At 47.6% G+C, this 143334-nt stretch overlaps 3 protein-coding genes across 4 annotated transcripts in view; 2 read left to right on the forward strand and 1 right to left on the reverse strand.

The window, feature by feature from the left end:
- Positions 1-951: 951 nt before the first annotated feature.
- MAP6 (microtubule associated protein 6) lies at positions 952-73270 on the forward strand (the record flags this gene model as incomplete). Of its 2 annotated transcripts, XM_080698476.1 has the most annotated exons (5): positions 952-1722; positions 2524-2642; positions 53309-53522; positions 55152-55348; positions 72289-73270. In XM_080698476.1, 5 exons carry the CDS (start codon positions 952-954, stop codon positions 73268-73270), a joined length of 2283 nt encoding a protein of 760 aa, XP_080554602.1. The 2 variants fall into 2 exon arrangements, with proteins under 2 accessions (XP_080554602.1, XP_080554603.1); XM_080698477.1 differs by lacking the exon at positions 72289-73270 and having other exon boundaries at positions 952-1870; positions 2264-2642; positions 55152-55352.
- A 9211-nt stretch (positions 73271-82481) lies between these two features.
- Positions 82482-87247, reverse strand: SERPINH1 (serpin family H member 1; the record flags this gene model as incomplete). Its single annotated transcript, XM_080693157.1, has 4 exons — positions 86617-87247; positions 86061-86159; positions 85722-85954; positions 82482-82784 (listed from the first exon to the last, which is right to left on the reverse strand). The coding sequence occupies exons 1-4, from the start codon at positions 87236-87238 to the stop codon at positions 82482-82484; spliced, it is 1257 nt and encodes a 418-aa protein (XP_080549283.1). The 5' UTR covers positions 87239-87247.
- A 53812-nt stretch (positions 87248-141059) lies between these two features.
- Positions 141060-143334, forward strand: part of DNAJB13 (DnaJ heat shock protein family (Hsp40) member B13) — a gene marked incomplete at both ends in the record, with an annotated part of 12560 nt that continues 10285 nt past the window's right edge. Inside the window, one exon of the mRNA XM_080695893.1 lies at positions 141060-141127. Within this exon, the coding sequence (XP_080552019.1) occupies positions 141060-141127 (68 nt within the window). The remainder of the gene's footprint in view (positions 141128-143334) is intronic.

The raw sequence follows: 143334 nt of genomic DNA on the forward strand, positions 1-143334 counted from the left end.
TTCACTAGGGGTTTCCTCCACATTTTTAATGTAATATCTCTCTCCTCCAGTGACTATCCCTGTTTTACAAAAGAGGAGCCTAAGGTTCCTGGAGGTGAAGTGACAAGCCCAAGGACAGCAAGTGACCAGGAGCTTGGGACTTGAACCTTCCAAGGCCAAAGATCTGCTGTTGCCAGGGAGCAGAGGAGAGAGGAGCTGCCAGAGCCGAGGGAGGAGGGGAAAGAGAGAAAGAGAGAGGGCAAGCTCCCAGCAGCACGCGCTGACGACAGCAGGTAATTTTTTTTTTTTTTTTTCCCCCTGCAGCCCTCTTTCTCTCAGCATCGTTCCTGGATCCCTCCCCCCCTCCCTTGCTGAGCGGCAGAAAAGGGTGGGGCCGCCTCTCTGCAGCAGAGGCGGCGGCGGCCGCGGCTGCAGCATCATCTGAGGCAGCGGCGGAGGCAGCAGTGCCTGGCCTCCGCGGGAGGTGACTACCTCCGAGCCCTACTAGGTGGCTGGCTGCGACTGGACGCCGGAGGGAAAGGAGAACTGAGCTCTCTTGGTGGACCCTGCAGCCTCGTCGCCCAGCCCTTCCTATGCGCCATGGCTTAAGCCTGCAGCCACCTCGTTTCGCATCAGCTCTCCGGCCCGGGTCTGCGCGCCGCCGCAGCCGCAGGGAGGGGCGCGTCCCAGACGCCCTAGCCGGGGACCCCGGGCCGCCGAGCCTCTCGCCTTTCCGTGCCCCCAGCAGCTGTGCATCGGAAGGCGTCTGCAGCCGGTAATCGGGGCACTCTACAGACTTCATCTCAGATAGCTCTTCCCGGGTGCTCTCTGGGAGACAAGGGCGAGATAGCAGGCTGATCGGGGAGAAGGCGGTGGAAATCACTTTGGTGGGTCGGAGCCGGGGTGGAAGGAAGATTAGAGGATTGCTTTAGAACCACAAAAAAAGAGCGGGCCGGCTTTGCCTATAGCATGATGGCGTGGCCGTGCATCACGCGGGCCTGCTGCATCGCCCGCTTCTGGAACCAGTTGGACAAGGCGGACATCGCCGTGCCGCTGGTTTTCACCAAGTACTCGGAGGCCACCGAGCACCCGGGCGCCCCGCCGCAGGCGCCACCGCCTCAGCCGCAGGCGCAGCCCGCGCCCGCCGCCCTCCCGGCGCGCGCGGTCGCCATAGAGACGCAGCCGGCCCTGGGCGGGCTGGATGCAGTTGCCCGGGCAACGGGGCCGGCTCCCGGGCCGAGCGGCGAGCGCGAGGCGGCCCGGGGCGGGTCGGGCCGGGGCGCGGGTTCCGGCTCCACTTCCGGCGCAGGCCCCGCGGACTCGGTGATGCGGCAGGACTACCGCGCGTGGAAAGTGCAGCGGCCCGAGCCCCCCTGCCGGCCGCGCAGCGAGTACCAGCCGTCGGACGCGCCCTTCGAGCGCGAGACCCAGTACCAGAAGGACTTCCGCGCCTGGCCCCTGCCCCGCCGCGGGGACCACCCCTGGATCCCCAAGCCCGTGCAGATCCCCGCGGCCGCGCAGCCCGCCGCGCCTGCCGGGGGCGCGCCCCGGCGCCGGCCCAAAAGCCAGGAGCGCCCGCCCGCGCCCGCGGCCGCCGAGGCCCCGGAGCAGGACGCCCCGGCAGGGGGCGGCGTCCCCGCGGCGGGAAAGGCGTCGGGCGCCGACGAGCGCGACGCGCGCAGGAAGGCCGGGCCCGCCTGGACGGCGCGGCGCCCCGAAGGGCAGGACCCGACGGCGCTGCCTGTGGACCAGATCGCGGCCGAGGAAGGCGGCCCGGCGGCCGGGAAGGCGTCGGGCGCAGAGGAGCGGGACGCGCGCCGAAGGGCCGGGCCCCCCTGGATGCTGCGACGCGCCGAGGGCCACGAGCAGACCCCGCTGCCGCCGGCCCCGGGCGCGGCCGGGGTCCCCGCGGCGGGAAAGGCGTCGGGCGTCGACGAGCGCAGGAAGGCCGGGCCGCCCTGGACGGCGCATCGCGACCCAGGACCCGAGCAGATTTCAGCGCCCGCTGCCCAGAAACCGGCCGAAGAGGCTGTCCCGGCCGCTGGAAAGGCGTCTGGTGCCGACGAAAGTGACGTGCGCAGGAAGGCCGGGCCCCCCTGGATGGTGCATCGCGACGAAGGGCACGATCAGACTTTAGGGACTGCTGTCCAGAAACCGGCCGAAGAGGGTACCCCGGCGGCTGGAAAGGCATCAGGTGCCAGCGAAAGTGACGTGCGCAGGAAGGCCGGGCCCCCCTGGATGGTGCATCGCGACGAAGGGCACGATCAGACTTTAGGGACCGCAGTCCAGAAACCGGCCGAAGAGGGTACCCCGGCGGCTGGAAAGGCGTCTGGTGCTGACGAACGCGACACGCGCAGGAAGACAGGGCCTCCCTGGATGGTGCATCGCGATGAACGGCAGGAGCAGACTTTGATGGGCTCTGTCCAGATCCCTGCTGAAGAGGGTGGCCCGGCAGCTGGAAAGGCCTCAGGTGCAGACAAGCGCGACACACGCCGAAGGGCTGGGCCCCCCTGGATGCTGCGACGCTCCGAGGGGTATGAGCAGACCCTGCTGCCCGCAGCCCAGGCAGCCGGCCCAGAGGGTAGCAAGGGGCGTGCAATGGCAGACGCTGTCAACAGGCAAATCCGGGAGGAGGTGACAAGTGCAGTGAACAGCTCCTACAGGTGAGACACGGGCTCACCCTTGCCCTCCAGAGGACTGCCCAGGGGCACCCACTTTCCCCACTGCAGCCCTCACATTCTGCCTCCTCTCCTGCTCCAGACCACACCCTTCCCCGCAGGCCTCAGGCCAGGCACCCTCCCATCCCAGACTCCTCTGGCTTGGCCTGGCCAAAAGCTGTTAGTACCCACCCCAGCCTTCCTGGCTCTTTCTCTTTGCCACCTTAGCCATCTTTCCCCCATTCTGCCCACCTCAGATCCCTGCCTGCCCAACAGAGACCTGTGCATCTCTTCACCTCTGGGCTGTGCTTCCCTCCTGTGCAGCCCCCTCACCTGCTGCATTAACCAGGCTGCTGCCCCTGTCCCTGCTCCCTGCCCACCTGCCTGGTCCTCCACAGGGTGCTCATCCTTCTAGAAGAATTCTTTCCAAGTGACCTCTCCCCGTCCCTAGCCCACTTCACTTGGTTCTGTTTCCCTCTGGGCCCCTGGGACACACTCAAGCACCACACACCCTCCTCCTCTGCCACCAGGACTTTGAAGTCGTTTCCTCCTGCTTTTTAGAAGCTATGACACATTGGTGAAGTTTCTTTCTTTGTTTGTACTTTTATTGGTGCAGTGTCGTCTCACATCATAATGTAGTTCAGAGTAATAGGGACACACATGCACACAGGACTTGGTGAGCTTCCCCCATCTCCCTCCCCATTCCTTCCCCTTGCCAACACATGAGATTGAGGTGGACATTGGTAATTTTATATATGTACATAGCCTCACGGAAAGATTTCATTAATTCTCCCTCCACTCCATTCTCCCCTAGGCCCCCTCCATAGCTCCAACAGGGGCTCCTCCATTATCTCAAGTCCCTCTTGTATCTGTTACTCCCTGGCTTCTGCTATTAGAGAAAACCTGTGACCTTTCACTTTCTGTGGCTAATCTCACTTATCATAATGTTCTCCAGATCCATCCATTTGATTCCCTTATGTGGATAGCCTATAATTTCATAATCTACTCATCAGTTGATGGACATTTAAGGTTGTTTCATTGATAAAGTTTCTTAACCTTTCTGGGCCTCAGGTTCATATCTGTAAGATGTAATTGGTAATAGCTGTCTCTCAGGATTGTCCATGCATTTGTTGATTTAAAGCTAAATATTTAATATAATTTTAATGCCTATATATTTCAAGTACTGTGCTAGACATTGGAAAGGATTGAGATCATTCAGGCCTGGTAGATAGTGGTAATTCATTTTGTTTTTATTTAGAGCTTCTATGTAATGCTTCATCATTCTGATTTCCAGATGTCTCCAGCTTTCTCCCCAATTAAGGCACCTCCTTTCTGAAACTGTGCCATTTGTGTTCTCTGGATGTATTTTTAGCTCTCTCACAACCAATGTAGCACTTTCACATTCCTTAAAAATGAATGCCTTCAAGCATGAAAACATCATCCCTTTTGCTCTCTCTGTTGCAGCCTGGATCCTTCCAGTCTGCTTTCTTGCCCTTCATCTATCCAAGATATAATTCTGAATGTTTAAGCTTTCTGTCCTGCCCATGTTTTCAACCAACATCAATTAGCTAACTAATCACAGTTAATTCGATGTGTAACAGTGGGCTTGGGGTCTCTGAGGAAGCAGATGTGTATGAGGAGTGATTGAACTAGAGGTGTTCAAGATGTGGCGTATGGGGTCCTTCATCAATGCCATAGCCAGTCAGTTACTCTCTTTCTACAGGAGGTGGGGGAGGGGGACTGCAGAGCTAGTGTCCTCTGCCAAGATCCTATCTCCAGTGAGCAGGACAAACAGTCCTCAAGTGCTAAGGAAAGAATAGTAAGTATTTCAGACATTTTCTCTTGTTCAGTAAAAACCTGACTCCCTTCTCATTGCTCCAGCGTTTCCTGTCTTCCTGAATTCTGCCTCCCACTTTTTTTTTTTTTTTTTTTTTTTTTTTTTTTTGCGGGTCTGGGGATGGAGCCCAGGGGCATTCAACTTCTGAGCTAAATCCTAGCCCTATTCTTTTTTTTTTTTTTTTTTGGTGGTGGTGCTGGGAATGGAACCCAGAGGCTTCCTACCTCTGAGCTACACTTCCAGACCTATTTTATATTTTATTTGGAAATAGGGTCTCACTAAGTTGCTGAGAGTCTCACTAATTAGCTGAGGCTGACTTCGAACTTGTACGATCCTTCTGTCTCAGCCTCCCAGGCACAGGGATTATAAGCATGTGCCACCATGCCATGCCTGGCTTATTCTTATTTATTTATTTATTTTTAGTTTTTAGTGGTACTCGGGTTCCTGGCAGACCTTCTACCTCTGGAATATACTCCCAGACCTATTTTATATTTTTATTTGGAAACAGGGTCTCTTAAGCCAGCAAGGCTGGCTTCGAACCAGCGCGGTCCTCCTGTCTCTGCCTCCCAAGTGCGGGGATTACAAGCATGCGCCACCACACCCGGCATTATTCTTTATTTTGAAACAGGGTCTCACTAAGTTGCAGAGGGCCTCACTTAGTAGCTGAGGCTGTCCGTCTCCTCTGGTCTCAGCCTCCCCAATGCTATGCTGGGATTATAAGCATGCGCCACCACACCCGGCTTCCCACTCCCTGTTTCTCTCTTTGTCTATTGCTATTATAACCTCACTGGTCTCCTAGGAGTGCATTGCTTTAAAAGGTCTGGGTTAATCAAGGGCACATAGTCTTTTCCTTGGATAGCTATTAGAAGGTAGAATTTTCCCAATCTTTATGCTATTACCAAGGACAGGATCAAATGAAAAGAAAGGAAACGAACAAGTAAAGGGCATGAATAAGACAAAGATGTAGTTTTCTGTGACTGCCATGAACCCTAAGGCTCGCCCAGCATCACAGATCCCTGGCTTCTTCTATTACCTTATCATCAACAGGCAGCAGCTACCTCTTCTCACCTCTGTGTCGTAGACTGCAGTCAAGAAAGCCCAGGTTCTCAAACCTCCTTGGGCGATCCTACTCAGTTTATGTTCCCAAGTTAGCAGGACTTGCTTATTTGTGGATGATTGGCTAGACAGTCAGGGCGTGACCACACCTATCAGATGCAACTCACTCCAGATTTTGCTTTGTACCTTTGTTCCATATAGCCTCTCCCTCTGAAACTAAACCTTAATGCTGCAATAACTGTGTCATGCTTCACAGTTTGAATTATACATGTTCTGGAAATGATTCCGTTGGGGAGGGGAAGGCTACATATATTCTTGTAGCTGGTCTAAAAATAACAGTTTTTAGCAGATATCAAAATTTTATCAGCTTGTTTAAAAAAAATCTTTGGACACCTCAAAAAAAATTTTTTTAAATTCAGATCTTCTAGCCAGGTGTGGTAGTACAGACCTGTAATCCCAGTACTTGGGAGGCTGAGACAAGAGGATTGCAGGTTTCAAAACAAAATAACAACAAAAAAGGGCTGGGGATGTAGCTCAGATGATGTAGAATGTCTCTGGGTTCAGTTCCCAAATAATAATAGTAATATTATTATTATTATTATTATTATTATTATTATTCAGGTCTTCCATGAATCTTAGTTACATGTTTGACTTTGGACCATTACTGCCATTTTGCTATATTATTAGAAGAATATCGAAGCATTAAGAGAGTGAGCGTAGCTAAGAGACATTAATTTCTTTCATCAACAATTTGAGTGCATTTCAAATTTGATGTGAAATTTAACATTGTTTTTCTTCCAGAAGAAAAATTACCCAATAATAAGGAAATGCATTTTAGGTGAAGAAATAAGATGTTCAGTAAATTAAGTACTTTTCTAGAAAATTATAGGCTTATCTGGAACATTGATATTCGGTCCCTACGTCTCACATTCTTTCCTTGCTATTATTCTGGATATCTCTTGAATTTCAGTGTGTCCCATGTCCACTGTAAGTGGGCCTTCCATCACCATAGAAACCAAATAAGGGTCCATTTCAATGATAATTTGATTTACAAAACCTATTCTGCCATTCTACATAAATCATGGTGCGTTTACACCGTGGTGACTGGTTCCTCTCATGGGCTTTACAAGTGACATCTGTCACATGGCATCAGTGTGAGGAGTTTGCTTGAATAAAGAAAGAACTCATAATCCATCAATGTAACATATTGGTATGTAATATGAAATATGTATTTGACAATCAGAATCATATATATGCTAATCTACAGTCAGTAAATAATATTAGATATCCTTTGACGCTATGGTTTTGAGAAACCTTTATTTAGCAGTTCATCTGATTCATAACTCATTCATTTGAAACTGGGATTTTTGCATTCAAATGGTATCTAAGGTATCTAGAATATTCACAATCATGAGGTTTTATTAACTTTAACATGTTCGTTTTACATAAATTATATTATAAAACTGAGAGGCATGTCTTTATTACCATCTCTCAAGTTAAGGATGGATTTCGCTGGGAAGCCATTGTGACTTTAGCCCTGACATTCTCAATTAGAAAATAGATGAGTCTTAAGGAGGGAATTAAAATTCCCCTCCCAGTCAACCCCATCACCCTGGCCATAGTTAATAGGGATAGATGGGGTAGCAGGTGCTCCCTATAGAAATGCTAATGAAAGATTTTCCTAGAAGAAATCAGCGGAGGCATTGGGAAGCAGAATTAATAACCCAGAGACAAAATACTTGAAAAAATGAGAGCAATAACAAGGAAGTCAGAAAGAAAAAGAGCCCTTAATGTCTGCCCTGCGGCCTTGCATGAAGGTTAGAGAAAGGCCCATTTGATGTGGCTTGTGCATGCATACGTGCCCATTTCCCTAACTGCCTCCTGCAAGACCTCGTAATATCTAAAGGCCAGTCTCGGACACTGAGCCTTCAGTGACGCCTTCCCAGGTGCTGCCATCAGAATTTTTTTTCTATTCCCTTTTATTATCTGAACTCTCATCACTGTCTGCTTAGTTGTCAGATACTTTTGTCTGTTCGGCCTTTCCCCTCAGATCATGAATACTTGAAGAGAAAGGCTTCATTTTATCCTTTTCTGAACCTCTCACATCTTAACATTGTGCCTCTGTGCTTATAGATTTATTGATTCAGTGGGACTTTTAGAGCCTAGAGAACATTTTTGCTCACCTGCATACTGACTCATTTCCTTCAGCTTTATTTAGTTGAATTTATTTCAGACAATGACTGCCAAGCCCCTGCTAGGTACCAGCCAAGGTACTAGGAATACCAGAGGAGTAAATTTTAATCTTCTGTAAGGAAGTCATGTCTTCTTCAACTAGGATCAAGTCCAAATCCTAGTAGGTTACACCAGAGGAAATACTCAAACTGGGAAGGGCATCCAGCATTCCAGGACTGACTCTAGATGTGTCTTTGCTTAGAGCAGTGGGCTTCAGCCTTGCTGAACACTGGAATCACTGGAGATCACAGCATTAAAAATGCTGACACATAGGTGCCTCACCCAGAGAAACGGATGTATGGAGTCTGAGGTAGGGCCTGGGCTCTGAATGTTTTAAAGCTCTCTCAGTTGATTCTAGTGGGCAGCCCAGGTATGACCTACCTCCACAAGGCAAGGCTCTCAAAATCTAGTATGCAGATGAATCAACTGAAGAGCTTTCTAAGATTCAGATTCCTGTGCTGTATCCTCACACATGCTAACTCTTAAAGTGGAGTTCAACGTGGAGCCTAAGAATCTATTTTTGGGAGCCAGTGCAGCGCCCCTAATCCCAGTACTTTGGAGGCTGAGATAAGAGGATTGCAGGTTCAAAGCCAGTGCATGGTAAATTAGTGAGACCTCGTTTCAAAATGAAAACATAAAATAGGGTTGGGGATATAGCTCAGAGGTAGAACACCCCTGGGTTTAATCCCCAATGCAGAAAAAGAGAATAAAAAATATAAAAAGAATCTGTTTTTAACAAAAACTCCAGGTATTGATGCAGTTGGACTTCAGGCTTTTTGTGGGAAACTACTTGGGAAGATTTGCTGTCTTTAAGTTATAAGTTGTCCATATGCAAATGTGATAAGCTTGCATTTTATTTGAGTCTTTCATGTTCTTTGCTTATGTTTGTAATTTTCAACATAAAATCACACATATAATCATCATTTTTAAGTTTTGTAGGTAAATATTTATTAATTTAACTAGGTTTTGTCTTTATGTATAGAAAGAGAGACCAAATTTTTAAAAGTTTGCCTTTCCCCAATAATTTATGATGTCGTCTCTATCACATAGGGGTCACATATTCTTAGATATTATTTCTGGGCTTTTTGTTCTGTTCTGTTGGTTTGAGGTAATGCTATACTTTCTTATTTTCTTTTTTGTAAGGAGTCTTTGAATTATTGTTCCTAAGCCGGGCGTGGTGGCACATGCTTTAATCCCAGCATTCGGGAGGCTGTTCCTATTGTGAATACTTTATTACATTTTCTAATTTATTACTGATCATGTGCATTAATCTTTCTGTCCATGTGGTACTGTGGATTGAACTCAGGGGCATTCTGCTTCTGAGCTACACCCTCAGTCCTATTTTATTTTTTATTTTGAAATAGGGTCTCACTAAGTTGTAGAGGACCTCCCCAAATTGTTGAGGCTGGCTTCCAACATGAGATCCTCCTATCTCAGCCTTCCAAGTACTAGGATTATAGGCTTGTGCCACCATGTCCAGAATATAATGAAAATGTGCATTAATTTTTATAAGTTAATTTTATATTTAGGAACTTACCACATACTCTAGTTTTGTCTGTACAAGCTCTTGGACTATCTGTGGAGATAATATATGTTTTTAGCAAGTAGCAATTTATTGTCTTCCTTTCCAACCTTTATAGATCTTGTTTTGTTGTATTGCTAGATTGATTAGACTATCCAAGGTAGTTTTGAATAGTATGATAACAGATATCTGTGTCTTGAGAGATGGGGTTGCTTCTAAAGCTTTATTGTTAAGTATCAAGTTTGCTCCTTTTTTATGAGATCAGGTCAAGAAACTTCCCTGTGTTTTAGTTTGCTTGGGGTTTCTAAAAATGTATATATGTATACATTATATATGCATACTTTTTAAAATTTCATTGACTGCTTTTTCTGCATCAACTGAGATGATCACAGTGTTTTTTCTTTTAAATATGTCAACATATTTCTTCCTGATATTGAATTATCTTTACATTCCTGAGGTAACACTTATTATGCTGAATTTGAATTTGGTTTGCTATTTTTTATTTAAGGTGTTTGCATATTTAAGTAAAATTGGTATGTGTGTGTGTGTATATATATATATATATAATTTTTTTTTTTGCAGTACTGGGGATGGAACCCAGGGGCATTCTACCTCCAAACTACACACCCAGCCCTATTTTTAAAAATTATTTCTTTCTTTCCTTATTATTATTTTTTTGTGGGTCTGGGGATGGAACCCAGGGGCATTTGACCTCTGAGCTACACCCCCTGCCCTATTTTTTATTCTTTATTTTGAAACAGGGCCTCACTAAGTTGCAGAGGGCCTAAGTAGCTGAGGCTGTCCACGAACAGCGATCCTTCAGTCCCAGTCTCCCAAATGCTGAGATTATAAGCATTCGCCACCATGCCCGGCTTATACCCATCATTTTTTTTTTTTTTTTTTTTTTTTTTTGGTGACACTGAGGTCTCTGAACACATAACTTTTTTTGTTTTTTACGGCTGGGGATGGAACCCAGGAGCATCCAACCTCTGAGCTACACCCCCTATTCTATTTTTTATTCTTTATTTTGAAACAGGGTCTCACTAAGTTGCAGAAGGGCTCACTAAGTAGCTGAGGCTATCCATGAACGGCGATCCTCTGGTCTCAGCCTCCCGAATGCTGGGATTATAAGCATGCGCCACCATGTCCGGCTTATTCTTTATTTTGAAACAGGGTCTCACTGAGTTGCAAAGGGCCTCACTAAGTAGCTGAGGCTGGCTGAGAACCATGATCCTTATATGGCCACCCAAATGCTGGGATGACAAGGGTACACTACCACACCCAGCTTAATTTTTCCTTTTTTATACTGTTCTATAAAATATTGTGCAATATTGGGATCAATATGAAATTAGATGAATAGATTCCCCTCCTTTTTAGTTGTTTGAAGCAATTTGTATAACAAGTACTGTACCTTAAATATCTGATAAGATTCTCCTATAAAACCTTCTGGATCTGGTGTCTTTTTCTTGAATTTTTCAAAGACCAAGTTCATGTCTTTAATGATTCACTTATTGGGGATTTTTATTTCTTCTTGGGCCAATTTTGGTAATGATATTTTTGCCTTCTCTATTTTTCATTGGTCTTGTTGAGGTTAATTTTGCTTTTTAGTCATTTAAAGGATTTTGTTTAGTTCAAAATCTCCTTTTTATTCCTATTTTTACTATTCCTTTTTTTTTTCTGGGACTGGAGTGGAACACAAGGTCTTGCACATGCCTAAACAAGCACCGAGCTACATCCCCAGCTCTGTTCCCTTTCTTTTTATGCTCTGAAAGGTAGGCCCAGGCCAGGTAATATTTGGCTTTGCATCCCTGGCTAAAGAGTTTGGATTTGCTTCTACAGACAACCATGAGTGACTAAAGGAATCCTAGCAGGGGAACAATAGTTCTCACTGGCTGGTTGACATGGACATCTTAGAGAAAATGAGGCCAATATGGAGGCAATTGAAACCATCCTGAGAGAAGGATGAGCCTTCACGGTGGCTGTGGGGTGGTCATTTGTAACAGAGTAGGTAGGAAATAGCAGGTGTGTGTGTGTGTGTGTGTGTGTGTGTGTGTGTGTGTGTGTTTTACTGGGGAGTGAACCCAGGGGCATTCTACCTCTGAGCCACACTCCAGCCCTATTTTATTCTTATTTGAAATAGGGTCTCACTAAGTTGTGAAGGGCCTCACAAGTTGCTGAGGCTGGCCGTGAACAGGTGATCCTCCTGTCTCAGCCTCCCAAGTCCTGGGATCACATGCGTGCACCACCACACCTGGCTGTCATGACATCTTAGGCTGGATAATCCCTGCTGGAATGTTTGGCCTCATCCCTGGCCTCTACCAGCTCCATATCAGAAGTATTTCCTACACCTCCCTGCCCTGGCTGTGGCAATAAACATGCCTTTGGATGTTGCCAAGGCCCCCTGTTGAAGGACAAATTTATTTCCAATTGAGAACCACTATTACATAGCAATGAAAAAGTACAAGTTATTGTGACACCAATAATATGGATAGATCTTACAGACATGATGAGCGAAAAAAAAACTGTAAGTGTACTTCTTTAATGATCCCATTTATATGATTTCAGAAACAGGTGAAAAGGCCGGGCGTGGTGGCGCATGCTTATAATCCCCGCGCTTGGGAGGCTGAGACAGGAGGATCGCGCAGGTTCAAAGTCAGCCTCAGCTATGTAGTGAGGCTCTCAGCAACTTAGTGAGACCCTGTTTCTAAATAAAATATAAAATGGGTCTGGGAGTATAGCCCGGAGGTAGAAAGCCTCTGGGTTCACCTCCAGTACCACCAAAAAAAAAAAAAAAAAAAAAAAAAACCAGGTGAAAAAAGTAATCAGAAGCTGAGTTTAGTGACACAAGCCTATAATCCCTGAATTTGGGAGGTTGAGGCAGGATTAGCAAGTTAAGGCCAACTTGGATAACTTAGACCCTATCTCAAAATAAAAAAGGCTGGGAGCCGAGTGTGGTGGTGCAGGCTTGTAATCTCAGCATTCAGGAGGCTGAGACAGGAGGATCCCAGTTCGCAGCCAGCCTCAGCTACTTAGTGAGTCCCTCTGCAACTCATTGAGAACCTGTTTCAAGATAAAGAATAAAAAATAGAGCCAGGGATGTGGCTCAGAGGTACAATGCCCCTGGGTTCAATCCCTAGTACTGCCAAAAAAAAAAAAAAAAAAAAAAAAAGGAAAGAAAGAAAGAAAAAAAAAAGGAGGTTGAGGATGTAGCTCACTATAGATCTTCCCTGGGTTTAATCTCCAGTATCACAAAAAAATAATTGATTGTGATAGTAGATAGGGTATTGGTGTACTTTCTGCATCTTCTTTTAGACTTCTTAATGACCCTTTAAGGTACACATAGCTGAGAGGCAATGCAGTTGGCTGAAATATATATATATTTCAACAAGATGTTGGAAATGTTTGGTATCTTGACCTGAGTGGTAGTTACATGAGTCTATATATTCCAACAATGAAGGTTTATAGACTATTCTAGGCATTTTATACCTTAACAAAAGGTAAAATCAAAATTCAAACTAACTGAATGGAGGTATAGTATGATGTTCAGAAGAAAGGTCAGAATAGAAGAGAAAGATCTGGCCATCAGCCTGTTGTGATAATTGAACCCATAGATGCTGGGGTAGGTAGAGGATGGAGAAGGTGAGAGAGATATGAGGTCGGAGCCCAGCAAGCATGATGTTGCAGGGGAGGAAGAAGAGCAGGGAGTGAAGAATGGCCTCTGGTCTCTGCACTTGCCTTTCCCATCTGAAGGGCGAATGGGTCCCACCACTGTCTCCATGCCCCAGCTACCCCTCCTGCTGGCTCTGTGCAGTGTCCCTGTGTGAATTATAGAATGGCACTACTCGTTACCCACCTTTATTCTAGCATAGTCTTCAATGTGTAATTTTTCAGATGAATGAAGAGGCTTTTGCAGGACCAAGCTTGGTATAACTTGTCTTGGTGGGAAAATTGTGCCCAGGCCTCTGGCCACAAAACCCATAAGTGCCTCCCAGGACACGGCCTCCTCCACTGTGTTCTCTTGTGGTCACTGTCCATTTCCTGCAGTGTCTCCAATAACTTAGCCCACGTGTGACACATCCTCGAGTGCATTTACGCAAACCTCCTGGCCTGTAAGGATTGTTCACTATTAATCCTCAGCATTCCAAGAAATGTGGACAATGGAAAAATGCAGAGCAGAACAGTAGAGAACAGAGACATAATTGAGTTTCAACCTCATTTGCTGAGTGCTTCTTCTGTGCCAAAGGCCTTAACATCTTCTTTTAGACTTCTTAATGACCCTTTAAGGTACACATAGCTCTCTTTTCTGTGTGTGTGTTTGTGTTACTGAGGATTGAACCCAGGGACATTCTACTTCTGAGCTACATCTCTCTCCGTATTTTATTAATTATTTTGAAGCAGGGTCTCGCTAAGTTGTCAAGGCTGACCTCATACCTGGGATCATTCTCTCTCAGCCTCTCAAGTACTATGATTACAGACATATGCAATCATGCCTGGATAAACATCTTTAAGTATAAATAATAGAGTAATGGAGGCAAGGGGGTTAAGTTCATACAGTCAGTTAGTGGCCAAACTGGCCCAGAAATCTGATTGTCCTCCTTCTAAACTGTAGTTGTGTCTTGCTTGTGCAGCTTAAGCAGACTCCTGGTTCAACACAGTCCTTGGGAGAGCTGCTGCCAACCTCTACCTTTGTGCTGTCTTTCCTAAACTCACTCTCTTAAGCCTATGCCATCCTTTTACACCAACCTTGCTTCTGCAGTGGGGAAGGGTAAGTAATCTTATCACTCCTTGTCCTGAACTCTGTGGATCCCCTTTCCCGCAGGGCAAAACCCAGGTGCTTTGGCCTGCAGCCAAAGCCTTCCAGAATCTACCCTTTTGTGCCTTTCTGCTTTTTGCACTTACCTGATGCTTTTTCCTGGAGGATCTCAGTACTGGTTGCACATTAAAATCACAAAGACCCAGTAACTCTGACCCAATCATAGCCTAAGCTGGGCTCTTGCAAGTCCATCCCTAACCAATGGTGGATTTTGCTCACAATTATCCTTCCTGCCCTCCTCCCATCTCTTTAATAAATCCTTTCTCCTCTTCAGGATTTTTAGTCCATTGTGGAAGAGATTTATGTTATAAAAGCAGGGAATTAGGGCGGACTTATTTAATTTTAATTCCATAATGGTAATCCAGGGTGCTTAATTTTTTTTATTCCAAGTTTCAGTGTGGCATCTTAAAAATAGCAGAGGCCGGTACTATAACACCACAAGGGTTCCTGGTGAAGAGCAGCTGATCCCTGCTTGGAGGAGATTGCTATCTCGTGAGGGAGATAACATGAATGCAGGAGTCTAAAGTTCCTGCAGGCCCTGGTAAAGGGTTCTGTAGGAGCACTGCAGGGGCTGATTCATTCTGTTGGAAGATTCATGGAAGGGATGGTTGTCTGCATCCTGGAAGGTATTCTGGTGTCCCGTGAAGGATGGTGACCATTAAAACTGGGTTTGAATCGTACTTCTTAAAGTCTGTGTGACCTTGAGAAAGCCTTGATTTTCCCCATCAGTTAAATGAGGACAATTACACAGTAGCAACTTCATAGAGTCATGATGAAGATGGAGGCAGATACTGCATCTGCACAGCACTTGCCTGCCTCAATAAGCACAGGACACTGTTGTTGTTGCTGTTGAGAGAAAGGAACAGAATAGACTCCAAGGAAAGTTTTTAATTCATTCATCCAGTAAACATGTATTGCTTCTTGTATGAGGCAGTGGGAGAGGACCTGGAAGGTACATGAATTATACATGGTACCTGTCCTAAGGGAGCTCTTGGTCTCGTGAGAGAAACACGTGTTAAGAAAATCATAGCAATGCTAATAAGTACAATAATAGAAATATGTCCGAGGTGTTGAGGGATGTAGACAAACAGGGAAGTCTGGGTCATGGACCACTTCTTGGAGAAGCTGTGCTTGTATGGTGTCAGAGCATGGAGTTTAGTTCCATTGGCAAGAGAAAGGATTAAGAAGTATATATTATTTCCTAGAAGTCCTGAACCTCTAGCAATAAGGATGTAGAAGTCCATTTAAGGGTGCAATATTTAACTTGCAATTCCAGCTCCTCTAAGAGGTCATGCATTTTGGGGGGCTTTGGGTTCACATGTTGTATACCACATACTAACTATGACTGGACAAGTTACTAAACCTCTCTTTTCTAATTTTGTGTCCTTGATGATAAAATATGACCAATAATATCTACCTTGTAAAGTTGTTGAAAGACTTAATATTCCATTAAGTGCATAGCTTTCTCACCTGTCCTGTTTACCACTGCACCCTCAGTGCCTAGTTACTGCATGCTACTTAGTAGATGTTACATAGATTTTAATTGAATGAATGAATGAATGAATGTACAGTATTTAGTATAATACCTTTCCCACAGAAGCACTTAATAAATCCCTGGTGGGTTGAGTGCCACTTGGCTAATAGAGGTCCTTTTACTCTTCTGTTCGCACAAATTCCAAATTTCTGGGGAAAGAATCATAAAATACTCAGACAAGATTTTCTGTGGACTTTTTTTTAGTCTGGCAACCATTTTGGAGTCACTATTTCATAATCTGTATGTGTAAGTAGGAAGTAAATGGGGAGGCCTGGCTCTCATTACTTTGTATACACACAAACATTGCATGCATAAAACAAGAAACATAAAATTAGGATGTTAATGAAAGCAATTAGGAAAGAATGATCGTTAACAAGCTTAAATTTGCTCCAAAAATAAATTCAGAGCTGTTTCTATGCTTAGTAAAGTGCTATTATCTGATTTTTACCAGTCTGGATTTTTAATTTCCTAGGAGCTGCTACTAGTCCAAGTGTGGATTGACTGTGTACAAATTCTTCCTTGGACTGTAATGACTTTGCAGCTGAATATCTTTGTCATTCTGACATTATGCTAGTATCTCCCCCAAAGGCCCGGAGCCCTGAGGATTTGGAGTATGTTGCATGACTTTGCCGGGCTGTGTGAGCAAGTCCATTTAGCTGAGGTTCCCAGCAGGCAGTGGCTGAGCCGTGTCCTTTCATCCCTCTTTCTGGGCACCGAAGGCAGGTCGACCAATGTTGTAGTCTGTCTCCAGGCGAGCAAACAAGATTATTACCATCCTTCTCAGAGCCTTCTCATGACTGGCTTCCCGCTTTCAGATTTAATGAGCCACTGGATTAAATATGCAGTCTAAGCCAGGCGTGGTGGCGCACGCTTGTAATCCCCGCGCTTGGGAGGCGGAGACAGGAGGATCGCGCAGGTTCGAAGCCAGCCGCGCTGGCGTAAGAGACCCTGTTTCCAAAATGAAAATGTAAAAATAGGTCTGGGAGTGTAGCCCTGAGGTAGAAGGGCTTCCAGGAACCCCAGTACCACCAAAAATAAATAAATAAATAAATAAAAATAAATAAATATGCAGTCTAGATGCTGAGGTTCTGTTTAGGGGGTACAAGGAGAAGGAACTTGAGGAGCCTTGGATACAATGCAACTAGGAGAGATGTCAGTGGAGGATAAGGAATAGGAATGTCAGCAGTAGTACTGCTGCCCATCAGCCCTGTGCCCCACCGCCGGGGGACGTGAGAAGATAGTATTGTCAAGGCCTCTAAGGATGGAGTCACAGTATTATTTCTAAATCATACTTGCTACTGTGGTACCTGGGTCAATACGTAATTCTCCCTCCTTCTGATTCACCATAGCCTTGCTGTGCAAATGACACTCCTTCCCGAGGACAGGCAAATGCCGAAGGCATTGGCAGAAAAATCAAAGTCAGACTATTATAGTGAAACCAGCAAATCCATGTTTCCAACAGCACAATTCACAATAGCCAAATTATAGAACCAACCTAGGTGTCTATCAATAGACAAATATGTAAAGAAAATGTGCTATATACACACAATGGAATTTTACTTAACCATAAGGAAAAACAAAATTATATTATTTTCAGGAAAATAGATGAAACTGGAGATTATTAAGCCGGGCGTGGTGGCGCACGCTTGTAATCCCCGCGCTTGGGAGGCTGAGACAGGAGGATCGTGCAGGTTCGAAGCCAGCCTCAGCTACTGAGTGAGGCTCTCAAGCAACTTAGTGAGACCCTGTTTCCAAATAAAATATAAAATAGGTCTGGGAGCATAGCACAGCTATGGAGATAGAAAGCCTCTGGGTTCCACCCCCAGTACCACCAAAAAAAAAAAAAAGAAAGAAACTAGAGATTATTATGCTAAGTGTCCAGGGTCAGTCAAGAGATCAGCCAATTCAATGGTCCTATGTTTTCTCTCAGATGTGGAAGCTGGGAGAAAATAGGGAACAAAGGGGACTTGTCAAATGAAGATAGAGACCAGTAGAATAGTGGGAGGAGACTGGGGGGGTGGGGAGGGGAGAAAGAAAGATTGAGGCAGGAAATCGTTCACATAACGTTATATCCACATATGAAAGTATCACTGCCGGTCTCACTAACATATGTGGGGAGGGGAGACAAGGAGTGGGTGGGATGTGGAGGAAAGTACATTGGGTGATGCGCGCCTATATCTTTATATTACTTCGAACCTCACTATGATGTATAAACACAGCAATGAAAATGTTTAAGCAGCCAGACAATTAGAGTTTAGATCATCCTCTCCATAGGAGTCAGGCTAGCGCTGCATTATTTGTTCCTTCATTTCCACCAATCATTTGCCTATTAAACAGCTTTGTCAGATCTTCTACTGTACATGTATAACCTTCTGTCCAGGAACACTTGGAGACTAAGAGGGAAGGCAGCACAGATGTGAACTCCTAACTAAGATTTCCCCTGCCTTTTGAGCAGACATCTTATCAATTCTAACTTGAAGAATCAATCAGTGAAGACTTCAAAGGAGGGTACCATCTCAGCTGGCCCCTGAAGGTCAGTCTGATTAGAGTAGACAAAACAGGCAGGCAGGGAGGTGGCACATTCCAGGCAGAGCGGATGCTGGGCATGGAGAGCTAGACGTGCATATGGCCAACTACAGACATTCACATATGACCAGTGTTCCACATGTAAGGAATACATAGTAGAGATGAGTCTGGGAAGGTGGCTTCATTCTAGACCAGGGACCGGCTAACTTCTATAAAGGGGCAGGCTGTAAATATTTTAGGCCTTGAAAATCATGATGCAAAATTAAGGATATTATGTATGTACTTCTATAACAAGAAAAATCTTTACTGCCAACATACAAAATATAAGCATAACAATAATGGTAATGGAATATAATAGTATATAATTCAGGCCTATTAATGAAAAAATTGATTTTTTAAAATAACATTGGCTGTCTGGCATGGTGGTGCACGTTTGTAGTCCTAGCATTTGGGAGGCTGCGACAGGAGGATTGTGGTTCACAGCCAGCCTCAGCTACTTAGTAATGCCCTCTGCAACTCAGTGAGACCCTGTTTCAAAAATAAGGAATAAAAAACAGGGTTGGGGGTGTAGCTCAGAGGTAGAATGCCCCTGGATTCCACCCCCAGTACCACACACACACAAAATAACATTGGCTGATTTGTGGTTCAATATTAGTGTTTCCTTTCATCAAATTGATTGCAAATATTCACCTACAGAAACAATTCCTTGATCATGGCTGAATAAAACCAGGCAGAGGGCTGGATTTGAATCATGGGCCATAGTTTACCAATCTTTAGTCTGTATTACTGAGGACAGGATACTTTGCCATCATGTTTTAGACTCTGTATTTACATAGCAAATAACCACCTAAACAGAGTGCCTGAGAATACTCGGTTTGACTCTGCCTTATTAAGCACATCACTCATTCTTCCCACGTGACATAATCACTCTCTTTTCATTACAATTTAAAGCAGCAGGAAGCTGATGTATGTGTAAGAGTCTCTTTGTCTTCATACATAATGGGTAACCAAGCCGTCTCTCAAAGCAACCAAGAATATAAGGTACAGGTTTAACCGTTGTGAAATAATAATAGTCTCTGCTTGCTGTCACCATTTTGTGTGGGTTTCCCCTAAGAATTGAAAACAGGGCTTTTAAAATAAGTAGACAAGAAATAAGTGGTATTAAAATAAGCACAGGGAAGTAATTAATCTACCTAGAACCCAGCACCCAAGAGTAGCACAGAAGAGCTTGACTACAGTGGCATTAGGACTCCTCAAAGAAGCCCTGACTCAGGTTTCTCCAGAGTTGGCCAAGGGTGGACTGTGGATTGAAGAGCGGCTTAGCGATTCTAGCTGTTAAGAATCTCATCTAAGCCGGGCGTGGTGGCGCACGCTTGTAAACCCTGCGCTTGGGAGGCAGAGACAGGAGGATCGAGCAGGTTCGAAGCCAGCCACGCGTGCTGCCTTAGGAGACCCTGTTTCCAAATAAAAATGTAAAAATAGGTCTGGGAGTGTAGCCCGGAGGTAGAAGGGCTTCCAGGAACCCCCAGTACCACACACACACACAAAAAGAATCTCATCTAACATAATTCCCTGGGGAGCCTGTTAGCACATCAAAATTGTTCTCTTCCTGACTGTATTTGTTAGACGGTGATACTTCACCAGTACTGTCGTAATCTCTACCTAGATGGAGGAATCTTTGCAGAAAGTATTACTTTAGTCATTTATTCACTCATCCTTTCATTTGTTCATATTTGTTGAGCTCTTTCTATGAAGAAGATGATGGGAACTAAGCTTTTGGGAAGTGAAGTCCACAGTTTGAGACATCCTGATTTACTCTGTGTCAGCTCCTACTTCATAGCAAAGGGAAGCATGGTGGTGGTGGTGGTGCCACTGCTGGAGGAGGAGTCCTGAGGACAAATCAGAAGAAACATGAATGTTTTTAGATAACTAAGATCTTTAGGGCTGGGGTGGTGGTAGAGGAAGAAAGAGTTCCGAAGAGAAAGCGAGGAACACAAAGGAAATTGGTATGTCGTTCTCCTTATCCATGGTCCCATTTTCTACAGTTTCAGTTACTTGTGGTCAACCTTGGTCCAAAAATATTAATGGAAAACTCCAGAAGTAAATAATACGTTTTGAACTGCATAGTGTTTTGAGTAGCATGATGCCCTCTCACAAATTCCATCTTGCTCAGGGTGTGAATCATTCCTTTGTCCAGTAGATCCAAGCTGTATATGCCACCTGCCATTAGTCACTTGTAGATATCTTGGTTATCAGATTGACTGTGAAGGTACTTTACTTATTAATGGCCCCAAAACACATGAGTAGTGATGCTATTCATTTATTATAGTATATTGTAATTAATCTCTTTTAGTATTGTTGTTGCTGATTTCTTACTGTGTCTAACTGATAAATTTAAACTTTAACATCAGTATGTATGTGTAGGAAAAAATCTAATATATATAGGACTCAGTACCATCTGCAGTTCTAGGCATCTATTGGGGGTCTTGAGACGTGTTGCCATGAATAAAGGGGGTAAGCTGCTTTAGTCACAGCTACTAATCTTGTGGCCGTGCTTCAGTGGATCAACCAAATGTCTTGGAATCGGAAAACCTTAGCTCAAATCCCAGCCTTTTGATATACTGTTTACATGATCTTGGTGAAGTTATTTCTCTGAGGCCTTATTTTCTTCTCCAGGAAGCTGAAATTTATATATTATTCTAAGAGCAAATGGTGGCACTTGTAATCTCAGTACTTGGGAAGCTGAGACAGGATCGCAGGTTTGTGGCCAGCCTCAGCTAGTTAGGCCCTCTGCAACTTAGTTGAGACCCTGTTTCAAAATAAATAAGCAAAGCCAGGCTTGGTGGCTCATGCTTGTAATTCCAGCATTCGGGAGGCTGAGACCAGAGGATCATGATTCTTGGACAGCCTCAGATACTTAGTGAGGCTCTTTGCAACTCAGTGAGACCCTGTTTCAAAATAAAGAATAAAAATAGGACAGAGGGTGTAGCTCGGAGATAGAATGCCCCTGGGTTCCATCTGCAAAAAAGAAACAAAATAAGAAAAAATAAGGCTAGGACTCTAGCTTGGAGGTAGAATGCCCCTGGGTTCAGTCTCCATACCACCAAAATAATAATAATTATTATTCTAAGATTATTTTTATGCACATCAATAGTCTACACTAAATCAAAATAGAATTAGCCCCACCGGACATGGTGGCACATACCACACGTGTAATCTCCGACCTTGAGAGGCTGAGACAGGAGGATCACACCAGTTCGAAGCTAGCCTCAGCTACTTAGTGAGGCTCTCAGCAACTTAGTGAGATCCTGTTTCCAAATAAAATATAAAATAGGTCTGGGAGTGTAGCCCAGAGGTAGAAAGCCCCTCGGTTCCACCCCCAGTACCACCAAAAAAAAAAAAAAAAAAAAAGCCCCAAACAGTCATATTTGAATGGGGTCAGGAACAGTGAACTTCAATTGTCCTGGGTAAGTTCTTTCCTTTCCCTGTATACAAAGCACGTAGCTTCTTGTTTGGCAGACAATAGATAATCCACAAATGTTTGTAATTGGTATAGTATTTGTGATATTTGAAACTACATAAGTTGTCAAGATCAGAACCAAGCATAATATAGGGTGTGTGTGTGTGTGTGTGTGTGTGTGTGTGTGTGTGTGTTGGGGGGGTACAGTGAAGGATGAGGAGTGCTGGATAACTCAGATGTTCCTTCAGCCTGTTCCTCGCCCAGTGTGGCAGCCATCTGCTCTGAGCAGCCGCCGTCTGGGAGTGGACGGTATCCATGGGAACCGGTGTGAAGGTTGCCAAGAGGGCTGTGTGGCCGCCAGCCAGAAGGGAAAGTGGGAATCGAGAGGAATGGAAGGTGGCAGACTCATGTGTTCAACGGAGTGGGAAGTGGTCAGCTGTGAGGCCAGGGCGGGGCATGGACAGTCCAGCTAGCGTTTGGACCCCTAGAGGAAACCTCCAGGCCACTGGAGGACTCACACAGCTGTGCCAGGAAGGGCACGTTAGGAAATCCCAGCAGCAATTTCTGTCTTCATCTTTGTCTCTCTCCCCTTCTCTAATTCTCCTTCTCCTTCCTTTAGTAGGAAATTTCAAGAGTACAGTACAGAGAAGGAAACAACAACAAAAACACGCTATTTTTATTTTTTAAAGTTTTAATCACCTCACATACCACCACTCATAAGCAAATGTTTTAATTTGGGTTTTGGTGTGTCTTTTTTATTTTTTGAGTTTGACATCATGCATTTCTAATCCTGTATTCTTTCTGAAAGTCAGTCTCTCTCTCTCTCTCTCTCTCTCTCTCTCTCTCTCTCTCTCTCTCTCTCTCCCCGGGTCTGCGGATGGAACCCAGGGGCATTTGACCTCCGAGCCACATCCCCTGCCCTATTTTTATTCTTTATTTTGAAACAGGGTCTTACTAAGTTGCGGAGGGCCTCACTAAGTAGCTGAGGCTGTCCGCGAACATGATCCTCCGTTTTCAGCCTCCCAAATGCTGGGATTACAAGCGTATGCCACCACGCCTGGCTTGAAAATCTCTCTTAAGTCATACATTTTGATTTGAAGATAAAAAAAAAAAAGCATGGAATTTGGAGTGAAATGGCTAGGGCCTTTATATCCCAGATCAGCTTTGGTGAACAGCTGAGTCGAGGATGACAGACCGGTCCAAAGTGGATACCCCTAAGTGAGTGCTACTGCATCTGTCTTAGCCAGCAGCACCATTTTGGCCATTTCCCAGTTTTTGGATTGGGTATTTCTCATGCATTTAAGCAGCTTTGATAAAGCCTTGTGAATAATGGGAAGAATGGAATAGAACAGAAAGGAATGGGGGATTGTTTTACTGTTTCTGAAAAGAGCATTGAAATTTAAAATGCTGCACTGGAGCCAGGATTGGCACCAATGACGTCCAGCCCCCGGGTGCCTGCAGGGGCAGCAGCCCAGGTAGGCCCAGTGTCTGGTGGGTAGGTGCAATGATGTCAGGGGACTCTGAGCTTTTAGAACTTCTTGAGAGGCAGCAGACTTCAGGTTGTTATGGTACCTTTGATTCGGCTTATACTTTGAGATGACACAGAATCAAAAGCAGCATGCCTGCTGGGCGTGGTGGCACACGCTTGTAATTCCAGCATTTGGGAGGCTGAGACAGGAGGTTCACAGTTCGGGGACAGCCTCAGCTACTACTTAGTGAGGTTCTTTACAACTCGGTGAGACTCTGTTTCAAAATAAAGAAGAAAATATAGGGCTGGAGGTATAGCTCAGAGGTAGAATGCCCCTGAGTTCCATCCCCAGTACAAAAAAAAAAAAAAAAAGCAGCATATCTGATAAGGATGTTCCTGGGCCAGAGAGTCTGGGACTTACACATCCACTGAGGAGCGGATCCGAGGGAGTCCTCGCTTTGCAGTCTTTGGAAAGAAGAAGTAGCTTTGAATCTGAGCTTGATGTTAAAAGAAGAAATGAGAAACACCAGAGAGCTGCAGGAAGTCAGGAAAATCTCAGTCTGGAAGCAAAAGAGTATTAGAGAATGAATCAAATAAATCATTAGAATTAACATGTCAGTATATGCTGATGAGCTTCAGAAACAGAACTCTTATAACCACAGTGCTGCATATTCAGACTTTCATTCCTGAAGAATATATTTTAACAAAACACAGGACAAGACAATAAATGGGAAGATATAGTTGACAAAATAAAAGGGTTTTTTTTTAACAAGTTAAAGAATAAAGTAAAAATAAAATGCTATCCTGGTCAGGCCTAGTGGCATATGCCTATAATCTTAGCTACCGGAGAGGCTGAAAGAAGTTATCGTGCGTGACGACTTAGTGAGACCCTGTCAAAAAACAGCAACAAAAAGGGCTGGGGACACAGTGAGTGGTAGAGCTGGCATAGCATGTGTGAGACCCTCGTTCAGCCCCTGTCCAGCAGTAAATAAGTGATGCTCTACCGACCCTGGAGTGTGACATACGGGCAAGAAGTATGCATGGGCATCATTTCATTCCTTCTGGATTTAGTGGTACAACGACCTAGGGGCCTATTGTTGTTCACCCCAAGAGTAGCTGTGTAGAGCTGAAGGTTGTGGCAGGTGCTACGTCCTCACAGCCACCAACATGATTTTTAGGGGGGAATGGGCATGTCCAGCAGTGAGACCAAGGTGTGATTTCAATCAGAATATGTCTCAGAAGACTCATTGTTTAGACCATTCTTTTTCTGGTTGATTCATCCAGCTCTGTAAGGTCTTGGGCGGGACACTTCATGGAAATGATGGTAGCCATCCTGAGAGCTGTGGGAGGGGCCGAGCGAGGAAGCTGAGCAGGTGCTACAAACCAGACTCAGATGGGCCCTCTTAGCATGCCTGCACTTCCCCCAGGCACTGTACACTCTATATCATTTAAATGATTACATATGATCCTATTGTAACCTTTATTACTAGAAATTTCACTTATTTTCAGCTTTTGGAAAGCAGGAAGTGTGTCTTTTTCAATGTAGTCAGTAAAGACTTTTCTTGCGTGATGGAAAGGGGCCGGGGTGACTTGACTGCTCCATGTGAAGCCATTGGCTTTCACACCTTAGCTGGGGAAAGCATGTATATTTGGGTGTCATTTGAAAGTTGATATAAAGTGAACCCCCAAATGAAAAAGATCAGGAATAGAAGGCTTTATTTAAGCTTGATAACTAACTTTATGTTTTCGGTATTGGAGATTGAACCCAGGAGCATTCTACCTCCAAGGTACATGCCCAGCCCTTTTTATTTTTTTATTTTGAAACAGAGTCTCACTAAGTTGCTGAGGCTGGCCTTGAACCTGTGATTCTGCTCTTAGCCTCCCAAGTACTGGGATTATAGGCATGAGCCACTGCACCCAGCCTGACTTTATAATTGATTCAACAAATATTTTTTAACTCTACAGTGAACAAGACACGAAGTTAATCTAATAGCTTCAAAAGTGAAAATTTATCCTCAAGTTGTTTCTAGTTTAATCTTGGAGGCTATGCTAAAATGCAGACTTTATTATTCAGGTCTGGTGAGGCCCACAGATCACAGAGAACTGCCATTGGGAGAATTTGTTCCCAAGAGGAATACCCGGGGCTCTCTTGGCTGTCTGATACCTGGCCCCGGGGAGAGAGGGCAGGGGATAGTGGCCCAAGTGCCAGAGCCCCGTGAGAGCCTGATGGAGGTGGCTGCGGAGTGGGCATGGATGGGTTGGTTTGCACGTGAAAGGCATGCTCACAGGCATGCTTTCCACCTCTAAGCATTGGCCAGTCCTGGGGAGGAGTTGGGGGACAGAGTCAGTAAGGCCCAGATGCCAAAACACGCCTAATTCAGAGGCCAGCACCTTCCGGTGCTCAGTGCTAGCACTACAAAGGGTAAAAAGCTGTTGGTAACAAAAGTGATGCACACTCTGGATTTTAAGAGGCAGAGATTACTTCTCTTAAACAAGCACTTTTAAAGGTCTGTGGACTGTGCACATTGAGAGAAACCCTGAGATACTTGTTTGACTGGGATTGCAATCTCAGGATATAAACAAGGCAGGAGCTGGGCGTGGTGGCGCACGCTTGTAATCCCCGCGCTTGGGAGGCGGAGACAGGAGGATCGCGCAGGTTCGAAGCCAGCCGCGCTGGCGTAAGAGACCCTGTTTCAAAAATATAAAATAGGTCTGGGAGTTTAGCCCGGAGGTAGAAAGGCTTCCAGGAACCCCAGTACCACAAAAAAAAAAAAAAAAAAAAAAAAAAACAAGGCAGGATTCATGGCAGAAACAGCTTTTAGCTTTTCAGCAGGTCGTGAGAAGGAACCAGCCAACACTACTCTTGGCAAACTGCCTGCCTTGGGCAATTACTTAACCCCTCCAAACAATGTTATTTTCTGTTTGTACCCTGAGATTGCTGTTCAGGTCAAGCAAACATCTCAGAGTTTCTCTCAATGTGCACAGTGCACAGACCTGTAAGAATGCTTGTTTAAAACAACTTTGAGGAACCCGGAATCAGACTACAGGAGGAGCCTGCATTTGAACGAGCCCCTCACGCCCACTGGGTGATTCTTAAGAACCCTGAAGATGGAGACCAGCCCAGGAAAAACAATGCCAAGTGCCTTCCAGAACCCAAAGGGTAAAATTCTATGCACTGGCAAGGAGACTCTTAAGTACTTATTACAGTACAGTCTTTACCACACTTTATTATAGTCTTACACATGTTAGCTCCTTGGACAAGAATTACATGCCGGTCTCCTCCCCTCTGTAGCATCTGCTGAGCTAGGAGTGACACAGCTGGACAGCAATAAACACACTCTCCAAAGCTCCGCCTCCTGCAGCTCGGCTTAGACAGCTGTGTGGGGAGGCTAACTTTACAGATGCCGTAAAACCAAGGGACAGAGTCCTCAGACTGCAAGAAGGTTCAAGAAGCTTCGAATCACATCTTGGCCACTTAGTACAAATGTGATTTTGAATTCCAGATTTATCCTTATGGGTCTCTGTTTTTACCTCAAATTTTTAAAACTATGAACTGAAAGACAATGAAAGTTAATCCCTGTTTCAAAATAAAGAATAAAATATACCCCGGGTTGGGGATGTAGCTGAGAGGTAGAATATCCCTGGGTTCCATCCCCAGTACCACAAAAGGAAAGAAGGAAGGAGAAAGGGAAGGGAAGGGAGGATGAGAGGGAGGGGAAAGAAAGAAAGAGATCTCAGCAATTTTAAGGAAAAAACATGGTTAAAAATTGGAGGGTAATTGCTAAGTGCATTGTTTTGGCTGTGGGGCTGGCTACAGGCGGTGCCGTGTGAGCAGGGGTGGAAGAGTTGAGAGACCAACATTCCTGAGCACCAGATGCCACTTGTACCTTGGTTTTTATTCCTACAGCACATCTATGAGGTACGTTTTCCCTCTTTCACTTTACCACAGTAAGAGTCAGACGTGTTGAGTCCCTTGCCCAAGGTTTCCAGGGAAGTAGAGTATGGACAAGGATTTCTGGCCAGCTCTGTCTGCTCAGAGGCTCCTCTATTGCCCAGCCAGGCGGCCCCCACGAAATTACCAGGCCCAGGGAGACCTGAAAAGCCACTCCCTGGCGGGGCATGGTGGTGTGCACCTGTAATCCCAGTGCTTACTTAAAACAGGAAGATGGTAGGTGTGAGGACAGCCTCAACGACTCAGTGAGACCCTCAGCAACTTAGTGAGACCCTGATTCAAGATAAAAAGGGCTGGGGGTGAAATTCATAGGTAGAACACCCCTGGGTTCAATCCCCAGGACCAAAGTGGGGGAAAATAAAGAAAGGTCTCCCTCACCTCCCAATCAGCAGCCTTCTGTTATTCTGATATAGAGCGCTCATATTATGAACTGACAGACTTTCAGTACATTGCCCTTCACAGAGATGACTCTTCTCAGATCTCTGACAGAACAACCAAAATCCTGGCTGCTTATTTGTTCCGTATTTTCCTTCCCACTCCCCTAGTAAATACGGTAATTATTATGTTGGCAATTAACTCCTTAGTAATTAGTGTGAGGAAGCTCAGTAAAAGGATAATAAAAAGGCCTTTATAGCTTCAGATTACAAATGACAGATACAGTTTAATAGCCCTTAAATGCTCATTAAGAGAAAAAGTTTTCCTGCACAATATTTTGAAAAGTGTTGATATCTCTTAATCGATACATTTTTCTAAATAAACACATTTCTTCATGTGTTTTTGTCTGAAGAGTCCATTTCCAAGTAAGCAAAGGCTCTCTGAAAGTTCTTGTAAAGAAGGCAGCAGCAACTGCCCTGAGGGGCCTTGAACCCCGCACTGCTGCCCTGCACACTAGACGCATGGGCCAGGGCTTCGTGGAAACTGGAAAAGACACTGTGTGACAAGCACACTTGTATCCCTGTCATGGGCCCCAGAGCCAGCACCTCAGAGTCCTTCATACTGAAACCAGGTTAGGAGCCCCTGGAGGCCCGTCAGCCTCTGCTGGCTCAGCTCTTGGCAGAGGGGAGGAGGCACTGGGGCTCCCTCCGACCGCCAGCTGCTCCTCACGCTCTGGCTTGCCCACGTCCCACCTGCCAGCGACTCAGACCACAGCCCACCAAGGCGTCTTTGTGGGGTGCACTTCACTACCTGAGTCTGGGAGAAGTCCTTCGCCTCACATCTTTGGTAAATCCATAGCACCAAGATTCAACTCCCGCTTCCTTTGACATCTTTGTCATTGCTCCCACTTTCATAATACAGAATGAAACTGCTCATTTATATGCTCTGAGCACAGGTTATATACTTCCTCTATAAAAGCAAGCATTCATTCATTCATTCAGCAAGCTTTGACTGAGGGCTCTTCTGCCCTGCCTAGGACAGGGATATGGCTACTCCAGCCTGCTCCCCCCCCCAAATCTCTTGTCTGGATTGGTAAAGTAGTCTTCCTATAGACTGGCCTCCCTGCCCCTTCCTTGCCCAAACATTGCCCAGCCTCGACGCAGCGCATGGAGTAAGCCTTGCCAGTCGTGCTGCATGGGCCCGCGCCGGCCCTCCAGGGCCTCTCACCTCACAGGGGAAGAGTCGGGTCCCTCGGCCGTGTGCAGCCCCCCTGCCTGCCGTGCCCATCTCACCTCACTGCCTGCTTCCCACCCCCCTCAGCTCCAGCGCAGCCCACCAGGCCCACTGGCCGTGGCATTCCACACACCGCTCTGGCCCTTCCCCCAGATCCACCAGGCTCACTTCCCTCGGTTTTCGGCTCAGATGTCACTTGATCAGAAAGGTTGCCCTTTTCCTTGGGCAGCACAGCACACACCGCACTCGTGCACAAGGGAGCCTCGCCTTTTCTTGCCTTCCTAACTCGTCCTTCAGCAAGTCCCAGGGTGGGAGTGGGTGAGAATGCAGAGGACTCCCGCCCGGGATCCAGGTCTGCCACTCACCGACTAAAGACCCTCTGCACCCCATTTTCACAAAATCAGAATAGGACTACAGTGAGGATTAAATGAGAGGGCTTGGTGAGGTACAGTAATCTGCCCTCAAGGCTACAGAGCTAACGTTCGAATCCCAAAGCCAGAATAGAAAATGGATCCAAAAGAAATTAAGAGACAGGTTCATAATTTAAAACTCTGTTGATGAGATTAATGGGTTTAAAGTAAGAAGAGTCCATAGGGTGCTCACAGAAGCATTTACACAATTGCTAGAAAGTCACTCTTTCACGTGCTTGGGGTCCACTGCAGCAAAATGGAGCAAGAACTGCCTCTGCAGGTGGAATTGGATCATCCGTCTAGGTAACACAGTGGACACCTAGTGCCTGTCTCCTGGGACTGTTTTCCATTGATTTCCTTCCAGGCCTGACCTTGACACTCCTCCTGCCTCCCCAAATGCATCAAAGCACCTGAGGAGATGAGCGGTCCTCCCCCAGTTGAATGGCGCTGGTCTCAGGCTGAGCTTTGTGTGCAGCAGCCTTTGAACCACCCTTTCCTTCCTCTTCACGCGTGAGTTTTGTTAGCTGACACGGCACTGCGCCATCCATCACTGTCGCTGTGAAAGTGCTTTTGTGCCGTCTGCCGCTGGCCCTGTGTTAAATGATGCCGTCTGGAGGAGGGGGATGGGAGGAGGCCTGGCTGAGGGCAGTAAGAAAATACCCCTGGGGCAGGGGTGTGCAAAAGGCCCTGTGTCTGTCTGATACTCAGCACCACCACCACCACCACCACAACACACACACACACACACACACACACACACACACACACACCTGTATTTCATTAAATCCTTATATCTGCACAGCCAGGTAGATGGCATGACCTCTGTTTTACAGAGAGGAAGCTGAGGCGGGGAAGGGGCAACTCCTGAAGTAGCACAGCCAGTAAAAGGCACAGAGCTCCCAGACCCAGGCGCTCTCTGATGGAGCCTGCTCTCTTCTTGCAGGGAATGAGCGGGGCCTGCAGGAGAGTGCTCACTCCCACACGCCTGGCTCTGGCTGCAGCCCCACCAACAGTGACTACCCAGCTGTAAGCTTCTGAGGGGCTTCAGGTTGGACCCCGAGCTGGCCACACCGGTGCCCGCAGCATGCTGCCGTGAGCCATGGGCTGCGCCAGGCACTTCACAGACACTGTCTCTCACAGCAAAGGGTCTGCTCAGAGTGGGTTCTTTTGACAAAATGCATTAAAATCACCCAAGGTAGCTGGGCATGGTGGCTCACGCTTGTTATCCCAGCATTTGGGAGGCTGAGACAGGAGGGTCCGGGTTCGCGGACAGCCTCAGCTAATACTTAGTGAAGCCCTTTGCAACTCAAGGAGACCCTGTTTCAAAATAAAGAATAAAAAATAGGGCTGGGGGTGTAGCTCGAAGGTAGAATGCCCCTGGGTTCCATCCCCAGTACTAAAATAATAAAATAATAAAATAAAATCGCCCAAGGGGAACAGTGGAATCTGCATTGTGAATAAATTCTCTAAAGTGTTTGACACTCAACGTTTGATAGCAGTTGTCCGTAAAAGGTAATAAATCCACTGGATGTGGCGCACGGCTATAATCCCGGTACTTTGGGGGCTGAGACAGGAGGATCATAGATTCAAGGTCACCCTTAGTAACTTGGAAAGACTCTGTTTCAAAATAAAAATAAAAAGGGCTGGGGGTATAGCTTAAAGGTAGAATGTCCATGGGTTCAATCTCCACTATCCCCAAAAAAGATACTCTTCATTGTTATTGAAAATCCCTTCCTCCAAAGCCTTTGTTTACTAAGCACTTTGTGCTTTAAATGCAGTTATTGATTCTTTTAATGAATAATGAGTTTAGGAAAAGATGCAGACAGGCAGCTGGGACTCAGTGCACAGCTTGGCTGAATGAATTTTATCTGGTACCCGGAGGAATTTGAGGAGATTTATTTTTAGGACACACTAGTAGGTCACAACTCTAAAATTCAAGTCCTAATATAAAAATAGCCTGAAATTTTTCCTGTAGTCTAGGCTTTTATAATATTCTATGATAAATCAAATAGAGGCCTCTTTTGAACATTTAAGTAAATAAAATAACTGATGTCCAATAAGATACAGAATTATAGAAACAGACTCACTACAACTCCATATCCTTTAATGAACATCAACTGTGCATCAAAGGCGCAATGGATTACAAAACAAATGAGCAGCCAGACAAAGTGGGGCCCACCTGTAATCTCAGAATGTGGGAGGCGGAGGCAGGAGGACCACTGATGTCAACAGCTCATGGTAATTTAGTGAGACACTGTTACAAAATAAAATACAAAATAGGGCTGGGGGTGTAGCTCACAGATAAAATGGCCCTGGGTTCCATCCCCAATAAAACACACACAGGACAACAACCACCACCATGAAGAGCAATGAGCCAGTAAATTCTAACAAATATTCAAAGAAGAATTAATGCTAATTTTTCACAAATACTTCAATACCCATACGAGACTAAGACAGAAGTCTCCTGTGAAGGTGGTGGGGTGGCAAGCCCAGGCGTCACATGCTGGTTCTCTGCCTCTGGCTGGGTGTTGAGGGTAGAGACAGACCACGATGAGGACCATGATGATGGTGACAGCAGCGTGTGCACACACGCACCCACATGCACAGATTTGGAATTGACATTGTGTTTGGTCGAGCATTCTTCCATTAGGCAGGTCCTGGTCTTTCCCTGCTCCATGTATCTTGTTGCTGTGGATAATAAGATGTTAGCTGGGCCCAGTGTCACACATCTATAATCCTTGCAACTTAGGAGGCTGAGGCAGGAGGATCCTAAATTTGTGGCCAGTCTCAGCAACTTAATGAGACCCTATCTCAAAATAAAAAATAAAAGCTGGGCGTGGTGGAACACACTTGTAATCCCCGTGCTTGGGAGGCGAAGACAGGAGGATCGCACAGGTTCGAAGCCAGCCACGCTGGCTTAAGAGACCCTGTTTCCAAAGAAAAAGTATAAAATAGGTCTGGGAGTGTAGCCTGGAGGTAGAAGGGCTTCCAAGAACCCCAGTACCACCAAAAAAAAAAAAAAAGTACAAAAATAGGTCTGTGAGTGTAGCCCGGAAGTAGACGGGTTTCCAGGAACCCCAGTACCACCAAAATAAATAAATAAATAAATATATATATATATAAAAAATAAAGTCGGATATAGGCCAGTGTTAAGTCTTCTGGGTTCAATCCTTGGAGGAGGAGGAGGAGGAGGAGGAAGAGGAGGAGGAGGAGGAGGAAAAATTATAGTTAAATGGGAACTCACGAACAAGATCTTCGCTCCTGTATCAACAGGATTGTCTCTCGCTGTCTTCTTACTTTGCTCTGGTAACACTGCTTCCCCAGTACCCCAGTATTCCCTCACTGTCCGCTAAGAACAGCTCCCTCCAAATAATACCCCGGCCAGCATGAACTAGAGCCTCATTTTCCAAGCCTGGATTCAGAGCTAGATCATCATGTTATTTGGTTACAACCACTGCAGTTTATATGAGTCCTTTGCACACACTCAAGGCATGGCTGCCATAGAATATGCATTTTCTTTTCAATCCCCTTGGTCTCAAAATAATAAAACACATTTTTCTTATGGTACTGGGAATGGGACCCCAGGATATTCTCTACCTTTTAACTATATACCCTGCCTTATTTTATTTTTTATTTAGAAACAGGGTCTTACTAAGTTGTGGAGGGCCTCACTAAGTTGCTGAGGCTGGCCTTGAACCTGTGATCCTCTTGTGTCATCCTCCCAAGTACTGGGATTGCAATGAAACACATTTTGTGTCAGTATTTAAACCAAAAGCTCTTACCCTTTGTAGTGAAATCTCTGTTGAAATACATAAAAGCAGAATTAATTAAGAATTAGAAAGTTGGGCATGGCGGCGCATGCTTATAATCCCAATACATGAGAGGCGGATCACAGTCTTTTTGGCCAGCCTCAGCAATTTTGTAAGATCCTGTTTCAAAAGTAAGAAAATAAAACAGAGCTAGGGTGTATCTCAGAGATAGAATGCCCCTGAGTTCATTCCCCCTAGTATGAGAGAGAGAGAGAGAGAGAGAGAGAGAGAGAGAAAAGAAAAAATATACTTTTAATACAAGATAATAAAAAAGCTCCCATCCTGGGAACCAGTTCATTGACTCTGGTTGGCCTGCTAGAATCACAAGCAAAAACACAATAGGAAGACCTAGACTTGGAGTCCATGTGAGTTTGGCTCCTGGCACTGCTGACCAACCCTATGACTTTAGGCCGGTCACTTTGCCTCTCTGTGTCTGCACGTTGTAATCTGTAAAATAGGAATAATAACTTCTACACATAGAAGTTTGGTTTGAGATTAGATTGTGTGTAAATCCATTTGTAAAGCTTTTACCACATAGTAAATTTTCAGAACTTGTAAATGTAACTTTTGCATTGAACAAAAGCTACTTCTAGCCAGGCGTGGTGGTGCACACTTGTAATCCCCACGCTTGGGAGGTGGAGACAGGAGGATCGCGCTGGTTCAGAGCCAGCCTTGCTGGCTTAAGAGACCCTGTTTCCATATAAAAAGGTAAAAAAAAAAAAAAATAGGTCTGGGAGTGTAGCCTGTGGGAGTGTATCACAGAGGTAGAAGGGCTTCCAGGAACCCCAGTACCACCAAAAAAAAAAAAAAAAAGCTACTTCTAGGACCTTCCTGGCTGGTCTCATACTCCTCTTCACCCCTGAGCATCCTGCAGTCCCTCCTGGGTCTCACCTGGGAGAACTGTTCGCCCCTGTCGTTAGCCCTTTTGACCCTGGCTGGTCCAGGGAAACAGCACAGTGCAGTTTGCCTTAACAAATAGAGTGTCCCGAAGCGCGGCTCCATCTCCGTACTTTGGCCCTGGACCAGCTAGCCAGCCGTCTCCCAAACCTTTGGGTTTCGCAGATAAGTCAGCTCCTGGACCACCACAGCCCCCATGGCCCAGGTGTCCCTGAGCCTCTCTTGATTTCATTTGAAAGGGGGGTGGTCCCTACACAGCTCCCAGACTCTCACCAGTACCCTCACCCTCCACTCTTCCCATGCTGGGAGCTCATGCCTCACCTTGGAATAAGGTCTCGGTGTCTCAGCTGAATCCTCCACTTCAGACTGGGGACATTGTACCATTCTTGTTTAGTCCAGCTGTACAAGGTCAGGACACTTAACCCCCTCAGCTCCTTTCTCCTCTTCTGTAAAATGAGAATGATAAGAATAGTAGCCACCTCACAGATCTCCAGGAGCACGGGATGAGAGGATGTGTGAGGGGTCCTGCGCCCACTCCGTTATGCTCTCGCTGTGGTCGCCATTAACAAAAGCAAATCCGTGTCTGACTAGGAAGGCCCTTACTTTCACGTCCTTTTGTCACCAACCCTCCCTCCCTTACTGTTTGCTAGAGTGTGTGCATGTGAGTGTGTACACACACATGTACACACAGACAGATGCACGAGCACAGCTGCATGCACAGAGTAGTGGTCAAATGGGGGAGTCTCCCACAGCCAGACCCTGGAGTCCTGTCTGCTCTACCACCACTGATCTGTTTCTCTCTTTTCACTGTCTATGAGCACCCTAATTAACCGTGGGCCTGTGTGGGCCTGCTGCTGCTGGTGTCTGCCTGCCACCTCTCTCAGGGCCCCTGCGGCTCCCCTAATGGTGTTCTGCTTCCTGAAGCAGAAGGGCAAAGGGTGGGCTCATGCCCTCGTTGAGAAATGTATACCACCAGAGCCTCCGTGTTAAATAATTATGAGAGGATGATTTTTTTTTTTTTTTTTTTTTGTGGTACTGGGGTTCCTGGAAACCCTTCTACCTCTGGGCTATACTCCCAGACCTATTTTATACTTTTTTTTTTTTTTTTTTTGAAACAGGGTCCCTTAAGCCAGCACGGCTGGCTTCGGACCTGCGCGATCCTCCTGTCTCCGCCTCCCAAGTGCGGGGATTACAAGCATGCGCCACCACACCCTGCAGAGAGGATGATTTATTAATCTCATGCAGCAATGCTCTACATATTTCCCCCTCTGCTTTCAGCCTTTGCCTCTTGGGTCTTACCCAGTCTGGCTCTGCTCCAAGAAGAAAAAAAGATAAATACTAGGTTGGCAGGCCCATTCTTAACTCATGATGCATTTTTTTTTTCTGCTATTCTTCACAGCAGGACTTCACCCATTACCCCACACCAGTGGGTATAGCACTCGCTCGGGGCCTTTCACCTCCCCAGGTTCTGTGGGTTGTGGTAGCTGCTACACCACATGACTCAGATCATTTGTTTTCCTGCCCTGCCCTCATAAGACCAAGCTCCTTGTCTCTTCTCCCATGTGCTGATGCAGTGTCTGGGTCATCGTGCTGCTTTCTGAGGCCTTAGACGAGTAACTGCACCTTTCCAAGCTTAGTTTCCTTCTCATCTCCCGTAGCTCTGAGCATTCAGTTAATGGATGCAAAGCCCCTGCTGCATGGTAGGCTCTCAGTAAAGGGCAACCAACTGATAAGTGCTGTAGGCACTCCATAAATGAATTAATAATTTGTTAGCAGAGCTGGCAGTAAGCTTCAGGTCATCATTAAGTAAAGCATATGTGAGTCTACAGCCTCCGGTCTTTCCAGATCCCTGGCCTTTCACGTCCCCAAGTCACACAACCAAAGGACCTCCCAGGCCATGTCACCATGTCATTCCATAACAAGGCCAATTTGTTTTTTCTTCTCCATTTTCTACTAACCTTTTTGTTAAAATATTTTCTCCACCCCAACTTCCTACAAGCTGTCATGTCATGCCGAGAATGGAAGCAGAAGCTGTCCCCAGAGCCCTGGCCTGGCACCAACAAAAGCCAGAGAACAGGATGGAAACATGGCTCTGGCTGGCACAGCCTGGCTGAGTCTACGCATGTATATTTCCTGGTTTTGTTCCTATCACTTGTATTGGCTCTGTAGGATGGGGAGAGGGGATTACTGCCTTCCCAGTTTGGGCCAAACTGCAGTGAGATCCACTTTTCCTTTTTTATCATTCTCTCTTGTTTCTGTGGGAAGGCGACTGGATCCAGTTAGTTTGGAGCCCAGCAGCCTCGGGCCTGAGCCCCAGTAGCAGTTCCTCTGCTCTGAAGTCTTGAGTGGCTCTTGCCACTCCAGAGTTGAGTCACGCTCCGTCCTTGCCCCGCCCCTGCATCCTGTGTGTCTCTCCTGCCCTCCCTGTGATTCCCAGATGTGAAAGGAGGTGTCCTCAGGGGCCAGCTCTGCTGCGTGTGACTCCCGTCACAATCACAGCCCTCAACAGGCCTTTTCTGAGTGTTGCTCCTTGCGGGCCCCGGCTGGGTCTGGGGACTCAGTACGACTCTGTGCTCACAGGCCTCCATCTAGAGGAGGGCAGCCTGGTCCAAACAGCGGAGTCGGGTATATACGGTAGCTGGGAAGGAGTCCTCAGCCTGTCTGCCGGTCAGCAGTGGCTCACAGGGGAAGCAGTTGAGTGGAGCTGAGCAAAGACTATGGGTCTGGGAGACCATTCTAGGAAGAGGATGACACCACCAAAAGATTAGAGGTGTGTGTGGACATGGCCAAGCTGCTTGGTGACAGGAGGTGGGGGCATCGGGCCTGCCAAAGTGGGCTGTGCTAGATTGGACCCTGTGTCTGACTGAGGAGTGTGACCTTGATCCTCCAGATGGGGAATCTTCAAATATGGCCAAGAGTGACCTATCTTCTGGTAGTATAATTTGCATGTGTGACTGGGCACCAAAATTTATTTATTTATTTTATATTTTTATGGTACTGGGGATGGAACCCAGAGGCTTTCTACCTCCGGGCTCTACTCCCAAACCTATTTTTTTACTTTATTTGGAAACAGAGTTTGACTAAGTAGCTGAGGCTGGCTTTGAACTCATGTGATCCTCCTGTCTCAGCCTCCCAAGCACGGGGATTACAAGCGTGCGCCACCACGCCTGGCTGGCTGGCTTGTTTATTTATTTATTTATTTATTTATTTATTTATTTATTTATTTATTTATTTGGCAGTACTGGGGATTGAACCCAGGGGCATTTACCTCTGAGCTACCCCGTCAGCCCTATTTTTAAATTTTTTTTGTGTGTGTGTATGGTACTGGGGATAGAACACCCAGGGGCTTTCTACCTCTGGGCTATACTCCCAGACCTATTTTATATTTTTATTTGGAAACAGGGTCTCATTAAGTTGCTGAGAGCCTCACTAAGTAGCTGAGACTGTCTTCGAACCTGTGTGATCCTCCTGTCTCAGCCTCCCAAGCGCGGGGATTACAAACGTGTGCCACCACGCCCGGCTTACCAAAATTTATTTTAATATTTAAGTAAGAGAAAACAGATGTAGGGTTCCTTGTTGTTGTCATTACTGTTGCTGGAGCGCCATAGAACCTGATTAAGGTAGCCAATGAGAAGGTGCCGGCTCTGTAGCTGATCATTCAGTCTTGAGTCCGATTTCTGGTCCTCTTCCGTTTACTGGCTGTGTGCCCACTAAGTAGCCTCTCTGAGATTTGGTTTTCTCATTTAGTAAAATAAGAGAAAGCCCTCACTGGTGGCATTGTCATGGAGGTGAAAGATGAGGCATGTCTTTGTGCACATGGCCCACCATCCCCACTCAGCTGCAGGAAGCCTGCCTGATGACCTGAGCAGGTGGCAGCGTGGAACGCAGAGGCGCTGACATGAAGGGGCTTTCCTTTGAAATATTTTTTTCTTCCCACAAAGACTGGGTGTTCTGAAGGCTTTGTTTGCCCGGCTGAATGCTCATGACATGACAGGCTCTGACCTGCCACTCTGTCAGACTGTCGGGGAGGCGCCACTGAAGACAGCTCCAAGCGTGGAGGCTGTGTCAGTGAGCTTGTGGACGTGGCATCCTGGGAATAGCTCGGCAAGCTGGGAGGAGGGAAGGACTGCAGGAACATCGGTGCCTCCCCTTCTCTTCTCCCCTACTCCTCCTCTAGAATTGTCATCAGATTCCTCTGTGGCTCTCCTCAGCCCTGCTGTGCAACTGTGTCTTTTTTGTGCTTGGTGAGGCTGGCTGCCCTACTCTGCAAACAATTCTTAAAGGCCAGTTCATAACTTTGTACTTGGGAATGCTCCCTCCAGGCTTACTGAACAGAATAGCTGGCAGAGCTATTAAAAATGAAATTATCTAGCAGAATGGGAGAAAAATATGTAATTGAGGTTATTAATAGAGATAAAATAGGACAATTAGGTGAAAAGTAGCAATAAAACAGTTAATATCTGTAGGAATTCTACCATTAACTAGATATAACTCAAAATATAGAAGTTTTAAAATTTGTGAATATTTATATAAAAAACTGGGGTGATTTGGCTTTTTTCTGCTAATGCATTTTAAATACTCACCTATAATTATAGAATCTTCTATTTTTAGTTATGATATAATTGAGCATTGTAGACCAATGTTCATAGTTCAGAAACTAGAAAAAAACTAAATAAAATTCCTTATGTATATAAAATAATATGTGAAAATATGTAAGTACTATTATAAATGCTAATATATGCATGAGTGTAATTAAGCTATGTATATGTATGTACCTTTATAATATACACATGCTTTTAATAAAATATTACAAATATTAAAAAATGAAATTAAATTATTAAAATTAAATTATTTTAAATTAAAATATGGTTTCATATTTAAAATGTTAGCTGAGCACCTGCTTTATGCAATGTGTGTGTTTGTGAGTGTTGGCCACCCAGTGCAGTGATCTGGAGGACCTAGACAGGGTCCTGGGGTGCACGTGAGACCTGCCCTTCTCAGGAAGTGAACCCTCTCCTGATAGGCCCATACACTGCCGGCCGGTGTCTTAGCCTCTTTCTTCTGGTGCCTTCTTTACTATATTTGAGTTGCATCTTGAGGCCACAGTTTCCCCAGTAGAAAAGGGAAGAAAAGAAATTCAAGGCGAGGACAAGCCACGCAGACACAGACGAATGAAAGTACTTTGGGCTTCCACAGGGCAGCTTACGGAGCTTGAGATGGGGAGCGGGACAGGCCTGGGTTTCAAGCCAGGCCCGACTGGCCGGGGCACCTCAAGGAAGGCCTTGCGCTTCTCTGGGGCCCAGGGCATCCAGCCCTACAGCTGTACTGCGGGTGAAAGAGCAAGGCTGTAAGTGCTGCCCACGCCCCTCGGGTAGATGGGGGGCTCGCTTAGCTGTGGCCCTCTGTCGCCCCTGCGCAGTTGGCCACCAGGTCACCGCCGCCCCAGGTGTTAGCAAGGACTGAGCTCCGTGCTGCTGCTTCATCATGAGACTCTGGATGCCTGCAAACCTCTCTGGATTTCATGGCCTCAAAAACAGTCTCACATTTCTTCACTCTGACACCTCTGAGGACATCTGGTACTTCGCTGAGAGCTAGCAGGGTGCCGAAAACCTTGCTGAAAGTAAAATTGCAGTATGAAAAAGAAAGAAAAATATGGAGCCATAAAAAGTTAGTTGTGCCTGGTAAAAGAACTCCATAATCCACTCAGCAGGCTGCCCTGCTGAGTGCCCAGGACGCCCATCGCTTCAGATGACACGGAGCGGGCAGCCAGAGGCGGAACCTAATGGGCGTCACCTCCCCCGAGCCATCAGGAGTGAGAAATGAAAGTGATGTTAGACACCATCAAATGGCCTTGTGGATCGCGTGTGTCTGTGTGTGTGTGTGTGTGTTACTGGGGCTTCAACCCAGGGGCATTCGACCTCCGAGCTACGCCCCCAGCCCTATTTTTTATTCTTTATTTTGAAACAGGGTCTTGCTCAGTTGCAAAGGACCTCACTAAGTAGCTGAGTCTGGCCACAAACCTGCCATTCTCCTGTCTCACCTCCCAAGTACTGGAATTACTAGCTTGCACTACCACGCCTGGCTCCTATTTAGTATTTCTGCACCCAATATTATTTAATTATTTCTGAGATTTAGCCATTTCCCAGACAGCCAGATTTTCTCCCCTCCCTTCCTTCCTTCCTTCCTTCCTTCCTTCCTTCCTTCCTTCCTTCCTTCCTTCCTTCCTTCCTTCCTACTGGAGGTTGACCTTAGAGGTATTCTACTTCTGAGCTACATCTCCTTGGTATTGGAGGTTGAACCTAGAGGCATTTTACTTCTGAGCTGCATCTCCAGCCTTTTAAATTTTTTTATTGAGCCGGGCGTGGTGGCGCACGCTTGTAATCCCCGCGCTTGGGAGGTTGGGACAGGAGGATCGCTCAGGTTCAAAGCCAGCCTCAGCTACTGAAGTGAGGCTCTCAGCAACTTAGTGAGACCCTGTTTCCAAATAAAATATAAAATAGATCTGGGAATGTAGCCTGGAGATAGACAAGACCCTGGGCTCCAACCCCAGTACCACCAAAAAAAAAATTTTTTTTTTTTATTGAACCAAGTTACTGAGGGATCTTGCTAAGTTGCTGAGGCTGGCCTCAAACTTGTGGTCTTCCTGTCTCAGCCTCCGAAGTACTAAGATTACAGGTGTGCAATACCTTGCCCAGCTTCATTTATATTTCTAAATGAAGGTATGATTTGAAACCCTTTCACCACACATGACAATGCCAAGAGTTTGTAATACCATCTTGTTCACTTGTCTAGTTATTTATCTTTCTTTTCTTTTCTTTTATTCTCTCTCTCTCTCTCTCTCTCTCTCTCTCTCTCTCTCTCTGTACTGGGAATGGAACCCAGGGGCATTCCACCTCTGAGCTACACCCCTAACCTGGTGTGTGTGTGTGTGTGTGTGTGTGTGTGTGTGTGTGTGTATGTTTCTTTTGCAGTACTGGGAATGGAACCCAGGGGCATTCTTCTACCTCTGAGCTATACCCCCCAGCCCTATTTTTTATTCTTTATTTTGAAATAGTGTCTCACTAAATTGCAAAGGACCTCACTAAGTAGCTGAGGCTGACAGTGAACCATGATCCTCTTGTCTCAGCCTCCCAAATGCTGGCCCAGCCCTATTTTTAATTCTTTATTTTGAAACAGGATCTCACTAAGTTGCAAAGGACCTCACTAAGTAGCTGAGGCTGACAGTGAACCATGATCCTCTTGTCTCAGCCTCCCAAATGCTGGCCCAGCCCTATTTTTAATTCTTTATTTTGAAACAGGGTCTCACTAAGTTGCAAAGGACCTCACTAAGTAGCTGAGGCTGACCATGAACCATGATCCTCTTGTCTCAGCCTCCCAAATGCTGACCCAGCCCTATTTTTAATTCTTTATTTTGAAACAGGGTCTCACTAAGTTGCAAAGGACCTCACTAAGTAGTTGAGATTGGCTGTGAGCCATGATACTCCTATCTCGGCCTGCTGAATACTGGGATTACAAGCATGCACCACTTAGCCAGGTTTATTTTATATTTGAAACAGGGTTTCACTAAGTTGCAGAGGGGCTTACAAAGTTCCTGAGGCTGGCTTCAAACCTTCAATCCTCCTGCCTCAGCTTCCCAAGTACTGAGATTATAAGCATGTGTCACCATGCCCGCCTTGGTCCAGTTATTTCTTATGGCAAGTTCCTGAAAGTGGGATTGCCAGGTCAAAGGCTGTCAATGTAAAAGACTTCATTCACTAATTCACATTTTCAGTAAATAGTCATCAAGCACCTAGATGCACCAGACACTGTGCAGGGGCCTGGGGCTGCTGTGCTCCCTGGGCAGGGCCGGCCTCTCCCATCTCCACGCCCATAGAGGGTGCCACTGTGCTTCCTGCACCTTGCCAGTGAAAGAGTGCTGATTCCCAACGGCTTAAAGATTTAAATGGAACTTAAATATATAAATGGGAAAAGAAAAATTCTGATACCAGGTAAATATTGATACCATGGAGGAGTAGGGAAGGACTTTTGAAGTGTAACCTCAGGAGTAGGCACAGTAAAGGAAAGAGATTAGACCACATTCAGACATAAAATTTATTCAGAAATACAAGGCAAAAGACAAACCGGGAAGCATAGTCATAAAGAATTATTTTATTCTTCTCCCTAATAGAAACTTCTCAAAATAAGAAAAAGAAACAACTGCCTGTAATTTTTTTTTTTTTTGGTGGTACTGGGGTTCCTGGAAGCCCTTCTACCTCCGGGCTACACTCCCAGACCTATTTTTACATTTTTATTTGGAAACAGGGTCTCCTAAGGCAGCGCGCGCGGCTGGCTTCGAACCTGCGCGATCCTCCTGTCTCTGCTTCCCAAGCGCGGGGATTACAAGTGTGCGCCACCACGCCTGGCCTGCCTGTAATTTTTGTATGTCACTTTCACAATTAAAAAAGTAAAAAGAGAGCCGGGCGTGGTGGTGCACGCTTGTAACCCCAGCATTCGGGAGGCTGAGACCTGGAGAATCTTGGTTCGCGGACAGCCTCAGCTACTTAGTGAGGCCCTCTGCAACTCAGTGAGACCCGGTTTCAAAATAAAGAATAAAAAATAGGGCAGGGGTTATAGCTCGGGGGTCAAAAGCCCCTGGGTTCCATCCCCAGACCTGCAAAAAAAAAAAAAAAAAAAAAAGTAAAAAGAGAAGTGTCTATGCATTTTACCAATTGAGTATGTGCTGAAACATGCCAACTTCCAGAACAGGTGCCAGGGACATGGAGATGAGCCAAACACCGCCTCTGCCCTCCCAGGCCCCGCAGATGAACTGGGAGACAGCAAGAGAAGTCAGAGAAGAAGGAAGAGCCAGGGCATCAAGGAAGTCAGGGATCACTTCCTAGCAAGGGGAGGGAGTCAGGGGAGCAGACATTCCAGCTGGGTTTTTTTGTCATTCCAGCTCGGTTTTTTTGTGTGTGGTACTGGGGGTGGAACCCAGGGGCTTTTCTACCTCCAGGTTATATTCCTAGACATATTTTATATTTTACTTGGAAACAGAGTCTCACTAAGTTGCTGAGAGCCTCACTAAGTAGCTGAGGCTGGCTTTGATGCTGTGTGATCCTCCTGTCTCAGCCTCCCAAGCATGGGGATGACTAGCGTATGCCACCACACCCAGCTTCCAGCTGGGTTTTAAACAGCTTTATTATTGTATGGTTTGTCATAACATAAAACTCACCCCTTTCCAGTGTGCATTTTGATGAGATTTAGTAACTTTACAAACTGGGCTAGCCATCCCCAAAAGATAGCTTTAGAGTGCTGCCTCTTACTCCCAAGCCTAGGCAGCTACTAATCTTTCTGTTTCTACAATTTGCCTTTTTTAGAAATTTCATGCTGGGCATGGTGGTGCATGCCTATAATCCCAGTTTATGATAGGATGAGACAGAAGGATATTAGGTTCGAGGACAGCCTCAGTGACTTAGGGAGACTCTCATCAACCTAGCAAGACCCTGTTTCAAAAACAAAACAAACAAAAGGAAAGAGGGGGCAATGTGGTGGCGCACGCTTATAATCCCAGTACTTGGGAGGCTGCGACAGGAGGATCACAGGTTCATGGACGGCCTCGGCTACTTAGCGAGGCCCCCCACAACTTAGAGAGACCCTGTTTCCAAATAAAGAATAAAAAATAGGGCTGAGGGTGTAGCTGGAAGGTAGAATGCCCCTGGGTTCCTTGGTACTGGGTTCCCAGTACCAAGGGGAAAAAAATGGGCTTAGGGGTATAGCTTGGAGGTAGAACACTCCTGGGTTTAATCCCTAGTACCACAAAAAAAGAAAGAACTCTCATATAAACAGAATCACATAACATACTATTTTCTGTAGGACTGATTTTATTCAGCAGGATATATTTAAGAGTCAACCCTACTAATTCTCTTTTTTTATTGCTGAGTAGTAGTGTGTGGTATGTACATACCCATTTTGTTTACTTATTCATTAGTTGGATATTTGAGTTGTTTCCAAATTTTTATCTACTACGAGTAGTGCTGTTACTAACATTTATGTATAGTTGTTAGCATATATAAGTTTTAATTTCTCTTTGGTACTTTGGAGTAGAATTGCTAAGTCATATGGTAAATATGTGGTTAACTTAGAAGTACTTTTTTCCAAAGTGGCTCTTCCCTTGTACATTAGCATCAGAGATGTATGAACAGTCCTGTTGTTCCACATCCTTGGAAAACATTAATGTCGTCAGCTGTCTTCATCTTAGCCATTTGGTGGCTGAGCAGTATTTTTATTTTGTATTTTCTTAATTACATTTAGGGTAAACATCTTTTTATTGCTTATTTGTCCTTTGTAGGACTTCTATGGTTAATTGTCTATTAATATTTTTCTTATTTTTAAATTGGGTTGTCTTATTTAGTTTTTAAGAGATCTTTACATATTTTGGACAGAAATCCCTTATCAGATATATATTTTGCAAATATTTTCTCTCGGACTACAATTTTTTATTGTCTCAATGATATCATTTGAAAAGTAAAAATGTCACGTTTTGAGGGACTTTATCTTTTTTTATTTTCTTGTCTTTGGGTCTTGAGTCCTATCTAAAAAATCTTTGCCTAACCCAAGATCATATGGATTTTCTCCTGGAAATTTTATGGTCTTAGCACTTCTATTTAAGTCTATAATCCATTTCTAGTTAATTTTTGTTTATGATATAAGGAAGTAGTAAAGATTCCTTTTCTTTTCATTTGGATATCTAGTTTTTCCAGCACTCTTTGTTGAAAATGTTATTCTTTCCTTCATTGAAATACCTTAGCACATTTGTCAAAAGTAAGTTGTCCATATAGGTAAGCCAGTGATATGATGGTAAATGTTACAGCTCTCAACTGGAAGGGCGTTCTGTGCAGTGCGGTTTCCTGATGTGAATACTCTTGTGTGGCTGATTTCAAGCTACCAATAGTTTAACAATCAGTTTACCAAATTCCCGAGAATTTAATAATCAGCTTTATAAGCCAGCATAAGTCAGATGTAGCACATTACTGAAAACAAAGATGCATTTCAGAACTATTTTCTGCTCATACATCTATGTGTTGATCACTATGTAAGCCACATACTCGATTACTGCAACTTTGTAGGTTTTGGAACCAGGCAGTGTAAATCAGATTTTGTTTCTGCTTCTCAAAATTGTTTTGGCAATTTCCCTTTCATTTCCATATATATATTTTAAGACCAGCTTTTCATTTTCTTCAAAGAAACATTTTGGGAGATTGATAAAGCTTGTTTTGAATTTATAGATCAATTTCTAGATAATTTCTTTTCTTTGTATGTGTGTGTGTGTGGGGGGGGGTACTGGGGATGGATCCCAGAGGGATTCTACCTCTGAGCTACACCTCCAGCCCTATTTTTGTTTTCTTTGCTTACTGGGGATGGAACCCAGGGGCATTCTACCTCTGAGCTATGCCCCCAGCCCTGGTTTTTATTTTTTTATTTTGAAACAGGGTTTCACTGAGTTGCAACTAAGTAGCTGAGGCTGTCCACAAACCACAATCCTCCTGTCTCAGCCTCCCAAATGCTGGGATTACAAGCGTGCACCACCATGCCTAACTCTATTTTTTATTCTTTATTTTGAAACAGGGTCTCACTAAGTTGCAAAGGGTCTCACAAATTGAGACTGGCTGTGAACCTGTGATCCTCCTGTCTCAGCCTCCCAAGTACTGGGATTACAAGTGTGCATCACCATACCTGGCCCTAGGTAATTTCTATCTTAACAATATTAAATCATCTGAGTTATGAATGTGGTATATTTCTTTGTTTATAATACCTCTTCGGTTTCTCTCAGCAGTACTGTGTAGTTTTTAGTGTACAAGGATTATACCTTTTTAAATTTACTTCTAAGTATTTTGTTCTTCTTGATGGTATCGTGAATGGTTTCTTAAATTTTTATTTCCCACTCTCTGTTATTAGTACATTGTATAGAAATAAGTTGATTTTTGTTTATTGATCTGGTATCCACTAGATATGGTGGATATAACCAATCTCACCAAAGTCATTGATTGGACTAGTCAACATTTGGTGTGAGGAATCAAATTAACTCCTATTTGAGGCTGTTTTCATTTTAACTCTCATCCTCATGGTTCCACACACACTGTGCACATGGGCTTTCTTTGTGTGAGGCACTATTTCTCAGGTGCGCACAGGCTTGTGAGCTGCATGCAGCCTTTGACTAGACTTAGATGGCAGCTACATGCAGAATAAGCCATTTACTTAATGAGGGACCCAACCCTTGGCACCTTTCACTGCCAGCTGTTGTCTACGTTATACATAGGATTATTCCCATTAATTTTCTATTCATATTAGATTAACTTCAAACTTTATGTACTGACCTTTATATGTCCAAGTATGTGCTTTCTTCATATTAGAGTATGATCATACCTAGTACACCTGTGTTTATTGGATGCCAATGGGTAAGAAGAATGATCCTTGATGATTAGAATACTGGTATTCTATACATGACTCTTATTCTTTCCACATGAAAGCAGTTGAGAGACGCATGCAAGTATACACACATGTGTAGACCCCAAAGCTCCTTTCCTGACCCAGTCATTTTTGGCGAGGAAGAAACAATCTTCCACTTCCCTCTAAAAGAAGAGACAAGGTTCTAAGCCACTTGGCAACCCTCTCAGGATGTTCTTTTCTTTTTATTCTACAGATCTGCTTCCGTGTGTGTGTGTGTGTGTGTGTGTGTGTGTGTGTGTGTGTGTTTTACTGGGGATTTAATCCAGGGGCATTCTACATCCAAGCTACAACCCCAGCCCTTTTTTATTTTGAAATGGGGTCAATGAGGTCTTGTTAAGGTCGGTCTCTCCTCTCTCTCTCTCTCTCTCTCTCTCTCTCTCTCTCTCTCTCTCTCTCTCTTATTATTATTTTTTTGCAGTACTAGGAATAGAACCCAGGGGCATTCTACCTCTGAGCTATACCCCCCCAGTCCTATTTTTAATTCCTTATTTTTGAAATAGGGTCTCACTGAGCTGCAAAGGGCCTCACTAAGTAGTTGAGGCTGTCCATGAACCGCTGCCCTTCTGTCTCAGCCTCCCAAATGCTAGGATTACAAGTGTGTGCCCAGCTAAGTTGCTTAGGGTTTTATTAAGTTTATTTTCACTGAATTGCTAAGGCTGGCCTAGAACCTGCTATCCTCAGTCTCCCAAGTATGGGGATTACAGGCATGCACCATCATGCCCAACTCTGCTTCTTTAACTACCTCCTGATAATAGCTTGGTAACCAATAGCATTCACTGACTTCCAACATGAGAGTTCATGAGGGAGCCTGCTTTCTTTTTTTCATCAAGAACACTTTATTATAACAAACGTAGATAAGAATTTTGAACAGAGACTTGATATGTTTCCATGACAACATAAATTACTTATGAAAATCTGTAGGAAGGTTTTAGACCATTAAGACTTGAAAGTACTGCCTTCTTCCTTCATAAAACACTCAAGAGATGTTGGGAAATTTTATTGTGAAGAGGATAGAGAAAGAACCTGATTTCCCAGGAATTTCGATGCATAATAAATAAATCTGGGACTTATGGAAAGAAAATGAAATTTTCATGATCATAGCTGTCAGTAATCCATTATTCTAAGTCTCTACTTTTGTCAAGAAGTGATTTGTTCCAATTAACACATGTAGAGCTATTCTTCATAGCAGTAAAACTCGGTCCTTGTATAATTCTAGTTCGCTGCTTCTTGTAAATGTCAGCTTTTTGAGAAATGAAAGAATGGCCTTCACGCTGTTCTTTAAGAACTCTCCTTCCAAGGCTAAAACCCCTCCCTGTGTTCCTGACGCCTCCCCTCCTCCCTCTTCTGGGGCCTGACTTGTCTAGACTGTCTTCAGTCTCTTGCTCTCTCAGAATCCCCCTCTAAATCACTACAGGCAAATTTGCTAAAGTAGAACAAGGCATTAAAAAGCAAGCATCTGTTTATAGTGGGTACTCAGTATTGGAGATTCAATTAATCAGGCATTCATTAAATACTACTTTTGTTCAGTGGGCTCAGAAAACAGCCTGGTACTAGAAACTGCCGCCCAATTTCACTCACTCTGGACACAGGATATTGATTACAGTGGTCAGAAATATAATAATAGCTGGACATATATTTAACTGTCTGTGTAATTGTTTATGTATCTCTCCATTGGACAAGACCCGTGGAGGCAGTTGCTGTAGCCATGCCTGGAACACAGGATCTCTGCAGTAATTTTTCTTGAATAAAAACTTCTGGAATGGAAACAATACATTTATTGTACAGTTATCCACCACAAGCTTTGTGATTCTGATGTGAACATCCAAGTTCTCTTCAACTAAAGAACATTCTTATGTACTTTCTCACTTAACCACGTCAATTCTGTAAGCAGGCCTCATGCGAACCCTTCACAACAGAGCTGGGACAGAGCCCAGATCTCTCCCTTCTGAGGGAACCACTGTCTCTGTCTGGGCCGAGGCTCAGTGCCCCTTCTCACCTTGTTAATCTCGGTGTGCATTTCATCAAGGCTGGCGTGTGCTGTGCTGACTCAGTGGTCTCCTGTGAGGCCCGTGTCCTTGTCTGCGCGTATGCCCTGGCCCCAAGGCAGTGCTCCTTCCTCAGCTTCGCTACCTTCTCCTGAAGCCCGCAGGCTGCGCACCTTGGTTCTTAGGCCCAGAGCACGACCTCTCTCTCTGTGAACTTCGTACCACAGCTCTGCTGGGGACTTGACCTTCTTCCACTCACACCAGCGCTTTCTGCCTTGTTGAAGTAAAGCGAGAGAGTTTTTGCCCTTTTGATATGGGCAGAAATAATTTCAGATTGGGGTCTATATTAGAATCTGTTGCTGTGTAACAAATTACTCCAAAATTTAGTGGCTTCAAAACAACAAATACTTATCATCTCAACCCGTTTCTGAGAGTCAGAGATCAGGAATGGCGTGGCTGCATGGCTCCAGCCTGGGGTCTCTCACCAGATCACATGGAGGTGTGCGGGGCCTGGGAGCCACTTCTAAGATGCTCGCTCCTGGGCTTTTGGTGGGAGGCTGCCGTGCCTTTAATGGTCCACTCTTAGAGGTATGTGCCACACCACCTTTGCATGTTCTGTTAGCCAGTCACCAACCCCATCCACAGTCCAGGCAGGGGCATTGAGCCCCACCCTAGGGAGGAGGGCCAAAGAGCTCAGGGACATATATAGGAAGGGGTATGGATGCCATGAGTGGCATCTGTAGCAATTTTCTACCATCCCCTCCCCACCCTGGGCCACCCAGGGGCTTTCTATTCGGCTATTCACAGGGAGGCAAAAGCCATACCCCTGTCCTAGCACAGTGAGGATTACATGGGGAAAGAAGAGAGTCATAAAGGAACAGCAATGAAATAGAATTACACAATGAACAGGCATTGCTGCCTTCAGTAAAGGACAGTCCTTTCTCTCAGGATTGCAGAGTGTGCAGGGAAGGAAGACCTCCACCCAGTGTCCTGCTGGGAGCTGGGGCATGTGATGCCTTGGAGAGATGCAGGCCCAGGTTCAGCTGGGGGCTGGGGATGCTCCCTGGAGGGGAGAGCCCTGGGGAAGGTGGCTCGCAGTTCAGTAGCTGGAGGTGTGGAGGAGAGCCTGCAGGACCAGGAGCAGCAGGGAAGGACAGCGTGTGCGTGGAGAAGGGTGGCATGGTACAGCAGTCTCCCTAGCAGTGTGACCACTGCAAAGGGCTGTGCTGAGAATTACATAAGATGGTGCCCGAAAGAGGGTTGCACATCACTCAGCACAAAAAAGATGCTCCCTAAATGAGTGGCAGGGATAAGAAGGCTGGAAAGGTAACTTGGGGCCAAGTCACAGGCCCTGAGTGTCATCCTGAGGAAGCATAGCATGTGGGAACCAGATGGAGCTATAGATTGGCCTTCATCCTACAGGAACTGGAACCTGCTGGAGTAGGGAGTGGCTTGGGTGCAGCTGAGCTGGAGGAATGTTTACCCTGCAATATGCCAGATGACAGAGAAGCTATGAAGCAGGGAGAGGGGGCACTGAGGCCCAGGAAGGCAGGGGCAGAGAGCTACACAGGAGGGGCTGGAGGTAGGTCATCTCTGGACTCCTTTGAAAACTCTGCCTGGTCAGCAAGACCTTGAAGTCCTGCCATAGCGATTGCTCTGAATGTGACTGTCCAGAACTTCTAGGAAAGCAGCCAGAAATACTTGCCACTAAGTCCCCATGTCATGGCTTCAGCCAGGCTTAGCTTTGCCATTCCTTTCAAGGCATAGGGGCTGGCACAGCCTGTTCTCCATAGATTTGTCCCAGCACAAATGAGCCATTGAGGAGCCACTCAAATGTATTGATTGAGCCAGGCACAGTGGTGCATGCCTAGAATCCTGGTACTTGGGAGGCTGAGACAGGAGGATTGCAGATTTGAGGCTAGCTTCAGAAACCTAGCAAGACCCTGTTTCAAAACAAAAAATGGAAAAGGCTGGAGGTATAACTTGGAAGTAAAATACCTCTGAGTTCTATCTCTAGTACCTCTTACATATACATACATACATGGGGGTGGGAGAGAGAGAGAATAATTTAAAATTAAGGCAATCTGATGGGAGGAAGATACCATCAATGGAGAAATAGTGCTATCTTGCTCAGAAACATTCAGCAGCTCCCCAGGCCTACCACATGCTCTCAAAACATGGAGAGTTCACTGGGCGTGGTGGCGCACACTTGCAATCCCAGCACTTGGGAGGCTGAGACAGGAGGATCGCACAGGTTTGAAGCCAGCCTCAGCTACTTAGGGAGGCTCCCAGCAACTTAGTGAGACCCTGTTTGCAAATAAAATATAAAAAATAATAGGTCTGGGAGTATAGCCTGGAGGTAGAAAGCCTCTGGGTTCCACCCCCAGTACCACCAAAAAACAAAACAAAACAAAACATGGAGAGTTCAAAGAAAGTTCTAAGAAAGGGATTTTGGGCGTAAACCTCCCAGTCTACCGTAATTACAGTGGACCTGTTATGGGACTCATGAACAAGGTGTGTTTTGATGTCCCTAAATTGTTCAAGGTTTGGAATTACCACACTTCTAGCCCACAGGAAAACACCCATGAATGATGCTCACAGGGAAACCCTTGGCGGCCCATGGGGGCCACTGCTGAGATGCAGGGGGCTGCAGAAGCTGGCCAGTGAGAGAGGACACAGAAACATGCCCAGGACAGTGTGCGCCTACCTCAGTGCTAGTTCTGGAAGCAGGCAGCGGTAGAAGCGGAGAATCCCAGTTTCTGCCCTCATCTGTTGGGGAGCCAGGTTGTTCCTGTCTTGGCACTGGCAGGTGCAGGCTTTGGAGCCCGTCCAACAGGTGTGGCTTTGGTTCTGAAGGGTAGGGCGGCCTGGAGCCTATGGTAAACAGTATTGGTCAGAGCTTCCACATTCTTATAGGCTGTGGGTAGAGGGACAGTGGTTCAGAAGTCAGGCCATGATAACCGATGGAACCTAAAGGAGGTGGAGAGGGATCAGGAGGGCTGGGGAAGGGCCCCAAAGCTGCCTGGTCCTGGGTAGGCGGGGCACCATGAAGGACATTGAGAAGAGCTCAGGCCTCATCTAAATACCATTCTCTCACCCCCCCTTCCATCCCAGTGGGTGGCACTTCTACCCACAAACCCAAGTTGGCATCTCCCAGACTCCTCAGGGCCACACCTCCCGTGGCTCCTGCCCATCCGCCCTCTCAGTTCTGTGCTCTCTTCTCCATCCCCCTGCACCATCCTGGTTCAGCTTCCACTTGCTGCTGGTCTCCTGCCTGGCCACTCACCTCCACTCTGCCCTGCTGTCCTCCATTTACTCCACTGCCAAAGGGCTCTTCTAGAGATGAACCTAGCAGCGCCCACTCTCAGCTTGAAATCATTTGGTCACGTGGTGCTGCAGGGCAGGCATCCCCCTAGCATGACCAGCAGGACCTCTGTGCTCCATCTAGGCTCCCTCCCCTTCCCCACTGAATGGAAACCCAGCCACCCATGCTGCCCACTGGTCTCCACAGGACTGTGCTGTTCAGTCTCCCTAAGCCTGCTCCCTCTGCCTCCCACCTGGCCAGTTCCCTGTCAGCCACTCTGATCCTGCCCCAGAAACCTCTCCCTGACTCCTCCTCCTGTGTGTTCCCCACTCCCTCCTCCTTCATGGTTCCCGCCATCTCCCTAGGATGACCCTTGGGTCCCTCTGCCTCCCATGCCTTCTGCTCAGGGCCTGTTCTTAGTGCCTTGGGTCCCACGGTGCACAGCCTACTGAAACACAAACACTCAGGAAATGCCTTGCAAGTGAATGAGTGATGAAGGTGAGCAGGGCGGAGGTCCAGAAGATAAGATGGCAGGGAGACCAGCTGACTTGCTCTAGGGATGCTGAGTCAGAGGTGTTGGTGCTGCGTCAGGTAGAGGCCTGGGCTGCATGGGAAAGGTGGAGTTGAAGCTTAGACACTTAGGGGAGCATCTCTTAGAGACAATGGCCCCTCTCTTCTCCTGTGAGCCAGTCCCCCTAGAGCAATCCAGAGAGCAGGAGGTCAAAGGACCAGCATTGTTACCAAACTGGCTTCATCAGCTGAGCGCAGTGGAGCTGGGACATTGTAAGGACCTTGGCTGGCCTAATTCTTTTGTTTTATAAAGGAGGAAACTAAGACTCAGAGCAGAGAGGCAGGTTCTTCACATAGTCCAGCAGCCAAACTCTTTCTATAGCTTCTCTATAGATAAGGCTCTTCTTGTTTGTGGCCCTTATCTCTGCACCCTGAAGGAGGGAGCCTTGGAAGAAGCCAACTTCACAGAGATACCTGCACTAACCCCTCCTTCCCACGACACAGCTTCTCACCACCCCAGACCAGAGCAGACCTGATCAGGATCCCTGGGTCTCCAGAGTTTTTGCAATTAATATCATAAACTTAAATAGGAGGGATCCCTTCAGCCCCTAGCAGCAGCTACATTAATTTTTCCCTGTTTTGAACACAGTCGGCCATCTACTCTTCCAGCCCTAGGTCAGATCACAAGAGTCTCATCTAAGGTAATTCCATTGTTACAGTTCTGGCCCTGTAACCAGCAAGCCCTCTGCTGTTGGAAGGGAGGACTCATCCTGGAGATTCTGCACAACCCAGGCTCTTTCTTGCAAGAGAAGGGGAAAGAGTTGGTTTTGTCCATAGGCTGCAGTATACCTGGATTACACTTCATCCATTATCTCATTCAATTGCACAACTCTTTAACTTTGCACATCGTGGGCTTCCAGTGCTTGTTGGACTCATGAGTGACTGGCGAAGCTGGGGTTTTCAGCTCATTTTAGAGTCTAGGCCTGAAGATTCCCATACCCATCAGCGAGCATACAGTGTGGAGCGGAGAGGGAGCCTGAGCACTTTTTTCAAGGCATTACTGCTTTTACCACAACCTGAGTCCACTGAGTCCACCGTATCTTTTCACGATCAAAGAGTGGAGCTAAGTCTCCAGCCACACTTCCCCAGTGCCACAAGCACTCATTGAGAGCTGGCTGTGTGTGCAGCCTGGGCTTAGGAGTGCTGCTTCCAGGCATGCAATGTGTCACATCACTTATGCTTTTTTTTTTTTTTTGACAACAGGAATGAATTCAGAGCATGGACGGACATCAAGCCTGTGAAACCAATAAAAGCCAAGCCCCAGTACAAGCCCCCAGATGACAAGATGGTTCACGAGACCAGCTATAGCGCCCAGTTCAAAGGCGAGGCCAATAAGCCGACAGCAGCTGATAATAAAGTCATTGATCGCAGAAGAATACGCAGCCTCTATAGTGAACCTTTCAAGGAACCTCCAAAGGTAAGACAGATCTTGCAGGGGGTTGGGGGGCTGCAACACGGCCTGGCCTGGAAGGATGAGCTGTAGTGGAGTAGGGAGTGGGGCCACTGCAGACTCTGGCCAGCTCCTTAGGGCTCCTCTTTAGCACACTGAGACCCAGGGGCGTCTTCAACAGGAACCTTTTTGTAAAATTCAAAGGAAATGTTAGAAGCCAGGCATGGTGGTGCTTACTTGTAACCCCTAGCTACTCAGAAGGATTAGAGAATTGCAAGTTCCATACTGATCTGGGCAACTTAGCAAGATCCTGTGTCAAAAAAAAAAGAAAAAAACCTGGGCGTGGTGGCGCACGCTTGTAATCCCCACACTTGGGAGGTGGAGACAGGAGGATCGCGCAGGTTCGAAGCCAGCCGCGCTGGCTTAAGAAACCCTGTTTCCAAATAAAAATATAAAAAATTAATAGGTATGGGAGTGTGGCCCGGAGGTAGAAGGGCTTCCAGGAACCCCAGTACCACCAAAAAAAAAAAAAAAAAAAAAAAAAAAAAAAGCTGGGAGTTTAGCTCAGTGGTAGAAGACTTTCCTAGCATTGTAAGGTTGCAAGAACCTGGGTTCCATCTCCAAGACTACCAAAAAAAAAAGTTAGAAAGGATTTTACCTAAAATAAATAAAAATGACTTTAAATATTGGCAGATTTCCAGAGAACTAGCTTCTGCATTTGAGAAATCCAGAAAAAAAAAATGTGGCAGAAAATCTCACCAGAGCCATAAATCCCCTTTTCTCAATGTAGCTGTGCTTCTACCCCTGGAGGTCTGGCCAGTATTGCTGCCCCCTTGCCTGGCTTCTTCCTCCTGGCCCTGCCTCATCCCCATCCTACTCCCATGGGGACCCTTCCTTTCCTCCAGGTCCCTGAAACACAGCTCCCTTCCTCATGCGTCCCTTGATAACACACCACCCACCAGCAGCAGTGCTCTGTCACATCAGCTTCAAGGTGGCCCATCACTGGTTACTACGCAGCTCATGGATGCAGCTTTGGGGATTTTCTTATAGTAACACTGCACTGCCTTCTTTGTATCTTTATTCATGAGTGGAAGGTGTATGTTGGAAATAGAGCAAGGAAAGCAAGAATCCCATAAACAAGCAGCCTCTCTTGTTGCGCAGAGTCAGAGCACACAAAATCGGGCACATAGCATTCGTTCTATGTGTAACAACAGAATACATCTGAGAACCTAAATACCTGTAGAAGCCAAACAACCTTTTCTGATTTTGTCCCAAAGTCTAGCATTCAGATGGAGTATCTGGGGATGGAGCCCAGGGGCATTCTACCTCCGAGCTACACTCCCAGCCCTATTTTTTTGTTCTTTATTTTGAAACAGGATCTGCTAAGTTGCAGAGGGCCTCACTAAGTAGCTGATGCTGCCCGTGATCCATGATCCTCCTGTCTCAGCCTCCTGAATGCTGGATTACAAGCGTGCGCCACCACGCCCAGCCTACCAGGAATACTTTCTATACCATGTTCTCTCCGCAGCAAATTCCATCATTCCCCTGTCCTTTTACTAATACTGGAATGTCTTTTCTCTAACTCCTCTCTCCCACTTCTTCCCTTTTTATGTTTCTGTATTTGCGGTCTGTCTGTCTATCTGTCTCTCCATGCAGGTGGAGAAACCTAGTGTTCAGAGTTCCAAACCAAAAAAGACCTCAGCGAGCCATAAGCCCCCAAGGAAGGCCAAAGACAAGCAGGTGGTGTCGGGCCAGGCGGCCAAGAAAAAGAGTGCGGAGGGCCCCAGTGCCAGCAAGCCCGACGGCAAGGAGCAGAGCAGAGAGATGAACAATAAACTGGCTGAGGCGAAAGAGTAAATGTCACTGCACGTCCCTCTCACGCCTCTCTCTCTCTCTCTCTTTCTCTCTCTCTCTCTCTCTTTCTTTCTCTCTCTCTTCTTCTCCTTCTCTCTCCCTTTCCCAATTTCTCTTTCTCTCCCTCTCTAACAACAAACAGAAAAGGCCACAAAATTAATTAGAGACCTCCCATCTGCTGGCCCTGAGTGTCCAGGGGCCCTTTGGTTTGGTTTCATGCGGTGGAGGGACCTTGTTTCACAGACCGGGGGCCGCCTCCCCCGAGGTGGCCCAGCATCTGCCGCAGGCCCCTGGACACTGGAAGCATGGCTCACCGGCTGAGCCGGCCCCTGGCGGCTGGGCAGGGCCAGTTCTCGGCCTTCCGAGCACACCTCCGGGTGGACCTCGACATGTCTGCCGCAGGGGCTCTTCCTCCTGCTCCTCCCGAGGTCTGCGTCGCTGCTCAGTTCTGAACTTTAAATGTTCTCTTCCAGAGTTTAGAGGACGATCATTTGCTACAGGAGCTTGGCATGGGCTTCAGCAGTGACAACATTTGTGGAAATATTAAAAACAAAAAACAACCTTGGCCTTAATGTCAATGGAATGGAGTGTGTCTGTTAACTTTTAAGTAACCTTCTAGAATCTTCTGTTAGAAGTGTGTGCCCGATCAGTGTGCCCTATCAGTTCTGTTTCCTATCAGTGGCTTTCAGTTGTTTACCTAGTAATAGAGAGGCTGCTGCTGGTGACTGAAACTAGGCTGGGGTGGTAAGAAGGCGGGTGTCGTTGGTGTAGGTGTCATAGGAAGGTCACAGCTATGGGAGACTGCCTTCCGCTGCTCGCCCTCAGTGTGCTGCCAGCCTGCGGAGGGACTGGTTACGGGCAACTGAGGAAGGAAGGTCAGACGTAGGGACCGTGTACCTGGAGTGTGCCTTCTGTTCCTGAGCCGTCCGTGCTGGACACAAATAGAGGCCAGCGTGGGATGCTTCCTTCCCTCCCCGAACAGTTCTCCTGCTGCTCCCTGGAGCCCGGCAGAGCCAAGCTTCACGGGAGGGGCCCTGCGAAGTGACTAGCAAGACTTTTGACCTCGCTGACAGAGCAGCCCTCGGTGGATTCTGTCTTGTGCCCCTGCAGAGCAAAGCCACCTTAGCTGTGCTAGAGTTGTGCTGTAGGGATTAGGGAGTCGTGTAAAGATCCCCAGAGCTTGTGAGGGAACCCCAAATGTCTACCAGAAGTATTCTTTTTGCAAATGTGATGTGTCAGTTGTTCAGTGCACCAGCTTTCTCCTGTCGTTGAAATCCATATCCTCTCCAGCATCCAGAACGGCCAGGCTGACGTAAGATGTGAAGGCTCTGCGCAGCTGGCCTCTGTTTGTCCTAACGTGATCCTCGTGATCCTCGTTGTTTAGAGGAGGCAGAGCTCCTCAGACTCTCCCGTCTCACTCTCCAGGCAGCAGAGGGTCCCTTTACATTCTTTGTCATGTTGGGGCTAGTTGAGAAATCTTTGCAAACTAATTCTGCTTGTGTTAGGTGGGCCCTAGTTCCTAACAGAGCAGGAAGGCCAGAAGAGAAGGGCAGGGCCGGCCGCTGCCACCTCCCTTTCATCTCAGGGCATGGGCTGTGAAGGGCGTGCTGAAGAGGCTTCAAGTGCTCTCAGCGCTTAGAATCACAAATTCTGTATGCCTGTCTGGAGATGACCAGTGTCCTTCTCAGTACTGTTTCTGGCTTCTGATTAGCTAGTCTTAACATTCACCAGAGAATTCTAATGACTCGATCTGACTGTATCCAGAGGATTTGCAAATGTCTGTTCATTCTCTCAGTATTCAGCATTAGTCAGACATGTTGATGTCAGCCACGGCATGGATTTCTCCACAGAGTAATCATTTGTTTCATGAACCCCATAAATTAGCATTTACAGTGCACAAGAGCTCGTTCACTCAGCACTGTGTACTGAGCACCTGTGTCAGGGGCTATGCTGGGTAAAGAAGCCTGTGCACAGCAGCACAGCCAGAGGACACCCACGATCCCCGGTGCACTGTGACGGAGGCGAGTTGGTGTCATCCACATCGTAGCTTACCCCCCCCTTGCAGCCCCAGGGTCTGAATTTCCTACCTGGGGCTTTAGATGACCTATAAAATGTCTCTTCCAACCAATCCACGTCCCCTCCTTTCTCACACACTCACCTGAGAAAACTCTGGTTCACTTTGATTCTTGAATGTGTCACTTCACTGGCAAGAAACTTCCTTTGATTTCTACTGTTTACAAATCAAGCTCAGCCAGTCTCGTTCTGTGACCCAAGCATACTGGACGAAACTGAGCTTGGTTCCTCAAGCAGTGTTTGGTGTTTGCCTTTCTGAAGCTCTCGATGCCTGTCTGGCTCATTTGCATACATTTCCCCCACAGTACCCTGGCTAGAGGGCTGGGACGGAGACTTCCCGTTGTCTGCTTGGCCTGCTGCAAACATCCCCGCACAGCTATGCACTGGCTTCCCCTAGCTTTCTGCTCTCTGCCCGGGCTCTCATCCAGCCCATACAGCTGTGCCTCTCTGAGGCAGACAGGAAGTGTCTAATTACGATTTTGTGGCCTGGGTTTTGTTGCATACCACAGATTGTCTATGTAACGTGTAGTGCACACCTCTCTTGGTGCTATTTCATTCCTGCTGTTAGTAAGAGAATGACGAAAATATTCATGTATAGCCAATTGATTGTGACGTGCTTGTGGTTTGTGCTTGCTCCAAAAACCAACCAACCCACAGTTTTTCCAATTATAAATAAATGCTCAAGACGAACACCACTTTCTTGATCTTATTTCCTTGGTGAGGCCCAGCTGAGTAGGTGAAGGAAGCACCTTGGGCACTTGAGCCCTCTCCACGGGACGAGCGGTGCCCTGCGGTGGCCCTGGTCCTCTCCGTAACGCAGCTTGGCTCTTAGATTGCCTCTCAGGTACTAATTGCAATCAGTGAGAGCTAAGTGTTGGGAAAGGCGAAGATGGACCGGGAGACGCGCTGGCCGACCAGGTAGTGTAACCTTGTGACCGTGTTGCTGGGTGAGTGACGTCTTGCTCCACCTTGCTCGCTGTGCCCACCCCTCCCGTGACAGTGCAGGGTCAGTTAGGCTCTTGTCTCAAGGAGTGGCAGGCATGCCTTCATTTGCTCGTTCCATCAGTGGTCACTCTGGGGCTCCTCCGTCGGGGCCAGCGCCCCTTGTGGATGCGGGGGCTGCAGTCATGAGGACATAGTACGAGAGGCCTAGATACTGTCACGAGGGATCAGGAGGCGGGCGTTTAAATGAGGGACAGGCTTCTTCCTCCAGGGGTGGAATGTGGGTGCGCAGGTGTATGGGGGCTTCCTATAGGCAAGAGATTTGGGGGTGGGAAGTGAGATGGGGACTGGGGAGACCCTCAGGGTAGGGCCAAGTTTGTCCACTTGTTATCCTTCCGGTAAAGTGGGAGGCAAAAGATTTCACGCCCTTCATTTTTCCGACATATGTTGATTGGATACCTTATGTGTGCCAGGCACTGTCTGGGCACTGGGGAAGCCAAGATGACTGAGCCCCTGCCTCTGATCCCAATGAGGCATGAAGGAGGAGCCCGTTCTAGCTGGTTCTGTGGATCAGAAAGGACTTCAGCAGATGGGTAGGTGTCGACCAGGTGGACAGAGCCGGGATGGCCAAGGCATGCCTGGCAGAGAGATTGGCACAAGCAAAGGTGTGGAGGGTTCGCAGGCCGGTGAGCTCAGGTTCTGGGGGTAGTTCACTGGGGAGGGAAGGGTGAAGGAGGAGCATGGCAGAGCTCAGAGGCGGGAGGCCTGGTGTCGTGACGGTGGTGCTCACTGGGGCCTCTGTTCCATCCGCCTGCCCGGTGGCATCCGCACCCACCCTGCCCTGCATGTCCCTCCATTACGCTTCCCGCTCTCTCCATGCATCGCGGCCACAGGCCCTCTCCTGCTCTAGGCTAGAAGCCCTAGGGTAGGACTTTTATTTGCCTGTCCACTTTTGTTTGATGCAGAAAACACAAAAACTGTTCAGTAAATAAGACTGAACCTAAAAGTAAAGTAGTCAGCTCTCTTTTGATCAGTTAGGGGAGAAAGACAAAACAGAGACTGAGAAAGAAGCTAAGAAGGACAAGAGAGAAACAGAGAGGTAGAAATAGTGGCCGAGAGAGAAAAAAAGAAACTGAAGGACACATATATAAGAAGACACTGAGAGTAACCCACAAGAGTGGGAAAAGGTAGACACATTTAGAGCCAGAGAGAGGCAAGAGCTGGGCAACAGAGAAGGCAGGAAGGCGAGGGGCCTTGTTGGCTTCACACACACTGCCCAGGCGAGCAGCTCGCCTCACACCTGCATTCCCGCCTGCTCCCTGCTGCTGCCCAGAGCCCCAGAGGCAGAGCCGTAACACCCCACTCACAGTGCCTCCAGAATACAACTAAAACCCGCTGTCTAATTTTAAAATCGGTCAGTGTGACTAAATTAGTTTTAAAGTGTACTTTCTTCCTTAGAGTTTGTGTATTCTAAGTGAAATCCTTCTCTCGTTTTTTTCTTTTTTTTTTTTCTCACTAGGATTTAAAATTTTATAACCTGCCTTTTATAGATTCAGACAATGTCAAGTCCCATCTCACAAAGGTTGTGGGCTATTTTAGCATGTCACTGTGGTCTCAAGGTCCTTTTATTGCTTAAAACAGTTCACATTTTTAGAGCCATGGGGATAAAAACTTTCAGAATATAGCCTGTGAACCATCTACAGTTAAAGCAAGTCTCCAGCACTGGCCCCACTGAGGCTGGTAGGCCTGGGACAGCAGCTGAGGCAGGAGAGGGGGCAGTTCAGATGCGTGTAGGCAGCCTCTCCCAGACCTGGGCCGGGTTTCTGAAGAGCCAGGAAGGTGCTCGACCCCCCACTGCCACTGAACCTGTACATCCTGTAACACTGAATTTGTCCTGCTTTGTCTAGCCAAAAACCACACCCAAACCCTGCAGAGCCACACTGTGGTTGGGCATTGCATGGCAGTATCCAGATATGAACTGAGGGAAAATAAGAATTGGATTAGGTTTTCACACTCCACTGACTCAAACATCTTGATTGAACTTAGCCAAATGCAGTGTTTCTCCTTTGGGCATTATATTAACCCATTGGGTGGCTGAAATGCATGATTATTAAGTATAGAATTGTTCAACAGATTTTTCATCCATAAGAAATATATTTGAAGCTGTGCATGGTGGTACAAGCTTGTAATTCCAGTACTTAGGAGGCTGAGACAGGAGGATCGCAGGTTCATGGCCAGCCTCAGCTACTTAGTGAGGCCCTCCACAACTTAGTGAGACCTTGTTTCAAAATAAATAATAAAAAATCAGGCTGGGGGTGTAGCTTAGAGGTAGAATAGCCCTGTGTTCCATCCCCAGTACCACAAAAAAAGAAAGAAGAAGGAAGGAAGGAAGGAAGGAAGGAAGGAAGGAAGGAAGGAAGGAAGAAAAGAAATTTGGTACTGGAGATACCAAGATAAAATTGGCATCCAATACCTGGAACACTGGATCACAGATTATTGTTTTGTGTTTTTTATTTCAAACAGTGGAATTGAACTTAAGTTTCTGTCCCTGATCCTCCTAAGTGACCCTGGATCACTTGTTAACTTGCCATTGTATATAACTATCTCAACAGATGGCCCCAGACATCTTATCTGAGGCCAAGGGAATTTCAGATGCTGAACGAAATAAATTACTGCCACTGCTACTGGCTTAAGCTGCTGGAGGGACCGTTAGACTTGCAAATCCGACCCTGTCACACCCCGCTTCACACCATCAGTGGGCCCCTGTGGCCTGCAGAAGCTTGTTGTTCTCCCAGTGCTGCTCCTCACTTCCATGCCTTCCCCACGCTGCCCTGCCTGCCCAGAATGCCCTTCTCCTGCTTCTCACCCGGCTAACTCATCCTGCAAGACTCTGCTCAGGGGACCGCTCCAGGAAGCCTCCCGTACCTCCCAGGCCGGGTAAGATGCTCCCTGTGTGTGTCTTCATCGTGGAACTCACCACATGTCCTGTGTCACTGGCTCACGTGTGTGTCTTCGACTGGACCGTGCTCCCCCAGGGCAAGGGCCGGTTCCTCTGTCCATCATTGTAGACCTACTTCCTGGCCCAAAGCCTACCATGCCTACCATAGAGAATGTCTTCTGAAGTGTTTGTTAGTGAAGAATGAATGGGTGAGTGAATGAATGACTATATTCACCCTGTGCCTCCACAAGGCTTTACCTAATGGTAACTGCCCCTGCTTATATGAGAGGGGTGGTTTTATAATGGACAGTCTCTGTTCTAGCCAGCATACCTCTATACTTTATGTAGCCCCTTTTTCTAAATAGTACTGATTTCATACAATCATGAGTTGTTAGTTACAGGGTGATCTTAAGAGGTTGCCTCATCCCACCCTCTGCTCAGTGTAGAGCCCTCATTGTAGGATGGCAGGAAGGCGCTCTCCCTACCCCACCCCCGGCCACCTCAAAGGACGAAGGGCTCAGAATTAGAGCCAAAGGGCCTGATTCTAAATCCATGCTCTACCACTGCTAGCTGTGTGACATTGGCTAAGTCTCTTGATTTCTTTAAGTCTCAAATAAATGATAATAATACCAGTATCTATCACTCTCCAATCTCTTTGGTTCTCAAGTTCAGGAAATAGGTGTTGGGCTTGCAAAGGATAGTGTGTTCTCAGAATCTGTTTGTCTTTGGAGTTAGGGATAGCAGGTGGGAGGGATTCTAAGAGCAAGGACTACCTATTTCTCATTCACAGAAACTGTTGTGAGGGACTGATGGGGGTGCATGCAGAAATCTGTAAACAGGAAAGCTCACACTTGTCAGTAGTTCAGCTCATGAGTAATTTTACAGACTACGACTTCCCAGCAGTTTACCTCCCATGGTTCCAGTGTGGTAGTTGGAGCTGCCCTAGGGAAATCCACTCCCTCTGCCACACATTGGCTTGAGAGTAAGGCCATCTAGAGCTGGCTCTCGCCTCCCTCCACTCTCCCCCAGCCCTTCCTCTGGTCCCACTCTCTGAGCAGTCCCCATAACTCATCAGGTGTACATACCCTGACTACAATTACATGTTTATTTGAATTGATCCCCTCTGGACACATGAAACAAGTTTTGATTAATTGCTCAAAAGCTCATCCTTTGCTTTAGATGGGGAGTGGGGGAGGACAAACATTGATTTTCAGATTTCCAGGAGCACAGAATGAGATAAGAACTGAGCCTCCTGTCTGGTGGCCTTAGTCCAATGCTTTGCATTTTAAAAAGGGCTATTAACAGGATTATCAGATTCTTGGTAGCCCATTGAGACAATCACTCCTGCCCTTGACTTTGTCTTCTTGTTACCACAACCAAGGATGCTGTTTAATACATACAATACATACATACATACATACATACATACATACATATATGTATATGTATATATGTTTGTTTTTGGCAGTACTAGGGATGGAACCCAGGGACATTCCACCTCTGAGCTACATCCCCACCCCTATTTTTTTAATTCTTTATTTTAAAACAGGGTCTCACTGAGTTGCAAAGAGCCTCACTAAGTAGCTGAGGCTGTCTGTGAACCGCAGTCTTCCAGTCTCAGCCTCCCGAATGCTGGGATTACAAGCGTGCACCACCACGCCCAGCCAATATTTCTTTTTTTAATAATATGTTTACAATATTTCTTATGCAACTTTAGTTCTTCTTAGCAGATGCTGTTTAATACATACAATACATACATTACATACATACATACATACATACATATATGTATATGTATATATGTTTGTTTTTGGCAGTACTAGGGATGGAACCCAGGGACATTCCACCTCTGAGCTACATCCCCACCCCTATTTTTTTAATTCTTTATTTTAAAACAGGGTCTCACTGAGTTGCAAAGAGCCTCACTAAGTAGCTGAGGCTGTCTGTGAACCGCAGTCTTCCAGTCTCAGCCTCCCGAATGCTGGGATTACAAGCGTGCACCACCACGCCCAGCCAATATTTCTTTTTTTAATAATATGTTTACAATATTTCTTATGCAACTTTAGTTCTTCTTAGCAGGTCAAAGCTAGAAAAGGTACTTAACAAGAGTGAAATAAATAAAAAGTTTAAGGCAGAAAACATAGCCTCATAACCCCCGAGCAACCTAATACAACTCTTTTCCTGAACCTCAGAAGAGCATCCCCTCCTGGAGAGGACCCAGAGTGGTGGGCAAAGGTGGGAACTAGGAATCTGCCCCATTTCTGGTTCTGCTTCTGGTTAGTACAGAGTTGGCCCGGCCTACAGGAGGGGAATGGACATTTATCTGGCCTTTATATACTTGGTGTTCTTTCATCCTCACAGTAAAGTTAGAGTCTATAGGTATCATCTTTATTTGCAGAGAAAAATCAAAACTCAGTGATTAAGTAACAAAGTCGTATTGCTTTGCAAGTCGTGAACTAGGATTTGAAGCAAGTTTGGGTGACTGTAAAACCCATTCTTTGTCCAGTCCTTGGGCCATCACTAAGGTTGCTATTGCAAAGAAGACATGTGTCCTTCTGAAACAGCAGTCTCCTCTTTCTGTCCCTCATGTATGACCCTACTCTTGACTTTGGAAAATGGGTCGCAGGTGGTCTCAGTTGCCCCGTTTGGTCAACATAGCACCCCTACCTGATTTAAGCCTTGTGGGGCAACATTTTCCTAGCTGTGGTCCAGCTGCTCTTCTGGTGGGGATGGCCACATCTCTGCAGCCCTGGGCTGGCAGACCAAATGGCAGCCTCACAGGTAAGATCTAATGATATGCATGGAGATGGGCACTCTCAGGCTGGGAAGTCACTGCATTCTAGAGGCATTTTCTTTGCCAGGGTCCGTTGAATGCAAGGAGATAAAGCTGGAGGCCTTGTGTAGTAGGTTCAGGAAGAGCTGAGGTGAAGGGGGACTGGACCAGGCAGTTGTTGGGGCCTTGGCTCCAGAGTGATAAACCTCTCAACAGATGCAATTGGATGCTCTGAGCTGAGACCTGAGTCATTGGCTCCAGCTGGACCAATCAGGGTCAGCTCAAGGGGAGCCTGTTCAGATGCTACAGTCCAATTTGGGACCTGTATTTGTAGAGAGGACCAGCTCCTCAGTTAAAGTCCTGATGTTACTCCCTGTGATCTTAGGCAACTTATATCTCCCTCTAAGCCTGGTTTCCACTTCTGGAAAATGGAGTTGAGAATGAGTTCTGTGTGTAGGGCTGATGCACTGTGCGTATTGCTACATTGTCTGTGTAGTTCTCTTGAAAACCCTTAAAGGCATATTTAATCCAGGAGGACAAAAAAGAAAGGTGGTTAAAAATGGAAAAACGTGTCATGCAAATGTGCCACTCAGACTCTGATCTTGTGTGGTCTGTTTTCAAAACTCCTCATTAGAATATTGGCCTTCTACGATGTGCCTGCCCTATACTAGAACTCTCTGCTTCTCCACTCTCTTTAGTGGCCTGGCACCAAGTAGGCATTTATCAATGTTTGTGGAAGGCAGGAAGCAAGCAAGTAAAGGCTGAGCAGAGAGAGACGGGAGAGAAGGGAGATGGAAGGGAAGAGAAGAAGCAGACATGGTCCCTGCCCCCAAAGAGCCCAGTCCAGAGGCAGCTACTAGCCAGTCCACCGTTGACCTACACAGGGTGGGCGGCATCGTGGGAACACAACTGGGGTCAGAGGCTCAGGATGTCCCTGCAGCCAGGCCTGCCCTTCATCCCTGGCACCTTTGGTTTGGCTCCATGGAGCTGTGCTTTCATGACACACAGAGGGAAGACTTCAGCACAGTGACATCTTTGCCCCTAAGAGACTGAAGAAGAAGCACAGGCTGACTAGGGCTGGGAGCAGCAGCATGTTCTCTCTGGGGCTGCTCATGCCGGGGCCCAGATCACACGCTTCTGTGCCCCCAGCACAGGGCCTGACATAGAGTGGGCACTCAGTAGATTGTGTACAATGAGTGGATAAAAGAAAAAAATAATAATAAGAGAGAAGAGGCCACACTCCAGCCACCTAGGACTCTCACTAATGTCTGCCGGGTTCTCCTCTCAGTCAGACATACTCCTGACACAGAGAAGAACAAAACACAGACCCTAGGTCTAGAGGGAGAGGCAGATAATTACCAAACAACACGGCAATTACTGAAATAGAGGCTCCCACTGAGCCCTGTCGGGAAGCAAGACAGAGAGAGCTCCTTGCCTCCCAGAGAGCCTTTTCCTAAGCATAACGAGCCTTCCAAGGATGGCTTCCTTGGCAATCCCAGGTTAGGAGCTTTATTTGTGTCCAAGAAACATGAGCATGTGTATGTGGCCCGTGGTGGGGGCAGGCAGGGAACAAAGCCAGGGGTCACCCTGTCTGCTGTCCGCCTCCAGGGGCCCCTGTGGCCTGATGGCCTGCCCCTACTCTTCCAGCCCTGGCCGTCTTTGCTCTGAGTGAGTGTGCTCCACCCTTCTACCCGCCCACTGAGGTGCTGGGAGACAGACCTGTGCTTTCATCCTGGCCTGGCTCACTATTAGCTGTGTAGCTGCAGGAGCTGCCTGTCCACTCTGACCAGATGGCCAATTCCCTCTGTGGGACTCCCATTTACTAAACATAACTGTATTCCAGAACTAGCTCCAGGGGTGTTCACCTTAGCTAATCTCCCCTTTTATAGATAAGGAGACTTGGCGTGTCCATGATGCCATCCCGTGTTAGGAAGAAGCAGGTTAGCATTTGTACCCAGTTCTACTGGCCCCTCACCAGTCAGTGTACTTTCTCTCCTAGGAGGTTCCTCTTCACGTTACATGAAACAGAGTATGTTAAAAACAAAAAACCGATCACAGCCAGGTGTGTAATCCCAGTACCTGGGAGGCTAAGACAGGAGGACCACAGGTTTGAGGACAGCCTCAGCAAGTCATGAGACTCTCATCAGTCTAGTGAGACCCTGTTTCAAAATAAAAATAGAATAGGGCTGGGAGTGAAACTCAGGTGTAGAATGCTGTTGGGTCTGATCCCCAGTACCATAAAAAAAAAAAAAAAAATTGGTCACAAGCCTAGCACATTGCTGAGTTAATAAAGGCCTCCTTCTTCCTCAGGGCTTTTCCACCCTGCAGAGGGCAGGGGACTCCAGGGCAGGACCCTATGCAGGGAGCTGCAGCAGCTGTGGGCTGCTTTGATGGTCCAATGGGAGACAATCTGGAAAGAAAAAAATGCATGCAGTGGATTATAGGATCAGAATTGTGAGCAAGAGCAGAACTCTGTGGGCGCAGTGATGCCCTTTCTTCAGCTAGTCCAAGACAGTGTTCATTAATTCTCCTTGCAGACTCTGTGAAGCATGGATCCAACATTAGTGTGTATGTGTTCTCAGGAGGCACTGGCTGTCTCCATGGAAACAGGAGGAGGCAGAGAGTGAAGCATCTAAGACTTAGGATGTCTGATATAACCTTGGCATAGTTGGTTTTGCAAATAGGACAGAACCTGACACAGAAGACTCTTGTTTACTCATTCACTGAACGTGTGTTTAGTCTGGCCTTACCTGAGGCAGGTACTATTTTAGATACAGAGGATACAGTGATATGCAAAATGGACACGGTCCCTTCACTCTAGACACTTCCATCTGGTAGGGAAATGTTAATCCAAGAGAGTACAAGCGATTGGCTGAGAAAGGAGAGAAGAAAAAATGAGTAGAAACAGGAGAACTGGAGGCAGGGGGCCTGGCCTGGACCGTGGGGTCAGGGAAGGTTGCCCTGGTGAGCTGACAGAGAGATGGAGGATGAGTAGGCATTAACCAGGTGAAGCGGGAAGGAGGAGAAGCAGGCGCAGAAGCTGTTAAATGGGAAGGAGCTGGGCAGGCTGAAGGAGAGGCCACAGGAGAGGGCCACTCAGGAGGTGGGGCTGTGGAACCGCTTATTCCTTATTCTTAGTGTAAGGAGAAGCCATTGGGGGTTGTGAGAGGGAAGGGATGGTGTCTCCGCATGGAAAATGGAGGAGAGCAAGAATAGATGGAACTGGGGCTCCAGTTACGAGGCTGTGACAGTGTCTAGAGAGGTGAATGGCAGGTGGGAGGGAGGGAAGGAGAGAAAGAATGGGGAGTATTTGAGAACCCCAAGGATTGGGAGAAGGGGATTAGGAGAGGATTTTGATATAGAAGGAGGTATCAAGGATGATTCTGGGTTTCTGGCCAGGACCAGGGAAAGAGAATAAACTAGATTACAGCAATAATAATCTGTCAGACTTTTTTTTTCCCACTTGGCTCTGTGTTCCAGATCCTGTGCTGGGCATTTGGGCTGCAGGGACGAGCATAGCTGCTGCCCAGGGAGTTCGCATTATGAGGGAGAACCTGACCTGCAGTTAGACTCATTATCTGTGGATGTGGAGGGAGAGACTAAGGTGGTGCTGCAAAGGAGATGCACACAGAGCCAACTTGGAGAGACATGGTCAGGAAGACCTTGTGGGGAGGGGGATGAGGGCTGAGCCTTCAAGGACAGGCATGGCTTCTGCAGGGAAGAACCAGTGGTAGACAGCGACCCAGGAAGCAGAAATGGCATGAGAGGACACATCAAGGAGAAGGGGTTGCAGGAGGGCCTGCCTTCCTCCAGGGAGGAGAAAACTGTTATCACCGTTACTGCAGGGGTAGACTGAAGTGTGCAACACACCAAGCACTCTACAAATACTGAGAAAGATGCATTCTGGTCCCCGCCTAACTGGACGCTTTGAATCCGTCATAACAGTCCCTGACACTTACATTGTTATCCCCATTTCACAGGTGGGGAAACTGACATCTGTGTGGTTGAGTAATTACCCAAGACCTCTCAGGCAATAAGCAGCACAGAAGCCAAGATAAACCCAGCCTGCTCTTCTCATTTCTGGAAGGTCGGGCTGTCGAGATGCCCAGGATGGGAGGTAGAAGGGCCTGTGTGTGTGGCATCTGGAAAGGATCTGCAGCTGGCCCAGAGCACCAGGTTTGGTCGTGCAGGTGGGCCATGCCCAAGAACACCTGGCCTGTGGCTGCGAAGGCCTGAATCCAGCCACTGCCACCAGCCCAGCCACGCAGCCCACCTCCTCTGAACTGCCAGGGCGGCCCCAGCCCCTCTGGGTGGGGAGTGTGTGCATTTTACAGATAGAGGCTGGCAGGGTACTGTGGAACCAAGAGGTGGCTTGTCAGTGTCAATGACAGGTTCACAGCACCCTTGAGGGCAGAAAAACTTGTTTGGGCTGCTTTGGTTTAAAAAATGAATACTTAATTTATAAAAGTAACCCAAAAAACTCCAATAGAATACAGCAATATCTATTAAGGAGGATTTTTATATCTTAATTCAATCTCCCTAAATAATTTAAAATAAACTGAGCATGGCTGTTGGATTGCCATAAAAGTTTCATCATTGTTGTAAAAATCTATAACTGTCTTACATTTTTCAAATTTGAGTTACAAGTCTAATTTAATAGACCAGTGAAGGGTAGCCTGTCAGTCAGTCCTGGCAGGACAGGGCGAAGGCAGAAGCCTTTCTTCCCTGACATGCCCAGCAGACGAGCTGGGCCATGTTTCTCTTTACTCCACAGTCAGCCGCCAAGAGTGGCAGCCACTTGTACATGCTTAATGCATGTCTATTCCATTCCTGCATGCCATTTGCCAAAATTTTTGATAGTACAAAGAAGAAATTTAATCTTGCTTCCCCTAGCATGAAGAAAAACTAGTTCTGCCACTTGCTGTCTTACTTAAAGGATCCAGCATCATATATTTTTAAATTGTCTGACAAGGTGAACCATTGCCAGCCAAACACTGTTGCCCTCGGATTTTACTTATAATAAAATATAGGAGGCAAGCCAGGCATAGTGGTGCGCCTGTAATCTCAGTACTTGGGAGGCTGAGACAGGAGGATGGCGGGTTCAAGACCAGCCTCAGCCACTTAGGGAGAACCTGTTTCAAAGTAAATTTAAAAGGGTTGGGGGTGCGCCAGGCATGGTGGCACACACTTGTAATCCCATTACTTGGGAGGCTGAGACAGGAATCTCACAGGTTCGAAGCCAGCCTCAGCTACTTAGTGAGGCTTTCAGCAACTTAGTGAGACCCTGTTCCCAAATAAAGTATAAACTAGGTCTGGGAGTATAGCCCAGATGCAGAAAAGCCCCTGGGTTCCACCCCCAGTACCACAAAAAGGGGGGCTGGGGGGTGTAACTTAGAGGTAGAATGCGCCTGAGTTCAGTCTGCAGTATATATATACCAATGCTCAGGGTTTTGTCAAGTGATATATCCCAGAAGAGTTTGCTTCTTAATTTTGATACAGGGTCTCACTGTGTTGCCCAGGCTGGTCTCAGTCTCCTAGGCTCATTTCAATCCTCCCACCTCAGCCGCCCAAGCTAGGACTACAGACGTGTGTCACCATACCTGGCCATCAGAAGGGTATTAATTATTCATTTGATGTTCTGATTACATTTTCAAATTTCTTTATAAAAAGAAAAGAGTACATAAAAATAAAATAAATTATAATCTAAATCATTCCATTATATATTTCATATCAAATCACAAAACCGATCTGTTAGATAGTCTAATATGCCAAATGATTTGAAACATTATTTCTATTTTCAAACTAAGGCAAAGCAGATTTTCCCTGAAGTTAATACCAAAAAAAGTCATAATTTGGGTTTGATTAACTTATCATGTCTAATCCTAATTCTGAACTACTAAGGAAAATTATTTACTAACCAGCACAATATGAGGTTATTTATCCATGCAAATTTGGGCTTATCTCACAGCTGGCTGAGAGTGTTCATTTAATAGAAATTTGGGGCTTGGCATGAGAGATAGCACTGTAGGCACCCAGGGAAGCATATTTTTTCACCCAGGTATAAGGCTGGCCTTGTTTATGGTCTCCATGACAGCAGAGACTCCAGTGTCCCTCCAGTGGGGTAGGTTCTGTGGTCCCGCCCCTGAAATCAGGTTTAGCCCTGGTCTCTGAGCTTCTTTGCCCTATCAGGATGACCCTATGGCCTCATGACCTGTGATCAATTTCCTGCTTAGTTCTACTCTGAATCTGGTTTTTGCTTTTCCTTTCTGGCTAGCCACTGACGGCTGGAAGTGTTGTCATGCTATCGCTTGGATTCTTACTCCTCACAGCCTTGCGGGGCTCTCTCCTCAGACACTAAGGTCCTATTGGCGACAGACAGCACTGTCCACCCGGCTGGGGCAGCTGTGCTCTGCATCATGCTGAGCCAGGTGGCCACCTGTTTCCCTGTACGGTGATGCTCGGTGACAGCAAGGGGGACTAAGCAGATAGGTCGCTTGTGCCACCACGTACTCCAATGAGAGATGTCAGTTCCCAGGTAGCTCCAGACGTCAAATGCAGTATTAAGCTTCTAGATCAGAATGTTATGGTGGAATAAAAATAGTCCACATTTGTGTAATTTTACTTTTAAGTAAATAGAAAAAAGAATCATAATGCTAACTAATCCTACCATGGTACAAAGTGCTCTGCATACCTGACCTGTAATCATAAACCTCTGAGGAAACATTATACCCAAGGAATAGATGACAGTCTCGAGGCCCAGGGAGAGTAAACCATAATAAGCTAAGAAAGGAGTACCAGATACAGGTCTCACAGGAGCAGGTACAAGAAGCAGATAAGACACATTCTTTCAGAAGCCTAATAGGAGCTCCTAAATTGCTAACGTTTCTATGCTTACAGACTTTGTTGTCTTGATGTAAAAGAGTAACGGTAAGAACTGCCTTGAACTGAGCACTTGCTGTGTGCCAGGAACACAGGCCTCAGGGGCAAAAGACCCAGACTCCATTGAATCCCTGTGGGCCCCCTCTCTTGCCCTCTCTGGACCTTAGTTGCTTCTTCTAACAACTAGGGCTAATAAAAGTCCTTTGTTGTGCCTTGTGGGGCGGCCATGTTGCTGAAATGAGTGACAAAAAGAAGCGATTTGGCAGGCGGGATGTGCCTAGATGCGTGAGGGTTTGTGGTGCTGGCTGAACAACACCACTCCTGAGTGACTTTTGGCTGGCCTGCGAGGAAGGGGAGTGAGCTCCAGACCAGAGGACTCCAGGCGGCGCGAGTGTGGCGATGCTTGGCACTGGGCATCGGTGCTTGTCATGTGCCCCCTGTGGTATGGGGGACCAAGGCATGAGCAGGTAGCTGCGGTGAGAAGCGTGGGATCTTGGCCACAGGGAACTAAGCCAGGAGCCTTGTCGCCAGTGAGGGTGAGGGTCCAGGAGAGCAGAGGGAATGGGAGTGGGGATGGAGGGAAGGGACCAGGGCCCCACCACTGCCTAGATGGGGAGTCCCGGCCAGTTGCCTATCAAAAGTGGGGAAGTAGGAGTGGTGTAGGCAATAATGGGGTGCACTGTCTACAGTAAACTTAAAAGCAATGATGGAACTGGGTAAAGCCAATTTACTTTTTATTGCCACCAGGCTGATCATCCTGAACAATGTTAGCAGTAAAAAACAAAAACAAAAATAAAACTTTTCCCCTTGCAAGAGAGGAAAAAAGAAAGCCATCCACACGGTCCCACTGGCCCCTTTCTTGGTATGCCATGAACCCCTTGCCCTTATAGCAGGACACCCCTAATAATGGGTACTAGGAGGGAAATGAATCTCAAAAGGCCCTGAAAACAAGTCAGAGTTATCTGAGCAGAGAGCTAGGACAGGGCTCCCAGGTCAGGCCCAGCACTCCTGGGTGGAGTGTGGGCTGGACGGGCTGCGGGGATGCCCACTGCACAACGCAGCCTGGCTGCTGTACTGCCGTCGTCACTGAGGCACCGCCCCGTGCCACGTGCAGGTTATAATCAATTGGCAAACACATTGAATGACTACTTCCCAAGCCTCCCCCTCACCCGCCCCACATTCTGTACTAACAGAAATCACCTTCCTCACGGCTCTCCAGCAAGAGCCGCCATGCCCAGGCTCCACTAGGCTGAGTCTTATCAGGCAATCTGTGCTCTGCCCTAGCTGTGGCCTGAGCTCCATCCTCACAGTGACCAACTTTCTCTCCTTTGCAGGAGCCCAGTCCAACCCACCAGCGATTCACGTAAGAACCAAGGTCCTGTAGCCACAGAACCAGACAAGGAGCGGGGTCCTGTGGTCCCAGGGTCCCTGAAAGATCAAAGTCCTGTGGTCCCAGGGCCGCCGAAGGATCAAGGTCCTGTGGTCCCAGGGCCTCCGAAGGATCAAGGTCCTGTGGTCCCAGGGCCTCCGAAGGATCAAGGTCCTGTGGTCCCAGGACTGGTCAAGAGTCAGGATCACATGGTCTCTAAGCCTTTAAATAGTGAAGGTTCTGTGATCTCAGCACCAACCAAGGACCAAGGTCCCTTGGTCCCAGAGCCTCTAAAGAATCAAAGTCCTGTGGTTCCAGCAAGAGATCCAGGCTCCATTTTACCAGCATCTCTGAAGAGTCAAGGTCCTGTGGCCCCAGCACCTGTTAAGGATTCCACGGTCCCGGCACCTGTCAAGGATCAAGGTCCCACGGTCCCAGAACATCGGAAGGATCACAGTGCCATTGTCACAACACCTATAAAGAACGAAGGTCCAATGATCTCTGAGCCTGAAAAGAATCTAGGTTCACTGGTTCCCAGGCCAATCAAGGATCAAGATATAATGGCCACTGAGCTCCTGAAGGGTCATGATTCTGTGGTTGTGACACCTATAAAAAGCCTAGGTCCTGTGTTCCCTGCCTCTGTGAAGAGCCAAGACCCCATTATCCTAACACCAGCCAAGGATCAAGGTCCCGTAGTCCCAGAGCCTCCAAAGAATAAAGGTCCTGTGGTCCCTGAGCCTGTGAAGAGTCAAGTTCCTATCATCGCGGTGCCTCTTAAGGATCAAGATCCTCTGGTGCCAGCACCAGCAAAGGACCGAGGTCCTACGGCCCCTGACCCTCTGAAGACTCAAGGTCCCAGGGGGCCCCAGCTGTCCACTGTCTCACCTCCAGCCCCAGTCATGATCCCAACTGTCCCCCATACAGAATATATTGAGGGGTCCCCTTGACTCCTATCCTTTGATATTCCATTGAAAGAGCTGGCTGTGGAAGTGCTCCCTTCCCAGGGGCAACAAAGACACATATTTAATCTGCATGACACACGTGCTGTATAGTCTTGCTGGAATCTAATAAAACTGGTCCCTCTGGCTCAACAGTCTCTCTCTCTGGCTCTGTGGGGGCAGGGTACACATACCATGTACACTGGATGTGTGTACACTCAATGCCATGTACACTTGAACGTAGGTACGTCAGGACCTGCAGGCACCTATCTGGACCCAAAAAGTCTAAAACATGCTCAGTTCCTGTCAGCATAAGATGGGAGTGGGAGTGGATGCTAGGAGATTGAGGACAGAATCCATCATGAAAGTGGGCAGGACAAGCCAAGGGTGAAAGCCCATGAAAGCCTAGCAAGATACACTGAATCCCTGCCACGGAACCCAGGATGGGACAGAGTAGAAGATGAAACAGAAGTAGGGACCCAATTCGGCTCAGGGTAATGCTGGGTGATAGCTGTTTGCCACAAGCACAATCTTAAAGCTCAGCCAAATATCAAATTTCTTCAGAAAACTGGGCCTGTGATCATGAGTCTGAGGACACTAATGAGTAGAAAAACCTGCATCCTCATCAGTATCCACGACAGCTCAGCCAGGGGCTTTTAACAAATGCCCTGAGCGAGGCATCGCGGTGCACACCGATTGACCTAAGCCACTCGGGAGGCTGAGCAGGGAGGATCACTTGAGCCTAGTTCAAGGGCAGCTTGGGCAACACAGCAAGAGCTAAGCTCGGAAAGTTTCTGGATAAAGTAAAAGTCGCCATTCATCTATACTGCAGCAGACTTTTCCTTATCCACTCTGTGGCAGGATTGGGGTCACTGTAGCAAGGAATCCCAGTCCTATGAAAATGTGTTGTGGGACGAATCCCTAGAACAAGTGAAGACCTGGCTTTGAGAGGACAGGGATGGGAGGATCCCTGGGGGCAGCCAGAGACTTCCTGGAGACAGAGACTGTAGAGTTCTGCCAGGGTCCTGGACAGCCCAGGGAGGGTGGGAAGGGGCACCCAGGGCTGTGCCAGGAGGGCTAGCATAAGCCCCCCCCCCCTGGAAATCCTTGAGTAAAAGGGATCTGGTTTGCTTGAAGAATTGACCAAGGGCTTGACAGGTCTCAGGCAGAAAACCAGAACCAGTTACAGGCGAAAACATGTTAATCCCAGAACATGAGGGAGAAGGTGGGGGCCAGCCCTGTGGCAGGCTGAGAGAGAACCAGGGGGAAGAGTGGGGAGCCATCAGCAGGCCCAAAGCTCAGCCTTGGTCAGAGACAGTTCCTGCCAGGTGGTGTGGGCCTCAAGGTCATGTGGTGGCCTCCTTTCTAAGATTCAAAGCCTGAGCTGGGCATGGTGGTGGTGCACGCTTATAATCCCAGTTCTTGGGAGGCTGAGATAGGAGGATCACAGGTTCACAACTAACCTCAGCTACCTAGTGAGGCTCTCCACAATTTAGTGAGACCCTGTTTCAAAATAAAGAATAAAAAATCGGGCTGAGGTGGAGCTCAGAGGTAGAATGCCCCTAGGTCCAATCCCCAGTACCGCAAAAAATAAAACCCAAAACCCTCAAGGATCTGACTAGGCCAGGGAGCATCTCCTATTGTCCCCACAGAAGGGTATGCCTATGCCTATGAAAGCTCTTTTTTGAGGGTACTGAGAATTGAACTCAGGGGCATTCTACTTCCAAGTTACACCCTAGCCCTTTGTATTTTTTTTTCTTCATTTATTGATTGATTGTCGTACTGAGGATTGAACCCAGGGGCATTTACCTCCGAGCTACACCCTGAGCCCTTTCATTTTATTATTATTTATTTATTTATTTATTTATTTTTAATCAAGGTCTCACTAGGTGCTGAGAGCCTTGCTAAATTGCTGAGGATGGTTTCGAACCTGTGATTCTCCTTTCTCAGCCTCCCAACTACTGGGATTACAGATGTGGGCCACCACACCCAGCTTTGTTTTTTAGCTTGAAATCGGATCTTGCTAAATTGCTGAGGGTCTTGCTAAATTGCTGAGGCTGTCCTCAAACCTGCACTCCATCTGTCTCAGCCTCCCAAGTACTGGATTACAAGGTGCCCACCATGCCCAACCTGAAAGTCTTTTTTTTTTTTTTTTTTTGGTGGTACTGGGGATGGAAACGTTCTACCTCCGAGCTACACTCCCAGACCTATTTTTTTTTTATATTTTATTTGGAAACAGGGTCTCTTAAGCCAGTGTGGCTGGCTTAAACCTGCGCGATCCTCCTGTCTCCGCCTTCCAAGCGTGGGGATTGCAAGCGTGCGCCACCACGCCCCGCCTGAAAGTCATTTTTAAAGCCCCATCACCACTTCAAGGAGCTCAGCTCAATTAGTGCTGATGACTGCCCCACTATATAGATAAACTGCAGCTGTGTCCCCTTCCCACTCCCCAGCCAGCTCTGCACTGCAGGGAAAGGCCCAGCAAGCCAGCGAGGCACGGGGCCTTCTATACACTGGGCCTGGGCCAGAAGAGGAGGAACGTGGACTGCACTCTCGCGACCCTCTCAGATGCAGACTTCAGGGCCCCGGGGTTTCGCAGCGGGGTCCCAGCCCCTCCACAGCACCCGTGGTCTCAGTCTTCGCGGACCAGTGGGTCTGCCGCGACTTTGCGCGGGAGGCGGAGGTCTCTGAAAGGGGAGGTCCCACTGCTGACTCAGGGGAAATTCGACCCCGAGGGCCGGCGTCCAGCCCCAACGCCCATCCCATCCCGAAGATGCCCAGGCTCGGAGCAGGTCACCACCCACCAGCCCCGCCCAGGGCGGGATCTCCGGCGGTACCCCGCCCATCCCCGGCCCAGGCCCGCCCTCCGCGCACGCACACCCTCAGCCCGGCCTTGGCTCGGTCGGGCCCTGGGTCCTTGGGACAGATCAAGCCCATGAAAAGGACGATGTCCCGCCCGCGAGTGTGTGAAAGGGACCTTGGCACTGGCGGGGCCCAAGCCGGCCCCCGCCCGCTGCCCAGGTGAAGGCCGGAGCACCTCCAGCCCGGCCAGCCGACCCCCAGAGCTGGGCCGAGGCCTCGCTGGCGCCCCCAGCGGCTGATCCAGGAAAGGCCACTGTCTCACACAGGGATCCCCCTCCACGAACACCTGCCGGGTTTCCCGCATCGCTTCGCATCCCGGGGCCTAGGAAGGTGGCTAAGAGATGGTCCCAGTGGATAGCGGGCAGGAACAGAACCCAGGTCGGCCGCGAGGGATACCTTCGAGAGTCTCGCGGAGTGGATGGATCGCGTAGAGGAAGTACCACAGCTGACCTCGTTCTCAGCCAGAACTTGAAACCGTTTCTTGCACCAATTTCCCACCCTCCACTTCCAATCCATCAGAGCTCTGTCCACTCTTTCTGCTAAAGAAATAGTGGCTCTGCCCACTTTATAGCCACACCCTCTTCCCTCACACAGATTACAATTTATAATCCTGCCTCAGGGTGTAAGAAATAGCACATTTCTTTGTTTTTGCTGACTCACATTAAGCACAGTTGGAGCCCCCTTGGGTTGTCAGCAAATCGGATTAGTCTTTTTCCCATAGCCTCACGATTCCAGGAGGCTTCTCATCCTGAGAATACACAGAGGTTACTACTATGGCTGCCCCCAGCCCAAGCCAGGGGCCGCCTGGCTCCTCCACTCCACGTCCACCCCACCAGTCTTGGCTAAGGAGCTCCGAGAGCCTGCCCAGTTTTACTAGGGACCCCTGCAGCCATCCACACCCAAGCTCATCCCGCAGAGGCCCTGCAATCCTGACCTTCCCCCCCCCCCCCCCCCGCCAAGTCATCCCCCTGTTCCCCTCACTCACCAAACCACCTACTCTTTTTTTTTTGTCTGTGTGTGGTACTGGAAATGGAACCCAGGGGCATTCTACCTCCGAACTATACCCTCAGCCCTATTTTTTCTTCTTCTTTATTTGGAAACAAGGTCTTACTGAGTTGCAAAGGGCCTCACAAAGTAGCTGAGGCTGGCCACGAACCGCGATCCTCTTGTCTCTGCTGAGACCGGAGGATCATGTTTCGCGGACAGCCTCAGCTACTTAGCGATGCCCTTTGCAATTCAGTGAGACCCTGTTTCAAAATAAAGAATAAAAAAAAAAATAGGGCAGGGGTGTAGCTCGGAGGTTGACTGCACACACATACACACACACACACACACACACACACACACACACACACACAATCTAGGAAACAGCTGGGTGTGGCAGGAAAGTGTGGAGGGGCTCCACAGGCTGGTTTTAGAGAGGTGCAAACCAGGCAGAGGAGACAACATGAGCCCAAGGAACCAGGGTGGTGAGAAGAAGGTGCTGCAGAGGTGCTGCAGAGGGATGAGGAATGACTTCCTGTGAATGCCGCTAACCTGGCTTTGAGTCCTGGGGCCTCCCCACCATGCTCACCCAGTGCCCCCACCCTGTTCCCAGCTCGCTCTGCACACCCCAGCTGCCGTGCCTCTGTTCCAGCTGACCCTCTCATCTGGAAGGTCTCTTTCCTTTCTATTCAGCTCTAGCTTCTCTCTTCCATGAGCCTCCCCTGACAGTGCAGCCCAGCCAGAACCCAAGGCGCTAAGGCATAATGGAAATAATTGGGCTTCATAGTTGAAGAGATGTGGGCTTGAATCCCAGCTCTGCTGTACATGCTTGAATTACCATTACCTCTTATTAGCAGTTCATACTTATGGGTCACATATTATTTGCCACATCCTGTGGGTTACCTCTTTTAACTTTCACTACAACCTTATGAGGTCAGCACTGTCATCATTCCCATCTTAACTGCTGGGGGAACTGAAGCTCAGAGAAGTTAAGTAACTGGTCCAAGGTCACACTGTGAGGGAGACAGAACTGGTGTGTATGTTAGGACCGTCAGGTTCTGATACCTCTGCCTTTAAGCATCAGAACATTGTTAGGTAGCTAGTTAGACTTTAGCAGATAGGGTAGTTGTGGGTGGACTTAGAGCAGAGTTGTCAGAAAGCCAAACCTCCCTGCAGAGCTCCACTGAGCCCCCCTTCCATGGGAAGGGGGCAGAGACAACACAGACCCCTGGAAGAGGTCTGTGCACGCAGAATACTAAGGTGTAGAAGAGACAGTGACCTCCCCAAATGCATATGTGTTAGGGGGAAAGGTTTCCAGGATGAATAAAACTCACCACATTGAGACGCCAGGGGAACTGACTGCAGCAGACCTGCTCTGGAGTGTAACCACTTTGACCCAATCCATTTTCAACCGTGGAAAATGGTCCGTTCCAGAGGCTTTTCTCTGGGATATAATGCCCTCCTTTACTATGGCCCTCCTCACACAGTGCCATCACTTCTCTGCATCAGTCTCTTATGTTCCCTGTTGGTGCTTTCTGTTTAAATACTCTCCATGCAGAAAAGCAAGGACTGCGGCGCTCTGAAGTAATATTCCTAGCTTCCACCTACTACCAGCATCGCTTGTTTGAGCATTTCTAGGCACCTCCTGTGTGCTGAGCATCGTATGGGGATGCAGGACATGGGCAGACGAGGGCCTGACGGAGGTTACCGCTGGAGACTCGGAACAACGAGCCCCATGCTGCAGACACTGGGGTAAAGGTGATGTAGAGCCCCACTGGTGACTGCCCCTATGAACTGTGGACCTCAGAGCTCTCCCATTTCAGTAGCTTTCTCCTCTACAGGCAGGAGACCGGGTTCCCCTGGGAGCCAGGCTATCACTGACCTGCTGGGTGGCCTCGGGCTGGCCATTCCCCTTTCTGAGCTCCAGCATTCTCACCTACAACACAGCTGCTCCTTAAGGAAGCTCTGAGAGTTAAATGAGGTCATACAAGGCAGAGCCAAGCCCATTGCGAGAGCTCAGTGGAGGGCTAATCCTTCTCCCCCACTCGCACCCACATCTGAGACCCTCACAATCCAACAGGCTCTGCGTTCTCTGAGACATTAACAAGCACAGTGGTGAGAATTAACAGGGCGATCTTCCAATGGCCTCCAGGCGGCAGTAAGCTCCACGCAGAAGGGAATGGGTGCGGGCACACCCCCACTCCTCCCCCCAGCACCTTCCATCCTCCTCCAGGAACTCCGGCTGAAACCGCCCAACCTGTGCTGCAGGGAGGGCCTATGATCTGGGTACCCCTGGCTCATCTCACTGCTGCTTCCCACCTGGCGGGGGAGCTGTTGCAGGCTGAGCTTCAGAGGCAGAAGCCAGGTTCTCATCCAGTGCTCAGTCTGAGGAATTAGAATGACTTCCCAGCAGGGGAAGATGATGGTGACACTGACACTCCTATAGTCCCCACTACACAGGAGGCTGTGGCAGGAGGATGGTTTGAGCCCAGGAGTGTAAGGCCAGCCTGAACAACAACATGAGATCCAGCTTAAAAAAAAAAGACCACTTTGCTTGGCACCTTTATTGTTAGAATCTGGCCAGTTCCTCTCCTGCCCTTCCTGTGTGGCTGGAGGCAGCAGCAACTACCCAACTAGATGAAACTGCAGCCCAGCCCCCACTGGTGAGGGGCCTCAGCATCTCTTCCAACCGTTTCCCCACCTGCCTAGCCAAGCAGTAGAAGGCTTGGATAAAATGACATGTCAAGTAGTTGGCACCTAGTAGGGAGCAAGGCACAAAAGTGGCACCAGCTGCTATTACTAAAATCGTTGTTCTGACCGGGGAATGTCTACTTGCCCTTCAAGGCAGCAGCTCACCGGTCACCCGGTCCCTGGGAGCCGTCTTCCCTCTCCTCACGCAGCCATGGCTTCCTCCTCTGAACTTCCAAAGCCTCTGTTCCCTTCCAGAACGGCCCTTTCACCTACTCAGCAAGTATGTTTCCAGTGCCTGTAGGTGTATGATGCAGAATGTAGGTGCGATGGACAGACATGGCCCCAATTCTTACAGAGCATCCAGGCTTGTGTTAAGAGGGGCGGGCGGGGAAGGCGCACAGATAGTGGATGGTGGTGCAGTGCAAAGGTCAGTAAAATAAGAAAACAAGCCAGGTGTGGTGGTGCATGCTTGTAATCCCAGCATTTGGGAGGCTGAGACAGGAGGATAGCAGTTCAAAGACAGCCTCAGCTACTACTTAATGAGGCTCTTTGCAACTCAATGAGACCCTGTTTCAAAATAAAGAATAACAAATAGGGCTGGGGGTGTAGCTCGAAGGTAGAATGCCCCTGGATTCCACACCCAGTACTGCAAAAAAAAAAAAAAAAAACATGGCAGGGAAGCTAAAGCAGGAGTGGGGCTGGCTGTGCTGGGTGGTCGATGAAGGCTTCTCCAAGCAGAGGATATCTGAGGAAAGTTCTGAATGACAAAAAGAAAAAAAAAAGCCAGGTATAATGACACACACATGTAACCCCAATACTTGGGAAGCTGAGACAGGAAGATCATAGATTCTCAGCCAGTTTCAGCAACCTAGTGAGACCTGGTTTCAAAACTAAAAAAAAAAAATATATATATATATATATACGGCTAAGAGTGTGGTTCAGAGACAGAAAGCCCCTGGGTTCAATCCCCAGTACCACCAAAATAAATAAATAAGGCTGGGGATGTACCTTAGAGTTATAACACCTCTGGATTCAATTCACAGTACCAAAGGAAGGGGAAAAAAGCTACCCAGCCCTGCAAAGATCTGCAAAAGCAGCTTACCAGGCTGAAAGAATACCAGGCCTTGAGGCAGGGGAACAAACTTAGGAACAGAAGGAGCTAAATATTCAAATTCATTGAGTTCACAGTGCAAGATAGACCTGGCACTATGAATCATTTTAGTAAAACTCCATGTGCCAGTAACAGGAGTCAGGTGATCCTTATGCAGCCAGCCTTGTTGACTTTTGGGGGGCTCCTGGACCGCCAATTCCAGGTAAAGGGTTGGGTCCTTTCCTGGACCAACAACCCCCAGGCCAGAGTTGATGGCAGAGGGAAAGCAGAGGTGCCCGGGGAGGGTGGGGTGCTCTGTCCAGACCACACAGCCGGCTGGTAGCAGAGTTGGGGCTCAAATCCAATCTCCTCTGTTCTTCTGCCTGCCTGGCCACAGGTCTCTTGTCCTGTGCATGCCTGTCCCTCTAAGGCATGATGATGTCAGGGCCACTAAGGACCTAAGAGTCGACGATGAGGATGGTGTCAGAGGGACCGGGCTGGCTTCCTCCTCCCCTGCCACAAACTCCAGACACTGGGCCACCGAAGCAAGGGCCCTATGAGCCCCTTCTTTCTGAAGCCCACCCCCAATTGGCCAACCTGCTAGGCGGCACCTGATCTATCCTCTGACCTTCTGGATGAGGTCAGCTTGCAATACAGTGGTCTGCGTAGCAGGGCCAGGGCACCTGGGCTCTGGGTCCAGCACTGTCATTGGGCCCCAGAGCCAGCTCCATTCAGTAGCAGTGGGCCATTGGCTACATTATCTGCCTGCACTGCAGGGCCTGATGGGCTGTTAAACACAAGGAGTCTTTGTCCCCCGGGAAAATGACATGGGATTGATCCAATCTGATCCAATTGATCCAACCTGATCCAACCTTCTTCATGCTCCAAGATTTAACTGGAAAAGTTTTATTGAAAAAAACAAATTGTACAAATAAGTTCTTGTTTTGACAGCAAAAAAAAGGCTCATGTTTTCCCTTCCCTCCCCATCTTTGAAAAACTAAAAAAGGGGAAAAAATTAAAAATTCTCTCCCATGTTGTCAAATGCAATGAATCTCTAGCAGGGTCTGCTCAGGAGCCCCTCCTGTGAGCTGTTCTCCTATTCCCCCTACCTGGGCTAAGGCCACTCTATGGTGCCTGGTCCCAGGGGCTACAGCACCTAGTTTTGTGGTTGAAGGACATTGGGAGAGTTTGAGAGAGCTGGGGAGGGGCTGGGTGGTAGGAGAGTCATAGAGGGCTGGGCTGAGCTCTCCAACCCCAGTTCAACTGTCTCACAGATACGAAAGCACTTGGCTAGAGAAGTGAACACTGATTGGCTGGTGGAGGCAGCTGGATTCAGACTTTGAGGGCAGGGCAGGATGTCTAACCACCCAGGCCCCACGGTAGGTAGGTTGGGCTCAGCACCATGGTACCTAGGGGCCCAGGTCCAAGCAGAATGGATTCTGGCTGGGAAGAGCCACTCAGACACATGGGAAACCTGCTGTTATTGCACCCCCATCCCACGGGACATCCAAGGCTGGTACCCACCCCCCCAAATAGCACCCAAGTGTCTCAGGAGCCTTCTGCTGCCTCCTGTCATCCTGTGCCCCCCCGGGGGCCCTACAACTCGTCTCGCATCTTGTCACCCTTAGGCCGGACCAGGCGCCCAATGAACAACAAGGAGCCGCTCTGGGTGTCTCGCACCAGGAAGATGAAGGGATGGTCGGCGTAGAAGAGCTTGGGGTTGCGCAGCTCCTCACGCCCGTAGATGTCCTGGTCAAAGGGGTTGCCCTCTGTGTCCCACTCAAAGGCGGTGGCATGGAACACGCTGGCCAGGTACAGGTCCTTCTTGCCCGACATGCGTGACAGGTCTGCTTTGTTCTTGTCGATGGCCTCGGTCAGGCCCAGCCCAGCCAGGTGTTTCTATGGGACCAAGATGCCAGGTGAGGCCACAGCACACAAAACTCCTGCACCCTCACCCTCCACCCACACCACCCCGGCCACTCCTCTGAGAAGAGCTGGCCACTCCCTGTCCACCTTCGGTGGGCCAGGGTCAACGCTGGGCACTTCACACCTGTTTCCTTCGTTCTCACTGGACCCCTCCCTGCGAGGGCCTCTGCTCTCACTTCACAGATGAGAAAACGGAGGCTCAGAAAAGCAAGTCAGGGTTGCTCCCTGGCACTGTCCAGGACCTCAGGCTGCACTTTTTGAAGTGTGCTTCAGGGACAGGCAAACCTCAGGAGCAGATCCTAACGTAGGTTCCCTGACCACAGCCCAGACCCAAGGAATCGGAATCTCTGGGTAGGCCCGGGTCCTTCTTAAGAAATCCCCATGTTGCCGGGCATGGTGGCGCACGCTTGTAATCCCCGCGCTTGGGAGGCGGAGACAGGAGGATTGCGCTGGTTCGGAGCCAGCCTTGCTGGCGTAAGAGACCCTGTTTCAAAAATATAAAATAGGTCTGGGAGTGTACCCCGGAAGTAGAAGGGCTTCCAGGAACCCCAGTACCACAAAAAAAAAAAAAAAAAAAGAGTGAAATCCCCATGTGATTCCTGGTACACTCAAGTTTGAGAAAGATTGACGGAAGGATAGCTATGTCCTCATCACTCTGGGCTGAAACCTGTTCAGAGCGATATGGTGCCTGGGTTTGTTTCAAAATAACTTGATGGTGGGGGCACAGACAAATTACTACAGGCTGTGTGTGACGAGGGCCAAGCTGGGCAATGGGCACCTGAGCCTTCTAAATGCTGGGTTTATAAGCGTGTGCCACCATGCCTGGCCTCACTAATGTATTTTAAATAGATTTTTATTATGTTTCATAGCAAAAAGTTAATGTACATACATACACCTTTCCATGGCTTTGCATAGCCCTAGGATGCCAAAAAGAAATCTTTTATGTGTGTGTAGTACTGGGTATTAAATTGAGAGGCAGCCCTTTTTACTTTTTGTTTTGAAACAGGGACTCACTAGGTTGCTGAGAGTCTTGTGACGTTGCTGAGGCTGATATTGAGCCAGTGATCTTCCTGTCTAAGCCTCTCAAGTGCTGGGATTATCAGCATGCACCACCATGCCTGGCTCAAATACAGCTCTTGCGTGTGAAGCTCATATCTGCACATTAGTCTTAGACCCTATCCCTTTGGCACATGCTGGCCTCTCTCCCTCTCCCTTCAGACTCTTTAGATACCACCTTTTCTTTTTTTTTTTTTTTTTTTTTGGTTCTGGGGGTGGAACCCAAAGACCTATTTTATATTTTATTTGGAAACAGGGTCTCACTAAGTTGCTGAGAGCCTCACTAAGTAGCTGAGGCTGGCTTCGAACCTGTGCGATCCTCCTGTCTCAGCCTCCTAAGCGCAAGGATTACAAGCATGCACCACCATGCCCAGCTAGATACCACCTTTTCTAAAAAGCCTTTCCTAGCCCACAGGGCCAAGCAGTGCCTCCCTCAGTCTCAGTGCCCTGGACTTCCCTCTCTTTAGTAGTGTCTGGGCCTGTCTATCCCTTTCACCTGGCCTGAAGTCCCAGGAAGGCAAGACCCTTGTCCAGGACTCTTCCTTGCTCAGTGTTAAAGAGATGTCAGTCTACCAGCTGAGTGCACAGCAACCTCCAGGCCCAGGCTTCCACAGAACAGTCTCGCCTCCCTGCCAGGTCCCGGCCTGGGACCAGAGTCTCAGGACACCTGATACCAGTGTCTAGGTAGACACAGCTAAGTCTAGTCCTGATGACCTGCACAAGTCAGTCACCTCGAACTTCCCAAGTCAATCTGCCCCATGGACTGGTGGCTATTCTTTACTGAGAGTTCAGAAGACACAGGAGAAACAAGGAGAGGCCCACTAGTGTCTGGTTTGGAGCCTGAGCCCCCTTCCCATCCAAGCTTCCTCCCTGAGCTCTGTGGGTGAGGAACCTGCCAGGGAACTATCTTGCATCCGAAGCAAGAATGGGATGAACGTTTTCTCTTTTGAGTAGGGCAAACTTTCCTCCCCCTGATCAACAGAAAAGCCACCCTACATCTTTACCTAGGGGTCTCACTACAGCTCCCCACTTACAAGCCAGTAGAGTCAGTGGGGCCTTGGGGAGTCGCTGCTTTTCTCGGAGCCTCTGCCCACCACCCGGGCTGGCTATGAGAGGAAATCCTCTTGAGCAGGTGTGCCAGGTGTCTAGCCATCCTTAGGAACCCAGTTGTCTGCTCTGTTGTATGGTGGGTAATCCTCCAGCCTGAGCAATCTCTAAATTGGGACCTCAAGACGCCCAGACCAGTGCAGTGACCTGGCCTGGATATGAGATGTCTCAATTACTTACCCAAAGAGCTAGCTGACTAGGACAAGCTACTTAACCAGCCTATCTTCCTTTTGTTTTGTGGTACTGGGATTGATTACCTCTAAGATAGAACCTCAGCTCCTTTTATTTTTTGTTTTGAAACAGGCCCTGGCTAAGTTACTCTCATTAAATTACAGTGTGCTGGCCTCAAATCTGTGACCCTCCTATCTCATCCTCCCAGGGCCTGCGATTACGGATGTGCACCGCCACACTCAACAGGCTACTTAACCTTTTGGAGGGAGCCTCAGCTTCCTCATCTCTCAGCTGAAGTTTATAGTCCTCCCTAATGAGGTGGTTTGAGGATTCAGAGAGTTTAACATACATGAAGTGTGTAGCAAGATGCCCGTCACACAGCATCTTTCTACATCTGACGGTATTTGTCTGATAGGATTATCATCTGCCCGGGGGCAGGCAGGCCCACACCTCCTCCCGAGTCCCCCCAGAACAGTCAGTATTGCCTGGACACCCAGAGGGTACAGGACACACCTGCTGAGCTGGCAACAAGCATCAAAGCTGCCCCCCCCAGGCCCCAGGGGGGCCGGCCCTCACCTGCAGATCGTGGGTCACCTCCACCACACCCTTGGGCAGGGAGATGGCGACAGCCTTCTTCTGCATCTTCCCCATCCAGACCTTCAGCTGCTCCTTGGTCAGCAGCTTCTCGAGGCGCTCGAGGGGTTCCACGTGGTGGGGCATGAGGATGATGAGGCTGGAGAGCTTGTGGGCGAGGGGCATCTCCAGGACCTGCAGCTTCTCCTTCTCGTCATCGTAGTAGTTGTAGAGGCCTGGGCGAAGAGCAGAGGACTCTGGACATGCTGCGGACAGTTGCGTGGGCCAGACCCTGAGCACCCGGGACGCCCACCTTGACCTCCTGCTCTGCAAGGCACCTACCTGTCCGGTGCATCATCGTGACGCCCACCGTATAGGAACGAGACACCATGAAGCCACGGTTGTCCACCATCTTGTGATGGAACTTCTCATCCCAGTGTGCTGTAGAGACAGCAGAGACAGAACACGGGGTCAGAGATCCACGTCCCGTGGACACAAGGGCAGCCCACGGCCCCCTCCGACTGCGTACACTGGACTTTGAGAACCACGATCCAACTGTCTCAGCCTCTCAAATGCTGGGGTTACAAATGTGCGCCACCACACCTAGCTTGATTACCGAATTTTATTGATCCCAACACATATAAGCAACAGCCCTTTCATTCGATGAAATGTGGTAGGTAGGACTGGCTCCCTGCCCCCTCCCCTTAGATACCACCCGGCTTCCCCTCTGAATCCGGGTTCTAGTATGTAAAAAGGGTTTGATCCGGTCCTGCCTTTGCAGGCTGTTGTGCGTGTTACAGAGGAGCCGTGAAGAACTCAGCGCAGGGAACACTGGCTCAGGGGTTCCCGGTTGGAGGGGGAGCCCCGCCACCCCAAACTCGCTCTGACCCCGACTCACGCTTAAAGAACATGGCGTTGACGAGCAGGGCGCCGTCGGTGCGCTCCACGTCCTTGGTGACCTCGGGCAGCTTGCCGTCGGTGGTCTGCGCGGCCCACTCGTTGATGGACTGCAGGGCGCTGCGCTTGTCGCGGAAGTTGATCTTGGAGTGCTCGCAGTTGTAGTGCTGCTTGCTGCTGCGCACGAAGTCGTCGGCGAAGCTCACGGAGCTCGGCCCGTACAGGCGGCTGCCCAGCTTCCAGGTCACGTTGCGCGCCGTGGAGTTGCTCAGCGAGCGCAGCAGCTCGCCCAGGCCAGAGTGCACCTCCTCGTCCCGCAGCTGCTCGGCGCTCAGCACCGCCTTGGCTTGCGACGCCGTGGCCGCCTTGCCGCCCAGAGACACCAGCCCGAGCGACGAGGCCACCACCACGGGCGACAGCAGGATGTTCTCCACCGCCTGGTCCTTGGCCATGGCCTGGTACAGGCTGAAGGCCAGGCCGGCGCTGCGCTCCGCCAGGGTGGCCGCCTTGGAGCTCAGCTTCTCGGCGGTGCCCGGCGCTGCCGCCGCAGGGGGTTTCTTCACCTCAGCTGCCAGGGCCAAGGCCAGGAGGCAGAGGGCGCCCAGGAGCAGGAGGCAGCGCATGGCTGGGAGGTGTGTTGTGTGCACCGCAGGAGACCTAGGAGGGAGGGATGGAGAGAGGGAGGGAGAAAGAGAAAGAGAGAGAGAGAGAGAGAGAGAGAGAGAGAGAGAGAGAGAGAGAGAGATGCCTTGTAGCCCAATGTCTTTCTCCCAATAACCAACCCCAGCCTGCTCGCTGCCACCAAGGCCCCTAGAGGTGGATGCCAGGGAGCCCAAGGTTCTGGAAGCCCAGGCCTGACTCAAGGCTGCCCAGTCTGTCAGACTTTCTTTGCCCTTCCTGTCCAAAGCAGAGCTCCCAGCAAGTCACCACCCAACCACCCTATTGATTTCCTGTATTGAACAACAACACTTATGTTTATTTGTGTGCCTTTTTTGTTGTTGTTGTTGTTGCTAACTAGGCTGTGGCCTCTAGGACAGGAAACTAGCCAGTCTGTTTCCCCATTGTATTCCCAGGGTGAAGCGCATGACAGGCCTCAGCTGTTCCTGAGTGGAGGTAAGACAGGGCCACCTCGCCGGCCCTGGAGTCCTCAGCAGTTCATAGAGTTCAGCTCTAATTGTCCACAGCCCTCAGGGCCCTTTTCCAGTGGGGGGAGGGGGATAACAGCAGCAAGACTGAGGGTCTACAGCAAACCCCGGGCAAAGGGTGCCTGTGAGGGAGCCCTGTGGGCTTGCCCCACCTGGAGGCCTCATTCTACCCTGGGATGTTAATGAGTCACTGGTCAGTTCACTCATTAAATGAGGGAGCCCAAATGCCCCACTGTACTGTCCCTAGAGTGACTGTGTGTGTGTGTGTGTGTGTGTGTGTGTGTGTGTATGCGCACGCGCACGCCCACCTAAGCTCAGTGTCCCTTTTCCAGCTTGCTTGCAAGGGTTTAGGTCTCTACGTCCAAGGCCTCTCTCTTGTCTTAGCTGAGACTTAGTTTACCCATCTGCCCATAATCCCTGGACCAGATGGGAAATCCCATAACAACACCTTCTGGAAATGCATAGGGGAGGGGGGCATCCTGAGAGCAGCAAGGACAGGATCCTGGGGAAGGTGAGTCATAGCTCAGCTCAGTGGAGCAGTGACCCCTGCCCCCATTGCCAGAGGCTGACCAGAGGAGTGTTCATCCTTGCAGGAAGCTGGAGCCACAGCAGATCCCGTTCTGCCTTCCCAACTGACAGTCGCTGCCACAGGCCACCTGCTCCAAGGCCTCATTACCCTCAGGCCCCAGTAGCAGGAGCACAGGACAAGCCCAGTGGCCCCCTCTGGGGCGTCCAGTGAGGAGGATCTCTATTCATAGGATGCTTGCTCGCTCTCTACACACACACACACACACACACACACACACACACACACACACACACCTTCAGGTCCTTTCTCCCTCTACTTCATGTAGCAGGACAGGAGAGGAGACAGGGCCAAGGGAAAGTCAGAAGGAACCCTGGTGGAAGCAGAGACTTTGGGGCTCTGGCAGGTCTGATTTCATAATCCTCCTAAGGAAAACTGAAACTTGAAATCCTGGAGGAAGACCCTCAGGTCTCTGGCCTGGGGAATGAGGGAACATGGGATTTCCAAGAAGTCTACATTGGAATACAGTCTATTCTGTAATCCCAGGCAGGTCCCCAGCCTCCTGGGGCCTGAAGGGTCCAGGAGAGAAAGGACAGGAGGGAGGCCAGAGCTCCCGGATGCCTGGGGAAGGGACAAGGGAGACCAGCTCTTCAACCTCAGTTCAAATGCAGGGGAGGGGAGTACCAGGCCCAGTGTAGGCCCCAGGCCTCCTCCCTCCCAGCCTGACTCCCTCCCTACCAGACCTAGGGCCTCAAAGGCAAAGTAACCATATAATTTATTGTATAAACAAGGACATTTGTGGGAGTAAAATGGAGCATTACTAAACATTATGCCTGAACAGCATTCAGCCTCCCTACTTAAATCCTAGTACTTGGGAGGTTGAGACAGGAGGATCCCAGGTTCAAGGCCAGCCTTAGCACTTTAGCAAGACGCTCAGCAGCTTAGCCAAACCCTGTTTCAAAATAGAAGGTAAAACAGGCCTAAGGGTATAGCTTAAAGATAGAACACCCCTGGGTTCAAACCTGAGCATCAAAAAAAAAAATTTATTTTTTATTTTTTTAAAGGCCACCTCGCATCCAGGCAGCTGAGGCCAGAGCTCAGAAGGGGCTTCAGGGGCTGCCAGCACCCCTTCCTTAGGAGGAAGGGTGGAGGACTCAGCCTGCCACGTGGCAGCCTCCATCTCCACAGCCCCCACCCTCAGCCAGCCAGAACCTCAAAGCGCTGGGAGGGGCTTCTCAAGAAAGCTCCAAATGACTACTTTGGATTCCTCAGGCAGCCACACAGCTCCTGCTCCTGGTGACGTGGCAGGCAGGAGGCTGAATTATCTCTGCAGGCCAGCAGAGGGGGGCTTCCATGGGGGACACAGGCCTGGGCTCCAGGAGATGCTAGCAGCCTCCCAGCCCTTGGTTTCCATCTGCATTCCGCGTTCCGGGGGAGTTGGGAGGCCCTGTTAAACCAGCAGCAGGAATGGGGGAAGGCAAGTCCCTGCAAGCAGGCCAGCCTCCCACAGCCCAGCCCATCTCTCCACAGAGAAGTGCCAGCCCTCGGGCCTCGGTTAGTTTACCACCCCACTAAGGAAAATAGAGGATCGCAAGGCCCAAGGCTGTGCCCACAGCCCGCTGGACGGAGCTGGGGCTGAGAAGGAAGGGGAGGAGATGCTGGGGCCACCAGAGGGTCTCAAAACACTTGAGGGGTCTAAAGTACCTTGAAACTGCCTCAGGGGGAGGTCAATGCCTGCCTTTTTCATTCTGAAAGAAAACAGAAGAGTCAAGAGAATGGGACCCCACAGAGGGGAGATGGGGGAGCAGGGGCCTGCCAGGCCCAGCCCCCAAAGTGCACCCTTCCAGATCTCCTGGGACCTCAATGTGCACAGGTCCCTTGGGGATGAGTAGGGGTCAAGGCTTCCTAGCTAGGGCTCCTTCCTCTCACAAACACTTACTGCCCTCCTGAGGGCCGCAAGTGGTGTCCAGTTACACAGCCAGGACAGAAAAATCTGCGGGGGAATCCCGGAGGTCAGAGACAAAAGCGGGCAGGAAGGGGGGGATGGGCCAGGAACCCTCTGAGGCCCGAGGGTGTGGCCCCAGCCAGCCACGAAGCCCCCAGTGGCTCCAGGCCTCCAATGGGGCCCTGCGGGCCAGAGGGACCAGCAGGAAACAGGGAGGAGGGGCCAGGACGTGAGGCCCGGCTGGAAGTGCTTCCTTTCATTCCCCCTCTTCTCCAGGCCCCAGAGGAATGTCCCTCCGCCTGCGAAGAAGCCCTAGCCCTGCTGGAGGAACCAGGTCGGTGGACAGAGCTAGGAGGGGTGACTCGCATCTCCCCAGTCAGCCCCCCACCTCCACTAGGGGATGCAGACCCCACCGCGACCCTTTCGAGGGGGAGGTGCAGCAGGGCTGCTCAGGTCCTTCGCTCAGTTGCCAACACCCACACACGCCGCTCCTCGGGAAATGGAGTCACCTTGCGGATTCCTCTCAAAGAGAAGGACCCCAGGAGCCAGGACCCAGCCAAGACTAAATCACTTCCTTTCAGATGTCCCCCATCAAGCCTGGGAGGAGGCTGGGCCTCCTACTTGTCACTACTGAGCCCTGGGCCTCCACCCCAAAACTGGAGGTACCTCTAGCTGCAAAGCTGGCCGGTCGCCATCCCTGCTGTCCCCAGCTCCTCCTCCCTCTGTTTCTGCAAAGAATTCGGCTCACTACCCTGACGTGGGCCACAGTCTCCCCCATGCCACCAGCCCCCTCCCAGAACAGCCCCCTCCCAGAACTTCTCGGGGTGCTGCACCTTTTCCAGCCGTCTCTTAGTGCACCGTCTCCCCACTCTCACCACCAATCCCGCCCCCCTCTACCCAAGGCCTCTGTGTTGCTGCACTGCGGCCAGGCCCCAAGCTCTCAACCGGGACTCTCAGGCACTCCCCAAGTGCCTAGGACTCTAGTCTGGGGCTCCCTTCTCAGTCCCTTGAGCAACCCCTGACTGCTAGGCACTCCCCTGCCGCCCCTGCCCCTCACCTGGGCCGGGCTGGCTGCTCCGGGATGGAGTCTCACTGGAACTGCAGACGATGCTAATCTCCGCCTGCTGCCCCAGGCCTAGGATCTATATATGGCTTTCCCCACCCCCTCCTGCCTGTCCCAAGAAACTTCTGGAAAGTTGGAAAAGCTTCCGGAGAGCGCCCCAGCTCCACCAAAAAAAAAAAAAGAGAGAGAGAAAAGGAAGCCAAAGCCCTCCCCCTAACCTCCCCTGCTCCCGCCCTCTGACTACAGGCCCAGTCTTGGCCCCTGGGTCCTACCGTCCCCCTTGTCAGGCTGTACTGCAGGGCACCGCTGAGCCCCTTGCCCGGTGGGGGTGGCGGGCAGCAGCTAGACCTTCCGTATGCATAGTCATCCTCTGTCCCCATGAGACTTGGGGTCCTGAAAGGAGGAGGGGTCAGACCATTAAGCTGGAGGGTACAGTGGGCTCCAAGTTTCAGCTCCCAGCTCCCCCTGCCCTGGCTCTCCACACAAGCCAACCCACTCCCCATGGCACACTCCTGGCGCCCTGTCCCTGCTCTGATTCTCCCTACTCACACTTTTTTCAAAGTGAAATTGAATTGGGACCTCCTATTCCACCCTGCCTCTGCTTCAGGACAGTTGTCAGACTTTAGGAGACAGTGTCCTTCCACAGTCCAGGGTTCACCCTGGAAACCTCAACTTGTGCTGCACCTCAGTGGCCACCCCGTGGCCGAGAGCCCTCGCACCACAGCCAGTATGGACCCGCACCCTGGTAGCCCAAGTCTTGGAGAAACAGAGGCAAGAACAGCTGGTTCTGCCGGGCAAACTGTGGTTCTAAACTGTGGTGCAGGACCATCATCCAGCCACTCCACAGCTGAGGCAGGAGGATTGAATTCAAGGCTAGCCTGGGCAAGTTAGTGAGACTCTGCCTCAAAATAAAAATAAAAAGTTGGGAGCCGGGCGTGGTGGCGCACACTTGTACTCCCAGCATTTGGGAGGCTGACACTGGAGGATCACGGTTCGCAGACAGCCTCAGCTACTTAGTGAGGTGCTCCGCAACTCAGTGAGACCCTGTTTCAAAATAAAGAATAAAAAATAGGGCAGAGGGTATATCTTGGAGGTCAAATGTCCCTGGGTTCCATCCCCAAACCCTCAAGAAAAAAAAAAGTTGGGCGTGGTGGTGCACACATATAATCCCAGTACTCGGGAGGGTGATAGAGGAGCATCGCTGGTTCAAGACCAGCCTCAGCAATTTAGCAAGACTCTCAGCAACCTACTGAGACCCTGTTTCAAAACAAACAAACAAACATTGTTAAAGGCTGGACTTATAACTTGGAGATAGAATGCCTCTGAGTTCAAATAACCCCAGTACCACAAATAAAAATAATAATAATAAGGGTTGAGGATGGTTTGGTCCCCAGTACTGCAAAAATAAACAAAAATTTAAAAAAGCAAAACAAAAACAAAAAAAACCCAAATGTGATGCTAAGTCGTTTCTTGCTTCCTTCCTTGTCTCTCTCCCTTTATCTCGAATTGGTCATCCCTGCCTCCCTTTCTGTCCTAGCCCACTCCCACAGGTCCCAGGTCTCACTGCCAAACCCTCCCGCCCCACCCTCCCACAACTGATAGCCCCTGAGCTCTGTGGTTACCTGGAGTATTCTTTATTGTTCTAGGGGCTGAAGCCCCTGCCGAGTACTGGACAAAGTCCTAGCCCCCGGGAATGTTCATTCTGAGGTGTGTGCATGTTAGTAGAGACTCAGGAAAGGAGGCTGTTTAGGGCATTCCTCCCCAGTCTTTTTAAATAATGAAATGAGAAGAGCTGGGCGTGGTGGCACTTGCTTGTAATCCGGCATGTGGGAGGCTGAGACCGGAAGATCATGGTTCGAAGACAGCCTCAGATACTTAGTGAGGCCCTTTGCACCTCAGTGAGACCCTGTTTCAAAATAAAGAATAAAAAATAGCCGGGCGTGGTGGCGCACGCTTGTAATCCCCGCGCTTGGGAGGCTGAGACCGGATGATCGCACAGGTTCGAAGCCAGCCTCAGCTACTTAGTGAGGCTCTCAGCAACTTAGTGAGACCCTGTTTCCAAATAAACTATAAAATAGGTCTGGGAGTATAGCGCAGACCTATTTTAAAGCCTCTGGGTTCCACTCCCAGTACCACAAAAAAAAAAAAAAAAAAAAAAAAAAAAAAGAATAGCCGGGCATGGTGGCGCATGCTTGTAATCCCCGCGCTTGGGAGGCAGAGACAGGAGGATCGCGCAGGTTCGAAGCCAGCCGCGCGCGCTGGCTTAGGAGACCCTGTTTCCAAAATGAAAATGTAAAAATAGGTCTGGGAGTGTAGCCCGGAGGTAGAAGGGCTTCCAGGAACCCCAGTACCACAAAAAAAAGAATAAAAAATAGGGCTGGGGGTGTAGGTCGGAGGTAAAATGTCCCTGGGTTCCACCCCCAGTACTGCAATTAATAATAACAATAATAATAATTATTATGATAATAATGAGAGATAACAGGGGGTAGAATGTCCCTGGGTTCCACCCCCAGTACTGCAAATTCATAATAACAATAATAATAATAATTATGATAATAATGAGAGATAACAGGGGACCGGATGGGGTGGAGGAGCCCTTTCAATCATGGACTCACTCCGTCTGCATACTGTTCTTTCTTCCAGGTGCATGTCAGATCCTGGGGAGCACATGAATTCCAGTACCCAGCAGATGACCCTCTGAGTGCCTGGCCTCAGTCATTTGCAGGGGCAGGGGCTGGGGTTCAGCCACACCAGCCTGGTGGCAGTCACTAACTCTTCAGTCTGGGTTAAGGTTAGACTGCTACCACTGCTCCATGTTCTGGTCCAAGGACCCTAGGAGGCGTAGATCCCCAAAGCTTCCAACTCTGAATCACGGCCAAAGAATGAAGATTACTTGGATCCTCAAGCGATCACTGTTTAACAGGATGATCTTACACTCGAAGCCCCAAGAATCTTTGAATCCAACTAAGGAATCTTTGCTTTTTAGAATATGAGTCAAAGGAGCTTGGAGTAAAAGTATTAAAAACTTTGGGCAGCAAGGGATCTCGGACGACATGAGCTCTTGTCTGAAGCTCCAGACAGAGCCTTCTCTTGACATAGCCCCCACAGTCAGGCCCCTGGCACTTCTAAGAATAGGGACCTTTCTGTCTTCAGAGGTAACCTTGGTATTATCCATCTCTTTGGAATGACTGTCCTGGCGTGTGTGTGTGTGTGTGTGTGTGTGTGTGTGTGTGTGTGTGTGTTACTGGGAATGGGACCCAGGGGCATTCTACCTCCGAGCTACACCCCCAGCCCTATTTTTTATTCTTTATTTTGAAACAGGGTCTCACTGAGTTGCAAAGGGCCTCACTAAGTAGTAGCTGAGGCTGTCCGTGAACCGCAATCTGCCTGTCTCAGCCTCCCAAATGCCAGGATTACAAGCGTTTGTCACCACGCCCGGCTCCTGTCCTGGTTCTTGTCTATTTTCACTTGCCTCAACTCTGTATTGTTTTTAAGGATAAGTCCTTACTAAGTAAAGATACTACTTGGATCCCTGGACAGACCCCACTCTCCTCCACCCCCAACTTTCACCCTGGCCCTCAGGGTTCCTTGCAACTTAGTGAAATAAGGCCTGGGATAAGAACAGAGAGGGTGCATCAAAGATGGTGGAGTAACTGGGCGGGGTGGCACACACCTGTAATTCCAGTACTTGGGAGGTGGAGACAGGAGGATAGAAGGTTCAAGGCAGCCTCAGCAAGTAGTGTGACTGTCATCAACCTAGTGAGACCCTGTTTCAAAAACAAAACAAAATAGGGCCACGTGTGGTGGCACACACTTGTAATCCCAGCATTTGAGAGGCGGAAACAGGAGAATCCAGGTTCGCAGACAGCCTCAGTTGTAGAAGCTCAAGTTGTAGACAGCTCAAGGGTAGAAGGCCCTGGGTTCGATCCCCAGTACCATACACACACATACGCACGCACGCGTGCACACACATACACACACACACACACACACACACACACACACACCACACACGTGGTAGAGTACAATAGAGGTTTGCCTTGGTTTCTAGCAGGTTTTGAAGTCAAGTCTCATAAAGGCTTCCCTTTCAATGCATTCTTACATCTTTCGGCTCTTTGCCTCACCAATATTTGAGGAAGAAGCTGAGAAAACTCTGACTGTCCCATCTTGTAGGAGGGTAAACTGAGGCCCATGCTGACTGTCCCATGTTGTAGGAGGGTAAACTGAGGCCCATGCTATTAGACAAACCCAAAATCTCCCAATGTAAATATATATATATATATATATATATTTTTTTTTTTTTTTTTTTTTTTTTGCGGCACTGGGGATAGAACCCAGGGGTATTCTACCTCAGAACTGCACCCCCTGCCCTATTTTTTAATTCTTTATTTTGAAACAGGGTCTCACTGAGTTGCAAAGAGGCTCATTAAGTAGCTGAGGCTGTCTGCAAACCACAATCCTCCCGTTTTAGCCTCCCAAATGCTGGGATTACAAGCGTGCGCCACCAGGACCGGCTCCAAGGTAAAATATAGAAAGGAACAGCACCCTGTGTAGGGGAATGAGTGAGAAAACCCTCTGCCACCCCCTCCAGCCTCCTGCTGCGCGTCAGACCAGGCCAGAAGCTTCCTCCATGGCCTATCCTAGGGCTTTATCTCTGTGTTATCACCCTGGATTGTGAGTGAATGTCACTGGAGACTTTGGAAGAGTGGGGCCAAACTCTTCTCGCCCCAGTTCCCAGCTCCAGCCAAGACACAGAAGAGGCACTTAGCAGACACAGCCAACCAGTAAGCGAGAGTGAGTCTACCCCGCTCCAAGCAGCGTGGCCTCTGCGAGGAAAGAAAGGCCATGGCTCCTTTAAATTTCTAGCATCAGCAAAAAAAATGTCAAGAGCCTGTGCTGCATTATTCTTAGCTCTGAGCCCAGCCCAGGCTGGCTGTGGCCCTTCCCCCACATTCCAGGCTGCACTTTCTGGAAAAAGCACTCTTTTTGAAGGGGGTTGGGGGAGAACTCTGAAATGCCAGAAACTCTCAAGTGTTTCTTTCACGTCTGGATTCCTCTAGTGCCTGCAAATCTGTTCCTACGGCCCTGCACACAGGAGCCTGGCTGGAAAGGCCCCAAGAAAAAAGCATCAAGTCCAACTGCATCTGCGCTCTACAGAGAGGACAGCTGAGCTCCAGAGCGGGGTAGGGACTTCCCCCAGGTCACACAGCAAAACAGAGGGGAAGCTGGGCCAGAGCCCACTCGACTTCAGCCCTCTCTCCCCCACAGCTCCCCTCTACCTGACCCAGCGAGGTCAACAGGCCCAGTTCTGCTAGAAACTGGAGAGAAACAGCTTCCTTTAGCCACAGGGGCCAGATCAGTCCTCACCCCATGGAATCTAGGACAGAAACTAGGGTGTCATTTAAGTGTTCATCCTGTTTACGTTTATTATTGTATATGGTCCTTCCAGGTAACTAAGAGTGTTCTCATTTTAAATAAGAGGTAGGATCAGGGATCTTAGTGGCATGGTCAGGGGCACACAGCAAGTTGGTGTCTGAAGTGGGCTCGGAACCAGGTTGGTTTGTGCCATCTCTGGGGGAAGGAGGGAGAGACATTTATGGCACATTGCTGCTGCCAGGCCCTGGGCAGGCCACCCTCCACAGTGTCTCACTGTGGCTTCACTTGTTTTTGAAATGGCGTCTTGCCACGTTGCCCCGGCCTGCCTTGAACTCAGCACCTCCCTGCCTCAGTCTCCCAAGCCGCTGGGATCGCAGGCACAGGCCACGGCCGCTGGCTGATGTCTCACTTTTAGTTAAAGGACACCATCTAGGAGAAGTTTCTATTTACCTGGGACAGAGTGGGGGCTGGGGAAGGCTTGGACAGCCGGTTGGAGCGGTCTATCCCTGGAGAAGGCAGGGCTTCCACAGGGAGCTCATCTGGGCTAGCTGTCCAGGAGCCAAGTATGCTCTCAGGCCAAGGCATGAGTCAGGAAAAAATGTGGTTCTGCAATCTCTGATTCCTCTCATGGAGTGTGGGGGTTTCTGTCCAGAAGGACTCTTCTCTCTTGCATGGTACTGCCACGTTGGATGGAGGGAGGTGGCAGGTCAGGGGAGTGGGTGGGCAGACACAGGACTTGTCCCCTCCTCCTCCCGGCACAGCCCCACCCCCACCCCCACCCCCTGCAGTCCTCCTGGTGCCAGGGAAGCCACCCAGGAACTCCAGCGCCTTCAACCAAAAGCCTGACACAATACCCAGGGGCGCAAGCCCACTGGCATGCTATATATACACACGTATGTCCATGTGGGCATATTGAAACGGGGTTTCTTGAGAAGAAACACAGCGTTTCCTTAAGATGAAACGGAGTTTCTTGAGAAGAAACTCGGCGTTTCCTTATCGGATTCTTGTCTGCGGTGAGCGAAGAATGACACCCGCAGACTGCAGGAAGGGGAGTAAAAGGTTTATTGGAAGTAAAAGGGAATAGGAAAAAGTGGCCAAACACCCCTAAGAGCTATCGGGGCTCTGGTGTCCAGCAGCTGCCTTCAGGTCACTACCCGAGTGTATCCTGGGCCAAGTGCCTTCAGTTGCAAGCTGCTTTCTCCCAAAGTCTACCCAATCTGCCAGAAAAGAAGTGCAGGTCACCCCTAGGGGCCCTGGTTGGCCTTGATATCCAGTGGAGGCTTTCAGGTCACTACCCAAGTGTATCCCGGGCCAAATGCCTTCAACTGCACCCCACCTTCTCTCATAGCTAACATGATCTGCGAGAGAGAGAGAAAAGCTCCCCAACGGGGAGGGGTTCCCAGAGTGGGTAACCGTCCTGGTGACTGGTCTAGGGGTGTATATATTTCTGCATGCCTTCTGTTGGTTGGAGTCTGGAAGGCAGTTCTTAAAATCTGCATAGGGTATCTGCACGTCCTTTGAGGGGTCTCCTTTCAGTAGGGATGTCAGACTTGTTCCAATGATGTCTCCTGGGTTTAATTAGTATCCTATTTTAGGTTTTATCCTAACAGATGGTTTTGTGAAGCTTTGGTCATTCTTATCTCTGAACCTTGGAAGAGCTGGTCTCTTTTAAGAGTCTTGGAAATTAATTAGTATTCATCGCCCCTCAGGAAATTAAGTTTTTCTACCGAGGCCTCTTCCCTATCTGCCTACTTCCTTTCTACCTCCTCAATATGGTGCGCGCACACACACACACACACACACACACACACACACACACACAGAGCCAGCAGAGGACTGTGACTACAGTGGGGACTTCCCTGGGAGGCACAGGCAGAGACGGCAGCCTGGCCAGGAAATCAGGAAGTATCCTCACTCATCTCATGGATACCTTTCTGCAGCATCTCAGCCTCTTCATCTGTGACATGGGGCTATGAGCAGAGTCTGGATGGATCAGAAGGATTTAATTTTCAATATCATACACATTCCCGGCTGCAGGAGAAATTGGCACACACTTTTTAGAGAGCATTACACTGCAAGTGTGTGTGTGTGTGTGTGTGTGTGTGTGTGTGTGTGTGTGACTAAGGATTGAACCCTGGAGCATTCTACCTCCGAGCTACACCCCCAGCCAGATTTTTTATTCTTTAGTTTGAAACAGGGTTTCACTAAGTTGCGGAGTCCCTCACTACATAGCTGGGGCTGGCTGCAAACCCAGATCTTCCTGTCTCAGCCTCCCAAGTACTGGGATTAAAAACATGTACCACCACACCCAGCTTTACACTGCAAGTTCCGAAGACATGTTACTGAATACTTACCTATGGATTTGATGTGCGTGAGAGCGTGTGGTGTCCTGCCTCACTCATCCAGGCACAGATGGGAGATCACTGAGAAACTGGTATCTGCCGCCACGGGGCAGGGGGAGCTCTGATGGAGAGCCAAGTGGGAGAGTTGTCATTCATCCTGTATGAATGTATTATCTATTCATGTTTTTTAAATTTGAAATGATTTGTGTTCTTTATGAAAAATATTTTTTAGAAATTTAGCTTAGGCAATTATTTTTTAGTTTTGAGCATAAATTCATATACAAGAATGTTCATCAGAGCCTTTTTTGCAATTACAGACAAGGTCAGTAAGGGGTGAAATACTGGCCAATCTCAGAAAGGAGGAAGTTGTTATAATCCTCAGGCAGAAAAAGAGAGCTTGGTTGGGTTAAAAATAAAACAGCATGTCGCCGGGCGTGGAGGCGCACGCTTGTAATTCCTGCCCTTGGGAGGCTGAGACAGGAGGCTCACACAGGTTCGAAGCCAGCCTCAGCTACTTAGTGAGGCTCTCAGCAATTTAGTGAGACCCTGTTTCCAAATAAAATAGAAAATAGGTCTGGGAGTATAGCCTGGAGGTAGAAAGCCTCTGGGTTCCACCCCCAGTACCACAAAAAAAAAAAAAAAAGAATTAATAAAAAAAAAACAGCACGTCTATGAAAATTCTATGTGCACAGCTACAGATGTCTGGAAGGACGTTCACATTCCATAGGCATTAATGCAGGCTATTGGATGATTTTCACTTAATTCGCAAACTATTTCTGCTGCTTAGAAGCGTGGGTATTTTTAAATAATGTTAATTATATGTAAATAATAATATAGGTGCATATAATATTCATAAAGGCTAGAAAGGTGTGTGTGTGTGTGTGTGTGTGTGTGTGTGTGTGTGTGTGTGTGTGTTATGGAAACAGGATTGTTGAAACAGGGGTTTGTGTCCAGTGGATTTCGATAAATGAAGGCCAAGGGCTAGCAAAGGATACAGAATTATGAAAGTTTATTAAGTTAGGAAAAGATAGAGGACGAAGCTGCCCCTCCCAAAGGGGGGACACTGAGTGTCCTTTAAGCCATTAGGGAATGGGCTTTTAAATCTCCCTGAAGTTTCTATTTGTTCTTTGTTGATTTGTCAGAATTGAGTGGGGGGACCACCGACTTTTACCCAGTGTTCACGCTTAATTTGAATGATTCTCTGTGGCTGCTCAGGGCCCTGTTTCCTGGCCCCCACCACTTGCTCACCTCCCAACCTCACTGAAGGGGTATGCAGATGACCGGCTTTAAATCCTCCTGCTCCCAGGCCCTCTGCCCCACCTCAGCACTGGGACTGGGGATTGAACCCAGGGGATTCTACCCTTGAGCCCTATGGTACCCTATTCTACCCCCAGCACTATTTTATTTTTTTATTTTGAAACAGGGTCTCACTAAGTTGTGGAGGGCCTCCTAAGTTGCTGAGGCTGACTGTGAACCCTGACTTTGAACCTGTAATTCTCCTGTCTCAGCCTCCCAAGTACTGGAATCACAGGTGTGCACCTTTTTTTTTTTTTTTTTTTCAATACTGGAACCCAGGGCATTCTACCTCTGAGTTACACACCCAGCTCTACTTTATTTTATTCTTTACTGTTGAAATAGGATCTTACTGGGTTGTAAAGGGTCTCACTGAATAGCTGAAGCTGTCTTTGAACCATGATCCTTCTATCTCAGCCTCCCAAATGCTGGGATTACAAGCATGGGCTACCATATTCAGCTTGAATATACTTTTTTTGTGTGTGTGTGGTGCTGGGGTTCCTGGAAACCCTTCTACCTCCAGGCTACACTCCCAGCCCTATTTTATATTTTTATTTGGAAACAGGGTCTCTTAAGCCAGCAAGGCTGGCTTTGAACCTCCTGTCTCTGCCTCCCAAGCGCAGCTATTACAAGCGTGCGCCACCATGCCCGGCTTGAATATACTCTTAAAAGGTTCAATAGAGCTGGGCGTGGTGGCGCACACTTGTAATCCCAGTGCTTGGGAGGCTGAGACGGGGGATCACACAGGTTCAAAGCCAGCCTCAGCTACTAAGTGAGGCTCTCAGCAACTTAGTGAGACCCTGTTTCCAAATAAAATATAAAAACGGGTCTGGGAGTATAGCCTGGAGGTAGAAAAGCCCCTGGGTTCACCCCTGGTACCACAAAAATAAATAATTAATAAATAAAATAAATAAATAAATAAATAAATAACTCAGTGAGACCCTGTTTCAAAAATAAAGAATAAAAAAAGGGCAGAGGGTGTAGCTCGGAAGTTGAATGCCCTTGGGTTCCATCTCCAGTCCAACACCAACAACAAATAAAGGTTCAATAACAGTGATCTCTGGAGATGGAAATACTTTCTCTGCCTATATGGTTGATTGTTTGTTTGTTTGTTTGTTTGTTTGTGGTACTGGAGATTGAACCAGAGGTGATCTACTGAGCTATAACCTCAGTCCACTTTATTTTTTTTTATGAAAGAGGATCTTAATAAGATCTTATTATGCCAGGCGTGGTGGCACACACTTGTAATCCCAGCATTCGGGAGGCTGAGACCGGAGGATCGCGGTTCGAGGACAGCCTCAGCTATTTAGTGAGGCCTCTGCAACTCAGTGAGACCCGGTTTCAAAATAAAGAATAAAAAATAGGGCAGGGAATGTACCTCAGGGGTCAAATACCCCTGGGTTCCATCCCCAGACCCGGAAAAAAAAAAAAGATCTTATTAAATTGTTGATGGTCTCACTAAATTGCTAAGGCTGGTCTTTAACCTGTCTCAGCCTTCTAAGTACTGTTATTACAAGATTACACCACCACCATGCCAGCTTCATCATTTTGGGGGCTTTTTTGTGTGTGTGTGTTTTTTTGGGGGGGGGTTTTTTTTTGTTGTTGTTGTTGTTGTTACTAGGAATAGAACCAAGGAAAAGCCTACCTCTGACCTATGCCCCAGCCCTATTTTATTTTGAAACAGGGTCTCACTAAATTATCGAGGGCCTTGCTAAATTCCTGAGGCTGGCCTTGAATCTGCCATCTTTCTGTTTCAGCCTCCCAAGTACTGGGATTACAAGCTTGCACCACCATGCCCAGCCATAATTAGTTTTTAAACCATCAATAATGGTTTAAATAAGGCCAGGCGTGGTGGCGCACGCTTGTAATCCCCGCGCTTGGGAGGCGGAGACAGGAGGATCGCGCAGGTTCGAAGCCAGCCGCGCTGGCGTAAGAGACCCTGTTTCAAAAATATAAAATAGGTCTGGGAGTGTAGCCCGGAGGTAGAAGGGCTTCCAGGAACCCCAGTACCACCAAAAAATAAATGAATAAATAAATAAATTAATTAATTAATTAACTAATTAATTAATTAAAAAAATAGCCGGGCGTGGTGGCGCACACTTGTAATCCCCGCGCTTGGGAGGCAGAAACAGGAGGATCGCGCAGGTTCGAAGCCAGCAGAGCGCGCTGGTTTAGGAGACCCTGTTTCCAAAATGAAAATGTAAAAAATAGGTCTGGGAGTGTAGCCCGGAGGTAGAAGGGCTTCCAGGAACCCCAGTACCACCAAAAATAATAATAATAATAAATAAATAAATAAATTTAAAAAATAAAAAGTCACCATCATAAAAAAAAGAATAAAAAATAGGGCAGAGGGTGTAGCTCAGAGGTGGAATGCCCCTGGGTTCCATCACCAGGCCCACAAAAAAGAAAAAAAAGAAAAAAGAAAAAAGAAATAAATGGAATAGAGAAGGGAGCTTGTCCAAGAGAGGGCTGGGGATGCTGCAGGCCACACTGAAGTGGTGTCTCACTGCCACCCTGAGAAGTGAGAGGCTGGGGCTGGAGAGCCTCTGGCAGGGCCTGGAATTTCTCACCAGCCTTAAGCCTGCTGCTCTGACTGAAAGAGACAGAGATCAGAGAGAAGAATGAAACAAGAACCCAGGGCAAGAGGCTGGGGCCTGGGCCCAGGCAGGCAGCACTGAGCTGGAGCAGGGCTGGGAAGGAGGGAATAGCCTGGCCTGGATATGCAGGAGGCTAGGGTCTCTTTCCTGAAATGGAGACTCTGGGGAAGGTAATGGGAGATGGTAAGCACCACCAGGAGGCTGTAGCATCCCTGCATCTGGTGCTGTGGACAGAAGGCCAGTCTGGAAATGACAATGCAGCGGTCAGGGCACAGGGCAGTAATGGACATTATATCTGGAAGATGTGGATGAGCACGCGTATGGAGGGTAGGAGAACAGAGGGTGGGGAGGAGCAGGGCCACGCCAGGAACCCCGCAAGACATTGGCCGTGGGAGGGGCGGGCCAAGGATGGGATGGAGCAGCAGCGTCCCCTCCTTCCTGCTCTCTGAGAAAGCAGAGGGAGGACGGCGCTGCCTGCACAGGGTGATTCCGTGGCGGTGGGGTGGGCCAGTGCTGGGGTCTGTACACTCGGCCAGGCCTGATTGGCTGTTGGAACTGGAGCTGCGCAGAGACAGGCCAAGCTGATGCAACGTGGGCCTATCGTTGCTGGCCCTGCAGCGAGGATGCAGCTGTGCTGGCCCCTGCCCAGCGGTTCCAGCAGGGAGGGGGATCTGGCTCTCCAGTCCTCTGGCACCCTGGGACTGCAGCCCAGCCCAGCCCAAGACCCGTTGTCTGTTCTGGGTCTGCACTGACTCAGAAGGGAAACACGCCTTTCATGGAAGTCCACAGAGCCCTGGTGTGAGTATGTGTGTGTGTGGAGGGGGGGGGGAGCCACAGCTACTCCTGCCCCACAGCTGGTCCCGCAGGCTCAGCATTCCCAGGGCCAGATGGAGAAGCAGCAGGGAGGCCTGGGGCCTGGCTAGCCAGGCCTGGGCCCAGCTGGCAGGCCTCTGACTCTGAGCTTGACTTTGGGCAAGTTCCTGACCCCTCTGCCTCAGGCTCCTCATCTCTTTAGCTGGGATACAGAGGTGTGGAAAAGAACTCAGAGGCTGGAGGCTTGGAAAGGGAAGGGAAGGGAAGGGAAGGGGCCACCCAGAGGGCATAGCTGAGCAGTCTGAGCCCCCAGAGCCCCCAGTCTGAGCCTTGGGAGAAGGAACTAGTATTCACTGATGCCCAGTGTGTGCTGGGAGCACTTTCCTTCTCCATTAATTCCCCTAAGCTTGCTGTGAGGCAGACATTTTGGTGTTGCCAAGGACTCCGAGAGTTGCCCATATTTGGGGTGCTGCCTGCCCATGGATTTCTTTGTTCATCCTCACCAGACCCCAGGCAGAGGTTTTTAAGTGTTTGGGCCACTACAAAGGGGTTGCTGGACAAATGGCAGCCAGGTTTGAAGGAATCCTAGTGAGGCAGAATAGAAGGAATAAGGATGGGCAGAAAGGGAACTAGCAAGCAGAGTACGGCGGCACATGCTTGTAATCCCAGTACTTTGAGAGCCGGAGACAGGAAGATCACAGGTTCGAGGACAGCTTCAGCATGCAGTGAGACTCATCAACCTCGTGAGACCCTCTTTCAAAATAAAAACTAAAATTTGGGCTGGGAGTGTAGCTCAGAGGTAGAATACTCCTTGATTCAATCCCTAGTACCATTACCAAAGAAAGAAAAAGAAAAGAAAAAAAGAAAAGGGAGAAGAGAAAAAGAAAACTAACTTTAAATCTAAGACACTCCAGGAACACTCTCGACTTTACTCCCCAAGCCTGTTTTTCTCCAGACCTAAATTCTTAAAAAGCCTTTGAATCTTACACTATTGTGAGTCCAGACAATTAACACCTACCCACGTTGCTAGTTTACATGATATAGTTTGTTTAGATTAAATAAAGCCAAGAGAGCCAGGCATGGCGGCACATGCCTATAATCCCAGTACTTGGGAGGAGGAGACTGGAGGATCACAGGTTCGAGGACACCCTCGGCAATGTAGTAAGACTCTCAGCAACCTAGTGAGCCCTTGTTTTCAAATAAAAATAAAATAAAATAGGGCTGAAAGTACTTCAGAGGCAGAAAGCCCCTGGGCTCAATCCCTAGTACAAAAAATAAAAATTAAAAATATATAAAGCCAAAGGAAAATAGTGTTAGAGGCTTATAATAGGGGTATATCCAAACATTATCTATGGACTGGGCAACGTCAGCCTAGAATCCTAGAGAACCAGACCACTGCGACCTGCCTCGTATTCCATGACTGAGAGAATTAACCAGACTGACATCACTCATATACTCTTCCCATGTTTATCCACGAATCCTTTAAAAGAAAGAGCCTGCCACCCCCAGGTGCATCGCTTCCTCACTCCTCCCTCTCTGAGTGCATATCTAGTCCATTGCTTGCTTCCTGAATAAATCTCCTAGCTTTGCTAAGTAAATCTTTGTGCGTCCATATACATGTACATGTACATGTACATATACACACATACACATGTACATGTACACGTACACATACACATGTACATGTACATATACATATACACATACACACATGTACATATACATATGTACACATGTATATGTACACATACACATACACATGTACACGTACACATACACACATACACACATATACATATACATATACACACATATACATACACATATACATACACATACACATATACATACACACATACACATATGCATGTACATGTACATATGCATGTACATATGCATGTACATATACACACATACACATACACATATACACATACACACATATATACATATACATATACACACATACACATACACATATACATATACATATACACACATACACATACACATATACATATACACATACACATATACATGTACATGTACACACATACACATATACATATACATATACATATACACACATATACATATACACACATATACATATACATATACATATACATATACATATACATATACATATACATATACATATACATATACATATTGGGGATTGAACCCATAAGACTTTTTACCTCCAAGCCGCACCCTCAGTCCTTTTTATTTTATTTTTGCAGGTCTGGGGATGGAACCCAGGGGCATTTGACCTCCAAGCTATACCCCCTGCCCTGTTTTTTATTCTTTATTATGAAACAGGGTCTCACTAAGTTGTGGAGGGCTTCACTAAGTAGCTGAGGCTGTCCACGAACTGCGATCCTCCGGTCTCAGCCTCCCAGATGCTGGGATTACAAGCGTGCGCCACCATGCCCGGCCATTCATTCATTCTTGTTTCTGGGGGTTGAACCCAGGGGCATTCGACCTCTGAACTACACTCTCGGCCCTATTTTATTTTTTATTTTTAAACAGGGTCTTGTTAAGTTGCAGAGGGCCTCACTAAGTTGTTGAGGCTGACAGAAAACCTGAGATCCTCTTGTCTCAGCCTCCCAAGTATTGGGATTACAAGCATATACCATCATGCCTGATCATTTTTATTTTTAAGTTTGAAACAAGTTTCTGCCAAGTTGCTAAGGGTCTCACTAAATTGCTGAGGCTGGCCTCGAACCTGTGATCCTTCTATCCCAGTCTCCCAAGTGCTTGAATTACAGGTGTATACCGCTGTGCCTAGTTTGTTCATTCTTCTTTTGACATGTCCTGAAACTCTTTTCTGTGATGTAAGTCAAGAACCTGCCAGGGCTGAGTCAAAGGCCCCCTTTATCCTTCTGGATGACCTCCTCGGACTTCTGTCAGGTGGAACCAGGAAGCAGTTGAGGGTCTAAGAAACTTGATTTAAAAAAAAAAAATAGGGCTGGGGGTGTAGCTCAGAGGTAGAATGCCCCTGAGTTTGATTCTCAGTGCCAAAAAAAAAAAATTAATAAGAAGAAGTAGGGCTCGGTGGAAAACGCTTGTAATTTAAGTACTTGAGAGGTTGAGGCAGGAGGATTGAAGTTCTTGGCCAGCCTCCATTACTTAGTGAGGCTCTTTGCAACTTAGTGAGACCCTGTTTCAAAATAAAGAATAAAAAATAGGGAGCTGGGCGTGGTGGCGCACTTTTCTAATCCCAGCATTTGGGAGGCTGAGACAGGAGGATCGCAGTTCGTGAACAGCCTCAGCTACTTAGTGAGGCCCTTTGCAACTCAGTGAGATCCTGTTTCAAATAAAGAACAAAAAATAGGGCTGGGGGTGTAGCTTGGAGGTAGAATGCCCCTGGGTTCCATCTCCAGTACTGAAAAGAAAGAAGAAAGAAGAAAGAAAGAAAGAAAGAAAGAAAGAAAGAAAGAAAGAAAGAAAGAAAGAAAGAAAGAAAGAAAGAAAAAGAAAGGAGATAAAGAAGGAAAGGAAAGAGAGAAAGAAAGAAAAGGAACAGAGAAGAAAAGGAAAAGGCCAGCCTCAGCAACTTAGTGAGGCCTCTGCAAAGTAGTGAGACCTTGTTTCAAAATAAAAAATAGGGCTGGGAGTGTGGCTCAGAGGCAAAATGCCCCTGGGTTCAATCTCCAGTACCAACCACCACCACCATCACCACCACCACCACCAATAACAACAAAAAACTTGATCAGAGCACAGGCTGAGGCTCAGGATCCTGTGGGCAGCTCCCCGAGCTCCCAGACACAGGGTCCCAGCCCAGGACAATGGGCAGAGATGGGACTGAGGACTAGAACGGATCCCAGATGCAAATCTAATCACCAAGCCCAGAAACAAGGCAGGGAGCCCGGCTGTCCCTGAGTGACAGGGAGCCCTGCTGTGCCTGAGTGCGGGGCCACCCAGCACAGCACTGGGTCCAGAGGCTGATTCATCATCTTTCAGAGATCAAGACCTGCTCAAGGTACCCTATAGGGGCCTCACCCAGCAGCTGCTGGAGAGAGGATTCCCAGGCATCCTGCATCCTGTAGACAGAATTCCAAACATCAGCAGGTCACTCGGTGTCACTCAAAACCAACTCGTGCTGAGCAAAGTTCTGAGACCAGCCCTGTGCTGGGAATACAGACCCAAACTCATTCTCTGCACTAAGGGAGGCAGGGGGCCAGAGCCTGCCTCCAGAGCGTGCCTGACCCAGTGTGGGCTGAAGGGTCAGGTATGGCTGCCTGGAGGAGGTCACCTGTAGCTGAGAAGTTCATACCAAGCTGAGAAGACCTATGGGAACAGGTGAGGCGCATGATGGTCCACAAGTAAGGGGGTGCCACAAACTCAGGAGTCATCATCAATAAGATTTCCATGCAATGTGTGTGTGTATGTGTAAATGTGTGTGTGTGTGTGTGTGTGTGTGTGTGTACATGTGCACACACACAGAGATGATATTGGCAATTAAATCTAGGAACATTCTATCTCTGAGCTAATGCTCAGCCCTTTTTAATTTTTGTTTTGAAACAGTCTTGCTAGGTTTCTTTTTCTTTTGCTTTTTCTTTTCTTTTTTTTTTTTTTTTTGTGGTACTGAGGGTAGAACCAGGGGCTTTTCTACCTCTGGGCTATACTCCCAGACCTATTTTATAATTTATCTGGAAACAGAGTCTCACTAAGTTGCTGAGAGCCTCACTAAGTAGCTGAGGCTGGCTTCGAACCTGTGCAATCCTCCTGTCTCAGCCTCCCAAGCGCTGGGATTACAAGCATGCATCACCACACCTGGCTTGTCTTGCTAGGTTGCTGAGGCTGGCCTTGAACCTGCAATCCTCCCTTCTCTGCCTCCCAAGTACTGGGATTATAGATATGCACCACCATGCCTGACTTCCATGTAATATATTTTTTAATCAAAATCAGCACTGATGGGAATTGAGCCTGTATTGACTGCTCATAAGGGCAGTATTAATTGCTGATAAGAACAAGTTTTCATACTTAGAACAACAAAATCTATTTCTCTATCTCTAAGCTGTCAGCCAAGAGCTGCAGCCAAGGTTGACCTTGGTCAGCTAAAAGTTGGCTATTAGCCCAGCTGAATACTGAATGTTAAAACACAGATACCTATACTTAGATAATTATACAGACTTTCACAACTGTTTAGACTAAAGTTAAAAGATAAGCAAGCAATATTAACCCAATATTAATTACTAATAGCCCCAAATAGTTATAGCCCCCCAAACATCCATACTTTAAAAGACTATATTCCTGTATCTTTCTTTTCTTTATTATAGAACAAGTTTTCAACATAGTAACTTCTAGCAGACAAATTAAGAGAAGCTGAGACCTCACCAAGGAAACAGGTGGACAGTACATATTATTTATTTATTTATTTATTTACTTATTTATTTATTTATTTTGCGGGTCTGGGGATGGAACCCAGAGGCATTCGACCTCCGAGCTACACTCCCTGCCCAATTTTTTATTCTTTATTTTGAAACCGGGTCTCACTGAGTTGCAGAGGGCCTCACTAAGTAGCTGAGGCTGTCCGCGCACCGCGATCCTCCGGTCTCAGCCTCCCGAATGCTGGGATGACAAGCGTGCGCCACCATGCCCAACTACGTATTTTAAAAATAAAGATAAGACAACAACAACAACAACAACAACAACAACAACAACAAAGCAGAATTCTACCATGACTTTGTTAACCAAGTAACACTTTTTTTTTTAATGGTACTGGGGTTCCTGGAAGCCCTTCTACCTCCAGGCTACACTCCCAGACACCTATTTTTTATATTTTTATTTGGAATCAGGGTCTCTTAAGCCAGCGCGGCTGGCTTCGAACCTCCGTGATCCTCCTGTCTCCGCCTCCCAAGCGCCGGGGATTACAAGCCTGCGCCACCACGCCCGGCATCAAGTAACACGTTTTGATCAGTGATGTCACACCCATCTATTCCTGTGAAGATGAACATAAAAGACAACGCTTACACAGCAGAGAAAATTAGTGGGGTCTGTACCTGCTTTGGGTGGGAAAAGAAGACTATTGGCTAAGTAGTGGAAGAAAGGAGATAACGAACTCTTATAAAAATGTCATGTGTTAGCCGGGCGTGGTGGCGCACGCTTGCAATCCCAGCATTCGGGAGGCTGAGACCTGAGGACCGTAGTTCACGGACAGCCTCAGCTACTTAGTGAGGCCCTCCACAACTCAGTGTGACCGTGTTTCAAAATAAAGAATAAAAAATAGGGCAGGGGGTGTAGCTCGGAGGTTGGATGCCCCTGGGTTCCATCCCCAGACCCGTAAAAAACAAAACAAGTCATGTGTTCAGAGACCTCAGTGTCTTACATTCAAGGCACCTACGGTGTCACCTCTGACATAGTGTTTCAGTTGCTTTGTCCCTCTCTCTCTCTCTCTCTTTCTCTCTTTCTTCCTTCCTTTCTTTTTTTTGTAATGGGGATTGAACACAGGGGCATTTTACCTCTAAGATACACCCCCAGCCCTCTTTTTTTATTCTTTATTTTGAAACAGGGTCTCACTGAGTTGCAAAGGACCTCACTAAGTTGTAGCTGAGGCTGGCCTCGAACCACAATCCTCCTGTCTCCGCCTCTGAAATGCTGGGATTACAAGCGTGCACTGCCACACCCGGCTTCTGTCCCCCCCCTTTCTACCTGTAATAATAAAACTTTGCTTAAGCTTGCAGCAGTGCAGTTCTGGCTTTTTTCTTTTCTAAACTAGCTAAGAACAAGAACCCACAGGGACATCCCGATCTGTTACAAACACAGAAATTTCAATGATGAACAAACGATCAAATTTTAAGTAAAGACAGGGTCAGGACAGATTTTATAGGTATGCAACTTTTGTAGTCTTATGGACATTCCTCAGCTTTAAGAGCTTGCTGTTACCATCTTGAAATTCCTGTGTGTGTGTGTGTGTGTGTGTGTGTGTGTGTGTGTTACTGAAGATGGAACCCAGGAACATTCTAGACCCCCAGACTTCTATTTGGTTTACTTTTTTTTTTAAACAGGGTCTTGCTAAATTGTTGAGGCTGGCCTCCAACTTGTGACCCTCCTCTCAGCCTCCCATGTACTAGAAGTACATCACCATGCCTGGCAAAGTTTTACTTTTTTTTCTTTTCTTTTTAGTACTAGAGTTTGAACCCAGGGCCTCACACATGCTAAGCAAGTACTCTACCACTAAGCTACAAACCCAGCACCATCTTGAAATTTTTAATAATTTTTAAAGGAAGGGCTCCTCAAATTATGTAGCCAGTCCTGGACAGGACTAATAAAATAAAACTGTGTTAAGTCATATTAGAACTTGAGGCAAAAGGAAAAACAAAAGGAATTTATTTATAATGTGATGTTAGCCGGGCGTGGTGGCGCATGCTTGTAATCCCAGCATTCGGGAGGCTGAGACCAGAGGATCATGGTTTGTGAACAACCTCAGCTACTTAGTGAGGCCCTCTGCAATGCAGTGAGACCATGTTTCAAAATAAAGAATCAAAAATAGGACTGGGGGTGTAGCTCAGAGGTAGGATGCCCCTGGGTTCCATCCCCAGTATCACACACAAAAAAAAAAAAAGTGATGTTGCTGGGCATGGTGGTGCACGCTTGTAATCCTAGTACCTGGGAAACTGAAATGGGAGGATCTTGGTTCACAGACAGCCTCAGCTACTTAGTGAGGCCCTTGCAACTTAGTGAGACCCTGTTTCAAAATAAAGAATAAAAAAGGTTTGGGGGTATAGCTTGGAGGTAGAACATCCCCGGATTCCATACCCAGTACCGCAAAAATAAATAAATAAATAGATTTTTTAAATGTATATATTTTTTGTGGTGCTGGGGTGGAACCCAGAGGCTTTCTACTTCCGGGCTATACTCCCAGACCTATTTTCTATTTTATTTGGAAATAGGGTCTCACTAAATTACTGAGAGCCTCACTAAGTAGCTGAGGCTGGCTTCGAACCTGTGCGATCCTCCTGTCTCAGCCTCCCAAGCGCAAGGATTACAAGTGTGCGCCACCATGCCCAGTGATTACAAATATTACATAGAAATATTTACTGAGATTACTGAGGTTTCTAGTGTCCTTTTATTCTTTATTAATTAAACGTTACTATTACTTGTGTATGTGTGTGCCACTGGGGATTGAACTCAGAGTTATTCTACCTCTGAGCTATACCTCCAGTCTTATTTTTTATTTTGAAATAGAGTCTCACGAAGTTACAGAAGGCCTCGCTAAATTGCTGAGGCTGTTTTGGAACCTGAATCCTCCTGTCTCAGACTCCCAAGTACTGAGAATACAAGCGTGCATCACCACTCCTAGCTCTGGTGTCTCTTTTAATTTGCACCCAAGGTGCAAAACCTTGCTTGTCTCCTCCTGCGACCAGCCCTGAGAGGAGAGGAGAGGAAGGGCATCTCAGGCAGATGGGAAAACCGAGCAAAATCGAGCAAAAACTGGCTCTGGGGAGGAGGCGGAACCTCGGGACACCCCAGATCCCACTCTTGCCAGAGAGACACCTGGATGTCTCCCTGCCCCTTGTCCCCCTCCCTGCAAATCACTGTCCAGTCAGTGCCCCACCTGCAAAATGGGGAGAATGGCTGCTCCTGTAAGCAGCCGGCGTCTCAGGTGGCTCTGAGGGCCAGTGCGCTGTACACTGGACAGCGCATGCGCAAGGTCTGCGGTCCAGACAACACCTGCCCGGGCGGCGCGTGTCAGCTCCGCCCCCTGTGCGGCCCTGAGAGACCCCACGGGACACACCGGGCCTGGGAGGCGACCCCTGCCGGCCTAAGCTGCGCAGTGCGCATGCGAGAGTCCTATTAAGGGCTTCAGTTATTCTGGCTTTCTTCTATGCAGCAAACATTTTCTCAGAACACACTGTGGACTGGCGCTGTCTCGGACCTGGAATAGGAGAGTGAACAGAGCCGGATTCTTCCCCTGCGTCTCCGTGCGGCCGGAGGAGCCAGGCAGTCGTTCCAGATAGTGCCAAGAGCTGCGAAGAAACTGGTGGCGGAGGGAGAGAGCGCCCGTAGCCTCCCCGGAGACCTGGCAGGAAGCTGTCTTCCTTTCTGCAGCCGCAGAAACAAGCTGCGCAAAGAGGCTTTGCATAACAAAAATGTATTCTCTATGGTTCTGCAGGAGAGAAGACTAAGATGAGCTGGCAGTTCATTCTGGAGCCTCCAGGGGAAAGCCAGCTTCCTTGCCCTTTCCAGCTTCTAAAGCTGCCCGCATCCTCTCGCTGGGGCAGGTCTTCACCTCCAAAGCCAGCTGCCTGTCTGCTTCCAGGCTCCCCACCCTGATTAGGCTTCCCTCACCACATCCCCGTTGTCTGAGTCAGACCCCTCCCTCCCTATTATAAGGACCTTCTGTTAACATTGGGCCTCCAGTCAAAGCCCCTGTCTGCAAAAGCGCCTTTCACCATGCAAAGCAGCCCATTCCCAGGCACCAGGGACTCAGAGGCAGGCATTGCTGGGAGCCATCCTTCCCACCAAGGAAGCCAACTTCGTGTTGACGTGGGGCGTGGGCATCCCAGACAGGGGCTGCATGTACAAAGGCACCGAGGCTGGAAGGATCTTGGAATGACCTGGGGAATGGCTTCTTGTTGGTTCACTTGTTTGTTTTCTGAGACAAGATCTTGCTATGTTGTCCAGGGTGGTCCCCAACTCCTCAGCTTCCTGCCTCAGCCTCCCAAGTTACTGAGACTACAGGTGTGTGCCACCCTGCTGGCCTCCCTAGGCACATTCTTGGAATAGCAAGAAGGCCAGCCTTCTAGAAGAGAATGCTCCAGGTAGCTTGATGTGTGTGTGTGTGTGTGTGTGTGTGTGTGTGTGTGTGTGTGTGTGTGTGTTACTGGGAATGCAAAACAGAGGCTTTCTACCTCTGGGCTACACTAGCAGATTTATTTTTTAATATTTTATTTGTGAGGCTAAGAGCCTCACTAAGTAGCTGAGGCTTGCTTTGGAACCTGCATGATCCTCCTGTCTCAGCCTCCCAAGTACTGGGATCACAAGCCTGCGTCGCCACACCCGGCCAGGCAGCTTGATTTAATCAACTCGTCTGTGAGGCCCATACCACCTCTGTGGCCGGGTGCCCTGTGCTCCAGAACTCTGCACATCAGGACAACCCTTCAGGATATCCTCCCAACATTTAAAGTCACCTCCTCCACCCCTGCTTCTCTTCACAGCTTAGAGCAGGAGCCCGGATGTTTGTAGGAGCCTGCCTGGGCTCTGAGCTGGGCCCAGGGCCAGCCTGACTGGTAGAGGGGTGGTCCTGCCCGATACCTGAGTATAATCCTGCTGTGTTCCCCACTGAAGGCCAGGGTTGTACGGCTGAGGGAGGATGGGGCAGGAAAGCTGGACCTGGGGCGGTAGCGGAGCCCTCAATGACTGCATTGTTAGCTCTGGGCTGCGGTGGGAGGGCCCAGGGTCTGCTGAATGAGGCGACTGTGTTTGCTAGGTCAGAATGCCCAGGTCAGGGGCACCCTTGGGAGATGCCTCCCACCACCCTCTACCCCCAGCTCTGCCCAGACCTTGCCATTGGCTTCCTTGGCATCTCTTAGGGACCACAGCTGAACTGGTGGTGGCCTTCCCTGTTAGAAGGTAAACTCTCCCAGTAAGCCAGGAACTGGCTGTCATCACCACCAAGCCCTGCACCCAGCCCTGACCCAGGGCCGGGCTCAGAGAGGTGTCCCAGGTGTGCCTGCTGTGAATGGAGAGGATGGGTGGGTGGGGTGGATGGATGGGTGGGTGGGTGGGTGGGTGGGTGAATGGATGGGAGGATGGATGGGTGGGTGGATAGATGGGTGGGTAGGTGGATGGGTGGATGGATGGGTGGGTGGGTAGATGGATGGGTGGGTAGGTGGATGGATGGATGGGTGGGTGGGTAGATGGATGGGTGGGTAGGTGGATGGATGGATGGGTGGTTGGGTAAATGGATGGATGGATGGATGGATGGATGGATGGATGGATGGATGGGAGGATGGATGGATGGATGGATGGATGGATGGATGGATGGACGAGAGGCTGCTGTTGCCCTTGCTTCACCTGGCCGCCTCTTTCCCTGGGCACTGCACCCACTTGCTTAGCAGCCTCCTGCCTGGGTCTTTCCTCCACTGCACTGTTTCCCAGGGCTCATGCTAGCACACATCTAGCTAAAAGCCTCCTAGGGCTCCCTGCAGCCCCAGGATCCTGCCACGCTCCCGGCCTGCTATCTACGCCCTTCCTACCCCTGCCAGCCTGGCCAGGCTCTGTACCCACCAGTTGTCTCCTCCACCCACACCACCGCTGGGGCACACCCGGCATTTTCCAGCCTGTGTACCTGCGCCTGTGTATTCCTCTGCCCAGAATACCCCTCCTCTTCTTCCCCACCTGGACGACTTCTGCCCACCGCTCAGGCCATGAGCTGCTCCTGGAAGCCTGCCCTGCCCACCTCCAACCTCCTTTGGGCTCCCCAGGCCCTGGGCTTCCCTCTCCCAATACCAACTGGAGTTACCAGTTACATCTGTCTCCTTTCCAAACCCCGAGTTGTCTCGAGAGCAGGGACTGAATCTGACCCGTATCTTTGTCATCCTCTGAGTCCTGGGCCTGGTTGTGGCACAGAGCTAAATGTCAGCCCAAGCAGAAGCCAGCTCCACGACAGCAGCTGGTCCTGAAGCCCAACCAGTGGACGCTTCTGCCCTCTGCTGGCCACCTTGGGTCACTGTGCTTTTCTGCTGCTTCAAATGGAATTACTGGAACCATGAACCCCTAAAGCAGTGATTGTGTGACCAGAAGGCAAAAGCAACAGCATCACCTTGGAACTTGTTAGAAGTGAAAACTATTGGGCCTCCAGACCTATGAATCAGCACGCAGGGTGGGGCCCAACAGTCTGGTTTTAGCCAGCTCTACAGATGATTCAGATACAGGCTAAAGTTTGAGAATCATTTCCTAGTGCTTGGGCCTGAGCCACTCCCAGGAACCCCAGGTAACCGTACCAGGTGGTTCTGCTAGGTGCCAGGAAAAAATGTAAGATTTCCAGTTAAAATTTAATTTCAGATAAACAATAAGAACTTCTCATTGCAGGAGATATACAAACAGAAAAAATATATATCGCTTGTTTATCCGATTTATTTCTTTCTGAGGAGGTAGAAAGAAAATAGGCAGGTAGGGCCAGAGGGCCATTGTGGAAAGACTTAATCTCCTGAGAGTCAACAGGTGCTAACCAAATTTCAAAATTCCTAAGAGACCAAACCTCCAGAATGCCAAGTGCTGCTCAGAGATCCCAGGAAGCAATGTCTGGGACCCCATCTGGGAGGAGGAGACACACAAGGGACGCCCATCTTCAGGGCTTTGTTCCAGCAGTGCTGGGAAGCCGCAATGAAAAAATGCTCTTGGGACTTCATTCCTGTTTGAAGAGGGGAGAGGGGAGAAGGCAAGAGCGCCAAGTGCAGAAGGAAACTCAGCTCTTCTTGTATTTCATGTTTACAAGGCTCTGATCCGGTCAGCAAGTTCTTGTGGTCTCTAGCTATAGGAGTAGGAATGTTCTAGAAGGTACATTTTTGTCTGACAGGTTTGCAATGGCATCTGAGATCGCGGCCTTCAGCTTTCTCCTCAGGGCAACCTTCCGTCCTTCAGCAGAGCAAGCCGAAACAATCCCAGAAAAGGGTGAAATGGCTTAGACAGCAGAGATGCAGTGAGGGCGCTGCCGTGGGTTCCCTCAAGAAAGGCAGCTTCTGCCAAAGAAAGCAAGAAACGCATCAGTCCTTTAGCCGATATTTTTTAGACATAGAGCAGTTTCCCACAACTATCTAAATCCCAGGAAACTCCCCCTAGGACTCCAACTGAGAAAGGTACCTCAAAGCATATAAACCACTAGACAAGCCACCCTTAATGGCCGCCTGCCTAGGAGTCCTCCCTCTGGGAGCTTCGGATCGTCTTTCTTTCTTCCTTTCTATCTTTTTTCTTTTATTTCTTTTTCTTTTTTTTTTTGAGGATATGAAGTAATAAAAACCCTATTGATTGTTGATGGGAATGGAAAATGGTACATCAGTTTAGAAATTTCATTATTTCTTGCAAAACTGAACATACTCATAATCCAGGAATTATGCTTCTTGGTATCTACTTAAAGGAGTTGAAAACTTATGTCTACACAAAAACCTGCATATAGGTGTTTGCAGCAGCATTATTCATAATTCCCAATACTTGAAAGCAACTAAGCTGTCCTTTAGTGGGTGAATAGATAACTAAACTGTGGCATACCTAGATAGCACAATACTATTCAGAACTAAAAATAAGTTGTCAAGCCACCAATGACATGAAAAATATTAAGTGCATATTAAGTGAAAGAAGCCAATCTTAAAAACTCTGACATTCTGCCAAAATTATGAAGACAGCAGAACGATCAGTGGTTCCCATAGGTTACTGGGAAGATGGGGATGAATACAAAGAGTACAGAAGTTTTTGTTTCTTTTTTTCTCCCCCAGTACTGGGGATGGAACCCAGGGGCACTGTACCTCTGAGCTACACTCTCAGTCTATTTTTCAGTCTTTTTATTGTTTTTTTTTTCAAAGAAGAACAAAGCTAGAAGATGTATATTTTCTGATTTCAAACCATATAAAGCTACAATAATTGAAACAGTGTAGTACTGTTCTAAAGGCAGATATATAAACCATTGGAGCTAAATAAAAGCCTAGAGATAAATTCTTCCATACATTGTCAAGTTATTTTTGACAAGGTTTCCATGAACTTTTGGTGGAGGAAATACTAGTCTTTTAACTAAATATTGTTGAAAAATAATAATAAATGAAAAAGAATAAAATTGGACCCTTACCTAACACATATACAAATATTAACTCAATATAGATAAAAGACCTAAATATAAATCTTAATACTATAAGCTTTTAGAAGAAAATCTGGGTCATAAAACCTCACAACATTGAAATTGGCAGTGATTTCTTGGATATGATTTCAATGGCACAGGCAACAAAAGAGTAAATAAACTCCCTAAAAAATAAAAAAAAATATTGTATATCCAAAGACAATGTAAACAGAGTTAAAAGTTACTGATCCTCTTCCAAGAGTTCCTCCTATGACCCATTTCTCCCTACTCTCACATATTAGGGAAAGCATCTGATTTCTGATTTTTTGTGCCTGACTAATCTCACTTAGCATAATGTCCTCCAGTTCCATCCATTTCCCTGAAAATGATGTAATTGAGTTTTTTTTTGATGGCTGAGTAAAATTCCATTGTGTACATATCCCACAGTTTTGTAATCCATTCATCTGTTGATGGACATCTTGGCTGGTTCCATAGTCTGGCTATGGTGAATTGTGCAGCTATGAACATAGATACACATGCATTAGTTTGGTAGTTTGGTTTCTTTTCTTTTGGGTAGATACCCAACAGTGGTATTGCTGGATCAAATGGAAGATTTGTTCCGATTCTTCTGAGGATTCTCCATACTGTTTTCCAAAGTGGTTGCACTAATTTGCAATCCCACCAACAATGTCTTAGAGTTCCCACTTCTCCACATCCTCATCAGCATCTGTTGTTGTTTGTGTTTTGAATGATGGCCATTCTAGTTGGAGTTAGGTGAAATCTCAGGGTAGTTTTGATTTGCATCTCTCTGATTGCCAGTGATGTTGAGCATTTTTTCATGCATTTATTGGCCATTTGAATTTCTTCTTTTGTGAAGTGTCTATTTAGTTCATTTGCCCATTTTGTTATTGGATGCTTTGTTTTCTTAGTGTTGAGTTTCTTGAGTTCTCTGTATATTCTAGATATTAGTCCTCTATCAGTGGTGTAGGTGGCAAAAATCTTCTCCCATTCTGTTGGCTCTCGATTGAGGTTCTTGATAGTTTCCTTTGCTGAACAAAAGCTCTTCAGTTTCATGCAATCCCATGTATTGATTCTCCTTTTAATTTGTTGTGCCTTTGGGGTCTTGTTGAGGAAATGTTTGTCTGTGCCTATGTGTTGTAGTGTTGGACCTATGCCCTCTTCAAGGACCTTCAAGGTCTCTGGTTTAATTTCCAAGTCTTTGATCCATCGTGAGTTGACTTTTGTACAGGGTGAAAAAGTGGGATTAACATCCAATTTTCTGCATATGGTTAACCAGTTTTGCCAACACCATTTGTTGAAGAGGCTATCTTTTTTCCAGTGTATGTTTTTGGCCCCTTTGTCAAAAATCAATTGGCTGAAAGTGTGTGGACTTGTTTCTGGGTCTTCTATTCTGCTCCATTGGTCTATATATCTGTTCTTTTGCCAGTACCATGCTGTTTTTATTACAATGGCTTTGTAGTATAGTTTAAAGTCAGGTATTGTGATTCCTCCTGCGTGGTTTTTGTTGCTGAGAACTACCTTGGCTATTCTGGGCTTTTTGTTATTCCAGATAAATTTAAGGACTGATTTTTCTATGTCTGTGAGGAATGATCTTTGTAGTTTAATGGGCATTGCATTAAATCTGTAGATCACTTTTGGGAGGATGGCCATTTTAATGATATTAATTCTGCCAATCCATGAACATGGAAGGTCTTTCCATCTTCTAAGATCTTCTTCGATTTCTTTTTTCAGTGTTTTATAATTTTCTTTGTAGAGATCTTTTACTTCCTTGGTCAAGTTTATTCCTAGGTATTTTATTTTTTTGTGGGAGATCCTGAGTGGAAGTGTTTTCTGAATTTCTTTTTCAGTGGATTTATGGTTGGTGTACAGGAAAGCTTCTGATTTTTTAAGATTGATTTTGTATCCAGATACCTTGCTGAATTTGTTGATCAGTTCTATCAGCCTTTTGGTTGAGTTTGTTGGGTTTTCTAGATATAGTATCATGTCATCTGCAAATAATGAAAGCTTAAGTTCTTCTTTTCCTATTTGTACTCCTCTGATTTCCTTTTCTTGCCTTATTGCTCTGGCTAGAGTCTCTAGTACTATATTGAAGAGAAGTGGTGATAGTGGACATCCTTGTCTCGTTCCAGTTTTTAGGGGAAATTCTTGAAGTTTTTCCCCATTTAATATGATGTTGGCAGTGGGTTTATTGTAGATTGCCTTAATAATGTTGAGATATGTTCCTTCTATTCCAATTCTCTGCAGTGTTTTTATCATAAATGGATGTTGAATTTTATCAAATGCTTTTTCAGCATCTATTGAGATGATCATGTGGTTTTTGTCTTTGATTCTGTTTATATGATGAATTACATGGATTGTTTTTCGTATATTGAACCAGCCTTGCATCCCTGGGATGAACCCTACCTGGTCATGGTGAATGGTTTTCTTGATGTGGTTTTGAATGCGTGTTGCTAGTATTTTGTTTAATAGTTTTGCATCCAAGTTCATCAGAGATATAGGCCTGTAGTTTTCCTTCCTTGAATTGTCTTTATTCGGTTTGGGTATTAGTGTGATGTTGGCTTCATAGAATGTATTTGGGAGAGTCCCGGTTTTTTCTATTTCCCGAAATAGTTTGAGTAGTATTGGGATTAGTTCTTCTATAAAGGTTTTATAGAATTCACTTGGGAAACCATCTGGTCCTGGGCTTTTCTTTGATGGTAAGCTCTTTATTGCTATTTCAATCTCTTTGATTGTTATTGGTTGGTTTAAGTGTTCTATATCTTCTTGACTCAGTTTAGGAAGGTTGTATTTATCTAGGAAGTTGTCGATTTCCTCCAGATTTTCCATTTTGTTGGAGTATAGTTTTTCAAAGTAGTTTCTGATAATCCTCTGGATTTCTACGCTGTCAGTAGTAATGTCTCCTTTTTCACCCCTTATCTTCATAATTTGGGTTGATTCTCTCTTTTTTTTAGTTAGGTTGGCTAGTGGTTTATCAATCTTGTTAATTTTTTCAAGAAACCAGCTTTTGGTTTTGTTGATTTTCTGTATTGTTTTTTTATTCTCTATTTCGTTAATTTCTGCTCTAATTTTAATAATTTCCCGTCTTCTGCTGGCTTTGGGGTTCAATTGTTCCTGCTTTTCAAGGGCTTTGAGGTGTGTCGTAAGGCTATTTATTTGAAGATTTTCTGTTTTTCTTATGTGAGCACTCAGTGCTATAAATTTTCCTCTTAATACTGCCTTCAAAGTGTCCCAGAGGTTTTGATATGTTGTTTCTTTATTTTCATTTGTTTCTAGAAATTTCTTGATTTCACCTCTTACGTCTTCTATGACCCATTCTTCATTCAGAAGTGTGGTGTTCAGTCTCCACATGTTTATGTTGTTTCTCTGGGTCTTCTTATAGTTGATTTCTAGTTTCATTCCATTATGGTCTGAAATGACACAGGGAACTATGTAACATTTTTTAAATTTGCTAGTGCTCATTTTGTGTCCCAGGATGTGATCTATTTTGGAGAAGGTTCCATGAGCAGCTGAGAAAAATGTAAACTCTGCTGTAGTTGGGTGAAATATTCTATATGTGTCCAAAAGGTCCATTTGGTTAATGGTGTTCTTTAGTTCTGAGACATCTTTACTGACCCTTTGTCTGGAAGATCGGTCTAGTATTGTGAGAGGTGTGTTGAAGTCTCCCAGTATTATTGTGTTGGGATTTATGTGTGGCTTCATGTCACAAAGAGTTTGATTTATGAAAGTAGCTGCCCCTATGTTTGGGGCATAGATGTTGATTATTGTTATTTCCTCTTGCTGGACTATTCCTTTTACCAGTAAAATGTGACCTTCTTTGTCTCCTCTAATAAGTTTGGGTTTGAAGTCTAACTTGTCTGATATCATAGTTGCTACTCCTGCTTGTCTTCGAGTACCATTAGCATGGATTACCTTGCTCCAGCCCTTTACCTTGAGTTTGTTCCTATCTTTACTTGTGAGGTGTGTTTCTTGTAAGCAGCAGATGGATGGATTCTGGCTTTTAATCCATTTTGCCACTTTATGTCTTTTTATTGGGGAGTTGAGGCTGTTTACATTCAGTGTGATTATAGAGAGATAATTTTTAATTCCCAACATGTTAAGATCTTATTTCTGTTTGAGATACTGTTTATTCTTCTTTGCTTAGTTGTCTGCTGGATGGGAATTCTTGTTTCTTTGGTTCTGGCGTGTATTACCCATTTCCTCTTTGCAGTTAATCTCCTTGAGTATTTTCTCTAGCGCTGGTTTTGAAGACATAAATTCCTTCAGTTTCTGTTTGTCATGGAAGCTTCTTATTTCCCCATCTAATTTGATGGATAGTTTTGCTGGGTAGGAAATTTTTGGCTGGAAGTTGTTTTCTTTCAGAGTTTGGAATATGTTACTCCAAGCCCTTCTGGCTTTCATAACTTGGTTTGGGAAGTCTGGAGTGATTCTAATTGGTTTGCCTCTGTATGTCACGTGGCCTTTTGTTTTTGTTGCCTTTAAGATTCTCTCCTTGGCTTCCACATTAGTCATTTTGACAATTATGTGGCGTGGGGATCCTCTTCTCTGATCCTGTCTAAAGGGAGTTCTATAAGTTTCCTGGACCTGTGTATCGACCTCTTGCTCTATGTTTGGAAAATTTTCTCCTATTACTTCCTTGAAGAGATTGTTGATCCCTTTGGTTTCACCTTCTTTTCCCTCCTCTATTCCAATTATTCTTAGGTTAGCTCTCTTGAAATGGGCCCATATTTCTTCAATGTCAGATTCCTGCTGTCGGGTTTTTTTTTCTAAATTAGAAACTATGCGTTCATTTTTAGAATGATCATCTTCAAGAAGCGAGATTCTATTCTCCATGTGGTCTAATCTGTTGTTTATACTTTGAATTGAGGCCTTTTCTTCATTAATTGCATCCTTTATCTCTTTTTGACTCTCTCTAAATTCTTTTCGAAAGTCCTCTATTATTTCTAAAGTTATTTTCCTAATTTGATCTTCTAGAGATCTTTGGGTTTCTGTGTTACCAGATTCTGATGTTGTGGGGTTGTTAGCATTCACTGCTCCATTGTTATTTCTCTTTCCCATGATTTTGGAAGTTTGTGCCTTCTCTGGGTTCTTCCCTGAGTCACTACAAGTTCACTTAAGATGCTCTGGATCTCGAGTCTGTGGTATCTCAGTCACCACTACTCCTTTACTGGGTTGTATCACAAAGTCTCAGACCCAGGGAGTCAATCAAGGCTGCTTAGACCGTGGGGGGTGCCAAGTTGGGCGTTCTCCAGCTGGGAGTGACTACTGTATGATATCTCTGCCACTGCCACTCCCCCACTGGGCTGCACTGCTAAAATCTCCAACCCAGGGAGACTATCTGCGCAAGTCCCTGGGAGTGCAGTACTGGGATTTCTCCCCTAGGGGCCACAATTTGACTCACGGTTGTTGAGTGCGCTGATGGAGCTGTAGTGAACTCGGTGGATTCGCTGCCGCCGCCACTGGCAATATGGCACCACTGCCATGCCCTCGGCCGTGATGCGGCGTATTTCTTCTCTGGTTTTGAACTCTGCTCTGAGTCCTTGCCAGTTGTGCTGCACCCAGCCCTTGGGAGCTTTAGATGTTCCCTGCACCAACAAAACTGCTGACTGCCACCCGGCTGTTCAGCACCTGCTCACCTCGGCTCGCTGTCCACCCCTCCTCTCAGGCGCCTGGTGGCTGGTTGAGTGGGTTGGTCTAGGGCCGTCCGGTGAACTCGCCGCTGCCGCCAGCAGTAAGACGCTGCTTCTGCATCCTAGGCCGCGAGGCCAGAGTACCTCCTCTCTGGATTTGAGCTCTGTTTTGAGTCTCCCTCCTCTCTGGAGCCTGGTGTTGCTAGGGGAGATGTAGGCCGCGCTGCTCCGGCCGCTCTGCACCGCGGCTCTGGCTGCTCTGCACCGTGGGTCTGGCCACTCCGGCCGCTCCGGCCGTTCCGCGACGCGGCTCTGGCTGCTCCAGCTGTTCTGGCCGCTCCGCTCCGGCTGCTCTGGCCGCTCCGCTCAGCTGTTCTGGCTACTCTGCTCCGGCTGCTCCGGCCGCTCCGCTCCGTGGCTCCGGCCACTCCGCGCCGCCGCTCCAGCCAATCCGCGCTGCAGCTCTGACTGCTCCGGCTGTTCTGGCCGCTTCGCTCGGCTGCTCTGGCCGCTCTGCTCAGCTGCTCGGAACCGCGACTCCAGCTGCTCTGTACCACGGGTCTGGCCACTCTAGCCGCTCCGGCCGTTCCGCGCCGCGGCTCTGGCTGCTCCGGCTGCTCAGGCCGCTCCGCTCCGCGGCTCCCCCCAATCCGCGCTGCGGCTCTGGCCGCTCTGGCTGCTCTGGCCACTCCGCGCCGCGTCGGCACTTCGGGCTGGTTTTTTTCCGGTGTCTTGTTTTTCCAGCCCTTTTTCTCTGTCCCTTGTATTTACCGTTTTTATTTCTTTGCTGTGGTGTTTTCTGGCTCTGAAAGGCGCTGGTTTTGAGGTAGTAGAGTTGGATTGTTAGCGGGACTTGTAAGTGCCGCTTTCCTCTGTCGCCATCTTCTCTTTTTATTGTTGAAACAGGGTCTCCCCGAATTGTGAAGGGCCTCGCTAAGCAGCTGAGGCTGCCCGTGAACCGTGATCCTCCTGTCTCAACCTCTCGAATGCTGGGTGGGATTACAGGCGTACACACGCCCAGCTTCTAGTACAGATCTTTTTTTAGGACAGTGAAAATACTCATGATATTACAATGATGGACACATGATGTTACTACACATTTGTCCAAACTCATTGAAAGTGCCTTTCTCTCTCACAGGCCCTTGGTTTTGTGAGCAGGCAGTGTATGATGACAATGCTGGGCCTAGGCAAGTCCTAGGCGGTGACCAGAAGACACCCTGGGCGTCAAGGCTGGCCAAAGGCGTGGGGGTGGCCTGAACTCTCTTTAGTAGATCCTGTGGACTGCGCAAGAAAGCAGTCTGCAGTGGACGGCTCGTGGCTTGGCCACTCCCAAGCTGTGTGCAGATGGCAGCTGCTGGCCACTAGCATCCCCTCTGGCCACAGGGCCATCTGCCTCTCTTCCCACCTGTCCTCTTTACAATAAACCCCCTGCTTACCTTTCTCATGTCTGTGAGTGTCATTCTTCATACTTCACAGATAAAAACACTGGTAAAGAAAAAAGTCTCCGCCGGGCGTGGTGGCGCACGCTTGTAATCCCCGCGCTTGGGAGGCTGAGACAAGAGGATCACACAGGTTCGAAGCCAGCCGCGCGCGCTGGCTTAGGAGACCCTGTTTCCAAAATAAAAATGTAAAAAAATAGGTCTGGGAGTGTAGCTCAGAGGTAGAAGGGCTTCCAGGAACCCCAGTACCACCAAAAAGAAAGAAAGAAAGAAAGAAAAAGAAAGGAAGAAAGAAAGAAAAAGAAAGAAAGAAAGAAAGAAAGAAAGAAAGAAAGAAAGAAAGAAAGAGAAAGAGAGAGAAAAGAAAAGAAAAAAGTCTGTTTCATTTCTAAATCTGGCAACTGTATGTCAAGGACCCTGCTCCTGGTTTAATGCTCTGCTGTTACAGTCTTGAATTTCTTAGTTTTGTTTTGGTTTGTCCTGGGGATTGATCCCAGGAGCATTCTATCTTCAAGTTACAGCTCCATCCCTATTTTATTTTTTATTTTGAAACGCAGTCTCACTATGTTGCTGATGGTCTTGCTAAGTTGCTGAGGCTGGCTGCAAACCTGTGATCCTCCTATCTCAGCCTCCCAAACTATCTTTGTAACTTTTAACAAGGAACATTGCATTTTCGTTTTGTACTGGATCCTGCAAAATGCAGCTGGTCCTACAAATGTTCTTTTTGTATTGTGTGTGTGCTGCTGGGAATTAGATCCAGGGGCATTCTATCTCTGAGCTACATCCCCAGCCCTATCTTATTATTTTATGTTGAAACAGGGTCTTGCTAAGTTGCCAAGGCTGGCTTTGAACCTGTGATTCTCCTGTCTCAGCCTCCCAAGTATTGGGATTACAAGCATGAGCCACCACACCTGGCTACAAACGTCCTGTATAATGCCTCCTCAGGAACATTCTGGATCCCAAGCTCAAAAGCAAGAGGGGCTGGACCACAGCAGCTGATCTGTACACCAACATTTCCCACGCTCCTTCCTCCAGCCACGTCCTGCCACGATGCTCCGTCTCACCTCACCACAGCGAGGCAGCCGGCTGACCACTGGCTGAAACCATGAGCAAATGATCTTTATTCCTCTAAGTTGCTATTGTCAGGGATTTTGGTCACTGTGAAAAAGCTGACTAGTAACCCCAACCAAACAGTAGAGGACAGTGGCTCGCCTATTTTTCATTTTTAAGGGGCATGAAATCATTCTACATTTTCTTTTTGTTACTGGAGATTTAATCCAGGGACATTTTTATCTCTGAATTAGGCCTATTTGTTTTTTTTTTATTGGTGCATTATATTCATACAACTTATTGGGGTAAAAAACTTGTGTGTACAAACATGTACTCATCGCTGATTTAACCCCTACCCAAATCCCACCCCATTCCCTCCCCGTCCCTCCCTCCCTTGCTTGGCTTAGTGATTGACTTTGATATGTTTAAGTACATTGTGAGCTTTAGAGATTTTCCTCTTCCCCCCTCATTTCTCCTCCTTTAGGTTGTCTTGTTTGCTCCTCTTTTCTCCCTAACTCTCACATATTAGGGAAAGCATCTGATTTCTTTTTTGTGTGTGTGCCTGACTAATCTCACTTAGCATAATGTCCTCCAGTTCCATCCATTTCCCTGAAAATGATGTAATTGAGTTTTTTTGATGGCTGAGTAAAATTCCATTGTGTACATATCCCACAGTTTTGTAATCCATTCATCTGTTGATGGACATCTTGGCTGATTCCATAGTTTGGCTATGGTGAATTGTGCAGCTATGAACACAGATACACATGCATTAGTTTGGTAGTTTGGTTTCTTTTCTTTTGGGCAGATACCCAGAAGTGGTATTGCTGGATCAAATGGTAGATTTGTTCCCATTCTTCTGAGGATTCTCCATACTGTTTTCCAAAGTGGTTGCGCTAATTTGCAATCCCACCAACAATGTCTTAGAGTTCCCACTTCTCCACATCCTCGCCAGCATCTGTTGTTGTTTGTGTTTTGAATGATGGCCATTCTAGTTGGAGTTAGGTGAAATCTCAGGGTAGTTTTGATTTGCATCTCTCTGATTGCCAGTGATGTTGAGCATTTTTTCATGCATTTATTGGCCATTTGAATTTCTTCTTTTGTGAAGTGTCTATTTAGTTCATTTGCCCATTTTGTTATTGGATGCTTTGTTTTCTTAGTGTTGAGTTTCTTGAGTTCTCTGTATATTCTAGATATTAGTCCTCTATCAGTGGTGTAGGTGGCAAAAATCTTCTCCCATTCTTGGCTCTCGATTGAGATTCTTGATAGTTTCCTTTGCTGAACAGAAGCTCTTCAGTTTCATGCAATCCCATGTATTGATTCTCCTTTTAATTTGTTGTGCCTTTGGGGTCTTGTTGAGGAAATGTTTGTCTGTGCCTATGTGTTGTAGTGTTGGACCTATGCCCTCTTCAAGGAGCTTCAAAGTCTCTGGTTTAATTTCCAAGTCTTTGATCCATCGTGAGTTGACTTTTGTATAGGGTGAAAAAGTGGGATTAACATCCAATTTTCTGCATATGGTTAACCAGTTTTGCCAACACCATGTGTTGAAGAGGCTATCTTTTTTCCAGTGTATGTTTTTGGCCTCTTTGTCAAAAATCAATTGGCTGAAAGTGTGTGGACTTGTTTCTGGGTCTTCTATTCTGCTCCATTGGTCTATATATCTGTTCTTTTGCCAGTACCATGCTGTTTTTATTACAATGGCTTTGTAGTATAGTTTAAAGTCAGGTATTGTGATTCCTCCTGCGTGGTTTTTGTTGCTGAGAACTACCTTGGCTATTCTGGGATTTTTGTTTTTCCAGATAAATTTAAGGACTGATTTTTCTATGTCTGTGAGGAATGATCTTGGTAGTTTAATGGGCATTGCATTAAATCTGTAGATCACTTTTGGGAGGATAGCCATTTTAATGATATTTATTCTGCCAATCCATGAACATGGAAGATCTTTCCATCTTCTAAGATCTTCTTCGATTTCTTTTTTCAGTGTTTTATAATTTTCTTTGTAGAGATCTTTTACCTCCTTGGTCAAGTTTATTCCTAGGTATTTTATTTTTTTGTGGGAGATCCTGAGTGGAAGTGTTTTCTGAATTTCTTTTTCAGTGGATTTATGGTTGGTGTACAGGAAAGCTTCTGACTTTTTAAGATTGATTTTGTATCCAGATACCTTGCTGAATTTGTTGATCAGTTCTATAAGCCTTTTGGTTGAGTTTGTTGGGTTTTCTAAATATAGTATCATGTCATCTGCAAATAGTGAAAGCTTAAGTTCTTCTTTTCCTATTTGTACTCCTTTGATTTCCTTTTCTTGCTTTATTGCTCTGGCTAGAGTCTCTAGTACTATATTGAAGAGAAGTGGTGATAGTGGACATCCTTGTCTCGTTCCAGTTTTTAGGGGGAATTCTTGAAGTTTTTCCCCATTTAATATGATGTTGGCAGTGGGCTTATTGTAGATTGCCTTAATAATGTTGAGATATGTTCCTTCTATTCCAATTCTCTGCAGTGTTTTTATCATAAATGGATGTTGAATTTTATCAAATGCTTTTTCAGCATCTATTGAGATGATCATGTGATTTTTGTCTTTGATTCTGTTTATATGATGAATTACATGGATTGATTTTCGTATATTGAACCAGCCTTGCATCCCTGGGATGAACCCTACCTGGTCATGGTGAATGATTTTCTTGATGTGGTTTTGAATGCGTGTTGCTAGTATTTTGTTTAATAGTTTTGCATCCAAGTTCATCAGAGATATAGGCCTGTAGTTTTTCTTCCTTGAACTGTCTTTATTCGGTTTGGGTATTAGTGTGATGTTGGCTTCATAGAATGTATTTGGGAGAGTCCCGGTTTTTTCTATTTCCCGAAATAGTTTGAGTAGTATTGGGATTAGTTCTCCTATAAAGGTTTTATAGAATTCACTTGGGAAACCATCTGGTCCTGGGCTTTTCTTTGATGATAAGCTCTTTATTGCTATTTCAATCTCTTTGATTGTTATTGGTTGGTTTAAGTGTTCTATATCTTCTTGACTCAGTTTAGGAAGGTTGTATTTATCTAGGAAGTTGTCGATTTCCTCCAGATTTTCCATTTTGTTGGAGTATAGTTTTTCAAAGTAGTTTCTGATAATCCTCTGGATTTCTATGCTGTCAGTAGTAATGTCTCCTTTTTCATCCCTTATCTTCATAATTTGGGTTGATTCTCTCTTTTTTTTTTTAGTTAGGTTGGCTAGTGGTTTATCAATCTTGTTAATTTTTTCAAGAAACCAGCTTTTGGTTTTGTTGATTTTCTGTATTTTTTTTATTCTCTATTTTGTTAATTTCTGCTCTAATTTTAATAATTTCCCGTCTTCGCTGGCTTTGGGGTTCAATTGTTCCTGCTTTTCAAGGGCTTTGAGGTGTGTCATAAGGCTATTTATTTGAAGATTGTCTGTTTTTCTTATGTGAGCACTCAGTGCTATAAATTTTCCTCTTAATACTGCCTTCAAAGTGTCCCAGAGGTTTTGATATGTTGTTTCTTTATTTTCATTTGTTTCTAGAAATTTCTTGATTTCACCTCTTACGTCTTCTATGACCCATTCTTCATTCAGAAGTGTGGTGTTCAGTCTCCACATGTTTATGTTGTTTCTCTGGGTCTTCTTATAGTTGATTTCTAGTTTCATTCCATTATGGTCTGAAATGACACAGGGAACTATGTAACATTTTTTAAATTTGCTAGTGCTCATTTTGTGTCCCAGGATGTGATCTATTTTGGAGAAGGTTCCATGAGCAGCTGAGAAAAATGTAAACTCTGCTGTAGTTGGGTGTAATATTCTATATGTGTCCAACAGGTCCATTTGGTTAATGGTATTTTTTAGTTCTGAGACATCTTTACTGACCCTTTGTCTGGAAGATCGGTCTAGTATTGTGAGAGGTGTGTTGAAGTCTCCCAGTATTATTGTGTTGGGATTTATGTGTGACTTCATGTCACAAAGAGTTTGATTTATGAAAGTAGCTGCCCCTATGTTTGGGGCATAGATGTTGATTATTGTTATTTCCTCTTGCTGGACTATTCCTTTTACCAGTAAAATGTGACCTTCTTTGTCTCTTCTAATAAGTTTGGGTTTGAAGTCTAACTTGTCTGATATCATAGTTGCTACTCCTGCTTGTCTTCGAGTACCATTAGCATGGATTACCTTGCTCCAGCCCTTTACCTTGAGTTTGTTCCTATCTTTACTTGTAAGGTGTGTTTCTTGTAAGCAGCAGATGGATGGATTCTGGCTTTTAATCCATTTTGCCACTTTATGTTTTTTTATTGGGGAGTTGAGGCCATTTACATTCAGTGTGATTATAGAGAGATAATTTTTAATTCCCAACATGTTAAGATCTTATTTCTGTTTGAGATACTGTTTATTCTTTTTTGCTTAGTTGTCTGCTGGATGGGAATTCTTGTTTCTTTGGTTCTGGCGTGTATTACCCATTTCCTCTTTGCAGTTAATCTCCTTGAGTATTTTCTCTAGCGCTGGTTTTGAAGACATAAATTCCTTCAGTTTCTGTTTGTCATGGAAGCTTCTTATTTCCCCATCTAATTTGATGGATAGTTTTGCTGGGTAGGAAATTTTTGGCTGGAAGTTGTTTTCTTTCAGAGTTTGGAATATGTTACTCCAAGCCCTTCTGGCTTTCATAACTTGGTTTGGGAAGTCTGGAGTGATTCTAATTGGTTTGCCTCTGTATGTCACGTGGCCTTTTGTTTTTGTTTACTTTAAGATTCTCTCCTTGGCTTCCACATTAGTCATTTTGACAATTATGTGGCGTGGGGATCCTCTTCTCTGATCCTGTCTAAAGGGAGTTCTATAAGTTTCCTGGACCTGTGTATCGACCTCTTGCTCTATGTTTGGAAAATTTTCTCCTATTACTTCCTTGAAGAGATTGTTGATCCCTTTGGTTTCACCTTCTTTTCCCTCCTCTATTCCAATTATTCTTAGGTTAGCTCTCTTGAAATGGGCCCATATTTCTTCAATGTCAGATTCCTGCTGTCGGGTTTTTTTTCTAAATTAGAAACTATGCGTTCATTTTTAGAATGATCATCTTCAAGAAGCAAGATTCTATTCTCCATGTGGTCTAATCTGTTGTTTATACTTTGAATTGAGGCCTTTACTTCATTAATTGCATCCTTTATCTCTTTTTGGCTCTCTCTGAGTTCTTTTCGAAGCACCTCTATTATTTCTAAAGTTATTTTCCTAATTTGATCTTCTAGAGATCTTTGGATTTCTGTGTTATCAGATTCTGATGTTGTGGGGTTGTTAGCATTCACTGCTCCATTGTTATTTCTCTTTCCCATGATTTTGGAAGTTTGTGCCTTCTCTGGCTTCTTCCCTGAGTCACTACAAGTTCACTTAAGATGCTCTGGATCTCGAGTCTGTGGTATCTCAGTCACCACTACTCCTTTACTGGGTTGTATCACAAAGTCTCAGACCCAGGGAGTCAATCAAGGCTGCTTAGACCGTGGGGGGTGCCAAGTTGGGCGTTCTCCAGCGGGGAGTGACTATGGTATGATATCTCTGCCACTGCCACTCCCCCACTAGGCTGCACTGCTAAAATCTCCAACCCAGGGACACTATCTGCGCAAGTCCCTGGGAGTACAGTACTGGGATTTCTCCCCTAGGGGCCGCAATTTGACTCATGGTTGTTGAGTGCGCTGATGGAGCTGTAGTGAACTCGGTGGATTCGCTGCTGCCGCCACTGGCAATATGGCACCACTGCCACGCCCTCGGCCGTGATGCGGCGTATTTCTTCTCTGGTTTTGAACTCCGCTCTGAGTCCTTGCCAGTTGTGCTGTGCCCGGCCCTTGGGAGCTTTAGATGTTCCCTGCACCAACAAAACTGCTGACTGCCACCCGGCTGTTCAGCACCTGCTCACCTCGGCTCACTGTCCACCCCTCCTCTCAGGCGCCTGGTGGCTGGTTGAGTGGGTTGGTCTAGGGCCGTCCGGTGAACTCGCCGCTGCCGCCAGCAGTAAGACGCTGCTTCTGCATCCTAGGCCGCGAGGCCAGAGTACCTCCTCTCTGGATTTGAGCTCTGTTTTGAGTCTCCCTCCTCTCTGGAGCCTGGTGCTGCTAGGGGAGATGTAGGCCGCGCTGCTCCGGCCGCTCTGCGCCGCGGCTCTGGCTGCTCTGCACCGCGGGTCTGGCCACTCCGGCCGCTCCGGCTGTTCCGCGACGCGGCTCTTGCTGCTCCTGCTGTTTTGGCCGCTCCGCTCCGGCTGCTCCAGCCGCTCCGCTCCGCGGCTCCGGCCACTCCGCGCTGCCGCTCCGGCCAATCCGCGCTGTGGTCTGGCTGCTCCGGCTGCTTTGGCCGCTCCGCGCCGCGCAGGCACAGCACTTTGGGCTGGTTTTTTTCCGGTGTCTTGTTTTTCCAGCCCTTTTTCTCTGTCCCTTGTATTTACCATTTTTATTTCTTTGCTGTGGTGTTCTGGCTCTGAAAGGCGCTGGTTTTGTGGTAGTAGAGTTGGATTGTTAGCGGGACTTGTAAGTGCCGCTTTCCTCCGTCGCCATCTTCCCGGAAGTCCTATTTGTTTTTTATTTTGAAACAGGATCTCACTAAGTACTGAAATTGGTCTTAAACCTATACTCTTCCTGTCTTGGTTTCCCAAGTACTGGGATTACAGATGTGGACCATTGCACACTTTAGATGTGAACCTCTAATTGTGTGTGTGTGTGTGTGTGTGTTGCTAAGGATGGAACCCATGGGCCTTCTTCCTCTGAGCTATATCCTCAACTCTATTTAATTTTTATTTTGAACCAGGGTCTTGCTAGGTTGCTGAGAGTCTCACTACTTGCTGAGGCTGTCCTGGAACCTGTGATCTTCCTGTCTCAGCCTCTCAAGTACTAGGATTACAGGCATGTCACCATGCTGGCTTTCATTCTACTTTTTCTTAATATTTGATTAAAATTGGGAGGAGTGGGTAGATGAATACAATCAACTTGACCAGACTATTGCTGAGACTGACAGGTGGCACACGGGGTTCCTTCTATGAATCTCTCTAACTCTGTGCATGGTTTCAGACTGTAGGGCTGAGAGCCTCTCTGATCCTTCCAAGTTCCGATCTAGGACCCCAACTAGTATAAGAGCTGATTAATACGGGAAAAGCTTAAAAGTTGTATCGCTATTACACGTTTACAAGACGATAAAGCCCAAAGCGATGTGAAAGCATGATGCTTTGATAGTTTTTTGCTTGTTTGGTTGTTCCATACTGGAGGCTGAGTCCAAGGGCATTCCACAACTGAGCTATATCTCCAGCCCTATTTAATTTTTTTTTTTATCTTGGAACAGGATCTTGCTAAATTGCTGAGAGCCTTAAGTTGCAGAGGCTGACCTTGAACCAGCTATCCTCCTGTCTCAGCCTCTCAAGTACTAAGATTACAAGATGTGCCACTGCACTCAGCTACTTTTTGTTTTCTATTTCGAGACAGGGTCTCGCTAAGTTGCTGAGGCTGGCCTCGAACCTGCAATCTTCTGTTTCAACCTCCCAAGTGCTGGGATTACAGGCATGTGCCACCCTTTTTATTTTGAGACAAGGTCTTGCAAAGTTGCCCAGTCTGGTCTCAAATTTATTGTGATTCTCCTGCCTCAGCCTCCTAAGAAGCTGGGATTATAGGCCTACAACACTGGGCCTGACCCTACATTTCTTTCTTTAGAAGTCCAGTTCAAGGCTCCAAATCTCATCAGTGTAGAAAGAACCCTTCTGTGGGTAGCTTGCTTCAGGAACTAGAGACCTGGAGAGGCTACCTCCTTGCTCTCCCTCTAACCACCTCTGGCTGCTACTGTGACCCCCACTGTGGGCTGCAGAACAGAAGACAGGGCAGAGAAGCCCTCTTGCTTGACTCACTTGAAGCCTGGCCTGGGGACCCTCTAGGACAGGGAGGATGGCCAAGGTCAGCCAGCTCACAGGTTCTCCTGGAGGCTCTATGGGGTCCCTATTCTTGGAGACCCCACCACACTGAGATGTACCCCCCTTGGCCACTCCTCCCCTGCAGCTTGAGCCTCCAGGTCCCCCTCTCCTGGGATTTTCTGCCTCCCTGTCCTGTCCGAGGTCCTGTCTGGCCCACTGGAGACTCACCCGCCTCTCCTCCATCTACCTGGCAGTGAGCGCCATTCCTGAGTGGCCACTGCGCTGGTGTGTGAGGCCAGCCTGGCCCTGTGTCCCGCCGTGGAGACAGTGTCAGGCCCTCTGCACAGCTGTCCCGAAGCCTCCTCATTTGGGTGGAGGGAGGGAGGCTCAGAGCAGAATTGCAATTCTGCAGTTCTATGGGGTGGGTGTCAGTAGGGGCTGGTGGGACAGGCCTAAGGGCACCTCTGTGGTCAAGCAGAGTAACTGAGCATGAAAACTTCATGGATAGGATTTGAGATTCTAATCACATCCTAACCTTCAGGAACTACCACTTGCCCAGATTTAGTTAGTATTAAGAATATTAAACATATTTATTTATTTATTCATTTATTGGTGGTACTAGGGTTCCTGGAAGCCCTTCTACCTCTGGGCCACACTCCCAGACCTATTTTTTATTTTTGGAAACAGGGTCTCTTAAGCCAGCAGCACAGCTGGCTTCGAACCTGCGCGATCCTCCTGTCTCCGCCTCCCAAGCATGGGGATTACAAGCGTGCGCCACCACGCCCGCCCGGCTTATTGATTTATTTAATTGTGTGGTGCTGAGGAATGAACCCAGAGGCATCCTACCTCTGAGCTACACCCCCAGCCCTATTTTTTAATCCATTGTTCTGAAATAGGGTCTCACTGAGCTGCAGAGGGCTAAGTAGCCCAGCCTCGCCGTGAACCTGTGATCCTCCTATCTCAGCCCTCCAAGTAAAGGGATTACAAGCATGACACCAAACCCGGCTAACATTAATATTTTAGAATCCCATTAAAATAACCCTTTTCCAGGTACATATCTAGATAAGCCTTTCTTTTCTTCAAAAACAATCAACAATACAGCTCATCAGCCTGAATATAACATCAACTACAAGGACCAAGCAGCATTTTATGAAGATCAGCATTAAAGAAATTTGTAAAAAGCCGGGCGTGGTGGCGCACGCTTGTAATCCCCACGCTTGGGAGGCTGAGACAGGAGGATCGCACAGGTTCAAAGCCAGCCTCAGCTACTTAGTGAGGCTCTCAGCAACTTAGTGAGATCCTGTTTCCAAATAAAATATAAAATAGGTCTGGGAGTATAGCCTGGAGGTAGAAGGCCTCTGGGTTCCACCCCCAGTACCACCAAAAAAAAAGAAAAAGAAATTTGTAAATACGTAAAACAGCATCACTTTTCTCACTCTTTTTGTTTTGGAGAATATAGTAATTTTTCCTAAAAATATGCTATGAGATTAATACTTCACTAGGCTTGTTTTTGTTATTTTAAATTATTTGCATAAACCCGTCATGGTGGCGCATTCTTGTAATCCCAGTACTTGGGATCACATAAGTTTGAAGCCAGGCTCAGCTACCTAGTGAGGCTCTCAGAAACTTAGTGAGACCCTGTTTCTAAATAAAATATTTAAAAATAGGACTGGAAAAGCCAGGCTTGGTGGCGCACGCTTGTAATCCCAGGGCTTGGGAGGCTGAGACAGGAGGATCGCACAGGTTTGAAGCCAGCCTCAGCTACTTAGTAAGGCTCTCAGCAATTTAGTGAGACCCTTTTTCCAAATAAATTATAAAATAGTTCTGGGAGTATAGCCTAGATGTAGAAAAGCCTCTGGGTTCTATCCCCAGTACCACCAAAAATAAAAATAAATAAAATATAGGACTGGAAGTGTAGCCCGGAGGCAGAAAGACTCTGGATTCCATCCCAAGTACCATAAACAAATATTTTAAATGTTTAATTAATGGTGATATAAATTACCACATATATAAACCATATAAGCAGAATTTCTCTGGGATTCTTAATAACTTCAAAGTGTGGAAGTAGTCAAAAATCAAAAATTTGAGAACCAGCACTGTAGAGTTGGTTTAGTTTCACTCGGCACTAATCAGAAGCAGCCAGCAGGGGGCAGCAGAGGCAGCCAAATGCAGGCGGCTTCTTTGCTGTCCACTGTAAAAGTGGCAAGCGCCGGCTGGGTGGACCCCAAGTCCTGGGCTGGAGACACAGAAATAAATCTGACAAAGCGTCATGGTCAAGGTAGTAGTAGACCCTGAAACTGACAGCGGAAGAGATGAAAAGACACCCGCGCTGGTGCATCCGAAGGTGCTAGAAGAGGTTCTGGGTCAGAGAGGAAGGGAAGGTCCCGCATTTCTGAAAGGAAGCGTGACTGGGATCCAGGAGAACAGAGGCCGCTGTCACCTTCTACTGACCACACAGATGTCCCAATGCCCCCGGCCCCTCCACCCATTGAGAAAGGGCCGCACGATCTCACGGCCCCTGCCCCCGTGGTCCTCACCCCCACCCCAGGCGCTGCTGTTCCTCAGGGCCAGGTTCGCCTCCTGCCCGCCCTCCCTCTTCCACAGTCCTTTCAGCTTGAAGCCCTTCTCCAAACCACCAAACCTCTCCAACTCTGCCTCCTCCTCCTGCTGCCCCCCCAGCCTGCAGCCCATGCTCGGCTGCCCCTGCCGCCAAGGGCTCCCTGCTCCGCCTCCCACTCCACCCACAGAATCCCCATCACAGCACAGGCCACCCCCTCCCCGCCCTGCCCACCTCTCCCCACTCCCCTCTCCACCCCTCCCTCCCCACGGTCTTCCTGCTTCATCCTCTGCGGCCCCTCCCTCCTGGGGCCAGATCCATCCACTCCCAGGCTGCAGACTCGAACCTTAGTCCCTCTCCTGAGCTCACAAGCCCACATTTATCCCAAGACCCCCACACTCATCCCGCCCAAACCACTCCATCTGACCCCACACCGCCACCTCCGAGATTCCCACCAGCAAGGCCCTGCCGCCCTGCCAGGCTGGCCGGCTGGAGTCACCTGCTCTCTACCGAGGCCTCTCCCTTCTCTGACCTGCAGCCAGGCCCAGGGACAGATGCGCGTCCTTCCTTGTCATCCACTCCTAAAGCAGGCCCAGGACCCGTCGTCTTGCCTCGGTCGCTCTCCAGTGGCCAGGCCGTCTCAGGAGGCAAATCTGCCCCCTCCCCCGTGACGCCCTCCACCCTCAGCACAGAAGCCAAACTCTAGGACATGGCCCCAGGCCCCGCTCTCCAGCTGGGGCGTCTGCCTGATGCCGGGTGTTGAGCTTGGTCTCACACACCCTGCGGCCTCGCTGACTGAACACCTGTGAGGGGAGCACTACCGCCGTCCTGATTTACCATAAGGAGGCTGAGGCACAGAGAAGGGGGGCGGGCTGGGTGGGGGCCCGGGTCCTGAGCCCCCAGCATCGCACCCATGGCGTCCCGCACCCAGACTGTCCTGCAGCCCTGAACAAAGGTCTCTATCCCCAACTCTCCCCTCCCCCACCTGTCCCCACTCAACACACCCTCTTACCGGGATCCCTTATGAGTTTTTGTTTTGAAATGGGGTCTTGCTAGTTGCTGAGGCTGGCCCCAAATTTTCAGTCCTCCTATCTCTGCCTCCTGAGTACTGGAGATTTTAGGCAGTGCCACCACAGCCAGCTTCCACGTAATATTTTTCAAAATAAAAATCAACACAAAATCTCTAAAGGTCTCTGGAGTGGATTGCGGGATACAGTGACTCTGGGTATCTATGAAATCTGGACCCAAGCAGAAGAAACAGGCCAGCTCACAGGCACTCTGCAGCCTTGTGAACCAAGGAGGACGCAGCTTTCAGCAAAGCACTTCTTTCTTTCTCTCCCTTTCTTTCTTTTTCTTTCTTTCTTTCTTTCTTTCTTTCTTTCTTTCTTTCTTTCTTTCTTTCTTTCAGAATCAAGGAGTATGTATGTTCTGGGCAAGGAAGGCCAGGACAGTTCCCATCCACGCTAGACAGGCCCAGTGAAATCCTGTGCAGGACCTTTTTTCTTGGCTTTCAGATGCCCCCTTGTGACTGTGTGTGTGTGTGTGTGCGTGCGTGCGTGTGTGTGTGTGTGTGTGTTACTGAGGATGAAACCTAGGGGAATTCTACCTCTGAGATACACCTCCAGCCCTATTTTGAAACACTCAAAGCAGGCTCCTCCCATACAGCCCTCTGACTTTGTTAACCAAGTAACATTTTGATCAGAGTCATCTGTCCCTGTTAGGAAAGGCTTACACAGCAGAGATAATTGGCAAGTCTGCATCTACTTTTGATGGGAAGAGGACTATTGGCTAAGAAGGATGGGAGGAAGAAGATAATGAATTCTTATAAAAAATGTTATGTATTAGCCGGGCGTGGTGGCGCACGCTTGTAATCCCCGCGCTCGGGAGGCTGAGTCAGGAGGATCACACAGTTCGAGGCCAGCCTCAGCTGCTTAGTGAGGCTCTCAGCAACTTAGTGAGACCCTGTTTCCAAATAAAATATAAAAAAAGTTCTGGGAGTATAGCCCGGAGGTAGAAAGCCTCTGGGTTCCACCCCCAGTACCACCAAAAAAAAAAAAAAAAAATGTTTTGTGTTCAGAGACCCCACTGTCTTACTTTCAAGACACTCCACCATATCTTATGTGCTATTTTATTCTTCTGTCTTTGTCCTACTTTTCCTTTGTAATAATAAACTTTGCTTAAGCTTGCAGCAGTTCTGGCTATTTTTTCTAAACTAGCTAAGAACAAGAATTCACCCTGACATCCACAACCATTACAGTTTTGACGCCCAACAACATGGGTCACCCTTACGAGCTTGCAGCAGCCTACTTTACTCTTCACAGCCCAGGCTTCTCTTAGGGACCAATCCACACCCATCTCCACGGCCTCCCTGAAGGCTTTGGCATTTGTTGATATCACACCTTTTTTTCAGAACCAGTGATTGAACCCAGGGGCATTCTACCTCCGAGCTTTACCCTCAGCCCTGTATTTTTTTTTTACTTATTTTGAAACAGGACTTCACTAAGATGCAGAGGGCCTCACTAAGCAGCTGAGGCTGGCCACGAATCTGCGATCCTCATCTCAGCCTCCCAAATACCGGGATTACAAGCGTACGCCACCACATCTGGCTGGGATCACACCTTCTGATTCCATCCCCACAGGAATGTGGTCCAACATAGCTTGGGCAGGTCGCTCCTTCACGGCTGAACATCGCTTTTGTCTAAACTGGTTCTTAACAAGCAGACACCACAGTTGATATCAAATCTAACACCACCTGGAGATGCCACTGCTTCGGGGTCATTCATATCAAAGGCAGCCATCTTTCCAATAGCAAACCCATAGCCTGAATGGACATCAGGAAGCCCAATAGATCAATGAATGAGCCCAGGTAAGGCTGCCACATTGTCAGTCTGCTTCATGGCTGGTAGAAAGCCACCAACACCACACCTCGACAGGCATTCCTTAACCCTTCAGACATTCGTTTCTCCAGAGCAACATTCACATGGAACAACCGGCATGTGGGGCACAAAGCCCTTCTGGAGCCTCCAGCAGTCTTTACTGATCTGCCCAAGAACTGCAGCTCATCTTTATAGGTGCAACATGGCAGCGACATTGAGGGGCGGGGGCTCGGGACCCAACTCTAAAGAGAAGCTGCTGTGCTCCATTTTAGCATCCTCTGGTGATTCCTGTGTGAGTCAGTTTATTCTGTGATGATTCACAAGTGGTCACTTTGTGTTTCCATCATTCTTTCTACATTTTTGGATTTTTTTGTTTGTTTTTTTGGTGGTACTGGGGTTCCTGGAAGCCCTTCTACCTCCGGGCTACACTCCCAGACCTATTTTTTATATTTTTATTTGGAAACAGGGTCTCTTAAGCCAGCGCGGCTGGCTTCGAACCTGCACGATCCTCCTGTCTCCGCCTCCCAAGCACGGGGATTACAAGCGTGCGCCACTACGCCCCGGCTCTTTCTACATTTATAACAGGCATTCTATGAGCCATGCGTGGTGGCGCACGCTTGTAATCCCAGTTCTTGGGCAGCTGAGACAGGAGGATCACAGGTTCCCAGACAGCCTCAGCTACTTAGTGAGGCCCTCTGCAACTTAGTGAGACCTGTTTCAAAATAAAGAATTAAAAATAGGGCGGAGGCTGGGTGTGGTGGCGCATGCTTGTAATCCCAGCATTTGGGAGGCTGAGAGAGGAGGATCCTCATCTACTTAGTGAGGCCCTTTGCAACTCAGTGAGACCCTGTTTCAAAATAAAGAATAAAATATAGGGCTGAGGGGTGTAGCTCGGAGGTAGAATGCCCCTGGGTTCAACCCCCAGCACTCTCCCCTAAAAAAAGGGCTAGTGGTATAGCTCAGAGATAGAATGGCCCTGGGTTCAATCCCAAGTACTCCCCCCACAAAAAAAAAGAAAAAAAGAGTCTTAATCAAATAAAATTCTTACTGTTGTAATCCAAAGCAACCAACCAAACAATTTAGAGGAAGGAAGATTTATTTGCTCACAGTTTGTTGGAGACTCTGGGTTCATTCTACGTGAGGCCAGGGTCTGGAGCTCAGGACATGGTGGAGGGGAGCAGAGGGAGAGAGCAAGGCTCTGTTCTCACAGCGTGGAGGCCACAAGTAAGAGAGTCGCAAGCAAGGGGATTCAAACACACAAGCTCAGTCCCGGAAGGCCACACTCCCAGGTCCCGGCTCCTCCAGTTGCACCTCAGCCTGGGCTACCACCCAGACAAATTCATTACATTTTCATTACAGTGTAATGCATATATCTACTGATGAGATTACATACTTCATGACTTACCAATCCTGAGTTTATCAATCCTGAGCTCTTCAAGGGACTTCTGTTATCTGACCATTAAAAAAAAAAAAAAAAGATCTGGCCGGGCGTGGTGGCACACGCTTGTAATCCCCACGCTTGGGAGGCAGAGAGGAGGATCATGCAGGTTCGAAGCCAGCTGCACGTGCTGGCTTAGGAGACCCTGTTTCCAAATAAAAATGTAAAAATAGGTCTGGGAGTGTAGCCCGGAGGTAGAAGGGCTTCCAGGAACCACAGTACCACTACCAAAAAAAAAAAAAAAAAAAAAAAAGATCTGGGCTTTAGAGTGCCCTTTATTACTGGCATCTTATTTCTGGGACATATTAGGCAGTGTTCATATATTTCTTTCTCTCTCTCTCTCTCTCTCTCTCTCTCTCTCTCTCTCTCTGTGTGTGTGTGTGTGTGTGTGTGTGTGTGTGTGTGTGTGTGTGTAGAGGAGGGGCTGGGTGTAAGCTCAGTGGTAAAGTGCCCTGGGTTCAATCTCCAGTACCACAAATAAAATAGAAACAAAACAAAACCAGGCTCCGTGCCTCTCAGGTTTCTGAGCTGAGCGATCAGAGCCACAGCATCAGCCTGTTCTCCCAGTCTTTTCATTCCTCTTCTTTGAGAGCTGGAAGGCGGTTGGCTTAGGAAGGAAGCACTACAACTCCCAGAGTGCCCCTGTGCGGTTGTCAGGAGCAACCAAGGAAGCCAACTAACAGCCTGCTGGAGTCACTGCCAGCCAGCCATGGGCCAGGACTATTACGCTGTGCTCCAGATCACTCGCAATTCAGAGGATTCCCAGATCAAGAAGGCGTAAGTTGGAGTGGGAGCCTGGTGGGTGGGTGTGTGGCAGCCCCACCCTTGTCCCTTCCAAACGCTGGCTATGGCTGGCATAGCTTGGACAGGCACAGTGAGCCTTGCTCCTTTTCTTGCCTTTTGCATCTCCCTGTCCTGGCTTGGGGTTGGGTCAGGGCTCAGGTTGGAAATTTGGACACCCTAATGTCTCAGTTGGTTCATGACCCATCTCCCTTTAATGTTCTGTGCCCTGTCTCCTCTTCAGGATGTCTTGGTTTTCCTAGTGAAATAGGGATAGTGAAATAGGGATAGAGGAGTCATTTGAACTATAGCCTAACAGTGTAGCCATTTGAACTATAATATATATATATATATATATATATATATATATATATATATATATATTTTTTTTTTTTTGCGGTACTGGGGATGGAAGCCAGGGGCATTCTACCTCTGAGCTACACCCTCAGTCCTAGTTTTTATTCTTTATTTGGAAACAGGGTCTCACTAGGTTGCAGAGGGCCTCACTAAGTAGCTGAGGCTATCCTCAAACTGCAATCCTCATGTCTCAGCCTCCTGAATGCTGGGATTACAAGCATGCGCCACCACACCTGGCTCTGTACCCTAAATATTATGAAGGACAAAAGAATTGTGAAGACTGGAATAAAGGAGTCACCTGGCCAAGTGGATGTGTCACAGATTTTATTCTGTCATACACACACACACACACACACACACACACACACACACATTGTTCTCTCTAAATTGCTGAGGCTGGCCTTGAACCTGTAATCCTCTTATCTTAGCCTCCCAGGTACTAGAATTATAGGCATGTACCATCACACATAGCTAAAAATTTTAAAAAAATATACTGAGCCCTGACCATATAGGTTAGGTGCACTGGCAGCAGCTGGAGATATAACTGTGGTTCAGCTAGCTATGTCCCCATCATTCAGGCAGCTTGACTTGTTGGTGAATACAGATATTAAGTCACCACAACTGTGATGAGATTTCTTTTTTTTCTTTTTTCTTTCTTTTTTTTTTTTGTGGTACTGGGGTTCCTGGAAGCCCTTCTACCTCCGGGCTACACTCCCAGACCTATTCTTACATTTTTAAATTTGGAAACAGGGTCTCCTAAGCCAGCGCATGCGGCTGGCTTCGGACCTGCGCGATCCTCCTGTCTCTGCCTCCCAAGCGCGGGGATTACAAGCGTGCGCCACCACGCCCGGCCTGTGATGAGATTTCTAAGAGGGAAATCACACGGTGCTGTGGAAGCTCATACTAGAAGGAGAGAGACCTCTCAGGAGGCCATCATGATCATGAAGCAGATGTGGCTTGAAGAAGGATGAAGCTTCTTCAGGGAGACGGGAGGGAATGAACTTGGCAACTGTTTGGATTGAGATAGATAACTCAGTCAGGGTGAGAATGGCTAGTACACTGGCTAGGGCAGTGAATGTGCAGGACTCTTGTGAGGGCCTTTCCTCCTTACTTCACTTAATCCTCAGAATCACCCTATTCCCCATGGCCATGCACAGAGAGAATGGCAGAGCCAGGAGTCAGACACCATTCCTACCACAGTGGCCATATTGTTGGACCAGGTCCTGTAGGGCATCCAAGTAGGGAAAATGGAGTCTACAGCGTGGTTGGAGAAGGAAGGCACAAACTCATGGAACAACTCGAGAACAATTCAGGACAGTGTTTGATGTCAACCACTGCTCAAGGCAGCTCGTCGGCCAGTGGGACCTATCCTTGTCCCCAGGAGGGAGAGCAGCTGGAGTGCAGGACCTAAGAAAAGACAAGTCATCAGGAGACTGAGGCGAATCCAGGCTCTCCTCCCTGCCAGCTGGGCAAATCGCATAACTTCCCTGAGTCTCAGCTACTCATCTCAAAAAAAAAAAAAGAAAAAGAAAAAGAAAGACAAAAAGAGAGGGATTGTTGTCGCATTTAAATCAGGTTAGATGATGGGGTGGAGCTCAGTGGTGGAGGGCTTGCCTAGCATGTGAAAGGCCCCGAGTTCCATCTCCATGAGCAATCAATCAATCAATTAATAATGTTAGATGAAGCCGTGTGTCGTGGCACATGCCTATAAGACCAGCACTTGGGAGGCTGAGAGAGAAGGATCACAGGTTCAAGGACAGCCTCAGCAACTTAGTGAGGCTCTCACCAACTTAGCAAGACCCTGATTCCAAATTAAAAAACAACAACAACCCTAGGGTTGGCCCTCG

Source organism: Muscardinus avellanarius (assembly GCF_963383645.1).
Source record: "Muscardinus avellanarius genome assembly, chromosome: 1".
In the NCBI taxonomy this organism is placed as follows: Eukaryota; Metazoa; Chordata; class Mammalia; order Rodentia; family Gliridae; genus Muscardinus; species Muscardinus avellanarius.